We start from the raw sequence: 144179 nt of genomic DNA on the forward strand, positions 1-144179 counted from the left end.
CTATTGCCTATTCCTTTTTAAGAAAGAAGCATGACCTCTGGAGGGAAAATATGCAGTGACAATTGTCCTTATTGAAATAGTCCTTAAATAAATAAGTTCTGATATAAATAATCCTTATAGAACTAGTCCATGTAGAAAAGGTCCTGGTAGAAATAGTATATACATACGTAAGTATTAATTTATGCCATGTCATGGTACAACTTTTATTTTATTGAAATAATCCTTATATAGAGTATGTCTGTCACATCCTGACCAGTAAAGAGGTTATTTGTTATTGTAGTTTGGTCAGGGCGTGGCAGGGGGTGTTTGTTTTATGTGTTTTGTTTTTTTTTGGTTAATGTTCTATGTTAGTCTATTTCTATGTCTGTGTCTAGTTTTTCTATTTCTATGTTTAGTTTATTGGGTTGACCTTCAATTGGAGGCAGCTGTTCCCCCGTTGCCTCTAATTGAAGGTCCTATTTAGTAGGGGTGTTTTTTCATGGGTTTTTGTGGGTAGTTGTTCCGTATGTAAGCTGTGTGTCTTATAGGACTGTTTTTCGTCGTTGTTTTTGTTTAAGTGTTTGTTTTGGTTTTCTTCATTATTAAAGAAGATGAGCATACACATTCACGCTGCGCCTTGGTCCCATCTTTACGACGATCGTGACAATGTCTTATATATAGAAATAGTAATTATAGAAGTTGTCCTATAGAAATAGTAATTTAAGAAATAGATTTTCGTTATCTGTAAAAACAGGTAAACAATGTCAGTTCAACTTTCTATATATAGCTGCTGCTGTTGCTGTATAAACCATAATTAGCAATAATGAGCATTTAGCATGTACTTGTAATTATTTTCACTCCTAATCTTAATGAGTAATTATTTACTGTTTGAAGTGTATTAGACATTACATACTATTGTTGTGCCTTTGGTCATTTCTCAGTGATGAACCACGATACGTTTGTTATTGGTATTGTATCTTTTATTTGTTCATGCTGACAGATTTGTTCTCATTTTTTCTTATTTGGCAAACGTTTGGTGAGAAATGCAATAAAAATTATGTGTAATCTCCCATGCCACATTCCTAATTCCTCTCTCTCTCTCTCTCTCTCTCTCTCTCTCTCTCTCTCTCTCTCTCTCTCTCTCTCTCTCTCTCTCTCCCTCTCTGCCCACACACCATACCAAGTGTTACACTAAGGTTACATAATCGCGGCCGGCCTCCTCTATCTGTTTAACTGCAAGCACAGCTGTGGTTTTGGGCTGTTCCTTTTCTTTCCCCTGGTTGAAAAATCTCCCAGGCAGAAGAACAGGTGTGTATAATCGGCCACCACCATTCAGCTCATGCCATGGAAAAAAACAGCCGCTCTGTGTGCGTGTGCGTGCGTGTGTTTGATGGCCAATGGTCACGGTTGCACAACCCCATTTTCCTGTAAACCATTGCTGATGATGAGTCACTCCACCTCAGATCCGCTCTCCTTACCCCTCTTACCATCCGCAGTCGATCTTGTGATCCCCTTAACTTCTCCAAAACACTTGTGTATGATTACCGTATCCTACTGGGTGGCTAGGAACTTCCTGTATGTATTGTGTTTTGTGGCTGTAAACCTCTGACTGTATTCGTGTATGGTGCGACTGAGGTTAACAGCGATTCACCTCCAGTCACAGGGGGTTTATTGGCTCCGATTAGAAGCTGTATCTGGTCAGGTTTCCTCACCCTATTGAGTCACTCACCTCCACTGGCTTTCTTCTGTTCTCAATGAGGAGAGGTTATTCAGCGTAGCGAATGTGTTAGTGCGCACAATGGTAATAGCCTCGGGCCTCTAATTGTGTCGATTGATTTGAGTTGCTGAGTCCGGAACCATAGAAATTCTTATCTGAGGGGAACATCTTGAATGAAAGGACTCGACGATGACATTTCTTTTTCACAGTTAACGTTCCTCTCGATCCACATTGTAGACGCAGATCACAGGATGTGCTGACCTAATGTGTGCTGCTCTGTGCAATGCGGCGTGCCTCTGCCCCTCACGTCTGGCACTGGGCTCCTTTCACAGCACTTAAACACCATTCAATTGATATGGGCGTTAATGCATAGCCCACGAGAGGAGACATTTCTGCATGACTCTAGTCTTGATGTGTCTGCGTTTCAGGCTTGCAGTCAGAAGGGAAGGAAGCCTATACCGTGGATTTTGTAATTATCAAGAGTGTGCCTCGGAGCCTTAGTGAATGAAGGAAATGTCTTTACTCTGACTGTACAGAGATGTCAATTTAGGTCCTGCTCCCGTTAATGCTACTCTGAACTTGAATTAAACGCATCCTTCAGTGTTGTCTTTGTATGAGGCGGAATGGTGGCACGACGGTACTCACACTTCAATTATTATCCATTAACGAAGGAACAATTGATCCAAACCAGTGGTGAGTAAGCCAATAATGATACATTGAAAGGCTTCACGTTTTGGGGGGTGGTGCATGGGAGTTAGTGCCCCCATGGATCGGAGGCTCTGGAGCTATGCAATCTGAGGACCTCCTGCCTCATGTTGATTGAATCCCACTCTGAGAGCCTGTGGAGAGGTGCTGCTCTCCGTATGCCATTGTTCAAAGGCTCGCCTGCGGTCTGGGGGGACAACAATCAATGTGACGCAAACAGGAAGCCAAGCTGGAAGACAGTGGACAGACTGTCCGTCACAGATTTGGATAAAACAAGACCAGACTTCTTAGGTAGCACTCTGTAACATTGTTTTTGAAGGGTAGCTACATTAGGACTTCCAAACACATTCATAAGCCATACATAACACATTCATATGTAGTACATGAGCATCTCATAAGACCTTTTCTGTCTGCTTGAAATGAAAAAAAATCAAAAATAACTTGCACAAATGTATATTATTCATAGATGCATTCATGAATACCTGATGTCCAACATTTTTGTATAGTACCAATTTTGTGTAAGGTTGTGTTCAGCAGCGATACATTTTCTGATATGAATATGTGAAAGGATGTGATTGAAGAGAAGAGATCAAACATGAAAAAAGGATAAAAAATGAGTCCTGTGTTAAGTTGACCGTGACATGTTATAATCGCTGAAAATATGTTGTTGACATTTTTTTTTTATAGCAACCTTGTCAACAAACATAACAAATTCCTCACTAATGTAATTCTGTAAACTACAAAAGTCTGTCTAGCTATTCCTTAAAAAAATGTCAACATTAAACCATTGCCAATTACATTAGGATATGAAGCCATCAGAGGTACTGTAGCTATGACAAACCCTTGGTTCACAGAGAAAACCCTTATATTTCCTTTTAAAGTGCCAGACCTGGAACTGGTGCCTAAGCCAAGCCTTGCAAAACACACATACTCACGCACACACACACACACACACACACACACACACACACACACACACACACACACACACAAAGGCCTACCCCCCCCCCCCCCCCCTTCTTGGAGCTGTTTACAAATCTCCATCTGAATACATCCTTCAGTGCTCCGCACACCTTGAGGTTAGCACATCTCTAATCATTATTTGATGACAGAAATCTGTAAGCATCACATCCCCAGGAACAAGAAGCGCTGTTCCTTAGCAACCAGGCTGGGATATTCAAACAATTTCATTAAAGCGTGGCACCTCTTAGCAGGTGGGAGAGTGTGAGGGTAGATAAACATTCAACAACCAGATGATCGGATGCCATATTTGCCAACATCACAATTGATAACATCAATTTGTTTACAAGAAGCCAGAAATTAGACAGTAAGTGGATTACCAAGCAAGGTGTCACCTTAAATACTCCAAAAATACATCTATATTTTCTCTATGTTATGAACCAAATGCTGGGAAATGCTAGGCGTACTATTAACTCTTAGCTCTTGGTAACATTTACACATGTATACCTAGATTATAATTTTTTGTCATTCTGAGAATGAGTTTATTAGGGAACATCTAGTAGGTTGGAAGATGATATTCAATCAGTATCTCTGCAGAAAATGGTTAACCTGCTGTCTCAAGGTAAACTTCATCTTGGCATTACTGAGGTGGCCACAATTTAACAGACCCACCTGAGATACAGTATGGGACTATGTTCTAATGTGTAACTTCTTCAGTGGGCCTTACCTTAGTTGTTTTTCAGGTGAGTCGCAAAATGGTGAGATTCAGTAAAGTTAATACTTATTCATTAACATGATATGTTTAAAAGATACTCAGGTTGAAAAAGATATTACTTTTAGGCCCCAAAACTGATGACACCTAAGGACGGTGGACTTACTTATTCGCGAAAGCGGCACGGATGAGTAACATATTCATAGAGTTCACAGCTGGAGTTACATTCACAGCTGGAGTTACCACTCCACAGTGGTCTGCTGATGCTCCCCTTAAAACAGAATAAAATACATGCTCCATTGAGGCGGTATAGCGAGCAAATGTTAGTGCTGCCTACTGCAAACACAGACAAGATATACTGTATATTGCATCTTGAATGTAAACCGAATCTTTAGCCAAAATGGAGGGGATTTTTCTTGGTTGTGAAGTTGGTTAACAGAAGCAGATCCACGGGACGAGGAAGAAAGGAGCTCATTTTCTGGAGTGGTGCAGACTGACTTCGCAAGTGAACAGAGAGAGAGAAGCCAACCTGGTGTAGATCTGTGACATGGAAATTGTTTCTTGTTCTTGGCAGTCGACGGAGCTTTACAGCCTTCTGTTGACGTTCAGAACTTTTCTAGTGTAAAGCCTCTACGCTACAAAGAGTCACAAAGAGAGATCAATGAGGTTCAGACATCATGTCCAAACACTGTCATGCATATGACACGAGGGTCAAGTGAAACAACTGAATGGGTGCGAGGCGTTTGTTGTGTGTTTTAATGTAAGTGTTCCGTCCCACCCCTCCTCATCTCCAGCTCAGAGTGACATGCACGAACTGACGTTACTGTTTCGTCCACGATCCACCACCATCTCTCTGACTCTGACACCTCCCGAAAGTTGACATGGAAATGCATATCTACGGCGGGCCCTGACAATGAGAAGCTATAAAATGCTGTAGGGAGAGAGAGGGAGGGGGACTTTAAGTGTTGTCAATGTCACATACATTGACTGATGACAACAACAACAAAAAATGATAGAAAGGTCCTCGGCGGACGACTGGGAGAACTAGAACTGTTCGGAATATCATATGATGAATCAAATATTCTTAACAAGACGTGCGGAGGCATTTTAGCCCCCATTTATTTTATTACATTACATTCATCAAACGCCTTTCCTGGACATTCGTCTGGGCAAAGTGTCACCATGATGTTCTGTAAAAACATCCTTTACGGAGGCCTCTCCACTGACAGCAGTATCAATTGTCCTGTCTTAAATGATCACGGCCACTGCATTACTTGGAAATTAACAGCTAGAATTTATGTGAGTGCCTTCCCAGGCTTCCTCCACAGCTGACTCGCCGAAACAAATAATTGAATTGGTACAAGTACATAAACCATTCCAATGGCTAATGTAGCAGGCCTAACTGGTTTAACTAAGGCAAGGGCACGAACAAGAGTGGGGTTATAAAAAGAATCCTAGCCGCACTCCTCTTTTCCTCTTTCTCTCTCTCTCTCTCTCGCTCTCTCTCTCTCTCCAATCTTCCTATGCTTTCCTTTATTCATTAATTGGAAGAAGCATCTGAACCATCTGCCTTTCTCAGTTGCATTTCCTGGTGGTGTGGTTGTTTGCGAGAGGATACTGTCTCTGTCGGAAACCTAAGCAGCGACAGAGTGTGCTTTTACTAGGGTAATAGCTTGACATGCATCAGGTTCAACAACCAAGGCCAAGGCCTCTGTGACGTTGGCACTGAATGTACTTCACATGCAATAACATATTGAAGATGCTAAGAAGCACACATTGAAACGGTTCATATATATTTTGGACGTATTGCATCGTCCGTCATTCAGATAGCAATGATGAAAAAACATTTGATACTACTATTATTAATATGATGATATTGAAGACTAGGGTCGAAAGTGTAATGATTATGTATATTATGTTTGTGAATATATTATGGCATTGAAACAGAACGAATTTTGTTATGCCGCATTAGTGAAAAGGCGCAGTTGCTGCTGTAACGTGCGTACATGCCACATAAATCTACCTGTATATTACACATCCCACATATCTTCATATTATGTGCCTTAATTATTTGTTTGTCCGTAGTAATGTCATTCATCCTTCTTTCTGACTTTTTCTCCATTCCATGGTCTTTCCCAAACCAAAATCCACATTTTATTTGTTTATTTCTTTCCTGAAGCTTAGAGTCTGACTCTCATTAAATAAACTGTGGCCTGCAAACCTCAATAAACATCAAATCTTTGAATTGCAAGCATGGTCTTACACTAGGTTTCAGACACTATCCCCCTTTGATGAAAACTTCTGGGACAAAAAAAAATGAAAAATAACTAGAGAGAGAATCCAAAGCAAAAAATAAAAAAAATCTTGTTTTGACTCTAAGATTAATTTACAAGTTTCTTTCACTGGAAAAATTAAGGAGGGATAAAGAAAAGAGATGTGGGGATCTTTTGATATTTATCAGGCTGAACCTCACCAAAGACCTCTCCCAGGACTTGCCCGTGTGACAATTATATCAGGTTGTTCCTTGACACTGTTTCCATAGGCAAGTGGCCAAAGCGTAACTCCAGTCAAAATATCCACGCCAGCTAACAAGCTTGTTCCCTCTCCATAGATCCAAGAAGAAAGAGAGACCCGAAGCCTTGAGACATGAACAAAAGCATAGAAGTGCGTGGAAGGGGGGGGGGGGGGGGAGACAAGTGATAGGGCCCCCAAAAGAAGCCGCTGGAGTTTGCGAAAGAAAATGGGGTCAGCGACTTGATATGATCAAGGTGTTGTTTAGATAGCTCCTGAAATGTCCGCCGTGCACCAACACAATGCCAGGCAGGCTGGCACTGTAGAACCAGGCCCCTGGGTATTATACCCTTTGTTCCCCCTTTAATGACCTGCCTTGATTCCATAGTCCTCTTCCCTCATGCTACACCTTGTCTACTTAGACCACAGTCATGTCAGCTCGTTGCTTCCATTGCTCAATCTTGTGTGTGTGTGTGTGTGTGTGTATGTGTGCTTGCGTGTGCGTTCTTGTTCAGAGCGTTGTCTTACAGGAGCTCCCGTGCCAACACAATGGGCATCTAAACTCATTAAGTAAATTCCAAAAGAGCCATTAACAAATGGTTTCTCTTTGGCCAGAGATATCAGGTTTAATTAGGTGACCGTTTTTGACAGGGTGCAAAAACAAAAGGCGTTCCTCCTGTTTGAAAAGGCTGAGGTCCCGCTAAGGGCCTCACGTTTCCCTCCCCACTGTAGCCGACTAATGACTGACTGAGGAAGGGTTTAACAACAACAACAAAAATACCCTGGGAGAGGGCGACAGGGAAGGTGCCTGGGTTCCCCCAGTCCACCCCCGGCTCAGACAAAGGCTTTCTTCTTCGGGACCCCTTTCCTCCCACCAGGTGATTTCAATGTCCTCATTCTGAGACAATGGGGCGACAGACACACCGAATGTAAACACTTCAGCTGTGCTGCTAAATGGACTACGTTGAGCCGGCAGCCAGCTTCACCCCCAGTGTCAAGTACAGTGTGGACCACCATTGCGATTGTCCGCCAACTTTTGCACAATTAACCATGGAGGCCAGGCTGTGTTGTCTGGGCAATGTGAAATAGCGTGTGTGATGTCTGGAGAAATGTACCTTTCAACAGGGCCGACTGCGGGACCGCGCGGTGTGTGTGTGTGTGTGTGTGTGTGTGTGTGTGTGTGTGTGTGTGTGTGTGTGTGTGTGTGTGTGTGTGTGTGTGTGTGTGTGTGTATGTTCTAGCTCTAATGTGGCTTACCCTTGCCCAATGAAAATGTCCTTTATTCGCATTCTGTTATCTCCTTGTACGCCATGAATAACCAGGAACATTAATGGGGAATTTTACAGGACTATTCCTGCTTTTTAATTCACTTATGATCGGGGAACTTTACCAGGCTGAAAAATCCATTCATATTTGAATGGGATGTTTTATTATGTTCTAGGAAAAATGCTTCAACATCAAGTCACCCTTTCAAAAGACAGAGTTGACCATTTTTTTTATAGTTGTTTTGTGTGTGTGAGTTCATAACTGCGTAAAACATTTGGTGTGTTTTCGTTTGCCGCTACTTTGAAATGGCCCTTTATTCCCCCACCCTTTACTCTAAGAGCACAACGTGCTTCTGTTAAATATAGAACCCACGCTGTGAAAAGAGGTCTTATATCTCTTTCAGTGTTTGGATGGTTGTCAAGGATTCACCACTAACATTGTAAAAAGACAGGCCTCTTAACATTGAATTTATAAAGTATGGCACTCTAGTAAATTGGATTTACCCTATGTAATGTGTGCATGTGTTTGAGTGTGTGTATGGGGTGTGTTAGCAAATACCTTCTCTATTCTTCCAGATTTGTATTCCATGTGAATCCAAATGAAACCCAGATGTAATATACTGTATGTTTAGCTTGGGACATATTTATCCCAAGACTATTATTTAGACACCAATGAAATCAGCACATTGACATCTTCTTTAACCCGGGAGTTCAAATAAATTCATACCGAATCTTCAGCCCTCTCAGCAAGCCCCCGATCGACATTTCAAGTCCAATATCAACTTGATGGGATGTCATTTGTTGTGCACAATGTGGAAATGAGTGTCTATCCAGGTCTACCCAACCATTCTACTGCTGACAACTAGACTGGACAGGGCTGATCCCTCAAACCACACAGGGGTTAACTCCCTGTCAGGCAGACCAGTCAGTGATGTGGCCTGTCTCCCCCGACCTGTTCCTCATTCACAATGAGATCCGAAACCCTCTAAATACATACGCAATAAGGGGTAACCCTTTTTTAAGAAGACCTACATACGGACTTCATTACACAGTCATAAGACATAACATATTTATCATTTGTCACAGTCAGTCTCCCCCTCTCCCCTGTTCCTCAATCAGAATCAGAACAGAAGCTCCTCTAAATTCATAAGCAATCTGCTTACAGTTATCAGTAACACTTTATTTGAAGCACATGCATGCAACATCCTTTACGATGCCTTACAATACACCTATAATGTGTTATAACACTGACTATAAGCCTTCATAATAACTCAAGTGCTTATGAAACGCTTTACCTACCGGTGTGTTCCATTACCACAGGACTATGGATTCAGATGGTGTAGCAGGCTAGGGGCTAATCCTGTGGTGTATCCAGGAACCCCCTGGCCACAAGGCCAACATTTTAACCCCCCCCCCCCCCCCCACCTCCTCCATCTGTCCCAGACGAGGAGTATATTTCCATTCCTCTTGCTCTATGCTCCTGTGGCCTCCAACCGTTCAAGCCTCCAAGCCCTTGTTTAACTGGAAGATTCAGTTCGATCTGACTCGATGCCCCCTGGTGCCAATTTCACCTCACATTTATTGTCAATGTTTCGGTTCCGAGATCTTTTTCAAGACCCCAGTGCCACATTCATAGTGCCATTCACGCAACTCTTCAGGAACAGCCACAGGAACCAGATATGTCTCTCTCCATACCTTGAAGACCAGTAAAGAGGGTAATTGCCAACAGGTGGAGGTTTAACGTGCTGCTGACTGTGGCTTTTAACGCCCTACAAATCATGCTGCAGCTAAGTCACGTCGCTTGCATATTTTTTACATCTACTTTCAATGCAACTTTGCTTGAGCACTTCCATTAACGTAGATGCAACCAAGACCACACTACAAGGAAAAGATGCACTTCTACTGCCTATCCTACTAGCCTCTATCTCCTGTCGGTTGGTATGGGAATTAACTTTCATTATGTACTGGGGTTATGACAATAAGCAGATAATTATGCTTAAATAACTGATAGTAAATCGTTACTGTTAGTGTTGGTTTCCCCCCATTCAGTATAATGATGTCTCCCTCACGGCGATAACGTCTTACCTACCTTCCATAGCCACTGTGGTAATTCAAAATGTGGGTATGGTAATACACTAAACCATCATAACCTGTCTGTTCTCATTTACTTTCACCTACAATGACCACACAGTGATGTGGTTGTGTGTGGCTTCTCCCCTACTGCCATGTATTACTCTCCCAGACTCCTGAAACCCTGTTTGCAATTTAAGCCCACAAATTAGAAGCGTAAGTCATCTGTTTTCTATAATCCCCTGTCAGGGCAAGGAGCCATTGGCCCTGCATACTATACTCTACTCTGCCTGGACTGGACTGCAGGCCTCCTGCCCCCCCACTACACTGGACGGACTGCTAGTCTACGGTCTCTCTCTCTCTCTCTCTCTCTCTCTCTCTCTCTCTCTCTCTCTCTCTCTCTCTCTCTCTCTCTCTCGCTCTCTCGCTCTGTGTGTGTGTGTGTGTGTGTGTGTGTGTGTGTGTGGTGTGTGTGTGTGTGTGTGTATGTGTGGCGGACTGCTATAACACAGGAAAAGAGGAAAGACATTTATCAGCTCATCTATCCAGATCATTCTGACTCTTGGTTCTTGTAACATGGCAGTAGTTTAGGATTTAGCCTTTGAGTGTCAATTACTCTTACTGGCCACTGATATGAAATCCATTTCATAATGCAATACTTCTTTGGAAAGTGAAATGTGTTGCATGGCCTTATTTGGGAAGAGGTGACTCCAAAATGCTTGTTGTTTTAGGAATTCATTGACCTGATGAAATCTGTAGCTGTGTGTTTTGTGTGTGTGTCTGTGTGTCTGTGTGTGTGTGTGTGTGTGTGTGTGTGTGTGTGTGTGTGTGTGTGTGTGTGTGTGTGTGTGTGTGTGTGTGTGTGTGTGTGTGTGTGTGTGTGTGTGTGTGTGTGTGTGTGTGTGTGTGTGTGTGTGTGTGTGTGTGTGTGTGTGTGTGTGTGACTGCCTGTGTGGGCGTTTGCAAGTCCGTCCGTCCATGTGTGTGTGAGTGAGTAAGGTGGATTTGTCTGTAAAACCGTGGCAAAGGCGACGTGGCCTACATGCTCACTGACAGCTTTATAGGCTCTGTGCCCCGGAGAGAGGAACTGCATTATGGGAAAGGAAGCTGGCTCTTGTCCCAGACAGACAGACAGGCAGGTAAAGCACTGGGCTCAGGGACCAGCTCAGTGCTGCTCATTTTAACTGAAACAATCTGGCGCCCACGAACCAAACACACCTAGCACTTACTCAAGCGCAAAGCTGGAAATGTGTAAAGTCAAACAAGGGCAAGGGGGGGGGGGGGGGGGGGTGGGGTCCTCTTTATTATGGTAATTATATGAAATATCTACCTATCAGAGAGTTCCCATGAGATTGTTACAAGAGGGCATGAATGATAGGTGTCATAGATTCAACATCAATGAATGAATGAATGCATGAAAATAAAATTAAATGAATTAAAAAAACAAATGAATGAATGAATGACTGACTGACTGAATGTGCCACGATATCAAGTGGCAACTGGCTGACCGTGGCTTGCCCCTACAGTATATCTGTCACACCCTTGGTTCCAGAGCCCTTGGTTCTCTATGGTGTAGTAGGTCAGGGCGTGACTAGGGGGTGATCTAGTATGTTTATTTCTATGTTGGTGCTAATATGGTTCCCAATTAGAGGCAGCTGTTTATCGTTGCCTCTGATTGGGGATCATATTTAGGTCATTATTTCCCCACCTGTGTTTTATGGGATATTGATTGATTGTTAGTGTGTTTGGGCACTACGTCCTCACAGTCTTTGTAAGTTTTGTTATTTTGTTTTGTTAGTTTCACTTAAATAAATATGTGGAACTACACTCACGCTGTGCCTTGGTCCGCTCATTTCCAAGAACGTGACAGAATATCCCACCAAACTAGGACCAAGCAGCGTGTTCACCAGGTAAAGGAGTTTTGGACATGGGAAGAAGTGATGGGTGGATGCGAAACCCTTCCTTGGCAGCAGACGGAAGGTAATAATGGAGGACAGTGACGACGCCAGGGTTCGCGGCCACAGAATGCCCAAGGACAACCCCAAGATTTTTTTGGGGGGGGGACACAAGGGGTGGCTGGTCGAGCCCAGGAGAGTGCCAGAGCTCGAATGGCAAACTCTGGAGGAGCGTGTCGTCAGATCACGGCCACAGAAACCCCAAGATTGTTTTGGGAGGGGGCACATGGAGCTGGCGGCTGAGCCGCAGGAGGAGCCAGAGGATTGGAGAAGTTGGGGGAGAGAGAGAGATGAGAGAGATGTTGTGCAAGTGTGTTCTGCTCAACATTTGACCAGAAGATCCGGTTAGCAGTCTGGTGAAACCTGCGTCGGCTCCGCGCATCTGGCCTCCAGTGTGCCTTCTCAGTCCGGTACGTCCTGTGCCTGCTCCTCGCACTCGCCCTGAAGTGCGTGTCACCAGTCCGGTGCCACCTGTGCCGGCTCCACGCATCAGGCCTCCAGTGCGCCTCCCCAGTCCGGTACGTCCTGTGCCTGCTCCTCGCACTCGCCCTGAAGTGCGTGTCCCCAGTCTGGTACGTCCTGTTCCTGCTCCTCGCACTCGTCCTGAAGTGCGTGTCACCAGTCCGGTGCCACCTGTACCGGCTCCACCTATCAGGCCTCCAGTGCGCCTCCCCAGTCCGGTACGTCCTGTGCCTATTCCCCGCACTTGCCCTGAAGTGCGTGTCACCAGTCCGGTGCCACCTGTACTGGCTCCACGCACTAGGCCTCCAGTGCGCATTCACAGTCCAGAGCTTCCGGCGATGGTTCACAGTCCAGAGCTTCCGGCGACGGTTCACAGTCCAGAGCTTCCGGCGACGGTCCGGAACCTCTAGCGACGGTCGACGGTCCGGAACCTCCGGCAACGGTCCGGAACCTCCGGCGACGGTCGACGGTCCTGCGCTTCCAGGCATGGTGTCCAGTCCAGCTCAAAGGCCGGAGCTTTCCTCTGCGCCGATGCCCAGTCCAGGCACGGCGTCCAGTCCTGCTCCATGGCCGGAGCCTTCCTCTGCGCCGATGCCCAGTCCAGGCACAGTGTTCAGCCTGGCGCGATGGCCGGGTCCGGGGTCTGGGCGGGGGCTACGACCTGCACCGGAGCCGCCACCGACACTAATCTCCCCCCTACCCTCGCCATTTGGTTTCAGGTTTTGCGGCCGGAGTCCGCACCTTTGGGGGGGTACTGTCACGCCCTGACCATAGAGAGCCCTTGGTTCTCTATGGTGTAGTAGGTCAGGGCATGACTAGGAGGTGATCTAGTATGTTATTTCTATGTTGGTGCTAATATGGTTCCCAATTAGAGGCAACTGTTTATCGTTGTAGTTATTTCCCCACCTGTGTTTTGTGGGATATTGATTGACTGTTAGTGTGTTTGGGCAATACGTCCTCACGGTCTTTGTAAGTTGTTATTTTGTTTTGTTAGTTTCACTTAAATAAATATGTGGAAATATACTCACGCTGCGCCTTGGTCCGCTCATTTCCAAGAACGTGACAATATCTCTGTGGAAGAAAAAAAGGCATTTCAGTGCTAATGCTAATTGGGCTGAAGTAAGTCTGTTTGAAGTCGGGTGTACTCAAAAAAGCAAAATGTAACACCACCATCCTCATTATAAGTTATCTAAAAGGCAAAGCCTCGTGGTAATGAGCAATTTCCAATGGGACGTACGGTAATGCAGAGGGAAGAGACGGTGTAATTGTGTCAAATCGCTGGAAGTATTTCAACTTGAAAAAAGGACAAAACACACTAGGCTAACACAGTAAAGACCAACCATTAAACCTGTATGCAAAAAAAAAAAATGTATACTGCAGTGGGGTTTCTAGCTCAAAACTGATTTTAATATTGTAAAATGTAAGGTTTATGAAGTTATAGTGAAGATAAATTGTTTCCCTTGTGATATATGGTTGTAGGCTATCCCTTTTGGTCATAACTGAAATGGCACTAGAACTCATATCCTAGAACTCATAGGATAAAACACCTTACTCCGTCATGACAGCAACAATAGAGCTATCAACCCCAATTGGCTTTGCCGGTTGATAAAGATCAAACAGTGTTCCTTGAATATACTCATTTCAGTTGCTACAGCTACATCAGGTTTTCATCCCAAATGGCACCCTATTCCCTATATAGTGCGCTACTTTTGACCAGGGCCCTTTGAGAAGCAGTGCACTACATAGGGACTATGTTGCCGTTTGGGATGTAACCTAACGGAGTGCTCTGAACAGGTGACAGTTGATAGTTACCCAATCTGCATTTCAATGCCTGTTCCCTCTTCAACAAGAGAGGCCGTTTAGCTCTCGGTTTCTTTGTGACCGCTCGCTGATGAAGCTCCTGATGTTGGCAAAGCCTTTGCCGCGTAAAGCTCTTTGTGTTCCGCCACGCAATCGTTTATGTATCTGTTGTACAGGTGCGATGTGAACTCTAGCCCACTGCTTTCATGTCTCCACCAGCCGCTCAACAAAGACTGAAAGACTCAAAAAGCTCCTCCTGAGTTGTAGTGATTATCATTGGAATCGCTGGGAACATGGTCACATGGGGCCTACTTGTAGCTTTATTTCACTGTAGCCAACCACATGTGCCATGTGCGCTGATGTAATAAAATGATGCCTCCAATCCAATTGCATCGCTCGATATCGTATCTTTCTTGTTCTTGACAAATAACTGTCAGAAACTTCAAAATACTTTCCAAGAAATGTCCTAAAGGCTCTATACAGTTTTGTACCAGCGGCTAAAACCTGTCAGTGTCATATTCAAACCAAACGCTCTATGACTGTCTAGTATTCTATGACCAATCGTGTGGGATGCCAGCAATCTTCATGGAAGAAAAAAAAAACAGCTCTGACCCATACCAACCTGTCAGCTCCTAGTCTGTGTTAAATCTAGAGAACGTTCCCTGGTCCAAGCTAAACACATTTTGTCATGGTTAGAAAACATTACCTCTCTCTCAGACGTAGAGTATTCTGAGGAAGTGGGAGGAGAGCAGGATGGTGGGTGGTTCTGGAGGTTGAGGTGATTGTTAACGTAATGTATTGCTATTGATATATCCTGGAAAACTAAGACAGAATGTTCTCTTCACCTGTGACCACCTATTGTATATCAGTCTGCCAAGTTATGCTCTAGAGGATATTCATGTATATGTATTGAATTTTGTTTTGTTTTATCATGTCTCCAAATACACCTAAATATGCGAATCTATACAGGTTCTGTAACCTATAACAGGCTATGTTTATAAATATTACTTTAGAATACTGTGAAACACCATGAACCAAGAAACCTTTTCTTATTCATTGTACGTAACCTTTCCAAGCTTCGCTCAAATTTTGTTTGAGTCAAACCACCTGATGCAAAATCAGTCTGTAACATTAGTTTCCTAGCTAGCATTCCCCACCTGCAGGTCACTGACATGGTATCAAATAAAATAACATTTGTATACATTATGTATTACCTAATCGTGTAGGGGTGAGAACATTTCCACAAGGGACTTGGCCTCTATCTTAACCTGTATTTTCCAAGCATTTTGAAAGTCGACCTGTAGCAATTCCCTCTAAGCCAACCCTTGCAAGGATGCTTGGCTACACCGAGGACATAAATAAAGTGGAAAAAGTAGGCTAAATAGCTCAACAATCGTCAATTGCTTTCCCATACAAACCTCAGCAGCAGGCGGTGAGAGGAGGGATGATATATTTTGTGGATACACCAAGGTGCAGTGACTTAATACATCACGGGGGAATACCCTTTTTACGGCGGCCTTGTAAATGTTGCAAACTGCTGTTTTCAATTAGAATGACTCAGAAATGGTTGGGTTCGTACCCTTGATGCCTAAAATAAGCAAAGGCCTTCTAATCCATTGCTCGGAGCTTTAATGGCTTTTCAGTGTAGTCTCAAATGGCACCCTATTCACTATATAGCACACTACTTTTGACCAGATACCATGGGGGGGGGAATAGGGTAGCATTTGGGAAGCAGAATTCAGCAAGCCATAACTCAGATGTTATGAGGAAATATGGCTTCACGGGGAAGACAGCATATAGTGGAGGTGAAGTTAGCCACACACCAAAGGAGATCTTTGCCCCAATTGGACCTGAACCACTTCACATAGCCTCTGAGTGTCCTTGAAGGACTGGTTAACGTGAGGCTGTAACTGACACTAGCTGACAGGTCATTGCAATGAGATTTATTTTATTTTACACAATGCAATTCACCCCTATTCTTATGGAAAATACTATGGCAGTGTACACACTACACTCTTATAAAAAAGGATTCCAAAAGAGTTCTTCGGCTATCCCCGTAGGAGAATCATTTTTGGTTCCAGGTAGAACCCATTTTTGGTTCCAGGTAGCAACACTTTTGGCTTCCATGTAGAACTTTTTCCACAGAGGGTATCCCAAAGGGTTCTACCTGGAACCAAAAGGGTTCTACCTGGAACCAAAAGGGTTCTACCTGGAACCAAAAAGGGTTATTGAAAGGGTTCTCATATGGGGACAGCCAAAGAACCCTTTTAGGTTCTAGATAGCACCCTTTCTCTAAGATTGTAGATTACAGCATGGTTGATTTGATTGTAGGAAGTATTTTTAGAACTAGATCTAACCGCCAACAATAACCTAATGATATAAGTAATTAAATTATACTACAGCATTATATTAACAAATACTGTACATTGCCATTCATGTTACATTTTAACAGCTACTTTGCCCTTTGGGGGCTACCATATGTTAAATGTATTTTACATTGGAGAAAATATCTTTAACTACCTGTGCAGACTGCTAGGGTGAGGGTTGACCTCCTCGTGTAGGAAAACATTGTCAAAAGCCTTTGCTTTACTCAGGAGATAACCCTGCATACCTGATTAGCTCCAAATAATTACTTTCCATAACTCTGTCCATGACGGCCAACAGAAAGTTATGATTGTCCTGAGTATCAGTTCAAGCTAGCGGAAAGACTCATATAGCAAAGACTCATATAGCAAAGACTCATATAGCAAAGACTCAAATAGCAAAGACTCATATAGCAAAGACTCAAATAGCAAAGACTTATATAGCAAAGACTCATATAGCAAAGTCTCATATAGCAAAGACTTATATAGCAAAAACTCATATAGCAAAGACTCATATAGCAAAGACTTATAGCGCAAAGACTCATATCAAAGACTCATATAGCAACGACTCATATAGCAACGACTCATATAGCAAAGACTCACTGAAAATATCAGTTCAAGATATGCAAAAATTAGTGGGAGGAACCTTTAGTCACTTTTGCTCTCAGATGACTGTACAGTTCCTCACGAGGACCGTGGATGTTGTTGTAGGCCTACTGGTGATGTAACAGGGCTCCACCCTTGGCACATTCTCTACCACAACACTGTTAATCACTCTTTCCTACAGTGTGTTATCAGGTGAAGACTCTCAAAAGCAGTGACAGAGTGTGCATGTGTCTTAGCTGTACACGTGACATAACAATCCATAATTCACAGTTTAGTCTACTTTTGTTTGCTACCTTGTATCTTGAATAAAAGTACTTGCAAGAAACATTGAATACCCCCAATGCCTTTGAATTGATAGTTCTACTAAATGTTCATTGCAGCTCTTGAAAGCCCATAGAAGAAGATATCCCGTACGACAGTGATATGGTGTAGCTATCTGGTGGCGTTGAATGATTGCTTATACTGCAGCTGTGCCTCCATGGCCAGGCCAGGGCTTGGATCTAGCAAAGCAGGGGTTCATGTGGGACAGGTTCTGGGCCGTGTTGCTGTGTACGTTGGAGACCAATCCTGTATGTCAGTGTTCTCTGCCTGAAATGTGTGTCTTTTCCCCTGGATCAAGGCAGCTGTTTCCCCCCCCATTAAGGCAGATATTAAAGCGGGTGGTGGCTGTGTGTGTGTTTGTGCGTCCGTGTGCGCTCTGTGTCTGTGTGTGTGTATGAGAGCGTTTTCTTTTCCTTTGACTGGCTGTTAGCAACGGGATGCCAGCATGTATTTAGACCCTCCTGCTCGACTTATCAGCAGGCCCTGTAAATCTACCTGACAGCTCTTTACAGGTAACCTTAATCCCTCTGATTTAATTCAGTTTCGGAACTGTCAGGAAGACCCCCCCCCCACCCCACCCCTCCTTTGCTCTCTCTCTCCCTATCTTCCTCCCGCTCTCTCTCTCTCTCTCTCTCTCTCTCTCTCTCTCTCGCTCTCTTTCTCTCTCTCGGAGGGGAGATCAAGCACTTATCCCATTTCTTGTGTTGCCAAGTTACTGTAGCAATGAGGTTCCTATGTTGTTGCGAAAAGGCCAAATCCAACATTTTGATACCTTGTGAGAGATCAGCCACCGTCAAAACGGAGCGTGAGCGCGTTGTCGCTCAGATTATGTTTGTTGAACATTTGTCATGTTTTGTGTGATAGATACAGCATGTGTGGGATTTCCTAAACAACAAGGCAAACTCTGTATAATCTTGTGTGATAATACTACTTTTCTCCGAGTTTTTATACGTCATCAGAACTCAGCAAGACGCTGAAAATCACTGCAATTTCAGTGAAATGTGCAATTTCTATTGCATTAAATAAATATTTCATTAATGAAATCTCACAACAATGGTTGGACATGATGAGACATAGACAGAGGCTTGAACTGTTGATTTACATAGGCGTGCACATTTACACACACACACACACACACCACACACACACACACACACACACACACACACACACACACACACACACACACACACACACACACACACACACACACACACACACACACACACACACACACACACACACACATACACACACACTCTGACAAGGTCGACAGGTCTTGCGTGCTTCCATTGGCCCGTCACATCCTCTCTGTTTTCCCACAGAAAAGTCAAGCATCAACTTTCTTACTGAGATTAGGCCGTGCTTCCTGATGACTGCTTCAGAGGTGAAGGAGAATGTAGCTTTTTTTACAACCAAATCTAAATGGCATATTATAGCGATTTCAGTTGTTTTTGAGAAATTTACTGCAACCAGCGAGTCGCTTCCTCATCCTTGGCTCTAAATAAAACACCCAAATATGTCCTTTTAGAAACTGAAAATCTCTCAGTATAGTGATGCAGTTCTTTAGATGTTGTACACATGAAATTGTTTCATTACGAACTGTATCCGCAATGTTATATTCCATTTTGTTGCGACTCGAGCGAAACCACTCCATCCACTCTAGCAGCAGGCTACACGGAGAATGGAACAGTTGGATAGGGGAAACAGCTCGAGTCGCACAAAATGGAATATGATGTTGCGGATAAAGTTCATAATGAAACAATTTCATGTGTACAACATCTCAAGACCTGCGTCACTATACTGAGAGCTTTTCCGTTTCTTAAAGGACGTATTTGGGTGACACAATTTAAGATTAATACCAAAAGTGGTGTGTGTGTGTGTGTGTGTGTGTGTGTGTGTGTGTGTGTGTGTGTGTGTGTGTGTGTGTGTGTGTGTGTGTGTGTGTGTGTGTGTGTGTGTGTGTGTGTGCATGTGTGCGTGAGTGTGTGTGTATGTGTGTGTGTATGTGTGTGTGTTTAACTGGTACAGTCAGGGGGAGGAGTTGCCCCTATTTATCAGACTACATTTAGACAACAACCCCCCCAAAATTAAGGAAGACAAAAAGAGAAGAGGGGCCCAGAAGTTTAGCCTATTTAACTACAGCCTGTTGGACTGTTTCCTGTTCCTCCTCTGTGATGGGACGGCCATCACTAGTGGGCGTGCGCAGGGAGCTCTGTAAGGTTGTGTTATCTCTGACCAGCAGCTTTAGCCCCACTGTCTCAGCTGCCAAAACACTCCCATTCAACATTGTGCTGAGTTCATCAAAGCTCTGCGGCCGTGGCCCAGAGCCACAGATCCCCGACAGGACAGGACAGGAAAGAGCAGGACAACCACAGCAGTCAGTACCATCACTCTAGCTGGCCACAACGTCTGGAGACCTCCATGACAAGTCCTATCTCCCTACCGGCCGCCTAGGCCTAGCTATTAACCTCCCACAGGTCACGACCACCAGGTCCCTCTACACACGTCCACCACCAGCCCCCACAATCAATCCCACACCCGCAGCCCAGCCGAGGAGGCCCCAACCCACGCCCTCTCCACTGTCATTGCTGTCACTTGACTTTCGCAACCAGCCCTCTTTTATCAGAAAATGTGAAGCCCCAGCAACTGACAATGGAGAAGAGCTGCCAAAGACTGACCCTTGTGTATATTTAGCGATGGCTTGCTTGGCAGGCACCCATCCGAACTGTCGACCTGTCGGCTTGTACTGTCACCATGTCCCCATTTGACTATGTTGTGAGTGGTCGCATGGGGCTCGGTTTTGTATTGTTCTCCTGCATGTTTCAGTACGGCTCTGAAATTAAGAGCTCAACTGTATTCGTTTCTCTCTAGCAAATGGATGAAAACTGTAACAGAATATTTTGAATACTTTAATAGACACTAGAAGCACATGCACTGCACCAGATAAGCACAAACATAGGATAAGAATAGTGAGGCACAATATTTCTCTTAACAATTATAAATGATCATTAATCATTCATTATCATTAATCATTAATTAATATTTTTATTCACCTCGGAACAGGTTAATGAACCAACAGGTTAATGAACCAGAGTGATTATCTTATTATAATTCTCCTAGCTCCTAGCTCCTAACTCCTAAGTAGCCTACAGGCATAGTCATAAGGTGACGGCACGGTAGAGTGAGTCAGAATTGTGCTTGTTACATGAGAATGTTATTCTAAAAGATGGGGCAGAACATTAGCATAGGCCTACCTTGCGCTATGCACATTATTGTACGTCGCCCAGATTGAATCAGATGCGTGTGAACATTGTGAAGGAGCATGATGCATGAAAGGCATCCTCACTTACCTCCACTCCAGCATCTAACCTTATTACAAAATCAGCCGCGCACAGTGCAGTGGTGCAAATGTTGAGCTTTACTCTTACATCTAAACTCACGGGCATAACAGCTCCTCTACAACAAGGCTTTCAACATGAACACGTTACAGGAAACACATTTTTTACTGTTACCTCTGTGAGGCCTTTGTTCTTGGCATTGACTTGGAACATAGTGCAGGTTGACTGGCATGTGGACAAGGGTTCAGATAGTACAACGTTCTCATCAACAGTCAGTCGGTAACGATCATTGAACACCTTGTACTAACGAAGTCTGTGCTAATGTCGACATTTAGTTATTTCTTCAGCGGAAAGTTTAACTATACACGATAGATGACACGGTCATTTAAGGATCACTTCAGTCAAATGGTATAGACCAGTTAGCAAAGGGTTTCAAATTGAACCTAATAGGCTTTTTCAGTCAGAGTGTTTAAATGGCCTTTGCCAGGTTAATGGGATCTACAGTGGGAAGCCTGTGCTCGACATTAAAGCTGCCTAGACGATTGCAGCGGCTGATGAGTCAAGTGTTGTTAACCTTTTACCTATTAGCCTGTCTGCAATCAACCGTCCGATACTCAGGTGAACTGGAACGCAGCGCGGAATGTCTAAACATGCCATTTGATGTTCAAATCGTCTAAAGTATTCCTGCACGTACTCAGGGGGGGTGAAGCGTTGTTTGTATTATAATTATCTGTTTGTTTGGGTCAGCGTCCATAATAATGGCTTCTCCTCTGACACACAGCTGACCTTTATATCCTGCATTATCATAGAGGATTAGCTAGCGAACCGTCTTGACCAATGTCAGAGAGGCAGAAGGAGTGGTGTTGCAACCTTTGGTAGATCTCATAGATGCTCTTAGTGAGCGAGTTAGCTATGGAAATGCTGCAGAGGCATTTCAGCATTCTCCCTGAACTGCAAAACTCCAATTATGTTCCTCCAAACAGTGCTAACCAAAAGACAAATACCCAATGCCTGGTCTGGCACATATTCAGCCAGCAAACATGTTACAGCCAATGGTTAAACATAACACAAGGTTGCTCTCTCTCATCTATGCTTTTGGAAATGTTTTTAGACACCCAACACGGACACATCTTTGGGATATTTGTGAGAAGAAACGTCTTGTTTATGAAGCCTAACACGTCTGTCTTGTATGTGCTGCTTGTTGCTGACTAGTGTTTGTTTAATGTTGTGTGTTTTGAAGTGGAAGGAAATGGGATTAGAGACACAAGAGGCCAAGTGTGTCGAGCGGAGTCGACAGACAAAGCGTTCTAAGAGTCCAGTCAGGATGTGACATTTGGCAGAGCTCCCCTGAAGACGTGACACGACCAAACAGGTGCACAGGTACTTCAGCTAGAACACTTCTGCTTCCTTCGAACACTCTCCCTACTCTCTCCACTCCAGTCCCCACACCTCCCCCATAGCAAGCTCCTTCCCAGCACACACCACCAAGATCCCAACAGGTGCAGAAGTTCAAGTTTCAGCATTTTTTGGGGGAGCTCCTTTGGTATAAATGCCCAGCTTTAGTAAGGCTCCTTCTCTCTTTATCTCTCTCCTTCTCTCACTTTCCTTCTCTCTCTCTCTCTCTCTCTCTCTCTTTCTCTCTCTCTTCCCTCTGACGTGCTTTGCTGGGAACAAGCAGGGACGTTAATAACCAGCAAGGTACACTAATCTCTGATTGCAACATTTGGTTTACCTTAATCTGGAGGGACTGCTGTATTAAAGCAGGAATTATACTAATCAGTTCAAGGCCTCTTGCATATAAAACTTCCCATTAGGCTTAAAGTACAACAGCTTACCGCTCATTCGCTAGGAGGGCTACATCTGCCTCTCAATAAGGCCTGTCTCTAATTTGCAAGGTACAGAGTGAAAAGGGGAGGGGGCAGAGCTGTAGAGAGGGATGTCAGGGGCAGGGTAGGCAATGTGACAGTTGTTGGGGGATGGGTGGTGGTGGGTGGATGAAGCAGGAGGAGGAGTGGGCGTAGTCGCCCATCTCTCTCTCTCTCAAAATCTGAGAATGTGGAAACACAAAGCCAGCTTTGAGGAATCCAGTGCATCATAGCATGTGTTCATACACTTGGCAGTTTTTCCTCCCTCACTTCCTCTCTCTCCCTCCCTCTGTCCCTCTGTCCATCTCCATCTATCCCGTTCTCTCTGTCCATCTTACTCTCTTAATTTCTCTTTCTTGTTCTCTTACTCTCTCTCTCTTCCGCACATGCGCAAATACAGACCCGCACGCACGCACACATACACACACACACTTCCGACTCACTCCCAACCCCCGCCACACCACTGACCCTATTTCTGTGCCCCCTGATCTCTCGAGGTGAGCGACAAATAACAAAAATACAAACGTTGTCCACAAGGAAGAACAGGAAAACAAGAACACAGCTGAGTACAAAGCAGGTCTTTGTTATCTTTAAGTCAGAAGGTAGGATAGGTTGATAGGCCACGCCATACAGCTGCAATCCCACTGTACCTCTTAGCACCTGGCAGGAAGCCCTTATTTGGCATGCAAGGTGCAGGTTAGTAGAACTGCCTGGTGTGTGAGTGAGTGAGTGAGTGAGTGAGTGAGTGAGTGAGTGAGTTAGTGAGTGAGTGTGTGTGTGTGTGTGTTTGCGTCTGTGCGCCTGTCTGTATGCGTGTGCACCATATGCGTGCTCCCGTGCGTGAGGGGGTTAGGGTAGAGGGGTGGGGGGGGGGGGGGGGTGGGGGGGGTTGGTCAGACCCATCTCGGCCAGACCAAAACGTTTGTGCCGTTGATTTTTCTGAACCCTGCAAACTATAAATCCGACTGATTACTCTGCACTCTTTTGCTTGACTGAGCCTTTACAATCAGACGTCCCCGTTAACAATAAGCCCCTGATGAATCAAACATCTATGGCATTAGTTTCACCTAGCTGCCTCTTTCCCATGCACCGCACTCTCTTTGTCAGACCTTGTTTGATGAGAAAAACGACTGACACTTGGTGCACCTATTGATAAACAATTCTGTAATGAGGGACAAAAAAGCCAAATATAACTCGATGGAGGAAGCTGGGGAGGGAGACAGAATACTAGGGCAGAGAAGAATTCTTGGGTTTAGGGTGGATTTTGGTGTGGAATTTTTTTGTAAAAGCTTTTTTATTTTGAAAAATAAGATATAATTGGGTAAGTCTCAGTAAAAAAAAAAAACATTCATCGTCACATTTCACCAAAATATTTCGGGAAATATTTCTATATTTTTTGTTACCTTTATTTAACTAGGCAAGTCAGTTAAGAACAAATTCTTATTTACAATTACAGCCTAGGAACAGTGGGTTAACTGCCTTGTTCAGGGCCAGAAGGACAGATTTTTGCCTTGTCAGCTCAGGGATTCAATCAAGCAACCTTTTGGTTGCTTGCCCAATGCTCTAACCACTAGGCTACCTGCCACCCCCTAGGCTACCTGCCACTTTCAAAGACCTATTGGCACTTTATAGGTAGTGAAACTATAATGTTTTTGTTGCGCACTGAAATACAACAAATACGTTTTTATGTAAATGATCTGAGAAAATGCAAGTATTTATCTATTTACAGAACATTAATAGTAATTGATAAAGCATTCCACCTTTAAAAAAAGCATCAGGTCAGACAATGAACCGTAATATTCTTGGACCATGCCATCGCTGGCAGAGGATCAAACGTAAATTTACTGTGACACTGTTTGGGATACAAACACCTATTTGATAGGATAGAGCTAAACCAACAGGAGAGAGGAAAAGAGGGAGAGAGGGAGTAAGGGAGGAGGGAAGGTAGTGGGTGAGAGAGGGATGCGAGTGATGACAGAGAGGGGGGGTGTGAGAGAGAGGGAGAAAGAAGGGGAGTGGAAGTGAGTGAGAGAGAGAGAGAGAGGGATGGGATGGGGTGAGAGAGTGGGGGGGGGGGGGGTGGTCAGCAAGAGAGAGGGAGGAGTGGAAGTCAAATAAAATAAAATTGTATTAGTCACACAATACAACAACGAATACAACTGGTATGGAGATTTCACCTTACAGTGAAATGCTTACTTACAAGCCCCTAACCAACAATGCAGTTTAAAAAATATGAATAAGAAATAAAAGTAACAACAAGTTAAAGAGCAGCAGTAAAATAGCAATAGCGAGACAATATACATGGAGTACCGGTACAGAGTCAATGTGTGGGGTCACCGGTTAGTCGAGGTAATTGAGGTAATATGTACATGTAGGTAGAGTTATTAAAGTGACTATGCATAGATAAGAACAGAGTAGCAGCGGCGTAAAAGAGGGGCGGAGGCAATGCAAATAGTCTGGGTAGCCATTTGAATAGATGTTTAGTATTCTTATGGCATGGGGGTAGAAGCTGTTTAGAAGCCTCTTGGACATAGACTTGGTGCTCCGGTACCGCTTGCCGTGCGGTAGCAGAAAGAACAGTCTATAACTAGGGTGGCTGGAGTCTTTGACAATTTTTGGGGCCTTCCTCTGACACCGACTGGTGTAGAGGTCCTGGGTGTCAGGAAGCTTGGCCCCAGTGATGTACTGGGCCGTACAGACTACCCTCTGTAGTGCCTTGCGGTCGGAGGCTGAGCAGTTGCCAAACCAGGTAGTGATGCAAGTGAGTGAGCGAGGGAGAGAAAGAGAGGGAGAAAGAGAGGGAGTGAGGGAAAGAGAGAGGAGGTGAGTTAGAGAGAGAGAGTGAGTGAGACGGCGAGAAAAGAGATGGGGGATTCTAACAGTGTTTTCCAGTGACCAGGTCATGCTCATGGTTCAAGGCCACAGACCTCAAAACCTACAAGCTCAGGCCCTGGTCCTGTCCCTTAGACCAGGCTACTGAGGACTGTCTCATACCGTGGCTTAGACCTGTACGCTGGGTTGAGGGAGAACATGTCAAAGTGGCCAAAGAGGTGAACATAGGGGTGAGAAAAGGTTTGAGCCACTCACAACCTACCTGTAATTGGAAACAACTTTGCAAAATGAGTGTCGGGACAACTGATTAGCCCCAATGTCAAAGATCAGGTCAGATCAGTGATGTCAAAAATCAGGTCAGGGGCAATGGTTAACCTTCAGCAGATGGTATGGAGATTAGAAAAAGGCTAACTTTATTGTTATGTTTTATTAAATGGATAGTAGTTTATGTAGTTTAATGCTCTGACAACAGATATAGTATGCACTAAATGAAAGCAGAAGTGTACAGAGTACAGACATAACCATTTACGCAAAGGAACCTCTATTTGTCTGTCATCACACACATCAAACAAACAAAAGGATCTTTGAATTCCTGGTATTTTGTTACACCCACCTATTTATTCAGTACCTCACTGTGAATATAAGGGACAAAACAAGTCAAAGTTAATAGTGACTGGCTGGAACAAAACACTTAAATCAATAGGATGACAGTTCATCTGCTCGTCATTTAACCATTACCTGGAAGACCTACACCTCCTGCTGTGGCTGAGGTTTGATACAGATTTGCCAGCATGTCTCCCTGTCTACTCTGACGGAACAAGGCGAAGACTCAAACACACACACGCACACACACACACACACACACACACACACACACACACACACACACACACACACACACACACACACACACACACACACACACACACATATCGGTCTGTGTGCCTCCAGCTCTCATTACCCTGTGTGTGTTAATGTCTGCTTTTATTCCCCCTGTAGAGCTACTTTGCTCTCTGTTTGTCACCTTTGCAGCAAAGGAAAGGAAGACTTAAAAGATAAACAAAGCAAAGGAAGGTGTAGGTGTGTGTGTGTGTGTGTGTGTGTGTGCGTGCGTGCGTGTGTGTTTGTATTTATTTGTGTGTGTTTTACCAAATACCATCTTGCCTGTTTAGAATAGAGCATTATACATAGCCAGTACATTGTTAAAAACATAATTAAGTGGTGAGGATTTAAGAGTTTAAACACTTTAACACAAATTCTGGTGTTTCAGGAATAAATGCATTACAAATTGTGATATTTTTATTCATGCATGTCTTTATTATTGTGTATGTTTGTGTAGATCCATACAGTATGGTTGTTTGAGTGTGAACGGAATGACTGGGCATATATTCCCAATCTGGGGAAATCTGTCATCTGTAATCCCACCTCCACCTGTCTCTATATTCCTAATTCAGCAGAGTTTAATTTCCAGAGCAGAGAGATTAATCAAACTGATTTTCCTGGGATTAGTAAACTACACTGAACAAAAATATAAGCACAGCATGTAAAGTATTGGTCCCATGTTTCATGAGCTGAAAAAAAATATCCCAGAAATGTTCCATACAAAAAAGCTTATTTCTCTCAAATTTGGTGCACAAATTTGTTTACATCCCTGTTAGTGGGCATTTCTCCTTTGCCAAGATAATCCATCCACCTGACAGGTGTGGCATATCAATAAACTGATTAAACAGCATGATCATTACACAGGTGCAGCTTGTGCTGGGGACAATAACAGACCACTGTAAAATGTGCAGTTTTGTCACACAACACAATGCCACAGATGTCTCAGGTTTTGAGGGAGCGTGCAATTGGCCTGCTGACAACAGGAATGTCCACCAGAGCTGTTGCTAGAGAAGTTAACCTGTCTGGGCTAGGGGGCAGTATTTTCACGGCCGGATGAAAAAACGTACCCATTTAAACAGGTTACTACTCTGGCCCATAAACTAGAATATGCATATTATTAGTAGATCTGGATAGGAAACACTGAAGTTTCTAAAACTGTTTGAATGGTGTCTGTGAGTATAACAGAACTCATATGGCAGGCAAAAACCTGACAAAAATCCAAGCAGGGAGTGAAAAGTCTGAGAATTGCAGTTCTTCTTTTGATTCTCTATCGAAGCTCCAGTGTCTGTGGGGTGACATTGCACTTCCTAAGGCTTCCATTGGCTGTCTAAAGCCTTCAGAAAGTGGTTTGAGCATTTTCCTGTCACTGGGCAGAGTATAGGAGCTTATTTACTGAGTGGTCTGCCTGGCAACAAAGGGATTGGATATGCTCAGTCCCGCGAGCGCACCCCTCCTTCTTTTTCTTCTTGAATGAATACGCTATTGTCCGGTTGGAATATTATCACAATTTCATGTAAAAAATACGATAAAGATTTATTTTAAACAGCGTTTGACATGCTTCTAAGTATGGTAATGGAACATTTTGACTTTTCGTCTCTCGTTCCGCGCTCGCGCGTTATGCCTTTGGATAAGTGATCTGTACGCACAAACAAAACGGAGGTATTTGGACATAAATATGGATTATTTGGAACAAAAACAACATTTCTTGTGGAAGTAGCAGTCCTGGGAGTGCATTCTGACGAAGATCAGCAATGGTAATACAATATTTCTAATACTAATTCTGAGTTTAGGTTGCCCCAAATTTGGCAGGTGTCTGATTAGCTCGCCGTGATGGCTGAGCTATGTACTCAGAATATTGAAAAATGTGCATTCTCCGTAAAGCTATTTTAAAATCTGACACAGCGGTTGCATAAAGGAGTAGTCTATCTATAATTCTTAAAATAATTGTTGTGTATTTTGTCAACGTATTTTTGTAAAATGATGTGCACATTCACCGGACGTTTTGGTGGGAATACATTTTCTGAATATCACGCGCCAATGTAAAATGCTGTTTTTGGATATATAAATAACATAATCTAATGTTTTGCTTTCGCTGTAAAGCCTTTTTGAAATCGGACAATGTGGTTAGATTAATTTACATCTAGATGTTCCGCTAGCGGAACGCCTCGCCAATATCCAATGATAGGGCGTGGCGCGAATTACAAACTCCTCAAAAATCCCAAAACTTCAATTTTTCAAACATATTACTATTTTACACCATTTTAAAGACAAGACTCTCCTTTATCTAACCACATTGTCCGATTTCAAAAAGGCTTTACAACGAAAGCAAAACATTAGATTATGTCTGGAGAGTACCCAGCCAGAAATAATCAGACACCCATTTTTCAAGCTAGCATATAATGTCACAAAAACCAAAACCACAGCTAAATGCAGCACTAACCTTTGATGATCTTCATCAGATGACACTCCTAGGACATTATGTTATACAATACATGCATGTTTTGTTCAATCAAGTTCATATTTATATCAAAAACCAGCTTTTTATATTAGCATATGACGTTCAGAACTAGCATACCCACCGAAAACTTCCGGTGAATTTACTAAATTACTCACGATAAAAGTTCACAAAAAACATAACAATTATAGATACAGAACTCCTTTATGCAATCGCGGTGTCCGATTTTAAAATAGCTTTTCGGTGAAAGCACATTTTGCAATATTCTGAGTAGATAGCCCGGCCATCACAGGCTAGCTATTTAGACACCCACCAAGTTTGGCACTCACCAAACTCAGATTTACTATAAGAAAAATTGGATTACCTTTGCTGTTCTTCGTCAGAATGCACTCCCAGGACTTCTACTTTACACCCAATGTTGTTTTGGTTCCAAATAATCCATAGTTATATCCAAATAGCGGCATTTTGTTCTTGCGTTCAAGACACTATCCGAAGGGTGATGCACCGGCGCGTATCGTGACAAAAAAATTCTAAATATTCCATTACCGTACTTTGAAGCATGTCAAACGCTGTTTAAAATCAATTTTTATGCGATTTTTCTCGTAAAATAGCAATAATATTCCGACCGAGAGACGTTGTTTTCATTCAAAGACTGAAATAAGAAAATGGTGTCTTCACGTGCACACGCGCACCCGTGTCATTGTTCTCAGATCGACCACTTTCCAAATGCGCTACTGTTTTTCGCCCAGGGACTGCAGAGTCATCATTCCCCGTTCTGGCGCCTTCTGAGAGCCTATGGGAGCCTTAGAAAATGTCACGTTACAGCAGAGATCCTCTGTTTTCGATAAAGAGGCTATAGAAGGCCAAGAAATGGTCAGAGAAGGCACTTCCTATATAGAATCTTCTCAGGTTTTGGCCTGCCATATGAGTTCTGTTATACTCACAGACACCATTCAAACAGTTTTAGAAACTTTAGGCTGTTTTCTATCCAAATGAAACAATTATATGCATATTCTAGTTTCTGGGCAGGAGTAATAACCAGATTAAATCGGGTACGTTTTTTATCCGGACGTGAAAATACTGCCCCCTATCCTAAACAGGTTAACGAGAAGTGTATCTTTAAAATGGTGTAAAATAGTCGTATGTTTGAGAAAGTTGAATTATGACATTTTGTTGTTTTTGAATTTTCCGCCCTGATATTTCACTGGCTGTGTCCCGCAGGTGGGACGCTAGCATCGCACCTAGCCCATAGAAGTTAATGGTAGTTTCTGTCACGCCCTGATCTGTTTCACCTGTTCCTGTGATTGTGTCCACCTCCTGCAGGTGTCGCTTATTTTCCCCAATGTATTTATCCCTGTGTTTCCTGTCTCTCTTTGCCAATTCGTCTTGTATGTTTAGTCAAGTCAACCAGCATGTTTTTCCTGCAGTTATTTTTGCTATTCTCCTTTTTCTAGTCCTCCCGGTGTTGACCATTGCCGGTCGGAATATTATCGCTTTTTTACGAGAAAAATGGCATAAAAATTTATTTTAAACAGCGGTTGACATGCTTCGAAGTACGGTAATGGAATATTTAGAATTTTTTTGTCACGAAACGCGCCGTGCTCGTCACCCTTATTTACCCTTTCGGATAGTGTCTTGAACGCACGAACAAAACGCCGCTATTTGGATATAACAATGGATTATTTGGGACCAAACCAACATTTGTTATTGAAGTAGAAGTCCTGGGAGTGCATTCTGACGAAGAACAGCAAAGGTAATAACATTTTTCTTATAGTAAATCTGACTTTGGTGAGTGCTAAACTTGCTGGGTGTCTAAATAGCTAGCCCTGTGATGCCGGGCTATCTACTTAGAATATTGCAAAATGTGCTTTCACCGAAAAGCTATTTTAAAATTGGGCATATCGAGTGCATAGAGGAGTTCTGTATCTATAATTCTTAAAATAATTGTTATGTTTTTTGTGAACGTTTATCGTGAGTAATTTAGTAAATTCAACGGAAGTGTTCGGTGGGAATGCTAGTCACATGCTAGTCACCTGCTAATGTAAAAAGCTGTTTTTTGATATAAATATGAACTTGATTGAACAGACATGCATGTATTGTATAACATAATGTCCTAAGATTGTCATCTGATGAAGATCATCAAAGGTTAGTGCTGCATTTAGCTGTGGTTTGGGTTTATGTGACATTATATGCTAGCTTGAAAAATGGGTGTCTGATTATTTCTGGCTGGGTACTCTGCTGACATAATCTAATGTTTTGTTTTCGTTGTAAAGCCTTTTTGAAATCGGACAGTGTGGTTAGATTAACGAGAGTCTTGTCTTTAAAATGCTGTAAAATAGTCATTTGTTTGAGAAATTGAAGTAATAGCATTTCTAAGGTATTTGAATAACGCGCCACGGGATTCAACTGGCTGTTGAGTAGGTGGGACGCAAGCATCCCACCTAGCCCAGAGAGGTTAAGGTGGCTGGTCTCAACCAACCCCACTACCTGGAGCCGTCAACTGGTCTGGGTGGAGTATGCCCGGAACACCCTTCCCAGTTCTGCCACGGGACTCTCCCCTTTCGGGTGCTCCATGGGGTATCAGCCTCCTCTCTTCCCTGAACAAGATCAGGAAGTCAGTGGACCCTCGGCCCAGGTGTTTGTCCGCCACTGTTGGCGTACCTGGAGAAGAGCCAGGGCGGCTATTCTCAAGACCAACTCCAGGTATCGTCGACAAGCGGACCGTCGCCGGACCCCAGCTCCCCACTACCGCATTGGGCAGAGGGTATGGCTTTCCCCCCAGGATCTGCCCCTTCGGGTAGAGTCCCGCAAGCTGTCTGCCAGGTTTATTGGTCCTTTTCCCATCTCCAGAGTCCTGAGTTCTACTGCTGTCCGTCTTGTGTTACCCCGTACCCTCTGTATTCACCCTACCTTCCATGTGTCTAGGATTAAGCCCGTGTCTCACTGTCCTCTATCTTCTGTCTCCAGGCCCACCCCCCCCCCCCCCCCCCCCCGGGTTATCGGTGGCCAGCCAGCATATACGGTGAGACGCCTCCTGAAGGTTCAACCACAGGGCAGGGGTTTCCACTACCTGGTTGATTGGGAGGGTTATGGCCCGGAGGAGAGGTGCTGGGTCCCGGCTAAAGACATCTTGGACCCGGTCCTCATTGTCGATTTCCACCGCTGACACCCCGGTCAGCCAGATATGCGCCCAGGTAGGACGCCAAGTGTTGTCGCTGGGGGAAGGGGAGGGGGGTACTGTCACGCCCTGATCTGTTTCACCTGTTCCTGTGATTGTCTCCACCCACTCCATGTGCCGCTTATTTTCCCCAGTGTATTTATCCCTTTGTTTCCTGTCTCTCTTTGCCAGTTCGTTTTGTATGTTTAGTCAAGTCAACCAGCATGTTTTTCCCATACTCCTTTTTGCTATTCTCTTTTTTCTAGTCCTCCCGGTTTTGACCCTTGCCTGTTTCTGAAATCTGTACCCACCTGCCTGACCATTCTGCCTGCCTTGACCACGAGCCTGTCTGCCACTCTGTACCTCCTGGACTCTGATCTGCTTTTGACCTTTTGCCTGTCCACGACCATTCTCTTGCCTACCCATTTGGATTATTAAACATTGTAAAACTCCTACCATCTGCCTCCTGTGTCTGCATCTGTGTCTCACCTTGATAAATTTCACTGCCTTAAGCCGCCTCCAACCGGCCTCACAACTGCAGACAATGTGTATGGCGTCGTGTGGGCGCGCATTAGCCCATTTTTTTGTTGTTGTGTCTGTGACCAACAGATGCATATCTGTATTCCCATTGATTAGGGCTTAATGCATTTATTTCAATTGACTGATTTCTTCATATAAACTGTAACTCAGTAAAACCAATGGAATTGTTCAATGTTGCGCTTAGATTTTATATTTATATATTTTTTCAATATAAATTCTGTTACTCATTTTACTCATTTACACTTATATGGGCATTAGACAGATTTAGATTAGGGATATATTTATATGTTGACAGGAAAGAAGAATATCTGGATTAGTTCATATACAGTCAAAAAAGAGGGGAGTTAGATTATCGTGGGAGAGATTATTCAAACGGGGAGACCTGACTGGACAAAAACACCTCAAAGCCCTTCCACCTTCTCTCCCTGGTCCCCGTATTGTCCCACTGAGTTTACAACCCCAGTCAGACAGAGGTAGCGGACTTGACATGGCAGTCAGGAGAAATGAAGTAAAGGGAGCGACCAGGCGCAGGGGTGGGCACAATATGAATGATCCTAGGCAACAGATGATGGGTATTATCCTATCAACCTGCTGTTAGCTTTACACCACCACCCTCCCTTCTTCCTCCCTCCCTCCCTCTATCCCTACACCCCTCCTCTCTTCTTTTTCAGTGACCAGGAGGTTGCCTTGAGTCCACTGTCTTCCCCTAGCTATAAAACAGCCCAATAATGGGACAGGCAGTGTTGGGGGTTGAAGGTGTTTAGAATAGAAACCTCAGAAGAGAGAAGAGACCATTAGGATGCTACTATAGGAGTTACCTCAGCAGAAGGTTTCCCTTTACTCACTGCCTGCAAATCAGCATTTTCACTGGACAATAGGCTCAGCAGTGGCCCCATGATTGCTTCTTTTCAAATGGTAATATGCATCCTAGCTCCTCTGCCAGGTTTTTCCTTAGCAAGAGGACAAATTACAGTTTACAAGGCGGGCATGGAAGAAAAATAAAATGAAAAAAACAAATTCTGAGCTGAATATCTTTTTTCGTCCCTCTTCTTTTTTTTATTCAACAAACTGACATGTAAATTACCCTTTAAGTGCTCCACTCCAGGGCTCTGATCATCTCCTAATTGTCGCAGTCAATTGTGGCCAACAGTCTCTTCAATCCCAGGCGCTTTGACAACAAGCACCAGGATCAAAGAGGAATCAACTCCCTTCAATTTCTCTCTATTTATGGAAGTGCCAAAAAGACTACAGTGAGAGGTGAGAGTGAGAGGGCACCAGACCAGCGCTTTACAGAAAGAGAGAGAAGAGAGAGAGAGAGAGAGAGAGAGAGAGAGAGAGAGAGAGAGAGAAGAAATTATCACGTCACAATAGTAATTTGTTCATTATAGTTCTATAACCCTGATATTTGACAGCGCTCCTGTATTCATGTGCTCCATACACAGGACAGTTACAGCTGATAACAAGCTTGACTCACATATTGATATATTATGTATTGTGTGACAGAGTATTTTAATAGCAATTGTAATTTTTTCTTGACGAAAGTGAAACAAGACTATATCTACACCTATATTTGCCTAAACCGTTTAAAATTGCCAGTGTAGGAGAAACCATTGTTAATTGTGGTGCTCCCGAGTGTCGCAGCGGTCGAAGGCACTGCATAGCAGTGCTAAAGGTGTCATTAGAGACCCTGGTTTGATCCCCACCTGCCGTGATCGTAAGTCCCATAATGTGGTGCACAATTGGCCCAGTGTTGTTAAGGGAGGGTTTGGCTGGGGTAGGCCGTCATTGTAAATAAGAATTTGTTCTTAGCTGACTTGCCTAGTTAAATCAAATAAAAACCTGTGAACACTCTTTAGCTACCCTGTGGTGACCAGCAGCTTCACTGTGATTATTGTTTTTCTAAGGATGAAAATAAATCACAAACAATAGACAGTGTTTCAACTCACAATGACTAATGTATTCTCTATTATTTTACATCCTGGTCATTTGAGAGTCAAAGTAACCCCCCCCCCCCCCTTAGGAGGACTGAACCTTGATGAACACTGATGCTTGGTAGATATCCAACCTGATAATTGTCCTACTATAATTCCATTAAATAAACAGTGGCTGGTAGTTGGGAGGGTGGGCAGAGTTACAAGTAATTTTCTGCATTGTTATTCAGCCACATCAATTTGAGTTTATTGGGTTTTTCTCCAAGACATATTACCCTTGCTATGCACCAGGTTAGTGTAAATGAAATCACCGTATTGAAATTGTTGAGCGAGAGAGAGATAGAGAGACAGGGCAGAATTAGGCCAATATCCACTAATAATAAAAACTCAACAAAGAGCAATTCAGTTTTGGAAACATCTAAAATGCGGTGACCCCCTCTCATACAATTACCAAGCCCTGCAATGCCAAGAGCTGAGCAAAGAAAAGAGTCCCCTCATCTAGCTGGTCCTGGGGCTGAGTTCACAAACATGATCTCTAACACACTGAAGCCTCAGGACCAGAACATCCAATCAATCAGAATAAAACAAATTACAACACAGTCAAAAACAAAACTACATTGCTTTTTGGGAAACACAAGCAGAAGCACAAAGCAAAATGCAGTGCTATCTGGCCCTAAATCGACAGTACACCATGGCTAACTATTTGACCATGGTTACTGGTCAAAACCTTTGAAAAACCTTGACAAAGTACAGGCTCAGTGAGCACAGCCTTGCCAATGAGAAGGGTAGACACAGGAAAACCTGGCTCCCTGTAGAGGAAAGGCTGTGCAACCACTGCACAACAGCAGAACCTGAGACAGAGCTGCATTTCCTGACGAAATGTCAAAATAAATGTAAAAAAAAAAAAAGTCAAACAATTAGAGAGTGTCATTTCCCCAAAATTGAAACCCTTATTCAATGTTTCAAAGACCTCTGATGAGAATAAGCTACCCGTCCTGTTGGGGGAAGACGCAGAGAGCTGTGGGTTGGCAGCACACTACATTGCTGCCTGCCATAGGGACAGTGTCTGACAGACCAACCAACCTGCACATGTCCTCTATGCTTATTGTTATTGTTCAATGTATGGTTATTTTGACCATTGGTTATTGTTGTCACTGTTGTCCCGTTGACAATTTTGAGTATTATTACTTTAATATTGTAAATATCCAAAGTAAGCGTTTGGCAATATGTACATTGTTACGTCATGCCAATAAAGCAAATATAATTAGAGAGAGAGAGAGAGAGAGAGAGAGAGAGAGAGAGAGAGAGAGAGAGAGAGAGAGAGAGAGAGAAGACATGGTTTGGTTTGAGGAAATAAGTTAGTTATATTAATTATATTTCTATGTCCTAAGAGGAAGTAGCTAGCATCATATATGGAGGCAGACATTAAAAGGCTGATATGCAAATGCAGGGAAGAGATTAGAGATACAACAATTATTCAAATGTTTGATTAATAATGCATCATAGCCACCCTCATGTATTCATTCCAGGGAGCGATAAGTCATCTTTCGAGTCAAGAGTGAAATACGTTTTCCTGTTTCCTGAGCAGATTACCTTTTTTTTTTAAAACCCACTTTGGGTGAAAGAGGACTAACTTGTGTTCATGTCAAATATGAACTTATTGTGTTTTATGTCTTTATCTCTTCTGGGTATAAATACTTCACAAAGAGGGAATATCAAAATATTAAACCAGAAATGCTGGTTTTCTGAGTCCCTCATAGCCTCCCTCCACCAATCTGTTACTTTTCTGGCCACTGGGGACTTGACCTCTTTCCACAGGAAAGATTCAAAGTAAAGCAGAACATCTGATCTGTCTCTTATTTGAGCAGCTCAAATGAACAAGTTGTAATTTGCAGTCTCAGATAGAGTCACCATGCACTTACTCGGTTGATTTTAACAAGAGCAACCAACAGAAGAAAAATCTATATGTTTCTGATGTAAGCTTTTTGCTTCTAAGCAATCTGTTCTGTTACTTTGCAATCTCTCTCTCTCCTCTCTCTCTCTGTCTCACTTTCTTTTATATACACTGAGAAACATCTGAAGTGTTTTTGAGAAAAGCACAAGCAAAGGAGAAGTGCTCATTTGCCTGTAAGGCCTGTAGCGAATGTAAACTAAATTCATTTTCCGCGTTTGAGGCTTCTCCTCGAAGATCACACACACACACGGTCGCCTATGTTCTCTAATTGTCCGTCAATCTCTCACGTTCTTCACTCTGTTACACTGCGAGCAACGGTGGAGTATTAAATGGCATCATATCTACGGCTATCTACGGCAGTGGGATCAAAATATCACAGAACGGGTCCCATAGAGAGACCTAGTCGATGTTGTTGTGGTGATTGTAGTGAAGGGAGAGAGAGGGAGAGTTGAAAACAAACTAGAGGGATAGATGTGATCTGGTGAAGCAGATGCTTTGTGTCACACCATTATCATGTAGGCCCTTATACATTGTATTGTATACCAAACATCTTTAGAAGGCTTTCAACTGTATGTTTAGGGCCTCAGACATACTGTATACTCACCATCGTTGTTAGAAGCTGTCAGCGGTATATAGGATATATGTAGTCATAAAAGTAGTCATACTTTATGTAAGACATTGAATTGTCTTCAGCATAAATCTTACTTACCGTAATGTATCATATACCATACTTGTGGTTTGTGAAATTATTTAGGGGCGACATTAAAACAGTGAAATGTAGAGCAGCTTTGGGGTATGTTCTCATGTACAGGAAATGACACAGTCCTGTTCTCCTCCTCCTCCTCCTCTCATCCTCCCTCTCTTATTTAGTTTGGGGATTCCATTCCGTTAGATTCTTTCCCCACCACCACCTGTGAATTCTCCTCCTCCTCCTCCTCCTCCTCCTTGTCCTAAGTTTTAGCACAGATGTAACATTTCTGGGAGCAATTCCATCATGATAGCTGCTCCTTTCCCAGCACAGAACAGCAGTCCTGCGGGGAGTTGGAATCCAAAGATAGCTGTGTTTCCATGGGACTGTATGGGGAGTAAAACATCAATTATATATCTTTGGAAAATATAATCATTTGTGGCTGGTTTGTAATTATACAATAGACTAGGATTTGTGTAACTGCTGTACTTTCACCTGACAAGTCATCGTGGCAATGGTCAGATAAAACGTCTTATCAGTATACAACGAAACGAGGTGTTATGCTTATGATACTGTTACAGCAGGTGAGAGGTAACATCTGGTACCTGATATAATCACGAAACGTAGTGTGCTTCCGCAGTGTAGTCTATAAACTGAACGGAGTCACCATCTGTTCTCTGCATTCAAAGTGTGGCAGAAAAAAAAAATATTGGATTCACTCGTCATTCTCCACCTTCCCCCTTTTCTTTCAAAATATGTTCCACCTGATGAGGGTGATTTCGGGACCCTAAACGATCAGTAATGACTTTGACATATTTTGTAATCCTCACTTGTTAAAAAATATATCAGTGCACCGTATTTTAACGCTAGAATCCTTATACCTGACAGGTGTGTAAACCAGTTGACTGGTTGAATAACCACCAGGCTAAATACCAGGATCATTACTGATTCCACTGTGTATTCTGTACTGCAACACTATGTTATAAACCATAGGCCTATACTGCTTCGGTGGTACATAGGATATAAGCTATACAGTTTTATTGTTGCGCCACACGATCATTTAAATGTCAACCTAGCTGAAATTGACATAGCCTATATGTATTTACTGCTTCATAAAACGGTCATATTTAATTCCTTGCTAAATGCATAAGTAATGATAAATCTGACAAAGGGCATATATTTGCTGTATTGATATAACTCATACCAGCAAACATGGCACGTAAAAAATAAAGACACTTGCTTTCTAGAGCCACAAGAGTGTGTTGTGTTTCCTCTCAATTAAATTAACAGATTCATTAACTCTAAGGTCCCCCTATAGGTCAACTATCGTCAGTAATCCCCTTTCACGCTGTATATGTTTGTATAAAATATTCAAGCTGAAAGCAAGGAGTGGTGTCACTCAGAGCGCGCGGGAATGAATGAGCAGGGACACCGCTCCAGTTGTGGAGCGGCAGCACAGAGGGATTTGGCAAATCAGACAGAGACTATGCACTTGCTTGACATACATTCAGTGCTCACTTAAAATGAATGACTTTGCGTCTTTATCTGGCATGGAATTGCAGGCTATTATTTGCTGTCAAAATCGGAAGCGAATCACACGCCTACATCAGTCTTAATCTCACACACATGCTGTACATAACATTAACACACAAAGCAGATTACTCCGTGGAGCTGCAAAACTTGAGTTAGGAGTAGCCTACTTACCAGCTGCAGTAAAGCGGGATCCCCTTCTTCAAGTCTGTAACGCACTATCACCAGGCTGCGACCAATAACAGCTGCATAAATGAAAACAAAGTTATTTTGTACATACCTAGCTAATGAAAATATAACAGTGCAACACAAATAGAGTAGTAGGCTATAAATAAATACAATACTGTACGTGTAATAATAAACATAATAATCATAATATTACAAATAAAAAAGTATATGAATATTCTTAATAATAATCATAATCGTAATTAATACAATTATATATAATTCATTAAAATTAATTGCAGATAAAAATATTGAAAAATACTCTAATAGCAATCTATTTTCAGCTGTGCTGTCTATATCGACCGCCTTTTGGAATATTTAATGCCAGATGTTGAGCACCTTTTCCTCTCGAGCTGTGCTTCCGAGTTCTCTGGAATCTGATTGGCTTTGGACAAAGGCATCAAACAGTCGAGCCTCTTGATTGATGATTTAATTATCCATACAGTTGATAACTGCATAGGACAGGACAGAAAATGTAATACTTTATTTACATAACCAATCACAGCGTTGCAAAGGTGGAGCCTCCCTCTCCATCTATAGTGAGAGACAGACAGAAATAGAAACAACAGCATCACAAGGAAATACATTAATAAATCAAATAGAGAAACCTTAATTGGAGTAATAACCATGTCATATAGTTGCAATAGAGTGAAATATTTTGGTCGATATAACCTTGAATAACACCTGTGAAAAAAAAGGAATAAAGTACACACGTGACGTCTTTCAATTCCGGTCAGAGTGATGAGTTCACATACACTTTGTTTAAAACACACCGGGAAAACTTCAAATAAAGTACCTGTACGCACCTGACTCCACCTGGCACGTGCGAGAAGCACCTCAATATACACATCTCTTTCGCTCTTGTAGGTGCATGGGGCATGCGCCGTTATACATGCTCCCCTCATAGTGGTTATTACGATAGTAAAAATAAACGCACGGCCATGGAGGAGGCAAATAAATAAACGTTTACAAATATAAAACATTAACAACCCAAACCGCTGATGCTCACTTCCTTAACACTCTGCAACCCTTTACTTTCATCCCTGTGTGAGAGTCAATCAAACTTGCAACGCTATCATTTGGGTCATTTTTCCCCCTTTCAGTTGTGGTCGTGTGGGTTGAATATGAGAGTGTTCCAACTTTTCTTCTTCCGGATAATATTCTTGCTTCTTCGGCTGCTTATACGTGGTAGTCATAGTCCGACAGTCACAGTTCATTTCACTCGGATCAAACAGCCTGGGAGAGAAAAAAAAAACGTATCACGTTTACCAAAAGATGCTCACGTTTGGTCCTGCTCAATTATCCCCTCCCGTGAAGACAGGTGGCGCGTGTCCCAGGGTTGGTTCTCTCCTCTCCTCCGTATTACAGAAAAGAAAAAGAAAAAAATGTCATTAGAAGAGGCGTAACACGTCAGTCCGTCCCCAGGTTTGTTTCCTGGAGTGTCTGAAAGAGATCAGTCCTAACCTGCCCTAGCAGGAATAACGGTCCTTCCGAACCACTATTTCTAAGGCTTTATTATCGTTGCAAGGATCCCTGCACATTTCTCTCCGCAATTGCTTACCGCTGCAGTCTTGTGTTATCACTACAACCGAAGTCAACCGAAAAGATACTACTATACGAAATCAGGTATGTGTCCATTTCTTTACCTCGACTAATAACCTTTATAAAATAGGTCATTTATCATTTTTGAGATTGCGACTTAGAGCTTTTATAAGGGCTTTGGTGCTATAGTATTGCGTTCACTTTAAACTTTCTCTACCTGCACAGGTGGATTGAGGTAGCGGTGCGCTTTAATAAGTATCAAGGCTTGCAAGTGCGTTCCAACAGAGAAGATGCAGTTTTATAGAATTTGATGAAAAGCCTACTCTTCGAGCCAAAAAACCATGAGAAAAAAAATTAACAAGCCCGGTCATATTCAGCTTTGGATTCACTTTCACCGAGCCAAGCACGCACCCTTTTGTATCCAACTCGTTCTTGTTAGTGTCTTTCTGTATCTTTTGGTTTCGTAGAGCAGAAGTTGTCTGTCTCACAATATGGTAAATATTCGCTTATCATATAAACGTCATTTACATTATTTTGTTCAGATAGCTATAATATGTTTCATATCCTGTCTGGATAATTGTATTTTTTTGTTGACACATCATTTTGTGGTATTTGTTAGTTTTTGTGTGTTTATTTGTTTTTCCTGTCGTGGGTCGTTCCCCATAGTAATACAATCCATTGGCAGAATTTAACCAACTCATTTTGTACGATTAGTCCATTGAAAGCATGAACGTTTTCATGTTTTGTCTGTTTTTACTTGTTTATGTATGTACGTTTTTCAGCATGATAGGCCTAAAACGTACAATATGCATGTATATAAAATGAATCTTAAATGAACAAATGTTGTAATTTTCGTAAATTAATAGTGGAGTATATTTACATTTATGCATTTAGCCATACGTATATCACAACATAGCTTTTTGAAACATCTTTCATTTTTATTGTTTTGTGTTGTAAGTGATATAGGCCTAGCGGAGTGAAATTGCTCTTCTTTCAACCCTGTGATATTTACATTTGACACAAAGCCTATTGTTGATCTCATAACTTTAACATTGCCTCTGTCATCATCAATATAGGTTACTCTCAATTTAAAAAAAAATGTAGGTTAAAAAACATAAACCCAGAGAAATCAATGTGGGCCTACTGTTTGCGATATACGAGGTTTTTTTTTTATATATCGAAGCAGAACATAAAATGAAAACAGCACAAAAGAAAGAAAAGGAGCAATGGTAAAACTTTTCTTATTTGAATTAACACAATGTAAAACGCATGCTTAACCCAGCACGACCACGTCTTAGTGAATTATGCCTCATACTGAAGGTGTAACTCCCTGTCTCCCACTTTCTCTGCCTCTCCTTCCCCGTCGTCATGTTCACTTCCACTTATCATCATCCCGATCACTGGCATTATACAGATCAACAATACATTGATCGACCCCTTATCGTACTTTAGCATAGGTATAACATAAAATGTGTATATTGGGTTTTCTATTATTTTCTGTTTTATTTGGCGCCTGATATTTAAATGGTTTCTCCCAGTCAGTCCAGTGTACCCACATTGTTGCTGCCTGTGTTTGGTTGTTAGATATTGAGCCTGCGTGCTGCTGCTGCTGCTGATTCAAGGAGTCGAGTCCATGCGAGCTGCCATCTGATCCATTCTTATCAATGAAGCACGAGATCATGGCGGATGGCCCCAGGTGTAAGAGGCGAAAACAAGCCAATCCAAGAAGGAAAAACGGTAAGAAAAGACATAAAAATAACAAACTGTCATTTGCAAAATATGTTTGTTGTCGATCTAGAGCTCTAATGTTGTCACTGTGACTGTAGTTCAGAGGGGCTGGCTACGAATTACCAAATGCGTGTTTTTGTTCTGCTCTCGTCTCATAGGAAATAAAGGGACACTTCTAACTGGGAAATAATGCATAATGTGTCCGTATTGCACTGTGTACACAGGCGGGACTGTCTGTCCTTCATTGTGAAATTAGGAGCACAACGTCTTTGCTCATTTCGTAATTTTTACAGAGACGATTTGACGGAAGTTGTAATAAGTTGAGAGTTTATCGTTGCGCGAAAAGACTGAGTAGCAGTGAGAGGAATTTCAGAAAGTTTCCCTGCCCATATAACGGTTCAGTCGCGAATTCCCTTATTGTCCACCAAGACAAACCCGTTAGATGAGGACTGATTTTATTTGCTGTTCTGTAGTTGACGTACCTGTAGATTTAGTTGTTTGAGCATTTTTTTCAGCAAGTGTTTGTTCCTTATGCTACACATTGCTTAGATTCTCACACTTCTGAGTATATTATGCCATTAATGTAATTCGTTTTTATATGTCTAAACGTTATTGGTATGTTTAGTTCTCGCGTTGTACCCAAATTATTTGTTACAGTGTTACATCTACTTTCTCTCGAAACATTGTCCCCTTTTAGTAAGGAATGATTAGTGTCCCACGCCGTTGGCAACTGACAAGAATGTGAAACAGAACATGGGTGGACAATTCGCTGTGAACATGCTGTAATAGCTTGGTTTACAAATTTATTATAAACAAATAAGATGGCATGTGCGCTAAGATGGTGATATTGACCTGTGGTGTGTCTCGTGCCATTTATTTTATTATTAGCAATATGAAGCGCTTGTATGGAGCAAATAGCGGTGAAGGATACGTTTGTCACTCCATTGTCAACTGTTTGTCCACCCACCGAACTGTGTTACACGTTGGGAGTTATTGAACCATGTCGTGGATGGCTTTTCCTAGGGAATATACGTGTGTCCCTTTCCCTTTTGGAGACTGCAGACTACAATACACCCCGTGCACAAGAAAATCCAGCATCACCCCATGTCTGGGTCCCGAGATCTTTTCTTACGCGGGAATGATTTGCATTTTATTTTTGTACCTGGTATTTTCAGTCTCTGTTGTTGTGCAAAGTGGCCTTATCAAATGCGTATGAATTTTGCTTGTACTTGTGAAACGTCTCCCTTTATGTGGCTCTTTTCCTTATTAAATGTTGTGTATTGATTTCGTACAATCAATAAAAGGAGAGTCATTGACAATTACAAGCGTAGCTTCAAGCTTGTTGTTGTTCTGAATAACAAAAGATAGGAGTGAAAGTAAGTTCCCCTTTTCACTGTAGTTTTTAGGAGATAAGAATGTTCTTGCCTCCTTTCTTGCCTCTGAGCACCAGTTCCCACCTGTTCCAGGAAACAAAAGTTTGGATTACTTTAAAACACTCCAAGTAAGTGTTTTCTGACAAACACACACCTGATGATTGACATTTGCATTTGTCAGAAAAAAAAATCCTTTCAAGTTCCCTCTATGCAACAGCAGCAAGCAGCAAGCAACCTCACACACTCTCAATGCAAAAATAATTAGCATGGTATTTTAGTCGCTTCCCCCTCAGTGCTGATGTGGTGTGCAGTGTGCACATATTATAGGCTGACTGAGCAAGTAGAAATTCGCCATTCTTGATTCTATCATATTTTTTAATGTGCCATTGTGATCACGGAGTTGCCCCCCCTATTTACATTTTCTCGTCACGAGATGCCTTCAATAGCTCTCTCCCTTTGGGAATGCTGTGGTTGAGCTATTCAGACAGAGTGGATTTTATTTTCTCCCCTGGATGCATGGAGAGATGTCATAGGAGCTGAGCTTGTGTGTCTGGCCTATAGATAACACCACTATATAGCTATATATGAGGATCCTTATCAGGCTGACATACTGAGATTACTTGAATGCAGTAAACAAGACAGAAAACCTTAGACCATCAATTGAAATATTTTGAGTATTGATAGATTTATGATGTAAATTATTTATTTACGATATGGGTAGAAAAATACATTATTTTATGCGTGACAGTTTGTCATGTTTTCCAGAAGACATTTCTCTGTGGTTATAGAATATTTTTTAGTAGGATTTCAACGTTTTCATTCACATTTATAGCTACATTTTATAGCCAGTATTCTGACCTTAGAGTGAGATTCTGGAATTCCAGGTACATTTATTCAGATCAGGTTATTTGGTCACATTATAGTAGGCAATAATGCTTTTCTAGCCATGCATGGTGTATTTGGCTTCGCTGTTTGTTGATAACACAACTTTGGTGTGTGATTCTATAGGCCCACATATGATACTATACATACTTATCGCATCCAGAGCTAAAGAGTGTAAAGTCAATCTCACAGTTCGGTGCAACGTGATATTGGCAACCCTGGAGTTTTTTGGAGTTTTCTCTCTGCCTGCCTTCCCAGGTGTTGCAAGTCAGACCCAGCTGTGAGGCTCTACCTCGCTGTGTGTTTATAAGTACAGCTGGCAAAGTACTCCACAAACCTTTTCCCTTCTAACTTGATTAGTCAATCTATACTGTTAAAAATGAGTACTTTTGAATGGCATACTTTCAGTTTCCACACTTTTATTGCTCTCTCAGTATGGGTAAAGAGACATTTGCAATGGGATGACAGACAGTGGTACTGATCAGTATCTCCCGCTCATCTATTTTGTTTACGTTCAACTCTGGAGTAATGTTGGGAGTTGTGTGTGTTATGTGGTTTTGCTTGTATTGGGTGTGCCATTTTATGAGGTGGTACATATAATGGTACCACTTTTTTCAGGGGAAGTTTAAAATGTAAACGTTGAAATTCAGTTTTCCCAAAGGTCTGTTTATCTGATATTTCCTGTAATACAATACAAAGACCTATACATTTTCAATCAACAGAAAGCCTCTCCATAGATGTTCCCATGCTCCAGAATATATTGATTACATAATTGAAGGTATAAAAAAAGAAGAAGCTTTCTAGCTTCTCTCTCTGTCTCTCTCTCTCTCTCTCTCTCTGGCTCCAATAGTTTAATACAATGCTGTGAATGTGATTATAAAAGCCTGTGTGCATTCACACTAAAGATATAAAGGAGTCCTTCTAATTCTTTAGCCTCAGCCCTGCTTTCAGCCCAAACAATGGCAGATTCCTTCGAGTCTAAACATTTTGTCCATCTCTATTATTCATTTGCTTTTAAGGTGCATTTACTCCCCAGTCGAAGAGAAAAAGCCCCCCCACCCCCCTTTCCCTTTTCACAATTTTTTTGTCTTCCCAAGGTAGGCACTATTTTGTTGCTGTCACAGGGAAAAGGAGGGCAGGTTCGCTGGCGCTCACGGACAATTGATTGTCAGTCGTAATGTGTTTCATTTACATGTTTATAACGTCAATAGTGCTGGGGTGTCCCACTGTACCATTCACGCTGCCATTCCCACAAGGGTGCAATTGTCTAAGCAGCCAAAGCTAGTTACCTTTTCTGATGGCTTTTTCACTCGGGCAAAAATGGAAAGGGCGGTGTTGCCATGGCGCATCAGTGTTTAGAGAAGGATTATTTTGTTTAAGCAAGTGAAATAATTACTGCAGATATTACGAGCCAGCAAGAAATGATCTCCTGTCGGGCAGGGGCCTGCACTGTTCGCATGGCAGCAGTGACAGTGGTGAGGCATGAGGTGTCCAGACAGACTCAGGGTTTTTAGAAAAGCTATTTCATATGAGGTATTATTAGATTGTTTACTTAAGACTCATAGACTGATGGTGTCTGGTAATGGTAGATACAGAATGTTGAGGATGTGTGTTTTTTGTGCACTTTTCCCAAAACAACATCCTGATCCTGATTCCTGGCATGTCGTTATGCCAGAGACCTTTGTTGCCTTTTTCCCGCTTTTCAAGCAGATACAGTTTGGTTGATGCATCACTGTAGTTTGATGTTTACAATTCTTTATCAAACGGGGTTCATCATAAGCTAAATATATCCTTCTGCTCAAACTACGATAGTCGGACGTACACCACTGAACACTTTTGTGTTACCGGATCTCTACCTGTTAGATTTCAGAACTTCCGGAATAATAAAAAAAAATAAAAAATATGCATTCCATTGCCTAGTGTGGTGACTTTCGACTTAGCAAAGGTTTTAGTTCATTCAAAACTACATAGATCTCCTTAACATCACATTCAGCCACAAACACATGTTGTGTTTGCTGTGATGAACCGGATTCACGCCAGTATCAGATTAATCTGAATCGGACAGAACACGACCGTCTCTACAGTCGGATGCCGATACGCAACTTTATCCCAAAACATTTTGTCTGTTTAAAAAAAAAATATCTTTCCCATTTTATTTTTTTGTTTTTGGGTTCTCTATTTTTTTTTCTCCCTATCTGGCTTGTGAAGATATTTTCGCCTAACGGGGAGAACACACACAGCAGAGGCACCGTTAGCTGAACCCCTGACACCGCGGTCTTTGGAATGCCTTAGGTACGATTTCACTTTCGCTCACATCAATGCTGACCTGAATGTCTTTCATATCTGATCCGCCGTGTCTCTCCCAGTAAACATCCCCCGAGGGGAGAACAAAGAAAGGAGCTCTTCTTCTTCTTAATCACAATTCAGCCCTTTCACCGCCAGCAGGCTACATTTGCATTCAGCATCAGAAAGGCCGAGATGAAAAGGGGAAAAAAGGAAAGCAAGAAAGGAGAGCAATAGCCAAAAAAAAAAAAAAAATGGCAGAAGGGTGGGTGGTGAGCAAAATAACTTAGGTGTTTGTGGCTGTTTGTTGGGCGTCCCCTGGTTACTAGCCTAATATAGCTCCTACTCTACTGGGGTAGGCCTGGCCCTCCTGACGGTCAGATAGTGTTACGAGATGGCATGCCTGTACTATTCATGGACACTCACTCTCACACTTAAAAAAATAATAAATGAAAACGTGTCTGAGATGGATCAGATTCTTACTTAAGAAGTCTGTACTAGCTAGGAGCAGGTGTGTTTAGACACAATTACTTTTTGGGGGTGTTTTTGTTGTTGTTGTTGTCCATTTTGAAATAAGAATTGGGGAGCAAAGCAGTGCTTATGTCTACTGCTATTTGTCAAATTGCATTCTCACATGATATTGTAGGGATTCCTTGTGGATGTGTGTTTGTATGTCACTAGAAGAGCAGGTGTGAAAGAGGTCAATAGGAGAGACTATTTCTGGAGTTGTTGCATTGTGATCTTTCAGAGTATCATGTTAGTTGATACACTATGCTGGGTTTACTGAGAAAAGTCTAGTAGTTGTGTTATGAGATTAAAATAAAAACTCATTCAAACAGTGTTGCCATTTTTGTTTTTCCTTACTTTATAGCTCAGTACTCTTTCTACTTTAAGATTAGATTTGGTCCACCCCCTCCTAGAAATCTGGACCAAAGTTTAACCGCATGCCTCCGCTCTTCTCTTAAGTTGGTTGGCGAGATATCTTTATTGTGTAGTGAGATCTATTTCTTCTCTCTCCTCTCTCTCAATCAGACTATAGAATCATGTATGCAAATCCGTTGCCAAGCTTTCAAAGGGGGGGATGCTTCAGCCTACAACTTTAAATGCATCATGTGATATGAATTCCATATTCTTTCTTTTATTTTCCAACCAGAACTTTTTGTTAAGAAAAAAAAGGGTTATTACTACACCTTCCCCCCTTCCCAAGCTGACCGGGATTTAGACAGATTTACTTCAGCAAACACCTTTGACACTGGGGGAAAGTAGGAGTCTGTTTGCAAAAGGAGTCTTTTGTTCCGAGAGGTGCAGGGATAATTCTTTACTAGGCAGGCGTGATATTAACCCATGCTTCGATACCAGGGGAAGTGGTTAACTCTTTGTGTTACACACACTCACTCTTTACTTGGACAGTTCAGGTTTCTGCTCTTCTCATGCATAGACCATTTTCTCAGCTCTGTTGAAAACTTTCCCTTCCGATGCCTTCTTCTTATGTAAGTTTTCTGAAGTAAAGAGTCAGGACAGCCTGTTCCATGTTCTGCTCGATATTTTTTGTGTGGAAAAGCTACGAGATCTTGGATAGGGGACTCTCTTGGCTTTATGGAATAACCAACCCATGATTATAGCTGAAATTCCTTCCCTCTGCAATAGCTTCAGCTCTAGTTGCTGTTCTGCTGGCAATGTCTTCTGTGCTGCTTACATATGTCACTGCTGAGGACCACAGAATGCTAGTAGTACTGCTGAGTTTCTTGCGTCATCAGTGACTAAGAAAAATGCATGAATCATAACCAATGAGAAGGCAGTCCTCAAGCCCCTGGGCTTAATATGTTGATTTAATGTCTCAATATTCATAATGCTTAAAGCGAATAGACATTTGATCATGTTTTGATGAGGCTTAAGTCTTAAGTGTGACTTGTTTTGAGACCCGGTTCACTTTATCCACCTCTAATTCTTTGTCCTGCGCTGGATCATATCTTGCTGTATTTGGTTGTATGTGTGTTGTCCGTAGTTCAGGTTGTGTGTGTGTGTGAGGACTTTAGCGACTCCCGGGTGGGAAAGATTGAATGATGGAGGAGAAGTGACAGAATTAAAGGTGTTTGCGGCGCCATTCCGCCGTGACTCGTCCTCTAAGCCCGTCTCTGTCACCGTCCTCTTGGGATTTGACAGTTCATATCCACTCCCCTTTAAGAATGTGAACCCACACACAACTGAAGTTGGGAAAATATTCAGTTGAATGTCTCTTCTTTCTTTCGTTCGTTCCTTGGCTCTTTTCCTTTTTTTCTGTCTGTGTGATACAAGACACAAGGCAAACACTGAAATTGAAACTTCAGTGGACTGGCAAATAATGGCATGCATTTGGACTTTTCATTTATCTGTGTACTTCCTTATCCTAAGCCCACAATGTTTTATGCATTGGGTGAGAAAAATACATTTTAGAAAAATATCATGCCTCATTTGACGTTTTCTCAAGTGAAAATGCAAAGTCTTTATTCGGCCCATCCATTCGGTTCCCATCCCACTGTTTGCACACATCTAGTTGTTTACAATGGCTTGCGTGTGATTTTGAAAATGCTCCACGTGTCAACTTTCCTATTTGCAAGGTACACATGATATGACTCGCGACAGGTTGCATAGCAGGTGTGAACTAACATTTCGATTTCTTAATTAAAACAAATTACAAGCTTAAAGGCACCGTGTTTTGTGCGCATAATCTTATATTTCAGGATGATGTTTTGCATGCATAATACACAGCAACTCGGCAGTTCTAGCAATACACCGTCTGTGCTCCAGAACTAGAAAAATACAATGGAAATCACAATGAAAATCTCCCATCCTGCTGATTGTCCTCTTACAATATACATCTGGATTTTCCTCATGAGTGAGTAAGTATAGTGCCCACATGCATGACATTTGTGGCTGCTCCACATCCCCCATAGCCTAAACAGCATGTATTCCGCAAGTTCAATAATGACTGTATTATGGCCTATAGAAATATTGGTGTGCTAATGATAATGACTAAGAGTATAGCGCGCCATACTGCTGTCGGGGATAGGGAGGGGGTCTACTAAAAAGCTAAAAAGGAAGGTAGCAACACTACAAAATAAAAGGCTCTTTATCTGATTAGATGGCTTTTGATGTGGTTGGTAGTGTATGAATGGCACCGTATTTCTTGGTCCACTGTTCGTTATCTGCATGTTCAAAGTTGTCACCTTTATGGAAAAACAGTGCTAAAAGCGGTTCCTCAGTTTCCTGTTTGATCCTCTGAAGTCGGTAGATTTCGTTTTTTTTCACCAGGTCTGACCACAATGCACGCACACGCACACTCACGCGCATGTACACACACACACACACACACACACACACACACACACACACACACACACACACACACACACACACACACACACACACACACACACACACACACACACACACACACACACACACACACACACACACACGCTTTGATGTATGTTTGATTGTTGGGTGGAAGAGCACTTCTGGCAAGGTCATGGACACATGGGACAATCACTAAGAGATTGTCAGATTAAGGTATCATGACATTTGGAAATGTAGGACTTTTTCACATATGACTCAATGCGTTTCACACTGTTATACTATTACCCTTAATAAGACCTAATAGAACATGCTGCCTCATTCCAGGTCATTTCCTTTCATTTGTTTGAATCATGTTGAAGCCAAGTCACCTAAGAGAGATTTTTCTCCTTTCCTACCTTTGCCTGGTTGGAAATGGAGAAGGTTGTGTCTGTCTTGATTAAGGACGTACTGGGTCCGCGTTGAGTATTATGGAAGGTAACCGTGCCGTTGTTATTTCTATGCAATATGCGGTCGATTGCTGTGCAGATTCAGTCATTTGTAGCTCTACGTTTTTGTCACTTTAAACGCTTTCATCTTATCGTTTGATCAAATGAGCTCTTAACTGAACGTTGCAGCAATAGAGGAAATTGTATGAAATTACATTTCCCCTTGTTATTCAAACATACATTTAACCTTTGGTAAAAGTGAGCCAGGAAGAGAGAAAAAACACACACCTCCCCCCTTTAAATGTCATCGGTAGTAAGGACACGTGTAAAGATAGTGTGTGAACCAGTCTGGCCTTGTAAAAACTCAGAGGTGAATTCTTGTGTTAATAGGTTCTGACTGGCAATGGAGCCCCCACTGAACGGCCTGCGTCCCGCCGCTGTCAAACACCAATGTCAAACGAACACCTCCTCAGGTAGCTGGAGGATAATCACACCGACAGGCCTGTCCTCAGCCTTTCTGACACACAGGACCAGAGTCATGGGGTGGAGGCAGGGTCAGGGGAAAAGGGCTCGGGTTGAGGGCTAGGGTATATTGCTGGGAATGGGGTAGGGGTGGAGGGCTAAGGTTAGGGTTGGGGCTGGGGTTGGGACTAGTTGCGGCTAAAAAAAAAGAGGCCTGAGCTGACTTGGTGCTTAGACTACCCTAGCCTCTACCTGCACTATCACTGACTGTTTACCCTCTGTAAGTCCAGGCTCGAACCCAGCCGTCAGTAATTACTGGCTACTCCCTGCTTTCCTACCCAAAGGAAGATTCACTCTTATCACTCCAGCGTCTTGTTCCAACATTCCTGAGATAAATTCTCCATCACTTTGTTATTCTTACTACTTAGGGGTATTAGTATTAGCATGCCCATCAAAGCAGACCTTGTACTTTCCTTCTCTCCACGGCCATATCAGTGGTCGTACATTACTCCTGGGATGCGCCATTGGCAGCAGCATAGTTGAATAATGTACGGGCAGAGTCGTATCGAAATGAGCCGCTGACATCAAAGGGAGTCAGGATGATGAAGTAATGTAAATATATGGCTGGTAGCGCGGAAGTTAGGTTAGAGCCACACAGGTACTTAGTCTTGTGAATTAAAGGATTAATCAAATTGCACTTCACGGTCCAGGTACCTGGTTGCATCAGGGCTTTGTTAAGAACATGTGTAGGAGGAGAAAGTCTCTCAATATTCTGTCTGTTTTCATTCAAATGGCAGGGACATGTAGTAGAGGTGGTGAGGTAGAGGGAGAGAGCCTGTGAGAAACAGAGAGGTAGAGAGAGAGAGAGATATTTTCCCTGTATGTATTCTAATATTGTATGGGTCTGGGATATTATAGTATCTCAACATGCCGAGTAGGCTACCTTGTGAACTGGCAATCACAGGATCTCTAATGTTATTACTTTTCATAATTAGTTACAGCAACACTCGTTCCATACTGCCGGAAAGGAATATTCCTTAGTAATTAAAGTCATGAAATATTCAGTTATGCCTACCTTTTCAGCAGTCTCGCAAATGAGGCAGCCATTTTTAATGTCCACACTGCCTCTGATTTTATTATAATGGCAGCTTGGCACATCTGCAATTAGTACTTCTACTGACAGTTACCGTTTCTGAGGAGCGGTAAGAGGCAGCGAGGGGACACGGGGCGGCGGGGGGACGCGGAGCCCGGCGCTATTACATGTGCACCAAAAGCCTCTCTCTCTCTTTAACCTTGTTGTGTTTTTTTCTTCCTCTCCGACGCAGAGGTTACCTTTTCCCAACGGTGCAAAATCGACTTGACATAACTGTTCATCAGTTTCAGGATTCTCCCCTGAGGTATTTGCATCAAATCAGCTCAGTCAAGCTTCAAGTTGAAATTGGCAGGCCAGAACCTGACAGCCAGGGTAGGGACCGGGGTAAGAGACAGGGAACTGACAGTGGCAGGGCGGGAGGGTGAGACAAATCTCTCCCTGGCTGGCCAGGGTGGAGGAGAGAAGCGAGAGAAAAGGGCCCTGAGCGAGCTAGGTCACATGGGTAATGGGCGCAAAGTTAGGCGGATGAAGGGATGAGTAGGCCTTTTTTCTCTACCTTTTTCTTCCCTTTTTCTCCTCTGCTTCCAAATCTCTGTGGTAATGGCCATCTTTAGTGTTGTCTTTTATTGGGTTTTGGGGGGGATGGATATGAGGACAAACATTTGTTGTTTGGCTGGAATAGTGACTTGGAAAAATTGGTTTAGTGCAATGGATGATATTGCTGAGGATAAAAACCACTCAGTGAGTGAGTGCAGTGGTGGATATTGAGCGTCAGGCTTTCAGAGTTACTCTGTGCATCAGAAAAAGTTGTACACTCACACACATGCATGCACAGACACACGTGCACGTGCAAACACATGCACGCACACACACACACACACACACACACACACACACACACACACACACACACACACACACACACACACACACACACACACACACACACACACACACACACACACACACACACACACACACACAAAGAGAGAGAACAAATGCAATTGTAGCACCTTGAATCGCCTGAGTTACATAGAAATGGGTTGTAGCAGGACACAGATGAGCAGTACCGTTATCTTCTTGAATTACTCTCCTCTATACCCCTTAGAGAAATCGAGATAAGGATTTGTTTGATGAAACTTTTAGTGATTCTTCGCTGCTCCAATTCTGTCTCTGCGACATCACAAAGCAGGACGAAAATTCGACTGTAAAATGTTTCAAATCCCCTAAGGAGAAAGAGTGGAAATCCTCTTAACATATATTCTTATTAAAGGGGAAGTCAAAGATCTAGGTGACTATCATTGTTTCTTGTATGTTCTCTTTTTTTAAAATCTTTCCTATGCACACATGCTTAAAATGTATTTGCCCCTTTAACAGCCATAGAGCCTGGGAGAAGTATGACACTTTCTCACGTCTTTTTTTTTCAATCTCTCTTTCTTGCCCTCTCTCTCCATCTCTCCCCTCTCTCTGTCTCTCACTCCCCCTCTCTCTCTGTGAGCTTTGCATGTGACAGCCAGGGCCTGACGGGTTGATGGCCGTTCGACAGGCAGCATTGAGTCAAAGTGGTGTGACGGCAGAGTTTTGTTAAGCTGGGAACAAAGGCATGGAGATGCTGGCCTGGTATTGTCTGTGTGCATATGGGCCTTGTCACAGTTCCTCAGGATTTTATGCTCTGTTTACTCCTAGCCATCACCACTAATATTCAGAAAGGGGTTGCCTCTTTTCTCCAAAGATATGATTATATATATACCAAGTGTTGCTGTGAATCTCTTGAGGTGCTCTTGGAAAGTCAGAAGAGCAGAGACTCATAAATATTCCATTTTTTAGTGTTGATGTATGCTCAGAAGTTCTGTGTTTACCGCATAGTATATATGGGTTATTTTCATGACCAGTATTACGGATTTTGTTGTTGTTTTTTGGAATTACACACTGTGCTCAAACTCTCTCGCGAACCAGTTTTCAAAACCCATACAAAAGCAACGAATTATAGTTGCATACACATACTGTACTTGACCCCCCCCATTTCATACTGAAGTTTTGTTCATAGAGAAGCTTCACTGCACTGCCTGTGGCTGCAGGACTCCCATGCCTCCCCTCCCTTCTCTCCTCCTCTTTATGGTCTCTGCTCAAACTGAAAGCTGTTTGCAGTGAGATTAGTGAAGGGGAGGGGGAGGCAGGCAGCTAGGTGGGGGAAGGTAGACAGGGGAAGGGGGAAAAGATGTCCGGTAGCAGACCACGCTAGCCAGGTCAGGGTGAAAGGCCTGTAGGCCCCAAGCCATCAGCCATGCCAGATATCTCCTCTCCCCATCAAATGTGGACAGTAATGGGAACAGTCCTCTGGTCTCTAATGGGTCGGTTGGTTCCACCATTTCAAGCCAGGACAGTGTGTGTGTGTCTGACTCAGGTCCATCTAATTCACCTCTGTGCCAAACACATCTGCCTTATAGGTGCATCTCTATATCAGTTGAGTTTGTTAGCCAACAAATGCTTTTAGCTAAAGAAACACTACCATTTTAGGGGGATTTGCAATGTTGATGTCTTTTAGTCTTTATTGTGGCAGTGCTTGTGACATTAATATAAAAGCAAGTTCCTGAGAACACAGCCTGTAAAAGTCCTCTAAGACACCAGTCTTCTTCAAACCCAATGATATTTTCATGAGCCTGTAAAGATTATGAGTCCATTCTGGTAGTACCCATCTGTGCTTTCATTTGCAACTGTCCGCTCAATTGTAAAAGGGGAGGGAGGGGGGAGAGTGACTTTCATTTAGTTAAATAGTTGGATAAGGTCAATGGAGGTAAAGATGTAGTTAAGTTTTTTGTAGTTTTTTTTTTCTCTTGAGAGGATGAGTGTACAGAGATGCCACAATGTGTACAGACATTAGGTGTTGGGCTTGTTACCGTCTCAGTACATCAGTAGCAGGGCTGCCTAGCTTCTGCTTGTCAAAATTACGTTTTAACCCAAACACGCATTGGCAGCAATTACAGGGTTAAACAAAATTAAACAATCTGTAAACAGATGAACTCAGTCTGTCTGTCCAAATAATTTTTTGTTGCAAAACAATTACAAAATTACAGTAGATAAAAATTGTTCACCGCCTGTGTTTATGCAATCAACACAACGAAGAAACAAAACAATTCAATGTGGGAAAATCATCATTAATCTGCATTATAATTGCTTCTTTTTTACATCTACACCGTGGTTAATTAAAATTGTGATTAAATGCGGCTGCGTTGCCTAAGATGTCTTCCCCCCTAAACAGGTGGTACAGAATTTAAAAGTAAAGAGAAAAACGTAATTAGCATTGGAAATTGAGAAATTGCCTGCAAGAATCGGTGTTAATTTCAGTCACTGATGAGGTAATTTATAAAAGGAGCAGCACTGCGGAGACTGTGCAAACTGAGGTTGCCATCCTCCTCCTCTTCCCTGTTCCCAGCATGCAGGTGAAACTGTTTGCAAAACATTGAACCTATTTGGAATTCAGTCTTCGTTAGCATAACTTTAGCAATTCCTCTCGACTGCTACTGATAAAATAAACACCAGAGATAGGAACATGTGGCATTTAAAAGGTCTTTTAGGTGTTTTTTCCCAGATAAATCCATCAGAAAAGCAGGGCCAAGGGATAAGGTCATGTGTGTGTCATTTGAATAATGGAAAACTTGTCCAGTTGTAAAAACAATGAGTTCTCTCCATTGTCCGGTTCCATCCAACAGTTTCTTAGCAGCACCGCACATTGGGATGGAACTCTTTGGTCAGGTTCCAGAACCACTTGGTCTGGTTCCAGAACTCTACGGTCAGGTTCCAGAACCACTTGGTTTGGTTCCAGAACTCTTTGGTCAGGTTCCAGAACCACTCGGTTTGGTTCCAGAACTCTTTGGTCAGGTTCCAGAACCACTTGGTTTGGTTCCAGAACTCTATGGTCAGGTTCTTGGCCTCAGTTACGACCTCTGTCCGATTTTCCAGATAAATCCATAGAAGGAGCAGACTACAGGCTAGCTACTGGTGGCCTGTACTTCTGAATATGTTGTCTGTTAATTAACTAAGTGTTCATCACTTGACTGGCCTTGTGACGTCAGCACTGGCATGAGAGGGATATAAAATGTTACATGACGTCCCCACAATATCACTTTTTGATTGTGGTGTTTTATCAAAGAGGTTTTGTGATATGACCCAAGTTTGTCAGTCTGGGATAGTGGCAACATTTACAAGTATGTGCCTTTATATCCCCAGCACATCAATCTCTAGGCCTCACAACACACACACACACGTACACACACGCACGCACGCACAGACACACATATATACACACACACACACAAATGCGCACCACACACACACACACACACACACACACACACACACACACACACACACACACACACACACACACACACACACACACACACACACACACACACACACACACACACACACACACACACACACACCTCCCTCCCTTCTTTCTCCAACCTCCGGGGCACTCAGCGAGCGAGCCACAACTTTTACAGATATGTGACAAATTGTTGTGCTTTTCCTCATGTTTGACATCCTTGCTGGGATTGTTTGTTGTATTTTTTTGTTTGGCTGCATCCTGAGACCCAAGGTGGCTGCTACTGTACAGCATGTCAAATGTGGTTAACATGCAGCCATTTATCTTTAAAGCCCCTTGCGCACAATGGCTGGGGTGTGCATGGCTGATTGTGAGGAGAGAGCAGTGAGCTTCCGAGTAGAAAGGCAGAAAGTGCTTCCTTTCATATATGCTGCACCACCTCCCTCCTCTCCCTCCTCACCTCTCTTCTTCACAGAATATCCCTTCATTATTATTTTATTTTATTATTTTCAGAGTCACTCTGCTGAACAGGTCAGGCAGTATCTGACAAGGTATTTCCGAATTTTGTGAACCTTTACCAGACAGATTGTTCAGTGCAAGTGTAGTGTAACTGAGCCTCTTGTTGCCCGCTGGAGTGTGGCAAATAAGATCCAGGACAGATTTTTTTCTGCTCCTTTTTTTTTTTTTTACTTCAAGAATGTAAGATAGCAAAACAGATTTGTAGTGGCTGGAGGTGGGGTGGGAGGGGGTGGGCCTAGCCTATCATATTATGCCTAGCTACCTTGCCTTGCTACAGTACATTACATTTACGTCTACACACCGGGTGATGTAGGTCCAACGTTTTACATCCTCGGATGTTTCCCACCTTTTGTTTTCGATGTGATACAGAGAAGGCAGAAACCCATAAACATGTTGCATTTCTGGAGATGCCGTATAAGCTATCACTTCACTCCTCGTGTAAGGTGTCTGGGACACAGCGGAGGTGAAAATGGACGCAAAGGAATACCGTGTAGTCATTTTTCATACAATGTTCAAAACAAGGTGATGAAAAGATAGATGTTAAATGTTTAGAGGGTATAGTGGCACATATTGAAATTGTATGGTGTGATTGAGAAAAAAAATCTATCAGTTTATTGGATGTATTATTTGCTGTGTCATAGATTAGTACTAACTTGTGAGCAGATAAAGTTGAGACATTATTATTGTATTCAGTTTTTTCGAGGCGGGCAGCAAGGCAGGGTAAGCGAGGAGGGAATGTTTAATAGGATGTATTAAGGTGGGTATGCCTCCCTTACTCATATGTAAAGAGAAAAAGGAGAGAGCTTCTTTCTCCTATTCTCCTAAACCCTAAGGGAGTAACTGTTCTTCAGTGCATAATATACAGTGAGAAAACAATCCCTAATATCAGGGAAAACCTCTAGTTTGTTTATGTGTGCTTAATGTGAGTCTGTCCGCCTGGGAACCGCCGCAAATGGGAGAAGTATGCGTGGATTTCACAGGTAACGGGATTACGTGGGCACATAATTGATCCATTTGGGGGGAAAATGACAGCGCTCTAAAGAGGGCTAGGCTTTGGAAATGGAGTTTATGAAACAGGCATTCGTAAATTCAAAGGAATCAATACGTCAATTTTATTACATCTCCAGGCCAGATGGGCTTTAAAGGCACAGTGTCTCCGCTATTTGTATCTTTGCGTCTGTGTCTCTCAGCGTGTCACAAAGGTCCTCAGTGGCCATTTTGTTGTTGATATTTTACTATAGGGTGGGAGGAAGCCAGGTCACCATGGGATCCAATATCCCTGGCAGAGCACTTTCATCCAGTGAAATATGTTTGTCAATGCAGTTGTTGACTTGTGACTATTGTTCTTAAGAAGAAGCCATTTAGTGAGACTGGCAAGAACAAGCTCCATTTATAAGGTGAGGAAAGTCGATTAACAGCATTCTACATTTTCATCACAAAAATATTCACATTTTATTTAAATACAAATGAACAAACAGCATCCCAGCTAGGAGAGATTTAATTACCCAACCCGCTAAAATGCAAATTAATAATGCATTAAAGACTGATGCAAACGAAGAGAAATATAAGGCCATAGATGTTTTCTTAACCGGAAAAGAGCGGAGAAAATGGGCTCCAAATCTCATCATGTCTAGGATGCTGGCTTGCCTGCTCTCATTCCATGCAGGTGCGAGAAAACCAGAGGAAAAATAAAAAATAAACGAGAGAAAGAAAAAAAAACTAGGCATAATTATGAGCCCTAGTTTTCTTGCCGTTTGTAATGCGGCTCCCTCCTCTCTCTCCTCCTCTCTCTATCCACCATTATAGTAGTTCATTTTCGCAGTAAAGTAAATAATAAGAAGTTGGTGATGCTTGCCTTTTTAATTCCATTTTCCTCCTTTTTTTGTTCTGTTCACTGACTGACATCTGCTATCAATGCTAAGCAGGTGTTTCTGTGTAAACAGACGTGCCCTGTTTGTGTTGCGCCATCCTCGCTACTGTGCACCCAAATGAGCAACGTGATTAAGAATCCTGTAAATTTTTGAAAGGAAACGGATGGCTGCCCGGCTAGAACATAATTACACCGCTCCGACATCCGCAGCTCACCGCCGAACGAAGCCAGAGCCAAAGAACAGCACCAAAATTAATAATATATAATAGCATCTTTCTTGTAATTCATAAATGAAATAAAGTGAAGGGGAGTATCTGCTGATAAGCTTTTTTTGGGTGGAAGGAGGAGGAAGGAGGAGGATGGGGGTAATTTTCTGAGATTGAGTGAAGATTATAGCCTTGGTGATGCGTAACTCAGCCCAGGCGTGTTTAGAAGAGCTTGAAAGACAATTTTTTACTTTTGCACAGTTCTTTCAGCTCATTTATTTACCAAATGAGGCCTCCAAGAAACGTTCTCTTCTGTTTCATCATTACGGATCTTTATTAGTGCTATTTGATCATCCATGCTACTAAAATGGATGATTTGGCTCTGAAGTTTCAGCTTTCATCCAGTCAACCTTCTGTCTGTAGAGTTATCATGTGATGTAGCCATGGTAATGCATACGGGTTAAATGGCTGCTTTTGTTGTTGTTTTCTCTCATCATCCAATCAGAGACAGGCAGCATACATGTCACTATAGAAGCTGAAGCAAAGTGAAACAAGAAAAGCTGTTCAGAAAAAAAGAAAGAAAGTGAGGAAGAGGAACGTCCCCTAACAATTCATGGGATGTTATCTGTCATTTCTTACACTTTGGCTTTTTGTATTTCCCATCTCATTGTTGGTCATGCTCTGTGTTAGCACGTCCTCCAGAGATAAACATCACATTCCCCACAATGCCAACCTCTCTGGAAGAGTGAAAACAGATCACAATCGCAGGTTAATCTATGGAAAAGGACACGAAACTGACAAAACGGTAGAAAATGATATACTTGTGGGGGAAGATTGAGAATACCAGTAGTTCGAAAGTGGGTAGGGATGGTATAATATCTTAAAATTCAACTTAATTCCAAATCTACCATTGATAAAACGGCATGACTGATAGGCCGATGTTCTGGGAACAAATGCAGTGTGCTCGATTCTTCATGCTGATTTTTTTTTCTTAGACTGAGTGAATAAAGGCAGTCTAAAAAAAAATGAATTCTGTCACAGGAGATGTTGCATCTGAAATGTGTTGGAGCGGTTTCTCAGGGTGGGTTCAAATGGTCAATCCTCTGGGAAGAGAGGGAAATTAAGGTAACTTGACACACTGACAGATTGAAAACCTTGCAGGGGCAATGTTGACAGTTATCCCGTTTTTTTTGTTTTACTTCTCTCCCCATCTCGTTGGAAGCAAAGCTGCACTCCCTTTTACATTCCATGTTCTCCTGATAATACAAGGTAACTACGGGTATCATAGATTTAGCACTGCCAATACAAAAGATACCACAGCAGCATATTCAAAGGATCCCATTGAAGTGCCCATTGTAGTACCTTGTATTTGTAATCTATTATCAGTTGGATGCCATATTTATTCACAGTGTGAGCCCAACTTCCACCTCTTGTTAAATGCTAACTGACCTTCCTTCTTGGTAAGTGTAATCTCCTTGGTCAGTGGTCAGTGGAAGTGTTATGGTTGTGAAAGGTTTGTCTCCCTGGAAAACACATTTGTAAGGGAGCCTTCACTTGCTCACTCCTATTCTTTCCCCTTTAATCAGAGGCCTGAGATTACATCCTCCATCCTCCCTTTCGGTAAACATGATAATTACACTCTTCTGTGAACACAGAACCCTGTCCTGTCTGACGTTGTTGGCACTCTGAGACTGGGAGGGACAGGCCCAGATGCTGACAACTATATTTGAGAAATACACGTACGCTATACACACACGCTGGCTACTTTAGGACCTTTCCCCTTGTCACATCTAGTATGTAACGTCTCAAATGTAGTTGTATTAGATTGGGTTTGGTTTTCAACCAATGAGGACATTTGTATATTTGTATAGGCATCAGCATCACTATATTGCAATATTGCAAATACAGTTGGATTCACTGAGCTGTGATCTTTTGGTGCTATGCTTTCTCAAGAACTGTCCTTACATAAAGGAGGACCTGTACTGATAGAATATTAAAAAAAATATATCATATAAGCCCTCTCTTTTGCCCTGGGTGAATTGAGATTGCTCCTTGTTTACCTCGGGCCAGCTGCTGTGAGATGATTTGCGCAGGTCGGGGTCACCACAAGCTACTCTGAGGACAATTTGCTGAATCAAGAGGGTGATTGTGTCTGGTGCCAGTCAGTCGCAATTAAGGACAGGATCAGGGGTAGGCGGCAGGCCTCCAGCCCCCAAGCCTCTCTGCCTGTCATATCTTATGGCCCCGGCCCCATACAAACCAGCTCACCTGAACATAATCGCCCCAACAGCCAGCACGATGCAAATGAGCCCTGAGGTTAGCGTGGGAAAAGGAGCAGTGTCGCAGAGAACTAGGTGACCCGCTAGGCAGGGGGTCTGCCTCAGGAGAGGCCTTTGTTTCTAGACTGCCCACGTTAAAAATAGTCCCCCTTCTTTAGTCTGGCTGGCCAATGCAATGCAAGCAGGAAGGAAAAAAAGTTGGTGATATATGGTTTGTTTAACAAAAGGGGGGTGCTGATTTGTGTGTGTGTGTGTGTGTGTGTGTGTGTGTTGGTTGGGTGGGCCTGTGGATGGATGGATAGAGGGCAGAATATTGCCTCGGTTCAGGTTGTTTCTTTCTGATGATATTTAGTGTAAGAATCACACTGGGACCTAAGATCAGAAATAAGTCCTTGGTCTCCTTGTTCAGTCTCAGTAGATTCAATAGTGACTGCCAAGCCAGATTGAGGACGTTTGGAAGAAACGAGAGACTGTGAAATGTGAACACTAGGCTGTAAACAGGGACTAGGTTAAGGTTAAATGCAAATTAAACAGGAGTACCAGATAGCAGTAATTAACATGTTACTTACAGTATACATAGGTGCTGTGGACCAGAAGGAGTTATGAAGAGATTGTATTTTCTACATTTACCCATTAAATCAATCTAAAGGACAACAGATGACTATATTGCATCAAATAGTGTCTATGAGAACAACAAAAAATAACTCACACTTACTTTTAAGGAATAATATAAAAAATTACTCTCACTTGCTCTTCCAAGTGCCATGCTCATTTGACAAAGCTAAGAGGTCATTGTAAAGAATTAGCCAAATGTACAATGTCTGTTTAGACCTGTATGGTATCATCACCTATCATGACCTTACTATATAACCTACAATGACTGTCTCTTGTCGTGTGCCTTTCTGTAGCACAGTAGTCAATACAATATTGTGTAGCATCATTTTTTCCCTTATTTCTAAAGGAAAGAGTTCATTATTTTTTTTCTCAATAACATGACCTATGACACTAAATTAATCATTGTTTTTTCTTCTTTTTTTTCTCGGTGCTGTCCAATTTGCTGTGGTGTGCGTTCGTCAAGAAGCAGGTAAGCACTGTGAAATGGTGTATGTTGTAACTGTACTTTGTGAAACAAACAGAAGGCAAACTGTCAACTTTTGGGAACTTCATTTCATGCAATGAAAGTGTGCATGATTTTTTTAAGAAACATGATTTTAGAGAAAATATACACCCCTCGATATTTGAACATGACATGCGTCCACATAGAAAACAAATATCTCTCACAATGCCATCTTTAAGAAAAATGTATGATTGTGTGGAAGAGCATTACACAGCTACATACTGTATTCTCCTTTGTGTGGTTGTATGTACTGTATGTGGTTATAAACATCTTGTCTGAAGAACTGTTCTTACAAGGCAGCGTATTGCAATATCCCTCTCTCAATGCAATACATCCTCTCTGACACACTAATGCTCTTCTACCTTAATGATTATTTATTGGCAGTTTCTTCTTCTGGCCTTATTCTCTCCCCCATTTCTTCTTCTCCTCTCCCTGCCCCTTTATCACCATTCTAAATCATTTCTACAAATAAGGAGCTTTTCCCAGCATGCACAGAGCTCTCAGCTTCCACTCATCAAACTTTAATCAAAGCCGCATTTTAGTTTTTGAATAAAGCACACTTAAAAAATTTAGATGCAAATTATTTTGCATTATTCATGCTCCTGCACGTCCTTGTAGATTTAAACATTTCCGAGGCCACCTTGATTCAAGTAATTACCTAGGCTACGGCTCCCTCCGTCATGAATAAGGTATTTCCTACAAGCAAAGTATGCGCCTGATGAGCTTTTAAAGTGGCTTTACACCAAACTTGTGTATTGCTTCTTGTGCATGAGTGACTCGAACATGCATCGCAATCCGTCTCAGGTGGGGAATACTGGCAGGGCAGCCATGAGTGACAGCAAGGAGCGAGGAGTCTCAGAGAGCTGAAGCCGGGGCCTCTTCTTTCTCTAGCTCCCCTCCACCACTCCCCCACCTCTCTCTCCCTCTCTAGTCCCCCCTCTCTTTCTCTCCCTCAAGTCTCTGCCCTCAGCCCTCTGTATCTTTATCCATTTCACTCTGAAGGCTCCCAAAGTGTTTTAGATCTTACAGTCTTAATACCTATCTTTAAGCCAGCGGCTTTGAATCTCTCTCTGACATACAGCGGGGAAACTAGCAGCTTTCTCTGATTTACCTGAGAGCCAGAAAAGATCCTCAGAAATAATACAGGACTTTGTTGGGCAAACCCTATGTATCTGAGTCTATTTGTATTGCCTTTCTGACAAAAGATAGCAGAAAGCCTTTCGTACTAACATCCTTAGAAAAGGAAAAAGGAGTGACACTATTCATATGAATTCCTCTAAAGTAATTTCGTAACTATGTTGTAAGGGAATATGACTGTATCTGACTTAGGTATTGACTGGTACCTGTAAGTATTGACAACTGAGATCAATTCTAATTTGCCTTCCAAATTCTTTTAAATGAAGATATCGAATTCCGTGTAGAGTCATTTGTCCGAAACACCTGAAAGAGGTACTAAAGCCGTTGTGCCAAATATAAGATTGCACACATTCTCCTATATACATTATGCAGTAGTCCTGCTAAAAGCATTGAGACATTTATAGATATATAAAAATGAAGAAATTAAAAGCAAGTACCATTAGTCCTAGAAGAACTCGAAATCTGTAAAAACAGTAAAACCGCAAAACCGTAAAAACATTCGTTTGTTTGCCAAATGGTGAAACAATACAGGATCACGTTTCACAGCAAAGAGTTCCTCTGGCTTCTGGAAGGAAAATAAAGTAGTTGACACTGTGACTCGATCATCTTTACTACCAGCAGAATAATTAATATTTAAACATTCTAATAATGTAGCTTGCCTTTGCCCTTGCATGCACTTTTAAGCAAAGCAACAATATTTTTCACCTGGGGTAACACAATGATTTTTCTTCCTGCTGAGTGCAATTTCCCTTTCTAATGTTTTGTGGAGCTTCCAACTACCATCATGCATCTGGGTTATTCATCCCTCAACACACTTCTGTGATTTTGTATTATTTCTCCACTACAAAAATGTATTCATGGAGATAAATATATTGAAATGAATTTTCCTGTCCATGAGAAAGAAGCTGTTCAGACCAGCCTTTCTGAATGCAGAATATTCCCTAGACAACCAAGTAATGATTCATAAAATCGAACATGTTATGAGAAGTAACGTTGAAAAACACATAAGCAGGGGAGTTTCGCTTATTTGAATATCTCAAATAAAGCACTGAATAATGCTGACGTTAGCCAATATATATATATTTACATTACAAGTACGTTATTAATGTAGAAGGTCAAGTCTTAGGAGTTTGGTACCTGGCCCCCTTACCTTATTTGGACTACTTCCTGAGCAGTCTCTCAAAACTCACCAGTCTCAACCAAACAGAAATCCTGCAGTAATTACCAAACATGTAGGTGTCTCTCAAAACTCACCAGTCTCAACCAAACAGAAATCCTGCAGTAATTGCCAAACATCTAGGTGTCTCTCGAGCTCTCCGGGGAAAACACAAAACAAATGTCATAAAAGAAAATTAGGCAGCTGAATGTATTCCTGCAGGAACACTAGGCGAACACTATGAACAGCTAGTCAGTGTAGGTGTGTGTATGTGTGTGTGTGCTGTCACACAAAATGCATTACAGATGCCTTCAGGTTTTGTAATTGATCATGAAAATGAATTGCGGAATTGCTGAGTCTGAATTGAACGTCATAAATAAGAGTTATGTGTTTAGCCTGTTCCCCTTTTGGTCGATGTGTATCCATGTAGCTTAGCAAGCACTGGGAGGGAGGGAGGGAGGGGGGGGGGGGACAGAAAGGGGGTTGAGAGGCTCAAGAATAGCTATTTTGCTGAGTACAACACACCTTGCCTACGCTCACTGAAGCAGTAGACTATCTTTGAAAAAAGACTCCTGGTTTATGAGTACATCAAACAGGGAAAACTTTAAGACAACGTGATTGCTTGCTAAGGTGTTTGTAAAAACCAAGATAATTTTCCTGGTGAACTGTCTATCTCTTTGATAGGGAAGGCTACATGTAGTAACCATTTAAAATCCAACAGTAGTTAGTTTTACCTCATATGTAGTGAAGGGGGGGGGGGTTTATAAAAAAAGTCCAACAGAACCCAACTGTTATGAATCCACTTTATCCCATTTACCCTCCCCAGAGTCAGAAGCCAGAAGTCCAGATTTTCCCTGTTACCCCCTCTACCCCTGCACCCCAATCACAAAGCCCCCCTCCGAACCAATCGCAGCAGCCCTTTGAAAAGTGATAGCTCATCTTAAACAGGGTATGACAGAGCAAGGGCAGAAGGCTTCCGTTCATCGGTGCCCTCCAGGCACGGAGTCATACATAGCTGCTAGGAACGCCAGTCAGAGATCAGGAGCACAGACACTTGGAGGTGAAACCTGAGAAGATTTATAACGAGAAGGTAGCAGTTTAAGGCCACAGTGTGAGCAGGAAATAAACCTTCATGCTGTGTGAGGAGGAGGGTGAGAGCTGGGAGACCACTGCCACTGAAAGACAGAGGTCTGCTCTGCCTCCAGAGAATCCACCCAACCACCCACCCACCAGCCCCCACCCACCCCCTTTAATCCTCCAGAATAATAACCCTCCTCACCCTGGCCAGCCAGGAACACCTTTTTAAAACTTAATTGATTTCTTTAAAAAGCTGTTTCTGCTGCCACATTATATTGCTCGCTGGGAGAAGTGCCTTATGTCAATTTACCTTGCCATTCTGCATTTACCCCATCTGACTGCAGCAGACATTAGTGTAGGACTGTCAAGAATTCTGTCTAGACTGGGGTAGGATTTACACTGTGGCTAAGACCACATGACATTCAACAATTAGATAGAGTCATGTCTAATTTAAGAGAGCTTTACTTACAGACCCACAACAGTCAGGTCAGGTTGAAACCTAGCAGGTTGAACCTATCTACGGTAAGACCATAAGGGACCTCAGGTTTAAAGCAAACCTTTAGCTTGGGCTTAAAAAAAATAAAATCTATCCCAAGATTGACTTTAAGTAATATTCTCTATTGTTAAAGATGGATCAAAGGTCTTAGGGAGTAGGAGGATAAGGAAGACAATGTTTGCCCAGCTCTGACTACTATTGAGGAGCACGATCAAATCAAATCATCCAATGTGAGTGTTACTCCGGGAATGTAGACACAGCCTTTCTATATCTGTTGTTTGCCATGTGTGGATGGTGGACGACGCCCATCTGCTCTTAATCAATCAGGGCTCATCCTATCCCCGAGTCTCACTGAGTCTTGCTGGGCTCCCAGCTGTAATAATACACAGCTTCATCTTAGGCCACTTCAGGCATGGGTCAGATCCTACGAGATGACCATGAAGAGAGGGGTGGGGGGGGGGGGGGGGGGGACCGAGCCGTATTGTCCTAGTCGAGACTCCATCAGCCAATAGTAAGGCCAAGACAAAAAGAAGCATTTAGAAATAGAAAGTTGATAGTCAGATTGATCTAGAGCGTAGGCTGCTAAACAGGCCCAAGTCAAAAGGAAACGCTAGATATTTTGTTCCTTTTAGTGGCATGGATTGCAGAGATCAGAGTTTTTCACTGTTGATGTTTAGTGGAAATGGTCAGCCCTGGGGGAAGAGGAAGATACTCTGCATAACAATACCTACATCTGTCCGCTGTTTTGTTCTCTGTAATATCTGGGGTCTCTTTGTGACCGACGCTGTCGGGGCAACGGGACTAGACGTTTGGGGAGGGGTCTGTTGTTGTAGGAGTGACAGAGCTTGTGACTTGAACGCCCCTGTGACACAGCCTTTGTTTTGCTTAGATATTTGATCCTCTTAGCTGTTCAGGTTGCCCCCCTGCTTCACCCCCCAATACCACTATACCACCACACACCAAATGCACAGTCACGCTCTCCCTCTCTCTATGTTGATCTCTCTCAATCTCCCCCCTCTCGCTCTTACACACACACACACACACACTGAAACTCATTACACTCATATTATAGTCCCAGTTTGTTGTAGCCTCTCCGGCTGGTATGCCCTAATGTCAGATTTGACATACTTTGTGATAGAGCAGAAGGAGTTGATAAGGTACAACGTATTTCCTTTTTTTTCTCAGAAATTGTATTGAAGTGAAACAAAGTTAGTGCAACAAGCCTCTGGAGAGTGCATTACAGGGCCTTTATTGTTTTGAAGCTGAGGTCATCTTTCTAGCCGAGCGTATGTGAGACAAAGGCCAAGCGTTTATTACTGGGCTATGTGTGTGAAAGGAAACCCACTCCAACATTGTTTGATGGTCAAATGATCCTTAAAAAGATAGTGGGAGTAATACTCTACTCCAGCACTGCATTGGGAAAACCATTGGCTAGCTCACTTGGCTATCTGTGTGGTTTTCCTAACAAACTAGTTAATTCTAGTCTGTAAAAAGTTGCTTATTAGTAAAGGTTGGTTTATGTTTCATATTGACATTTTGAATCTGGAGTATGGAGTGTTGCACTTGCGCTGAATTCTGAATTCTGAGCCTGAACGTTTCATAAAAGAGATATCAGGCTTTTTTTCAATTTTCGCCTAAAATTACATACCAAATCTAACTGCCTGTAGCTCAGGCCCTAAAGCAAGGATATGCATATTCTCAGTACCATTTGAAAGGAAACACTTTGAAGTTTGTGTAAATGTGAGTTGAATGTAGGAGAATATAACACAATGGATCTGGTAGAAGAAAATACAAATAAAAAACCAACAATATTTTTCCTCCACCGAGAAAGGTCCCAGTTCTAGCCATCACTCTAGTTGTAATTCCGATGGTGTCCACAAGATGGCAGCAGTGTATGTGCAAAGTTTCAGATGGATATTTGAAGTATGAGCGTTCTCCATGACATTTAGTGTGAAGTCACCCAGGTACATATGGGCAAATCGTGAAGGAGACAGTTGCATTCATATTACAATTTTCTGCAAGAATATCGTCATATTTGTATACTTGGACTTTGATTTAGCTTTTCCCGTATTAGTAGCCATATTATAAGTTCAACATTTGCAAAACAACCAGTTTTCATAACTTCATAACTCTGAATATTCTTATAATTTTTGTCCAAAAGGAAAAGGCATGCTGTCGCAAAAGGTTAGCACCTACATTTTGCGACAGACACAGGGTTTCCGGATACTCACGTAAAGCCCAGCTCATTGGCTATCTAGCTAGCTTTGTTTGGCCCCGATTGGTGCTTATTTGACAAAGTCAGAGTTGTTCAAGTGAAGACCACCCGATTCATCGGCGTGCCATGAAGGCGTCGCTCTCTGACCAAATATGGTGTTCTAGAGGATATACTACACCCCTAAGGATATAGTGAAGTCTTGTTACGTTCTAGGATCTCTGAGGAATACATACGAACGTGAATTGACTTGTTGAAACAACGTTTAGTTTGAGATTTTCACAGATTCCTTTCTTTGCAAATTAACTGAGTGGAAATACATAATCGATCGTACATGCTATACGGACATTTTTTTGAATATCCAAAATTATTTTATCTAACAAAACAAAACTTTATGTTATCTCTGGGACCCTTTGGATGATTAATCAGAGCAAAATTTCCGAATGTAAGTACACATTTCACCTTCAGAGGTGAATTTATCAAACGTATCGTGGTGAAAAAGTGTTTTGTTGTTGGGAGCTCTCCTCAAACAATAGCATAGCATTTTTACGCAGTAATAGCTACTGTAAATTGGAACGTGCAGTTATATTAACAAGAATTTAAGCTTTCAGCCGATATAAGACACTTATACAGTTGAAGTCGAAAATGTACATACACTTAGGTTGGAGTCATTAAAACTCGTTTTTCAACAACTCCACAAATGTCTTGTTATTAACAAACTATAGTTTTGGCAAGTCAGTTAGGACATCTACTTTGTGCATGACGCAAGTATTTTTTCCAACAATTGTTTTCAGACAGATTATTTCACTTATAATTCACTGTATCCCTATTCCAGTGGGTCAGAAGTTTACATACACTAAGTTGACTGTGCCTTTAAACAGCTTGGAAAATTCCAGAAAATGATGTCGTGGCTTTAGAAGCTTCTGATAGGCTAATTGACATAATTTGAGTCAATTGAAGATCTACCTGTGGATGTATTTCAAGGCCTGAAGGCCTGCCTTCAAACTCAGTGCCTCTTTGCTTGACATCATGGGAAAATCAAAAGAAATCAGACAAGACTTCCGAAAAAAAATTGTAGACCTCCACAAGTCTGGTTCATCCTTGGGAGCAATTTCCAAATACCTGAAGGTACCACGTTCATCTGTACAAACAATAGTACGCAAGTGTAAACATTGTGGGACTACGCAGCCGTCATACCGCTCAGGATGAAGACGCGTTCTGTCTCCTAGAGACTTTGGTGTGCGAAATGTGCAAATCAATCCCAGAACAACAGCAAAGGACCTTGTGAAGATGCTGGAGGAAACAGGTACAAAAGTATCTATATCCACAGTAAAACGAGTCCTATATCGACATAACCTGAAAGGCCGCTCAGCAAGGAAGATAAAAAAAGCCAGACTATGGTTTGCAACTGCACATGGGGACAAAAATCATACTTTTTGGAGAAATGTCCTCTGATCTGATGAAACAAAAATAGAACTGTTTGGCCATGATGACCATCGTTATGTTTGGATGATAAAGGGGGATGCTTGCAAGCTGAAGAACACCATCCCAACCGTGAGCATGGGGGTGGCAGCATCATGTTTTGGTGTTGCTTTGCTGCAGGAGGGATTGGTGGACTTCACAAAGCAGATGGCATCATGAGGCAGGAAAATTATGTGGATATATTGAAGCAACATCTCAAGACATCAGTCAGGAAGTTTTAGCTTGGTCGCAAATGGGTCTTCCAAATGGACAATAACCCCAAGCATACTTCCAAAGTTGTGGCAAAATATCTTAAGGACAACAAAGTCAAGGTATTGGAGTGGCCATCACAAAGCTCAATCCTATAGAAAATTTGTGTGCAGAACTGAAAAAGCATGTGCAAGTAAGGAGGCTTACAAACCTGACTTATCATTTTACATTTTAGTCATTTAGCAGACGCTCTTATCCAGAGCGACTTACAGTAGTGAATGCATACATTTCATACATTTTTTCTCCGTACTGGTTCCCCGCGGGAACCCACAACCCTGGCGTTGCAAACGCCATGCTCTACCAACTGAGCCACACGGGACCAGCTTTGTCTGTTATACCAGCTCTGTCAGGAGCATTGGGCCAAAATTCACTCAATTATTGTCGGAAGCTTGTGGAAGGCTACCCGAAACGTTTAAAGGCAATGCTACCAAACACTAATTGAGTGTATGTAAACTTCTGACCCACTGGGAATGTGCTGAAAGAAATAAAAGCTGAAATAAATCATTCTCTCTACTACTATTCTGACATTTCACATTCTTAAAATAAAGTGGTGATCGTAACTGACCTAAAACAGGACATTTTTACTAGGATTAAATGTCAGGAATTGTTGAAAACTGAGTTTAAATGTATTTGGCTAAGGTGTATGTAAACTTCCGACTTCAACTGTATGTACCTACATTTGCTGTTTCTCTAAAATCTGCGTTCTTGACACAATGCGCTGCATGATTTACAACTGTCCAGTTGACGGGACGCTGATCCCTAAGAAGTTTTAAATATATATTTTGTATTCTAAAACGGGGCAGTGTTCTTCAAGCGTGTACACAATTTTATATGAATATGTTTGATTTGATACAAACAGGTTTGGATGTCTGGGAGTGGGCAAGCTGAAGTGTTCTGAGTGACAGTTCACTTGTGTCGCTGTTGTCATCTCAATTTGGCTGACACGTTGACATGCGTCAAGGGCTTGGGTGAAGGAACCAGAGTGAAGGACAGTTTCAAAAAAAGAAAGGAAATAATAGGAGAAAAAAATATTAATTTAAAGTGTTTCTCTCATAGTTCAATAATTTCCCCAATTAAAACAATTAAGATTAATTTAAGTGAATTGGTACAGCATACACCACCCATAGTTATGTCATGCACTAGAAAACAAACCAATCTATTTGTTAAAAATTATATTTAAAAAAATTCACGTATCACTTTAAATATATAAAGATACGAAGATAGCATCATGTCACAGTAAATGTCTGTCAGCTAGGGTCCTCAAAATGTCTGCTATTGTTTTGTTAGGTGACCTTGATAATTGTGAAGGTAATTACTATAAGTGGCTATTATATTTCAAGGTGCAGGCATTCATTACCCAAATCAATTTGAGTCAGTATCTACTTGATAATATTCTAAACACCATGGCTATACGGTATATGAGCGAGAGACGCTGCACACTCTGCACGGTTCTTTGTTGCGTCTTCGTAATGGAATGCTGTTATTGTGATTGAACCACCTCCCTCCTGTCCTCTCTCTGCAGCAATCAATATTAACAGCTTGTACAAAGTACTGCAAAGATTAGCATCAACAAATGGAACAGAGATACTTAAACAAAGTACATTGAATCAAGCCTCAGTTTTCAAAAGTTATCATTTTACTCTGTACTATTAGGGATCCTATCAAGCTTCCTTGGTATGTCATATGCAGCATCTGCCTTACTCCCAACATGGAAGGAAGGTTGATCATCCGTTTCAGGCTCTCGCAGAGTTCTATGGAATTCTATGGACAAGAGAGGGCCATCTCTTCATTCCTTTATGGGGAATTGGTGGAACTTAGCTTTTAAATGTGATCCACCGGGATGGTGTAGGCCCAAGCCAAGAAACACAGAACAGATATTCAAGCACGGCTGGACGCTTGTCTTAATAGATGCAGGTCTCCGGGCGGTCCTGATAGTCAAGCACAGTTTATGGCCCTCGTCAAGACAACCAACCAAGTATGTGTTGTTAAATCCTGCACCTACGTTGTGTTACAATAACAGACAAGTTGTTGGAGGAGGACAGAAGAAGAAGGGCAGACCAAGGCACTTCTACTGGCCTTGTCCAACAGCAATATTTGGGACTTATTAATAAAAACAGACAATTATTTGACAGTTCTTTTGATGTATGTGTCTGTTCACAAAGTGCCCCCTGCCTCTTGACAGTAGAGTAGAAGAGATTGAGATTGTTTAAGCTGAAATGCTGCACTCCTCCAACCATTTGCCAATGAGAAAATGACTCAGCCGGCCAAAGACGTGATTTGTGAGAGGCGTGACATAATTTAGTATCATGCAGACTCATACTTCAAATGGTAAGACAAATATTGTCTCGTGAAACGTCAATATAATTAATGATGATAATGATCAAGTTGTAATTGTTTACATTTTCCTGTAATATCATAAGAGGGTTGTCAGGTATAAGAGACACAGGGCTTCACAGACAGTGCTTAGTACAGTAGTAAACCAGGAAAAGGAGGAACACCTCAACAAAGGAAGACAAGTCCAAACACTGTAGGAGCAGGATGTCCATTCCTCCCTATCATTCCCAGTTAGAGCAGCAAGGATTATAAAGAACTGCAATTATTTCACTGACCTTAATTGTCATTCGGAGGGGAAAATATGTAATTAGTGGCATGTTTACGAGTCTGGCAGTAACACACCTGCAGCTCATCCTATGAGCTTTAATGTTTGCTTTCAAGAAGCAAGACTGGTGCCAGTTTCTGTCACTGCCTGTCACTAAACAGAGGAAAAAATGAGAGAGAGTGAGAGAGAGAGAGAGAGAGGGTGAAGGAGAAGAGAAAGAGAGAAAAGCATAAGGGACACTACTGTGCCGTTCTTCGAAGAAAGAGAAGAAATCTCAGATTGCGACTGGCTTAAATCCGGGGCTGTGTGTGTATGAATGTGAAGAAGAAATGGGTAGCAGCATTTACATGGTAGCACAATGGAGAGTACATTACTTACAACACTGGCCTCATTATATCCCCACGCCTACCTTCTGCCCTGCGCTGGTTTACTCACTCCTAGCTCTTATTGTTGGACTATAATGGCGCTTGTGCATTTCTGAAATTCCCTCATTATTCAGCTTATTAAGGCTGTACCAACTCGGTAATCGCACTGCATTTTGTGTCAAAGGGGAACTGTGTTGATTTACCCACATTTGAAGGCAGGCTAGACGAACGCAGGCAGGCTCAGGCTCAATCCGTTCAGCGCAGGCAGGCAGATGAAATTGTTCTGTAAATACGGTGATGTTATAATATTTTGCCCAGCTGACACAATACTGCTGTCCCCAGGAGACGGAGCCAGGCAAAGTGCACCTGACTGATAACCCTTTTGATTTCGATACTATATGTCATTACAATAGGGAGCGCACACACTCCAATTATTTAGTACAGAACACCAGTAGGGTTATAACAATAACAGGACAGATGTAGAAGAATGTTGAGCATTGCAATATCAAATAGGTTTATACAGACTATGCACCAGGAGGAAAGTTACTTGCCCTTACAATTTTTTTGATTCCTCTTTCCATCTTGCATGCTCATGACAGAAAAGGGGGATGTCTAAAAGATATATTTGAAAGGCTGTCAGATAAATTGTCACCAAAATGTTAACCTGAACATCTTTTGATAGCTTGCCTCCATTGCGATCAGGGCATTTGTCCTTTATTTATGGTGCATCAAATAGGTATGCCACATCTCTTAGTGTCATGGACAGAGATGGGTATATTCCTCAGTGAATGGACATGTTTGTACATTTTACTGTCTCCAAACACAAGACATGGTCTGTCTCCACTATGTAAAACCATAAGCCAACACAGATTGAAGGTTATGCCTTGAAAATAGAGTGAAACCAAAAAGGGGTCACAAAGACACATGAACAAGCATTGGTCCTCCTAGAACATATTCTACATTATAAACATTATGTAAGGATCTTTAAGCTTTTTTTTTAGCAAAGCATCCTCTTCTTTCTTTTATATATATATATATATATATATATATATATATATATATATATATATATATATATATATATATATATATATATATATATATATATATATATATATGTATATATATATATATATATATATATATATATATATATATTTTTTTTTTAAAGACTATTCAACAGCCATCCAGGATGTCAAGAGTAACAACTGCCGTCTTGCCCCTAAGGGAATCTGGGGCTGCATTTTGTTATGTGACATGTTGTCATATAGGGGGAAAAAAATCAATTGGCAATTAAATGATGCACCTTGTGAAGATGACAAAAGGCATTGTGTTGCACAGGAAGAAGTGGGTTGTGAGGGGTTTGTAATGAAGGCCTAATGACTATTCATAAGCGATTTTTCAGTCCTCTGATCCACTTGACTGGAAAGTTCTGCCCTGGAGAGTTAATGCTGTCAGTTTCTCTCACCTCAAAAAGCTGCAGCGATCGACGGTGTAGAATGAGAGCGAGAAATTACCCCAGCTCCTGGCTCCAGGGCTGTCTCAGGTCACATGCAGGAGGCACACATCTGGCACACTATATGTGCCACCGGCGGACAAAATACTTTGAAACAGGAAGTATAAATACATAAAATTGACAGTGGTGGATACCTCCTTTTCCTCCATGGAGCGTGCCACACTTCAGCATTGTTCCTCGTCTATGAATGTCTGTATCCTATGTATATTATTGAGCTGCAAGACACTCCAAGTGTCCATCTGTCTATCTGTCAAGGTCCATCCATGTATTTATGACCTTCTGCTGAACCTTGGTCAATAGGTGACACATTTAAGGATCCCCGTCTGATAAATAGAGAGATGCCTTAAATCTGAAGAGAGCGCTCCAGGGAGTAATGCGGTGGGTGATGTGTTGCGGGCGGCCAGAGATGATAAAATAAAGGACTCACCGATGACCTTACCTCCAGTGTGAGCATTACTGGGTCACTTGGTAGAGAAATATCCGTTAGCAATTAGCACACCGCAGAGGCGATATGAGGTCTCAAACACACATGGACAAACACTGCTTTAAAACTACTGCTAACTGACCCTTATTTGAATTGTTGACAGTTTTTTTCTCCACCGGTTTATACCCTAGACAATATGTACCGGATACACAATTTTACACCACGAAAAAAGAATGATAGTACATTTAATATGCCATATATATATATATATATATTTCTGAAAACTATAGAGTGCAGTACAACGTTGAGCCACAAGGAGCGCTTTGAATGCCCAAAGACCTACGTATAAACTACCTACACGTTTTCCGTTCAAACAAAGTGCTATCTTGGCTTTGTCTACTCAGGCAGCTCACCTTATCGACGGTAAATACAATGATGTTCTCATTAGGCCTGTTTCGTGGGCACTTGGCAGCCATGTTTGCAGAGAAATAAGAGCAGGGCCGAGCCTGTCAGACACAGACCAGGTCACTGATGTAGAGGGAGGGAGGGGTATCCTACTGCAGACACTACTCTCTGAGTGTACTAGTGGATCACTGGTGTGATTAAAAAGTCCAGTGTGTGTGTACGGTCTACCTGAGCGGAGGGGATAGTGTAGTCCCCATCGCTGTGTCTATCACTTGCACTAACCAAGCCTAGTCTATAGGCTTCACCTAGCTGCCAAAATGACAATTACATGTATTAATCTGCATTGATCAGCTGGTTAGCACATGAATCAAATGTATAAATAATTGACAAACGAAGTCGTGTTGGTTGTTGTTGTCTAGCTAGCATTTCCGTTCTCTCACAGTGTCTAAATTGATTCAGGGCAGAGCTAATGCAGGAGCTGGAACAGAAGTTCAAGGGACAATAGGTAGCATTTTGATCCAAGGGCATTGAAAAAGTCATTCTCAATGTTACCCTGCTAACCCCGTTGACCCTTAAATAAAGGGAAGCTCGGAAGAATCAACTAGTTTGGGTCTAAATTGGAATTTTCCCAAGAGTAGAGAACGGTTGGTGATTTTTGTATGTAATCAGGGACTATAAATTGTCTCAAGATCCTGTGTAAGAACGATGCTAGGTTTCCTTTCTTTATTGTGATTGTTAGGCCTTTTATGGGTTTTCACCAATGACATTAGGACCCATACAGTTGAAAAATCTGTTATCTAAAAAGGAAACATTTTTGGGTCAGTGAGCTATTGGTCCTTTTTATTAGAGTGACTTAGTAGCACAGGACTTCACACTTCTGTCCTGCTCAGTCAAGATATGTTATTGCTAGCGTGACACTTCCCATTTTGTGTGTGTAAATGTGTGTTCGAATTCTGACACTGGTTTGAGCGAGTGTTTGTGTCTGTGTTTGTGTCTGTCTGTCTGTGTGTGTGTGTGTGTGTGTGTGTGTGTGTGTGTGTGTGTGTGTGTGTGCGTGTGTGTGTGTTAGTCCTCAGCGTCAGTGTATCACAGCTCAAATAGTGCTTGGCCAAGCAGGTCCTGGAGGCCAAACTGCCCTGATCAGCAGAACTCAAACCAGTTTCTCTACTGCAAAATTTAGCAGGACATTTACACAAATAGGTGCACTGAAATAACACTGTCCCTTAACTGCTGAAAAGGTACTTCTACATAATCGAGGAGAGAGCGTAACTGATCCATGTAAATCAGTGCCTATCAATTGGAGTCTGTGTCTGTGTCTGTGTGTCTGTGTCTGTGTGTTTGTGTGTGCGTGCGTGCGTGCGTGTGTGGGTAGCCTTGTACTGGTCGAAGTAGTAGCAGCTGTACTGGTAAGTACTTTTAATTGAAGTAGTAGTAGCATCATTATCATTGCTGTCATTATTACAAATCATGCCTTTCAGTGGATACTTCTCTTCCTGGCCAACCCCCTAGACATCAGCACATCATTATGTAGTGGCATCTATCAGATACATGCTTAATTAGACGCTGTACAGCACATTAAGCCCAGGGAGTAGCCAAGCTAAAATATTTATAAGGTTGAATATATTTATTATCTGTGTCATAATCCTTTATCAGATTGAGGAGTTCCAAATAGTCTCTTCTTGGTTCTTTTTACAACTTCTGTTCACCCAGTTTCCCTCCCTCTCCTCTGTCATCCTAACCTACAGGAAGGAAGGAGACCTAGAGTTGTGGTGTGTTATAATTCCTCATTTATCAACTGAACTTTATGCTATTCTAAGAGGCTATGGAGGCTATGGACTGGCACAGCTTTAAGTGCCAGTGAGTGGCACTTCCGTAGCCTGAGGGCTATCACGGGCAACCTCTGTCTGATAAAGCCCCTTGTCTTTTTGTTCAGGGAGGTGTCACCGTCAAGAGCCCAAGAGCCTTTCTCCCTCCCTCTCTTTCGCGCCAAGGCCCTTCCGAGCCAATAGCAAATAGTCACTCCTTTCCTTGGGAGAATTCACAAGGGTCATGTTTATTTCAAAAAATGCCTGCCCTTGTCCTCAAAAATGTTCTGTCTCTCTGAAAGGGAAGGTTGGAGGGGAGGCGGGGCGAGAGTGGGGGAGCGAGGAGCTCTCCTTTTGGGACTGTAATTAGACATCATGCTTGAGTCTCTTTTTTTTCTCTCCCCACTGCAGCTGATAAAAGACAGAGGAGGGCTTAAATGAATGCATATTTGTATGGGATGTGATACACTTGGAGGAAATATATTTTAGCCTCTGTGCTTAATACAAATGTTCAACTTGTTTTCTTCTTCTGTTGCTTCTTTTCAACCCAAAAAGTCCATATCCCTAGTTATTGATGCATTTATTTAGCAACCGTGCTCCATAATCCCTGTTCATGTCTTCTTGTAAGAGATGTATGTTGTTTACTAGCTTCAGGTAACACTTAGAAATAAAGAAAGATGAAAGGAATTAGCTCATACCCAGAAAGTGTACCAAAAAAAAAAAATCCCTGTTCGGTAAATAGCTAATGACGTTAAATCCCTAAAGCATTTATGCAGATAATGCACAGTTCACAGTGAACCAAGAATGCACTGTATGCAGTTCACAGGGGAGCAACAATACATTGTGGAGATATTCAGGCTCCAGCGGCACAACATCCACCTACATTGTAATGTCCTTAGCTCCAGAGACCCACGGAATTGAGGTCGTGTTCATATCTGTGACCCGAGCATATCCACTCATGATGAGGAGAGTATGTGTGGGCGGGCCCAACATATCCCAGGAATCTCACTCGGCAAATGTGGCTTATCCTCGGCCAGACCCTGGCTACATCCCAAATGACACCCTATTTGCTACGCTACTTTTGCTGTCCGCCATATAGGGCATAGGGTGCCATTTTGGGAAGCAGATCCTGTGAGAGAGAAGAACAGCCCACTGAAGACTGTCTACAGATTGCAATAAACAAACAAAAAAAGTTTGATGGGTCCTCCCTCAAAAAGATGTTGCACAAAGCTTACTTCCTAGCACCTACACACTGAAAGAGGCTGCAAAGCCGAAACATCTGTGTACGATATCCCTGATGCAGTGAAAATAATACAAAATAATAACAAATGAAGTAAGCTTTATGCAACATCTTTTTGGAGTGCGGAACCCGTTTTTACACGTTTTTTGCTCCAACCAAACGTCTGGGAGAGCGCGATGCTCCCCTTTTGATTAGCTTTAAATACAGATTGCATGCCAGGAATGAACAGCAATCCAAGCCTCCAACCCAATAGTACTGACCTCACCCCCACAATGTATTAGTCTGGATCCTCGGAGGACTGAGAAGTAAAATATGACAGTCTTCAACAAGAGCATCCAACTGCTCACCTGCCCTTAGGTGTGGTTACACAGGAACAATAATAGGCTCTCTTGGATAAGAGTTGAGCCAAGGTTCCTCTGATCTTCAGTCAAATTCTCGCTGTATAGGCCTAGTATTTTAATGATTCAAGGTTTAGTTTAAAACCGCTGTTGGAACACATCAGCTTTTTATGTTGTTTAGCCACATGTTGCCAGTTGCCTTGTTTTCTAAGCAGGGAGAAGGAGTAGGTGTGTGTGTGTGTGTGTGTGTGTGTGTGTGTGTGTGTGTGTGTGTGTGTGTGTGTGTGTGTGTGTGTGTGTGTGTGTGTGTGTGTGTGTGTGTGTGTGTGTGTGTGTGTGTGTGTGTGTGTGTGTGTGTGTGTGTGTGAAGGGAGGGAGGGAGGGAGGGAGGGAGGTCACACACCACGGGGGAGTGTGGAGGCCTGACTATTAAATTAGCCGGGGCAACCTCCACCAAGTCCGCCATGCAAGAACTCATCCCTGGGGACCTGTGAAGTTTTTTAACACTTTGTGAAGGTTCGATGCAGACCTGCCAGTCTGAGTAGGTGGTGACTGGGTTGGGGGTCGAGGTTCGTAGCGGCGATGTGGTTCAAGGAACGGGGTCAGAGGTGTCCAGTTGTTGTTCCATGCAGAGTGCGTGATCCTGCGTTCCGGTACTGCCACTGATGCAATGGAGCTGGCATCCGTACAACTCTGTGGGATGAACCATGTTGCTCCAGGCCCTCACAGATGGCCCTGCAGCAGCGGCCCCACTCTCCTCGCACTGCTCTGGCTTGGTGTAGGAAGCCAGGGCCTAGCTGCCCGGATGTGGAAAATGATCCAAGCTCTTGCAACATATAAAACCTATCGCTGTGGCCCTTTGGCCAGGTGGGGGGTTCCTGCTTTATTGATTTTTATTACTTTCTGACGACATACTTCTCTTTGTTTGGCCACCAAGGGCAGTAAATACTGAGTGCCGGTCGGGTGTTAAGTATGAGGTAGAAGGATAAACACTTACACATCCCTCCTCTAGTCCGGGAAACCGCTGTTTTCTTTTTCCATTTGTTCTCTCCCTCCCCCCCTCCCTTGTCTCTTCCCTTTCTAGTTTCTGTATTGTTTCAAACAATAATGAAACCACAATTCCAGTGTAGCTGTTATTAAGATTTAAACTGTAATAATCAAGGCGTTCCCTCTCCTTAGTGAGCTCACTTGTGAAGGCTTCCTGGACACCTCAGCTCATTTTGAACTTTGGCAACCATAGGATCGAGCTGTCCTGGGATTCAGATAGTGAGCTATGTCCTTCATTTAATACCTTTTAACACGGTCACTTTTGGTCGCAGAATCCCCCACATAGTTCCATCCTGGAGGCATACATATGTTCAGAGCACAAACTAACTAGGTGTCCGTCCATCCATCCATCCATCCCCAGACCATGTACCACATCAAAACTGCCAGACACAATCTTGTTTGATGTCTGAAACACCTCAATTCTATTTGGTATATATTTTTTTTCAGTCAGGATGAATGTATTTATAAGCATTTTCTTTCACCAAAGGCAACCTGAACTCCAGCAACTTCTAGGCAGCAGTGAGTTGTGAGTGATCCTGAGCATGTCATCACAGATTTGTGCGAGAGAAGGCGTATGAATTTCCCTGTGGCACATATTGAAACCTGACAAGAAGCCAGCAGGGTGTTGACTCACAATGCCATTTTTACACACACACACACACACACACACACACACACACACACACACACACACACACACACACACACACACACACACACACACACACACACACACACACACACTCACACACACACACTGAGTCAGAATGCAATTTTTAACCTTCATCTGGGTTCTGACTTCTGACGCTCTGCGACCGACAGTGGGGAGGTAACCAAACCTTCTCTCATTACAACTCCTTTGATTTCGCCATGTTTGTGTTTTTCCACGCCTCTTTACGTCTTAGTCTGTCGTTTCTTTTTTTGTATTTTTTTTAACGTTAGACTTCCTATACCATGTTTATTTTAGTCATTGGCACAGATGTTAATTATTATCTTGTGTCAATATCTGTCTTCTTACAAAATATCTTCTTCTAACATCTGTTTGAAGAGGCAAATATTGTGAGATTTTATTGGACACTCTCCTAGGTATTAGCCAATTGAAACCTTTTCTTCTTCCTCTATGTAACCAGAAGTATTCTGAGAGTCCTCCACCTGGATGTTTGAATTATTCAGCCATGCAGGAAGCTGGGCCTTGTTCCTCCTGAGTACTCCTGGGTTTTAAAGGCTAAAATTGCTTCATCATGCCAAATGTATGCATACATTATTTAGTCTAACCTGAGAAAATGTGACTTCTCCCTGGGAATCTGTGTCTGTTTGCAGCCCATTTCAGAGGGGTGGACGTTTTCTTTCCTCCCAGCACAATAGCTCAAGCCTACATCAATTAATCGATGGAAATATTTGGAAATAGTCAAATATTACGATTTTTGAAGAAAAATCCTCTCTAAATATTCAGTGGTGGATGCGTTATATTTCTGACTGCATTTACTCTGCAAAGGCAAGCCATTAGTTATCATTTACATGGAGGCTGTAGTGAGTCATTTATCGTAACTCATCTACTAGAAATATCTACAATACTGTAGATACACCATGTAAAGACAGACAGAAATGTTGCACCCTATTCCACAGTGTGAAATGGTGAGGCCTTGTGAAGTTGTCAGGTTCGCTAGTTCCTGCTTGTGCTTAGACACTTGTTTGACAGAAGGGCTGACTCATTCCCTTTTCTTAGTCAAAAACTCAACAGATGTTTCATTCCTCTGACCTTCCTTCCAACTGTCTCTCTTCTGTACTCACTGAGACACACAAAGGCTACAAACCATCCCGACCCAGCTCTGTGTCTGTACCTGGCTCTTATCTGCAACACACAGACATAGCATTGCGTAATCAACATGAGCACTCTCTCGTAGACGCTGCCGTTTCAAATATCTTTTGTTCGGTTAGCCTCTTTTACCAAATTGTCGCTAATATGCCATTGCTAATCTAATAGAATAGTCCTTTTCAAATAAATCACTACAATTGCTAGTTGTTAAAGGTACTTTGGCACACTGGAAATATTGTGTTTTTTCTCTCGCCGTATGTCTGCTACGAACATCTCCATGCTATGTATAATGTAATTAAGTAGCTGTATGGCTGTATTCCAGGAGCCAGTTAACAAACATAAATTAAAACCCCTATGAACCTGGGGAATTTTATTTTATTTTTCTCGCTCTAAAACCTCTAAAAGCAATGCCCTGACAGTTTTCTCTGCAATAAGCAGCCTAGGCTACTTCCAGTCCCAACAAACATGGACAAATTCTCTTTTGGAATTTGGAATGGGATTCTGTTTCTAGAATATGTTCTGGTACTTTGATACCGTAGCTACGACAATGACGATCAGTTGATTAAGACGGTAGAAGGAGCGACACGGTGTAACACCTCAAGGAATACTGGAAGAGAACAGCTGTGTGGAGTCTGTCTGTATTTCCGCTGGGTTGCCAAGTCTGGGTGTAGTGGGGGATTGGTAGGGGAGCTTAGGGGGCCAGGGGTGAGCCTCGCCTAAATCGATGCTGTTCAGGGTTGGCCATGGTGGCTTCCTCCTGATGAAGTCAACTGTTGTTACGGGTGACTCTGGAGAGCAAGAGGTTAGGCGCGGCGCGGCGGAATGCAATTTCTTCGCCATCTGACAGAGCGCCGGAATAAAGTGGCGCACTCTTCCTTGGCAATTGCAGGGAATTGCTTCTCAGGGTGACAAATGATTAGCTGTTATCTGTTGACTGAATTTGATTCCTACAAGCAGCTGAGTCAGGTAACTGTAGAGAATCTGAGGAGAGGAGCGGAGAGGGAGGAAGGAAAGGTTTTCCAGGAAATGAAATCGGCTTCCCCAGTCACACCGGGACCAAATATAATCCTCTCTGTCAGAACAAGATTACTACTTTGTCTAATTACAGACAGCTTTCTGTCAGCGGTAGACTGTTTACCGAACGGTGCAGGTGTCTGTTTGGGTTGGGTATGCCCTTGTTGCATTCCTGTTTGTTTTTAACCCTATTGAGAATTGAGGTTTAGAAAGCCTCCTACTTCTCCATAGTTTTGCTCTCGTGGGTAAATGACAACATCTTTTTCTGTCAGGAATTTTTTCAGGTGTATTTTCATGTCATTTTGTGGCTAAATATCCTTTTCTCAAATAAGACACAGACAGATATTGGAGAGATGCATAGACATAGGAAAAGCAATAGGAAAAGTGCTTTAGTTTGGCTGAGTCTAACGTGCTAGGGTATTGGCAAAGCAAATGTACAACAGAGTCCATAACGAGCTATAATGAAGAGGTTTATTCCTCTGTAGTGCAGGGTAAGGATTTTGACACATTAGGCCCTTGGTGGAATTCAAGCCTTTGTCTGTGTAATGGTTCTCTGGCACCTTGGATTCACGTTTGAAGCCAATTTGTAGCAATGACAGCAAGCGAACAGGCCAGGCAGGGGGAGAGATGTGGTTGCTACACTCTGAGAGAGAGACTTGAACGGTTCAAGGTGTCAATGCATGATTAGTTCCCTCTCTGCAGTAGATCGGCTGGGTGGTTGTCACCCTGTGAACACAGTTAAAAGGGGAACTGGTTGCCCATTCGTTCTGTCACACCTCACACTGACCAAAACCGATAAGAACCAGAAAAGAAACAAACTGACATACATAGCACCTTTGAAACACCACACAGCAGCTACAAAAAAAATGGTTGAGCCAATCAAATACCTTTCTGTCTGGCTGTCACAAGAGTCAACAGAAAGCTCTATCTTTGCCCTGTGTAAGCCCCAGGGATGTACTAACTGTACTAACTACAGAGGATTTAGTGGTTTGACAACATAAACAGAAAGGTAAAGACTACCAGAACATTTAGGGACCTTGTCAGACTGGCCCTTCCTGTCCGACCCTGAGCACCCATGTGGGAGTCTTCTGCATGTCGTGTGTGTCACAAGAACAACATAAAATGTCTCATCAGCCCTTTGTTTTCATCAACTGAAACAACAATCAAGAGAGAGGAGAGAGAGAGAGAGAGAGAGAGAGAGAGAGAGAGAGAGAGAGAGAGAGAGAGAGAGAGAGAGAGAGAGAGAGAAAAAAAAAGGAAGGGCACCACTGAAAGTGCCTTGGACTTCCTGTTACTGTTGATCAGCGAGAAGCAAACTAATACTTCACCTCTTTTTATTTGGGTTAACATCTCTCCTTCTCTCCCTGTATTTGAGTGCAGCAAGGAGGGGAGGAGCCAGGGGCAGAGCAGAGGAAGGGGAAAGAGAGAGAGGGTGACGGGTGTAGCCTTGTAGCAATGGTTCTCCCCTTCCACTCCTCAGGGCTCACTGCTGTTTTAACCCAGTGTTGATAGCCCCAGTGTTTGTCTGAGGCTCAGAGTCTCTCCCCTCTCCCTCTGAGGGGAGTTCCCCACATCCACTCCTGACTGTGGGAGCCTGAGCTCCACTTTTGAAAACTTCTCTCTCCATGTGATTTATGACCCACGCATCAGATATACCCACGGGTGCTCTCCCCTCTCACCGTCTCCACACACACAGCCCTCTCCGTACACAAAGAGCTCCTGACTTAAATGGTTTAGACGGAGCAGTTATCCGCAAATGGATCCCACAGCAGCCTGGCATTATTACCTCTGTCCTGTTAACTACCTAACGCAGTGTAGCATGCGTGTCCCAAATGGCATCCTATTCCCCCTTATAGGGCACTACTTTTGACCAGGGCCCTGGTCGAAAGTAGCGCTCCGTATAGGGAATAGGGTGCCATTTTGAACGCAAGCCTAAGACGTGGGTCCTGAGCTGCTACTCTACTCTGATCTGCCACAACTCTGTTTACCACAGCTGTAATTACCTGGTTTGAAGGAGTTAATAACCATATAGCTTGTGTTCAACGCGATGAGAGGTTTAACGTGTATACAGAGGGGGATACTTTTCCCCTTTTTCATTCTCTGGCTCTCGAAAGAAGAAGAAGAAGAAGAAAAAATGAAAAGTTTCCTTATGAGGTAATAGTTCAAATGAGAAACTCTGTTGGAAGTGCACTGTCTTGAGGAAAGCTGGGAAGATGAAAGGCTTTTGTAAAAAGTCACGCACGGGACAGGTTTCCCCGTGCCTTTCTGCTAACTCCCCTGTCTGTCCCTAGCAAGTTCCTAGCTCCCCTCTCTTCCTCCTGCCTTCTTGCGTAGCCGACCCTGTCTTGGAGGGGGGAAAGTAAACCCTTCATGCCGCCTGCCTGTGTTAGATTAAATACCGAGATGGCGACAGGAAAAAGGCAGGGAGAGAAAACAAAAAGGCCAGGGTGGGTGAGGGATGTTGGGAGAATTATCAGGTTGGTGACAGAAACTGCCAGTTTGTCTGACTCAAATATGTACAAATATGCTTTCTCTGTTTCTCAAACCTTTTGGAGGACAGTCATCTGTCTGAGAAAAGGCACATTGGGGACGGGGGAAACAAAAATATATAGAGATCTAATCATTTCCCCCCACATATATTTTATCTTGAAAAGAAAACCGAAGAAAAAAAATATATATATAAAGAAAACATACAATGATTATAGACTATTTAGGGATTATGTTGTAGACAATTGTGTGCATAGACATAAGTCCCAACCTTATTTTCTTCAGTTAGATCTGTGAAAAAGTGTAAAGTGTAGTGTAAAAGCAGTTTCCTAGCAGGTATAGAGTTAAACGAGGCCAGTAGGGAAGTCTTCTCCCACAGCACATTTCCTCTAGTTTACATTGTACAAATCATTCTGACTGAGAGAGCCCTAACAGGGAAAGTAGAATTAATAGGACTTCCGGTCTAGATGAACATTTGATACCAGCTAAGTCACTGGGGGTTCTTAAAGAGAGAGAAAGACGTTTCCAAGGAACTTTTGAGGAAGTATCAGGAAACAATGAGCTTAATGCTTTGCCTGGCTTAGCGCTCCTCCTTTAGTCCTAATGGTGTGTCTTAGAGGAACGGTGATAGCTCGCAGGCAGTGACAGAGCCCTGTGTGTGTTTGCGTGCGCGCGTGCGTGCCGGTGCGGTCGATGAGACTATATAAGCACTATAATGTGTTTAACTTGTAAACTAGTTGGAGACAGATTACTGGTGGTTGGCAGGGAGGTGAGGAGGCGACATTTCAACTGTTCACCTTTTGCCTTCACATCTGTCCTGCTAATGGGCCGGTCTCTCTCTCTCTCTCTCTCTCTCTCTCTCTCTCTCTCACCAAACCTCAGGCACCTTTTTCATTTCCTCCCTCATTCCAATTGCCCAATTAAAAGAAACAGTCATTATTAGTTTATTAGCAAGCCTCAGCAAATGTGTTAGCGGATTTTCAGTTGTTAATGAACGAATTCAAACCCCCTCTATTGAACGTATTCACAGGCAGCTGTGAGTGCTTTAGCTAATAATAGTTTCCTGAAGACAAAAGATTAAGGAAATAGCATTATAGGGGGCATAACAATGGAGGCCTATTGGAAGCACTCTAATGGAATGCTCTTTCGTTTAGAAATGGTTTCCTTTTAGAATTTCTATGTGCTTGTCTTGCTCTTTTATAATGCTCTCGCCTCTCAGTATATAACAGCAATAGCTGCTGTTTTTCTGCCCAGGCCGGGCTATTGGCACAGGGAATAGATCCGGTGTTGACATAGATTATAGAACGTAAGGTATCTCAACCTGTTGGAGCTGAATTCGCCTCCTCCTACATGCCCTGCCATCTTCTTAACAAGGCAGGTGAATTGTTAATTAAGGTTGAGGTAAAGAGGGGGTGTTGGGAGGGGAGGCGAGGAGGGAGGGAGGGAGCAAGCAGGGTAAAAGTGAGAAGCGCAAACAAGTCGAAGCGTTTTTTTTTTTTTGCCGCGCGGTCTACACATCAATTATCCCGCTGAGCTAATTAGCACCTTGCATTACCCCAGGTACCTGCAGCATTCACACATGCTCACTCTTTCATGCTCCTGATCAAAAAAAGGAAACGGATTGACAGAAACACGGGAAAGCTGAACCCAAGGGTAGAGCTAAGGGGGGGGGGGGGGGGGGGGGAGCCTGAGATCAAAATTTCCTTTATACTCTTCTACGAAAAAATAAACTCTCAGTGTGTATGCATGCACCGTTAAGTTTCCCAGGTCCCTTTCCACATCATCTATGCCAAAGAAACTGCTGAATTATGGAAGGGGCACGAGCATATACGATATATCATATAGTACGTACCCAAGTATGCATATAATTGACAGGGAAATGGGTTTGTGTGGTTAGTATGGAGAACAACTGTTTTTAATGATAGGTCATTTTATTCATGGGGCCTGACAGGCAAGAGGTCATGTTTTGGCAATATTCAATGAAATTGCTTTATTATTAAAAACGACTGAGCAAACAAAATCGTCTCAGGTATTGCAGATTTGATGGATTGTGTGCGTTTAAAAGCAACATTTGTTTTGCATTTGTTCTACGTCGCGTGTTAGAAAATGGCCCAGTATGACTTTAAGCTATGATTTGTGATATTCTAAAAAAAAATATATGAAAGTACAATGTTGTTGTAACAGCAACATCAGTAAGCAATGATGTTCTTCGTTCTAATGATGGAGAAACAGATTTAGATGGATATAGTTGGCTCTTTGTTATGTTAAAACCTCTCTGTTACGTAATAAACTAGAGAGGGCGTGTTTTGTCTATGCATCCTGGTTAAAGACTAGGTCTTATAAAGGTGTGTTTAGCATGACAAAGACCCCTTAAATGGTCCCCATGTGTCGTGTGGGTCCTCCTTTGGATTGGCCGCTCTGTTGGTCAGAAATCATATTTAGAATTGACTTGGAAGAAGCCGCTCTGTTTCCTCCGACTTGTGGGAACCGGGGAGACCCTCCTGTGACGTAATTAAAGGCGTCGTTTCTGCTCTGCTCCGGGTGGTGAAAAGGCTGGTGAAAACATGGAAGTAGTAGGCGGGAGGCAGAAAATGTGAGAAAATGTGTCTCTGATAGTGTTTACACACACGCACATCATCCATAACTTATGGACTGGGACGTGTGATGATGTTGTTCATCTAGTTTGACAGAGAGAGAGAGAGAGAGAGAGAGAGAGAGAGAGAGAGGTGAATTACACCTCTCATCTGCCTCCTTAAAGAACACCTATCGACTAACGCAACTCATCTCTCATACAGTACACATGGTTCTGAAGTCTATGTGACTCGTCATACAATGTCTCTGTTAAAATAAGAGCGTCGTAGTTTTTGCATCCAATGTGTTTCCTGGTATCCTCGTTTACATCTGTGTCAGGTGATGAGGCCTCTTTGGAAGCCATGTCCTCCTGGCTGCTCTGACTAATTGGGAAGTGGTAACAGTATCAGGTTCGGTGTCTGTGTTCCTCTGAGTCTCCCGAGGCTGTTTCCCTCCCTGTAGGACGCAGAGCCTTGCTGGGGCCTGTTGTCAGGGGGTTCGCCCGCCGCTCTTTTGCTGATTGGAGAGAGGTGGAGAGAGGTTGGCAGGGAAGAGAGGATGAGGGGATGAAAAGAGGCCCATTTCCTGCAGCTCGTTTGATACCTGGTGGGGATGCTATTCAGGTGACAAAGATTCAGGCACAGAGGGGGGGACCAGATGTGATTTACACACTCATTAGCATCTGAATGAGAAGCCTGAGACCCAGGCTGGATCAGATCAGATTGGGGGCCATGCAGACTAGACCGGGGATGGGGGGGGACCGTGCCTACTCCCACCGCCTGGCTTGGTCCTCACCTGGATGGGTGGATGGGTTCCCCTTCTCCCCTCTGATCTTTATCACATCTGAGGGGCCTGATCCCTCACCCTTCTAAACCCCCCTACCTTCCCTCTCCCTTCCCCCTGGCCCCCAGCTGGTGACATACTGGCAGACCAGCAGAGTTTTATGACAGTGAGCAGTCTTTCCTCTCTCTCGCTCTCCTCTCTCCCCTCTCTCCCCTCTCTCACTTCTCTCTCTCCTCTCTCACCTCTTTCTCTTCTATCTCTCATTCTCCTCTCTCCTCTCTCTCTCCCGCTCTCTCTCTCTCATTCTCCTCTCTATACTCTCTCTCTTTCTCTCTCTGTCTCTCTCCTCTCTCCAGCTCAGAGCACAGATGCGATTCAGAAAATGTGCCTTCACACCAATTTCGTTTTTTTACCTCGTTCATTGTGTTTAATACACATCAGGAAAATTCTACTAACCCGGCCCCTAACAATGAATCCCAAACAATGCCGGTTTGCTTGGAAGTCTTCCAAGATGCTATCTTGTGACAGTGAGCCTCTATTTCATACATTCGATACATTTCATTCATAGGCGACAAAGAGCTCTAATATTTTATGTGGTAAAAAGTCATAAATTAAACGTGGTCATCGTTTTGGCTGCCGGTAAATTATTTTAGTTAAGAATTTGGAAAGAAATGGTAATAAATCAACTTTGCTGTATGGCAATGGCTTCGCTCAGTGTTTCTCTTATGGGTTTAGTCAGATTGGCAAGCTGTCTCCTGCAGTGTTTAAAACTGTGTGAATACAAATGTTTCTCTTGTTTTTGTTCATTAGAATCTATTAGAGAGATAGGAGGGGAAAAGAATGAGAGAGAGAGAGAGAGAGCGAGGGGGAAAGAGTGAGAGAAGAGAGGGGGAGAGATGGAATCTAGTAGAGAGAGAGTTTTCTTCTGACTTTTGTTTGTTTATTTCACTTGTTTTGGTCATGTAAACATATGTTTCCCATGCCAATAATGCCCCATTGAATTGAGAAGAGAGAGTGAGAGAGAGAGAGAGAGAGCGAGAGTGAGAGAGAGAGAGAGAGAGAGAGAGAGAGAGAGAGAGAGAGAGAGAGAGAGAGAGAGAATAGAGTAACTGACAGATTGTGTTAGGCTTCAGGTGCAAACTCAGTGTTCCTGAGATAAATGTAGCTGTAGGCTACAGCCGCCTGGTCAGGAATGCATAACAACCTTGACCAGATCAAACTGTTGTTTTTACCCATTTACTTATCTCAGGGTCTGTACAATAGTTATGGCGAGTTAGGAAAGGTGAAAAGTATTTGTGGGAACACAAAACAACTCAACTTGTCAGACTTGTGAAAGGATTTTAGCTGTTTTAGCTTCTCACAGGCCAGCAAAAATAAATTAAAAGTAACCTCAGGCCTATACATTTTGTTACTTTTTTTGTACTTATGTTATTCTCATTGTAAAGGAAATCACCATCAAATGACTTTGTAAGAGTGCATAATTACAACTCAGGTTCTGCTTAGCTGTTATTAACAAAAACCTACAGTAATCCATTCTGGCAGTGCAATATGTTATTGTAGCATACTAATTAATCTTACAGGAAGTGTAATACATTTACAATATCAGATTGAAGCAATACTGTATATAGATTTATTAAATCTTTTAATCAGTTCTGGCTAAATTAATTTTGCACTGATTGCTTACATTTTAATTTGCATATACTTAGTGCAAGTAATTTATTTTCATGGATTCCTTTTTATTAAAATGGGGCATATGGCCCTTGAGCAAAAAAAAAAACATTGCTGCTTTTTCCACAGAACATCCTCACTTTAGTTGCATTAAATAGCATGTCAATTTTTATGCAAGCAAAATCTCCAGCTAAAACTTCTTCCTGTTAGGTTTGCCTTATATGAAGAGGTTATGACTTATCAATATGACCTGTATCCAACAACAAAAGGCTCTATTTTGTCAGTTTGATAGAGTTGAGACTTGCCATTCTGAAGAGGCATGTCTCTGACATCTACCGCAGTCACTCTGTCATGCTCTGTGGCCTTGGTAAGAGTAGATGATGCTCCTCGTGATGCACCTTTCCTTTCTTTGTCCCTGATAAATAGAAATGGGATGGAAGACATTTTCCGAAGCACATCTCTCTTTCTCTCTTGCCCTCCCTCTCTCTCTCTCTCTCTCTCTGACACACATGCACGCACACACGCTGTACCCCCTCCACGCATGCATGCACGCACGCGCACACACACACACACACACACACACACACACACACACACACACACACACACACACACACACACACACACACACACACACACGGGAACTCAGACTGCAGCACTCACTTGTAGCACAGTAGACTGTAATTGATGACAGTGATGCATGGATACATAAAGGGAGAACTAGTGGTATCATGCTGGTGGCTGTATACAAGGGGCAAGGCCCCACTGGCGCTCTGAGGGCCTGAGCTCACTCACAGCAACAACAGACAGAGCATCAGAGTTAGGTCATATTAAACAGCTAGCTGATAACACTGTGCTGTGACTATCAATTTGGTGCCTGCCTGCCTACCCCCCCCCCCCCCCCCCCCCCCACATCAAGCCAACAACAGGCCCTGGCCCTGCTCTGGCCCCGTCAGCAGATTCCTTTACCTGGAACGGAACTGGAACTGTGTGTGTGTGTGTGTGTGTATGTGTGTGTGTGTGTGTGTGTGTGTGTGTGTGTGTGTGTGTGTGTGTGTGTGTGTGTGTGTGTGTGTGTGTGTGTGTGTGTGTGTGTGTGTGTGTGTGTGTGTGTGTGTGCGTGCGTGTATTTCTCAATGCCAGTGTATGTGTGTTTATAAAAGAGCATTCGGAGGGGAGGGGAGGGCACATTGGGGCGGGGAGGTGGAGGTGGGGGGTGTGAACCTGTGGCAGCGAGCCACGGTGTCCCTTTGCAACTGGTGAGGAGGGCTGGAGAGAGAGGGAGGGAGGGAGAGGGAGATAGAGGGAGAGACGGGAGGCCCGACAGAGACAGGGCCACAGAGAGAGAGAAAGAGAGAAAGAGCGAGAGCGAGAGAGAGAGAGAGAGAGAGGACAGGTCCAGATAAGATTCTCAGCTTATAGCAACACACTACTCCACTATCAAGAACATGGATACTCTCTTCATGAGTGAGCAGGCCTTCAGAGCAGAGCACTGTACCCAGCTAGCAGGCTGAGAACATCTAGGAAGCTAAAATACAACAAGAAATAATACGATTCCATAAGAAGTTTGTTACATTTATACGTACTGTAAGATGAATTCTCCCTGTGCCTTATACATTGGATTTATAAGTAATATTTTGATTGTGAATAAAACTAAAGCAAGGGTTTGTGTGTTTGTGGGGAGACTTCCAGCTGAGCGCTTTTTGGGGTAACATTAATATTTGATAGGAAACCTGATTGTTCTTGATAAAGCATCATTCATTTACTTCTTTGATCCCCCTATTCCTATTCCAGGACATTTCATTATTTATCTGCTTATAAATATCTGCATAAATTGAGCAGGCATAGGTGATTTGTCAACAGTCCAACATCGACATTGATGTGCAGGTGGTGCTCCCTTGGTATTCCCAGTAGTGATTACTATACAATTTACATTTGTACACATTTACGTACAAAAGCACACACATTTCGAATAGTTTAAGTACCCGCTTGCTGCATTCATTGGGAAAATTGGTAAGAAGCCTAAAAGGGGCTTTTATACTATAGTCAAAGAAAATTTGAAATTGTGTGAGCAAAGTACCAGTTTGCCCACGATGAACGACTCAAACTGGAAAGTGTTTCATCCTTCCTCCTCCGAAAGGTTTTGTGTGTATTTGGTTAGTTACAGTAATTATAGCCAATAAGTGACAGCCAAAATCAGACAGGAGAAAGTAGAGGCTGCAAAGGCATACACACACACACACACACACACACACACACACACACACACACACACACACACACACACACACACACACACACACACACACACACACACACACACACACACACACACACACACACACACACACACACACACACACACACACACACACACACGCACAAGCACAAGCACACACACACTCTCGTAGCAAGGACCCGCTGCAGAACATCTGCTGAGAGATTTGCATATTAATTAACCCATATTAACACTAATTATTCTGGGAAATTATCAAATAAATTAAATTTTCTAATTTTAACCTTTTCCTTTGCTTGATGTATCTCAGCAGCCAGAGGAACCTTCAGCTGGAAATCGATCTCACCTGAGCCGGTGATATTAGGAGATTGTTATTTTTATTTATAAATATTTTTTTAAATTCCTCCCCGGCTTTCTGCCTCGAGTCCTGAGGGCAGCCTAGGGAGCTTTTGTGTGCCTAGCCTCTCCCCCCCCCCCCTTTTTTTGGCTCCTGCGTTGGGGAGGCGGGGGCCCAGAACATTTGTCGAGGAGGAGGAACATGTGCGCAGTGATGCACAGATGGTGGATCTGTACAGGGCAAGTAAAGGTGGGCCCTTTGAGTAGTTGAGCAAACCTTGATGCTTTCTTTTTCCAGCCTGTTGCTCAGGCCTCTGCAAATAAATGGGAGTTTAATTCAATTAGAGTCAGGCTACTGTGGATGCCTCATGGCAGACATTATTGAACATAACCAACCCCTTCCTGACACACTCAGAATCACTCACTATTCACTTTCATGCACACAGACACACAGAGAGAGAGACACACACGCGCGCGCGCGCACACACGCACACGCACACACACACAGACACACACACTCCCCACTCCCAGGTTGGTTTACACATCGCTGAATTTTCACCATTCATTGCCTCTACAAAGCTGCCCCTCTCCTTTCAGCTCTTTGTTTGCCCTCTGCCACTGTCCTTTTACTGCTTACGGCTTGCTTGTTCTGGCCCCTGTGAAACACCAGGCTAGTAGACGTGCACAAGATCTCAATCGTTCTTGTGTATCTCACTGGAATACAGACAGTCACAAGCATTTCCGCTATGTAATGAATGTAAAACAGCCAGTTTTGCTAATGAGTAAAAAGCCAAAGTTGGACATATTTCAAATTCCGAAGACAGAAGAATATATTTAAACCTTCCCGCCGTTCCTCCCACCTACAACCCCCAAACGCTTCCTACCCTAAACGGCCTACTCAGAGCCCTAAACTCTGTCGTGAAAAGGAATTGTGAAAGTTAAAAGGTCATTGTTAAAACCCCTTCCAGTGGGGTAGCCACAAGGCTTTGACCTCATTTCTACCTTAATGCCTTTCTACCTCTCCTATTCCCCCGTTCTCTACCTCTACCCCTCCCCCCACCCCCCTCTGCCCCCCTAGCCATTCAGGTGATCTGCATGTTTCTCATTCATGAGACAGGGCAGTTTTCCTCCAATAGGGTGAATGTCCTTGCTCATTACCGACACTGATAGCCACAGGAAACACAACGTTACCTGGAGCTAAGCCTCAACGGCCAGTTAGCCAGGCTTTCAGTGTGAGTCACCTACCACCTTTCCCCATCACATCTAACGGGAAGCTGGCTGGAAACTGGAAAGTCTTCGCCTCTAAATAGAGGGTACTGTGATGGACATAGAGACCCACTGGGTGGAATAGATCTTCTGGCGCCTTCTGTCTCACCTGTTCCATCAGACAGAAGTGTTTATTTTGATATTTTTCTGGGTTGTTCGTTATGGATCGAGTGCAGATCCAGCGCCTCCCAGCTTGGGAGCCTGTTGAGAGGGCTTTGTGGAAGAGTGTAGGGAAAGGGGAAGAGTAGGCACACAGATGCACGTTTGCAGCACATTCACCCAAGGTACGTTTATTTGAGTGTGTGTTTTGGGTATGTTCAGAGGGTCAGTGTATGACTCAAAGGTTGTATGGTTGATGTCTGAGTGTATGACACACACATTTCGTAGTGTGATAACACAGTTATATTTTTTGTTCTTAACATGCAGTCTTTTCTCTTTGGAAGAACACTTTCCGGTTTAGATGACTTTATACAACCTTTTTTATTATAAGGGTACAGAGAAACTGCCACAATCGAAATATTGATTGTCAAATGTCTTTATTTGTTTTAAGAAAGATGTTGAGATTTCAAATCAGACTCCTTTTTGTCACAGACATTGAAAGCATAACTCGCTCTCTCATCCTTCAACAAAAGCAAAACTGTCATTTTGGAAGGTTATAGTCATCCTAATCAATACACTTTTGAAACTGCCCTCTGTACTGGTATGCCTGACAGTCTAATACCAGAGTTCTGAAAGGGTTATGTCAGCCACGAATAAGCCTGATATTAAGCAAGACTCAAGCGAACAATTACAAGTGTCATTTTAATTATCTGTAAAAGTCGTTCCCTTTATTTACCTCCAATCAGGAGAAAGAAGAGAGCTGGTGAAATCAGCTGGTAACAGGTAGCATCAGTCAAAATGCCAGCTGTAATTGCCTTTGTCGAGGGTGGCACTTAAACTAAAGGAGGAGAAAAATAGAAAGTGTCATCTGAAAGAAAACGTGGCCTAGAAAGTAAACATGATGATTTCTTTGTCTATCTCGTCTAGAAACACAAAAGATTGATTAGCGGTGAGGGTATAGAACAAAATAATGGCAGAGTGTAGGCTAACATTAGTAGGTTCGAAATGACTTTGTTTCAGAGTACAATGCCCGACGTCAGGCTGGTGCTTATAGTATACTGAGGTGTCTGTCAGAGATGTCACCTAAACAAAGCAGGCTTTCTGAAGTCAATGCTACTGGCTTCTTTGATTGACAAGTCACACATTGTCATTTCTGTCTTCTCCAAGCTCTTTGGTGAGTAATGCTCTGTCTGATAGCCAATGTTCTAGCTTGGAGATCACATCCAGTGAGCTCCCCTCTCCTACTCCCTACCTCTCCCCTAAAACATGTGGACCTGTATGGAAGCACAGAACCCCAACCTGGCGTTTAGTAGCTTTCATGGTTTGGTTTGGACAACTGTAGATGTCTAGAGGTTTGCGGGGAGTGGGATGATCTTCACCTCTCCTCTTATGTCCAAGGCCCATTGTCTCCAGGTCCGTTGCTCAATGTTGAAGACGTCACATTGTAGCGCCTCTCTTCATGCGTTAACCTATACGGTATACATAGACCTATAGCACACTGAAAAATGCTCTATGAGAGGTTTGGGGTGTAAAGAAAGGCCTTTTAAAACCTGCCCATCCTTAGATAATGTCATTCACTCCTCCTGGGTTTTCGTTGGTATTCAGGCTGAGTCCAGAGATCAGGTCTGCAGGGGCGGGGTAATAGCTTCCCAGGCCTCCTGCTTCTTTGTTACCCCCTGCCGCCCGCCTGCTAGGCCACCCTTAGAAACCTGCCTGGGAGAAAGGGGAGTAGGGAGTCCACAGCACGTTGTGTTGCTAAGAAATGGTTGAACCTCTGGGATGAGGGGGTTAGGGGGTGTCGGGGTAAGTTGGGAAGGGACCAAAGGGGAAATATAATAATAATAATAACATATTATCAATTGTGTGCCAAGGTATATCTGGGACCACACAGCAGGAGTTTGAATGTCTCACTTTCTTTTTGGCTTTTCTTTGGCTTTCTCTTTTTTCATGTCTGAGAGCATTACCCAGTCTGAACTTGCCTAAACCCTTGTGGTCACACCTCTTGAAAAGGTTTTGTTTCCCCCATCAATTGGTATTCTAACCAGGTCAGCTGATTCTGCTGGCCCTGTCTACGTAGCCGTTTTCATTTTAATTTGCACCTGTTGTTCGGAAGGCAAGTGCAGACCCGTGTATTATACAAAGATCATGCATGAACATATTATATATGCTCAACGTAATCTTATTACTCTCCATAGAATATTAAAAAAAAATGTCTGATTTATTTTCCCTTCTCAGTTTTGTAATTTCAAAGGTTTTAATGTTTTATTTAGTAGTCATATATAGCTACAGTACAGCAATTAAAACGGACCTTAAAAATGTTTGCACTCTGCTTTTTCCTCGCCTTCCCCTAGCCACATTTGAAATTGGTTCCCATGATGTCATACTCTGATTTCCCCTCTGTGGTTGTTTTGAGTCTGTTTCTCCAGAGTAGTGTTGTAGGAACTAGCAGTGAGGTGTGTCTGTGTATGATGCGGTGATGTTGCGGTTCTGTTTCTCTCGCTGAGCTAATGTCCTGTGTTTATTCCTCTAATAAGTCTTTTGACTTCCTTCGTAGGACAGACAATTTATGGACCTTGTGTGTAGACTGGAGAGGCTAGAGAACCAGCCTTGTGAGGGCAGACTAATTCACAAACAGCCACCTTCAATTGAGTTCACAGCCCTTATTTACAGGCTGCCTATTTTAAGAGAAGCTGCCATGTGTCTGGGACCAAGTGTTGTGGAATCAAGCGGGCCGCTACTTGTGTGAGTTATTTTAATGTGGGGCTCGACTGCGCACTATTTCTCTCCGCAACCATGACTCATTGAAAACACTCCCTGAAAAAGACAAGAGGAGAGGGAATGGAGGGAAATGAGTGGGGTGCAGGTCCTGTTTTGATGAAGTTAGGGTTATTTTTACACTGTATGTATTATTTCATTTATCATTGTAAAGATTTGACTTGACGGTTGATATCTGTCAAGCTCTGGGGAAAAATACAGTACAGTCGGTGCGTCACTTATTTAGGAGGGGTGAATGTGATGAAATGACTAGGGGTTAAGAAGTTTCAATCCAGGGTGGTATGACTATTTGACATTTGTAAATATCAGAAGTGCAGCCACATATCTCAGCCACGTCGTGTATGCTTTAGATCTGTGAGCCCAGCTGAAAGGTGTAGCTAGGTTGGCATCTCAGGCAGTCACCTGCGAGAGAACATTTGTGGCTATTTTGGCGTGTCTACGTAGCAGCTGACTGACTCCACACACCATGATGGGTAAAGTTACAGATTCCAGTCTGTCGCTGTGGGTGTTGTTGTATTTGGGATGTACCCCCACAAGAAAGGTCCCATGTCCCAACAGGAATGGGTTTAACCTGTAATCAAATAAAATCAAAGTTTATTGGTCACTCAAGCAGTTTAGCAGACGTTATAACAGGTGCAGCGAAATGATTGTGTTACTAGCTCCTAACAGTGCAGTGCAATCATGACTTCATCTAAGGACATAATCCTCGATGACCTTTTTTCCATTTCAAGGTCAGTACAATGAGCACCAAATGTGAATTCCTCTAGTGACCTATCTTGTTTTTGTTTTGTGTTCTCCCTCATTGCAGCGTTGAATTACGAGAACGTGATGGATACTGGTTCAGAGACAGAGGATGAGGACAAGCTGCTGGTATCAGAGGAGGACGGCCTACTTAACGGGGTGGGCAGCCCTGCCAGCTTGAATAACCACGACGCTGGATCCCCGAGGGTGGGCCACGCCCTGGCGACAAAGGAGGATGAGGACGATGACATGAGGGACAGCGGAGTAGACCATGTCTGGCATGACAACGACATGCTGCACGCCTCAGTCGACGGTACTGGTGAGCGTCACACGGGGCCTAAATGTTTTCCGATTGATTTAGGTTTCCATGAGATGATAGGCTAGCCAACTCCTCCCCCCTTCCACCACCACCACCTCCACAGTAACAGGGGCAGAGATTGACCGCGCGTGGCAGTCATAAGAAGTGGATGAGATCAAACCACGTTTTGACATGCAGTGAGTTGACAGGGGCAAGCAGGAGTCAGGAGACATTACTGTAGCTTGACGATAAATAGGAAACGTATGATGGTGCCACTTAAGATGGCAGAGGTATGGTGAAGATTCCTACACCCCACATGACTGAAACTCACTCGGCTTGTCCCAGCGCTAAATCTCGAACATATTTTTACCCTCACTAAAATCAACCAGAATTACATAAGATGATATGAACAGATAGCTTTTCAATCATGAAGCTAAGAGCGTACATTAAATTTTCTTTGAATGACCGCTTTGAATGTCTCTATAATCGCAATATGATCAGAGCTTCAGTATATGATATAGCTCAATTTGCTAATAATCTAGTTTAGATCATTTCGGGCAGGTGATACAACTTTGGAGACGCCTTACTTTTTTTTCTTCTTTGGAGCATCACTGATATCAGAGAGCCTAGTCATGGATGCTTGAAAGATAAATACTTTTAATTAGGGCTAGGGGATAATCATTAAAGGAAGCCAGACTGCTGCAAAAGTCATTAACAATCTTAAATGAAATTTTTATTTTTATGATAGCCATTTACATGTATAATAAGAGTCAATGATTCTTGCAGCGGTGTGACAGAAACAGAGTGTAGCGAGAACTCATGTAAGGCACCCCATTTAAATGAGCCGGTGTTAGCTATTCATTTCTCCTAATGAACTGGGTTCTGTAGAGTGCTTGAAAAAGGGGGAAATATTTCACCATCTAAAATGTTATTATGCTCAGAAAAAGTATAATCTATTGAAAAGGAGGAAGTTCACTTTGTGGTTACTGATTATCGACATAAAAACGGTAAAACACAGTTGTCGTAGACAATCAGTGCATTATTTTGCTATGTTTACGGATGTTTATATTTCTGCCCCCACTAGTAACAGTCCATATGGGGTTTGATTCTTTAAAAAGAGAAATGTTCAAATAAATCAAGATAAAAAAAATAAACAAGTCGTCAAAGCGTACAGTAATTGTTTATTTGATAGAAGTCTGTGGTGCCTTAATGTCTGTAATTCAACTATGTTGCAATTCCCAGATAATCTGCTTCTCATGTGACGAAACGTAGTCGGCCATATTTCCGAGACCTAGTGTAGTTAATTAGTGTAGATGATGGGAGTCTTCTCTTTCCCAAGCTTGTGGGCACTATGTTTGTCTGCCTTTTTTCCTCTTTCACGGTGCCTTACTGTCTACAATGATACCTCAGCACATAGCATTCCCCTGAGATAAGCTGTGCTTTTCTCCCTGCCTTTTCTACATCAGTTTTAGTACTCTGTCCAAAGGATACAGGTTTTGAATTGAAGAGCACTGCAAAAGTTTCTTAGCTGTGCCTTTCCGGTGCCAGCACAATCAGAGTTTTGTGTTCTAGAATGGTCCTTGACATTCTTTCATCCCACAATGGGGAGGTGGACGCAGTGGGCTGGAATACATGACATCACTATCATTCTAAAATAAATCACCTGCATTCTCCCCTTTCTGCCCGTGTCTCTTTCTTCTCCTGACCCGGCTCTGTTCAAGGCCGTTCAGAGAACTAACAGAAAGGAGGAGGAGGACCTTTGTTTTTTATTGCGCCCTGTTCCAATGCTAACTGGCCATAAAAATAGGAATGTTTTCAAAACAAACAGCATCAATGGCGTTAAGTAAATAGGTGGACTTTTGGCACGGGAAAGGTATTCTGGACCCCTCCTAGGTCGCAGTCAGAAACTTAAACATCCTTCAGCGAAGTGCAGGCCTTCTCTCACACTCCCCCTCTCCTTACATGATTTATCAGGTAGAGACAGACAGAGAGAGCAGACTGGCTTTTGACTCACATTTCACTTTCAACTATAAAAACTGTCTCTTTCCAATGGATGTGTAGCTGTCAGAAGCAATAGAAATGGCCCAAAAGGGATCTGTGCAAAGGGCCATAGAGTGAGATAGGTGTAAATGGTCTTAGCCTACCTCCTGCTGGAAGTTCTCTCACTCTCATTCCTTGACCACATACAGATAATAAGGACTGCTCAAGGTAAAGAGGGGACAAAAAGGGACAAAAAGCAAAACCCACTTGTGCTCCTTGAGTCATATCAAAAATATGCAGTGACATTGGATTACTAAAGTCTGCGAAAACCAAAATGGCTGCATCCATGCGAACTCTCCCACTTTCCAGGAAAAAGAAACGTGAGGGAAAGAGGAAAAGAGAGCTTGATTAACATTCAGTAAATTAGAAATGACAAAAAAGTATCCATATATGCTGGTCTCTTAAACACCAGAATTATATTTGTGGCTGTGGTGGAGGATTTTTTTGATTGCTCACAATACTCCAGTGTATCTTCAACAATATTGCTAAAGGGCCATTTCCTTAGAGTGCAGCCTGGTTTGATGTCATTACTGAGAAGACAACGGCACTCCAAACCCCCACATATGCAAATGAAAAATGGCTGGCATGTTTCTCCACCACACAGTCAAGCTTCATGTCAAGGGAAAGTTGAGTACTTTTCGTTCAAAAGAGTCCATTTTTTATTCTCTGAAGCTATTGGCTGGGTTTTTTATCTGTTTGGTGCAGAAGGAAACAGTCTCACTTCAAGCGAAAGAAACAGAAAAAACCCTCTCCTAATTATTGAAATGAACCAACTATTAAAACACCTGATTTTTCACTCTGCACCAAAATATACAATATATATATATTATATTTGTTTTTCCTGCATATGATTCGTGATTGCTAATTCAATGACAAATATTCAGCCAACTTTTTATTCTGAAGATTTTACACAACTTGTCAGCTACTTTTCAAACTCATTTCCAAAATGTTTTCTGTTAAGTCCAAGGTGCAAGAGACAGTAAAGGAGAGAGTTCCTCCTATTCCCTTAATCCACTGATTTGTTTGTTTACCCCTTCATGGCAACACAGTATCCTTGAGACCATAGAAATCACATGGCTAGAACAAGGAGAAACCGAGAGAGACAGGAGCCATTTTTATTACCAGCCACTATCTTCTCGGAAGTACCTTGATTTAATTTTCAAAGACAGGACGGAAGGAAGGAGTCACAGAGGACTCCTTAAGTTAATTGTCTGTGGACATGAACACCAACAATGTCCTCTTGTTCGCCGCTTGCCTATACGGCAAGAGAATTTACCCACCAATGTCAAAAGTTGTTCTCTCCCTTGTTTATGAGCCTGTCTGTCAATCTGGGGTCCTTTATTTATGGCTGTCTTACCTGTGCCAGGACAAAATGCAAGTCTGCCCTTGGCGTTCCTAAGACTATGCATTACGTTGATTGGTAATAGATTCTAAGCCCACAGTCCAGGATTTTCTGCGAAAACCCCCTGTATAGTTTGTCATTTTTTTCTGCCGCATGTAGATTGTTAGTAGTGTCACGGTGAGGGAATAACAACTGCAAGGCCTTTTGTGCCGGTTACTCCTCTCTGATTGTTCAGGTGGATGGGGCTGGCTTCTTGAATTAATCTTTCTTTCTGGCGACTCTCACTACCCCCGGAATGGCAGAGCAGCTTTCTTTCCCACTGCTTGTTGTTGTTTTTAAGGTAAATAAGGCTCTGTCTGGTCCTGATGATAGCATTCATTAAGAATGCCACACAAAGCCTCGGCACAGTGCAACACAGCAAGCCCTTTATATATCCGTACCTTCCTCTGAAGGCTTCATTGTGAGGCTTGGGTTTGCTTGGTACACTACAGCACTGAACATTGAACTGAACTTCTCTTTTCCTTCTCTTCCCTACTCCCTCCCCTCCTCCCTCCCCTCTTTTCTCCACAGATGAAATGAAAGATGATTATGACACTTTGGGGCCTGACACCACTCTTCAGACAGTTGGAAACGGTACAGGTGAGTTGATTTAATCCATTGTGAGGAGATTTGATGTACAGATGTAGGATCTTAATTTGATAACCCTGTTGCAGAAGAATTTAAAACTTGTGGAGTCGGTTTCTCGGACACAGATTAAGCATAGTCCTGGACCAGAATTAATTGTAATCCACATAATAATTCACAGGATTATTTTCCTGCTTTAGCAAACTGGCTCAAATTAAGGTCCTACATCTGTATTGTGTTGAAAGACGAGGCCGAGACCAATCACCCTTCCAATCCCTGTGTGGGTGGCTGTGTATCCCTGTGTCCGTGTAGAGCATTAGTGTCCCTGCATGTTCCTTTCTACACAAAACTGTGGAACCTAATCCTACCTGCCATTTTTAATTAAGTAAACAAAACTGATTTCCACCCACAAGCCTCTTGGGCATTAAGTTTTCCCTCCATGATATCATACTGACCGCTGCTGACAACTGGCCTCAGCACCGTTTGAGTAAACACTCACCACATAATGGGAATACTTCCTTAGGAATCTTCTATTCTTCTTTTTATTTATTTATATATTTTGTTGATTTTGTGTGTGAGCACGCACGTGTGCGAGTGTGCGTGCACACGCATTCCCTCACACGTGTTCCTGTGCATGTGTGGTGACTTTTTTGGTGGAAATTTAGACATCGCAAATGTTTCCGTTAAGGCCGTGAAAACAATGTAGTGGCACTGCATTGGAAGAAAGAACCCACCATGGGATTACATGTGATTTCATTTAAGAAATGAAAATTGCAATCACGTCTTGCCACCTAAGAACTCTTTTATCCAGGTGATTTCCTCTATTACAGAGAAGAAAGTAATTTCAAAGGAGGCATCACGAGGTTGAGCTTGTAGCTTGTTAGCAATACAGTGACTTCCAAAATTACATTTCATTTGCAAAATCAAATTAGTCTAAATTTGATCTTTTTGATGTATTTTTATAACCCTAAGATACATATTTGTTTAATGGTGAGTTGTGAATCCAATATAGAGATCTCAAGCATCCTCACAGTTTTGTATCTCAAAATGCATTAGATGATTCTCAAATAGTTCCCACAAAGTCCTAATGAGAATGCAGGAAATTGAGCTGTCTAGTTAACAGTTGTTTCATACGATTTAATACAAGATCCTTTGGCACCAGTGACATTTTCATGCCACTTTTGACAACCAAATACACTACCTTGACCTTTCACAAATTGGGCCCATAAAATAATCACTGCCAAACAAATCACAATATAAAAATGTACCTTGGCTTGGACATGTCTAATTAAATAAGTAACTATCTAAATCCAGTCAAATCAAACAGTTTGCGTGACTTCCTGTAACATTTAGCACGACAATGTTATATGTGACAAGTTTTATAACAGTGATATGATAGGGGGTAATAGAATATAGTCTTGCCTCAGGTAGTTGGAATGCCGTATAGTATAGTTTGAATTAACGTGAACCTTTGAGTGTCTATCATCTGCTGTTGACTAATGAAGGTTGCCGGGTTTTGATTAGCTTTGTTTGCTATTGGAGCCACAGCTATCTCTACTCTGCAGCTTTGGGATTCCCTAAAGAGAAGGGACTGGAGAATATGAGAAAACACACAATGTGTGACTTCAGCAATTTCAGAAAGACAGCTTCAGAAAGTATTTTAAGGACTATGGTTAAAGCTTTTTTTGTGCAACATTGTGGTTTGTCCTCAGTAATCTGTTCCACAGCCAATCCACTAACCAGAGGCATTTTATTGACCCCTTGTCAATACACAGGGAATTTGATTGTACTGTTGCTACACAATGTGTAAATAAAATGTTGTTTTCGAGAGGCTTAAACAACGAGGCTTAATTAAATAGATATAATCTCAAAGATCCAAAATTATAAAATACTAATTATTTTCATTTCACGTATGATAAGGAAAATTAGAAGTCAGTTGACCAGTTTAAATTGTGTTCCCCACATTTATTGTGTAACTGGTAATACGGTTCAAGTAAATACAATATGTTTATCTGAAATCACTTTCCCACGATTTAAGGTGGTACTTTTCTAAGATGAACTCATATTTCTTGTTTTAGTGGCTGTTGCGTGACAAGATAATACAGTAATTCAGATGTATTCTCCCACAACTACTACCTTAATGTCTGTTGTGGAGTTTCTTCATCCCATTTAGACCCGACACGTTCTCAGTATTGCTGTAACACACATTTCTCTTGGGGAGCGAAGAATCCAATTTCTCAAAACCCATCTCTCTCTCTTTCTCTCTCTCGCTCTCCCTCCTCCTCCTCCTTCTCTCTTTCTCTTCTTATTTTCAGTTAAGAATGTTGTTGATTGCACTTCAGAGTTTGAGGAGTTCTTCGCTAAGCGTAGTAAGCTCCAGGAGGAGAGCCTGAGCGAGAGCCACAGCCACGTGGTCAGCATCGCTGAGTACCTGCAGCGGGGCGACACTGCCATCATTTACCCAGAAGCACCCGAGGGAGAGGAGCTGTCCCGTCTGGGCACGCCCGAAGCGCCTGAAACAAACGGCCAGGAGGAAAATGGTAAGAATCCAGAGACCAGCAAGGGAGGGCAAGAACAGAACTGGGGACAGGGGCTGTATGTATGAAGCGTCTCAGAGTAGGAGTGCTGATCTAGGATCAGTATTGCCTTTTAGACCACAATGAATAAGATTACATGGACATGGGGGAGCTGATCCTGGATCAGCGCTCCTCCTTTGAGACTCTTGCTACGTACGTCACCAGAGAGAACAGAGCAGCAGTGGTGTGGCTGGCCTCTTCTTGGTCTCTGTGGCTCAGTGACATGGGCAGCTGTTGGTCTCACAGATTCTTCACTGGATGCCTCTGTGTTTACCTTCGGTCCTTCAGTCTTTAAGCAGCAACAGCTGCCAGAGGTCTGAAATAAGATAGTACACCTCTCAGACCCCGGGGGAACAGGGATTGAATTAGAATGGATTTATGATACGTACTTCATAAATGATGAAAGTGTGGGAAAAATGGTATTAAATAAGCCACTTAAAAGCAATTAGGCGAGGGGACGATGGTTAAGGGGAGCAAGGAAGGACGAGGGGGGAGGGTGGGGGAGGTAGTGTTCTTAAAAACCAGGTCAAGGTGCTTTATTTCAGACTGACATTTGTAAGATTTCAGTGTAAAACAGTGTAAGATTAGATATCATGTTTCATGTTTGTCTTAAATCAAAAGTCAAACAAACAACCCAATGACTTAAGCTAAAAGTATGTTATGCAACACATTCTAAAGTGTATAGGTCAATTAAAAGCTAATTCAATTTAGTATGTGTGAATTTTCACGTGTGTCTTAGTATGTGATATAAAAAAAAAAACGGCGAGGCAGAGTCTGTGTGTGTGTGTGTGTGTGTGCGTGCGTGCGTGTGTGTATGTGTGTGTGTGTGTGTGTGTGTGTGTGTGTGTTTGTGTGCGTGCGTGCGTGCGTGTGTGTGTGCATGCGTGTGTGTGTGTGTGTATGTGTGCGTGTGTGTGTGTGTGCGTGTGTGTATGTGTGCGTGTGTGTATGTGTGCGTGTGTGTGTGTGCGTGTGTGTATGTGTGCGTGTGTGTATGTGTGCGTGTGTGTGTGTGCATGTGTGCGTGTGTGTGTGTGTATGTGTGCGTGTGTGTCAGGGCATGGATGCCAGCCTGAGACGACGGCACTCTGTAGAGCAGATTGCAGTGATACCTCCCATACCATTCCGGGCAGTACGCCCATTAGCTGCCATTGATTTGCTGACCTTTTGGACTGCTTTCTCTCTCCCAACCCCCCCCCCCCCCCCTCTCCCTTTCTCCCCCCATCTCTTTTCCCCAGACCTGCCACCTGGAACTCCAGATGCTTTTGCCCAACTGTTGACCTGCCCCTACTGCGACCGGGGTTACAAGCGCTTGACATCGCTCAAGGAGCACATCAAGTACCGCCACGAGAAGAACGAGGAGAACTTCGCCTGCCCCCTGTGTAACTACACGTTTGCTTACCGCACTCAGCTTGAGCGACATATGGCCACGCACAAGCCCGACAGAGATCAGGTGAGGATCATGTGCCCTCGTTTTTTGTTGTTGTTGCTGTTTTCAATCACTTTCAGGATCGTAGGCCCTTCTCACTTCTTTTTTTTCTTCAATCACTTTATTATTCCTCTCCCCTTTCCGTTCCCCTCACTTACTTCGTTTCTAATGTGCTATGATCCCTTGGAGGAAAATATATCATTTTGATTGGCAATCATTATGAATTTTTCATGGCATTTTGGAGATGCAGATCTTTTAATGGTAATAACTTTAATTGAGGCCCTAAATGGTTTTTTGATGGCCCCGTCTGATATGATTTTGCAGTCTTATGTTCACGATCAAATGATTATGTTAATTTCCAATTTAGACATTTTATCTGCTCCTTAATTTCACTTCAACTAGTAGATTTTATGTTCTTTAAAATCAAGCATTTCCTTTATGCAGTACTAAACTCAGCAAAAAAAGAAATGTCTCTTTATCAGGACCCTGTCTTTCAAAGATAAATCGTAAAAATCCAAATAACTTCACAGATCTTCATTGTAAAGGGTTTAAACACTGTTTCCCATGCTTGTTCAATGAACCATAAACAATTCATGAACATGCACCTGTGGAACGGTCGTTAAGACTCTAACAGCTTACAGACGGTAGGCAATTAAGGTCACAGTTATGAAAACTTAGGACACTAAAGAGGCCTTTCTACTGACTCTGAAAAACACCAAAAGAAAGATGCCCAGGGTCCCTGCTCATCTGCGAGAACATTCCTTAGGCATGATGCAAGGATTCATGAGGACTGCAGATGTGGCTAGGGCAATAACTTGCAATGTCCGTACTGTGAGACCCCTAAGACAGTGCTACAGGGGGACAGGAAGGACAGCTGATCGTCCTCACAGTGACAGACCATGTGTAACAACACCTTACAGGATCGGTACATCCGAACATCACACCTGTGGGACAGGTACAGGATGGCAACAACAACTGATCGAGTTACACCAGGAACGCACAATCCCTCCATCGGTGCTCAGACTGTCCGCAATAGGCTGAGAGAGGCTGGACTGAGGCCTTGTAGGCCTGTTGTAAGGCAGGTCTTCACCAGACATCACCGACCATAATGTTGCCTATGGGCACAAACCCACCATACAGGACTGCCAAAAAACTGACGAGTCGCGGTTTTGTCTCACCAGGGGTGATGGTCGGATTTGCATTTATCGTCGAAGGAATGAGCGTTACACCGAGGCCTATACTCTGGAGCGGGATCGATTTGGAGGTGGAGGGTATGTCATGGTCTGGGGCGGTGTGTCACAGCATCATCGGACTGAGTTTGTTGTCATTGCAGGCAAACTCAACGCTGTGCGTTACAGGGAAGACATCCTCCTCCCTCATATGGTACCCTTCCTGCAGGCTCCTCCTGACATGACCATCCAGCATGACAATGCCACCATCCATACTGCTCGTTCTGTGCTTGATTTCCTGCAAGACAGGAATGTCAGTGTTCTGCCATGGCCAGCGAAGAGCCCGGATCTCAATCCCATTGAGCACATCTGGGACCTGTTGGATCGGAGGGTGAGGGTTACGGCCATTCCCCCCAAAAATGTCTGGGAACTTGCAGGTGCATTGGTGAAAGAGTGGGGTAACATCTCACAGCAAGAACTGGCAAATCTGGTGCAGTCTGTGAGGAGGAGATGCACTGCAGTACTTAATGCAGCTGGTGGCCACACCAGATACTGACTGTTACTTTTGATTTTAAACTCCCCTTTGTTCAGGGACACATTATTCAATTTCTGTTCGTCACATGTCTGTGGAACTTGTTTACTTTATGTCTCAGTTGTTGAATCTTGTTATGTTCATACAAATATTTACACGTTAAGTTTGCTGAAACAGAATCAACATGTACACTTATTATTGAGTCTCACTCACTCTCAATGTATTTTCTTTTAGATAAACTAACCTGGGAATTTGTTGGCAATTTGCATGCATCACATCCAACTCCCTGTGTGGAAGAAATCCACCTTCTATTCATAGATGTTACATTTGCTTGCCAACCGTGTTTTAAAAAAGAAGTGAATCTGAACAAAACCAGTGGTGACAATTGAAGTCCTCTTGGGGTGAAAAAGAAAAAAAAAGAAAGATAAAATGTGTTGTGAAAGTTAGTGAATCGTTGTGTCATCGCTGACAGGCAAGCCCCAATCCCATGTCCCATGAGAATTGTCTCTACCTAGGAGAAGATGCCCTCGCCATAAACACCACAAAAAAATCTAAAATAACCTGTAACACTCCTTATCCAATTAACCAATCAAGAGAAAATAATATTTGAATACCCAGCCCATGCGCCCCGCCCACAACATCCAACATCCCATCACTAACCTTCCCTGAGTCATGTAGGATAGCATGTCCCCCTCCGCCAAAAACAAATTTGCTGGTGTTGGTGCCATTGACAATTTGGATTAGAGAATGATTGTATCTTATTGGCACAACTAAAGTTTACTGCGGTCCTCAGAGGGAAGCAGGGGGAGCCAAAGCAGCTGTTGCTGTTTGTTTATGCAACTCAGCAACATACGAGCGGTGGGGTCCCTGACTGGCGCTTGGCGGCCCCACCGACAGACAGACCCACTCCTGCACGATCTTTGAAGGTTGCTGCCGTTTGAACAATCCTCCCTGTGTCCTCCCTTACGCCATCTGTCTCCCCAGGAATGTGGGTAGAGTCAGCACACCCCAGCAGTTGTCAGGCTGGATCAGGACGCTGGCTGCTTCTTCCTGCTATGCCTGCCTTGGTAGCAAGTGCTGCTGAGAGATCTTTTGTATTGCCTAAGCATTTAACATGTTCACCTCCTACTCAGAATTAATTGTGCACGTCTGGTGTGCCTCCCGTTTACACGTACGCTGTTATTGTTGTTGTTATTACCATTATATTTGGATTTTGAAACAGGCAGAGGCCTCCCCCTGTTTGAATTGCACATTTGAGGGGCCGCAACTGATGTTTACCTTTGAACAGAGAATCAAGGCCTAGGCCCATCCTATAGTCTAAGATTATTAAAGAGACGTTTGAGGATTCAAATGATTAGGGGAAATCTGTTCCAATTAAGACATTTCAACATTTATGGAAGTGTGTTGTTTCTTCATGTAACATTACTGTTGTTTGCAGGTATGTGAAATACAGGGAAGGACATCTTGTGAAATAGTCAGAATATCTTTCGAGTGATTACCCCAAATTAATACAAGTAGATCAGATGGCTTGTTTCTAATGAGGGGGAAACTGTATAAAAAAAGAGCCCCTTTCATTTATTTTATTTTATTGGCTGCCAAATTCTAAAGGCATGCTTCCTTGGCTCGAGAGCCAGGAAATTAAAAGGTATGTGATTCCCTCTGTTATCAGCACCACTCTTGTACTTTCTCATTGGAGTTGGAAGTAGAAAGAGGCAAGATGGGCTGTGTAGCAATGTGAGACATTTGGCTTGTTGGTCGATTGCACCAAGTGCTCATTGTGATTGTTTAGTGAACTCTTTTCCCCCCTGTAATGTTGTTAGTGGAACTTATGTAAATACCTGCTTCTTTCCCTATAGCACCAACTGCTGAACCAAGGGGCTGGCAACCGCAAGTTCAAATGCACAGAATGTGGCAAGGCCTTCAAATACAAGCACCATCTGAAGGAACACCTGCGGATTCACAGTGGTGGGTTGCAAGGGGGCCTGTGCACTCCTCTTTGAATATGCATAACCTTGATTTAAGACTGTGGTGAACTTCATAGGGTGTACAAAAATCAATTGTGTTTTTCTTTTCTCTCTCCCACTGTTCCAATGGATGACTTGAGCTACTTTGTTTCCTTCTATCTGCCAATCTTACAATTGAGCAGTTCAGTGTTTACACTTTAGTTTGGCAAAGGTGTTCATTGTTGATACATTTTCCCTTAGCCCACTTATATTTAATCATTGAGAATATGTGTGTTCCTTATGCCATTCTAAATGCGCTCATGGCAGATATTTTTTTTAAAGTATACATTGTTGTCTCTTTTCAGGTGAGAAGCCATACGAATGCCCAAACTGCAAGAAGCGCTTCTCCCACTCAGGCTCCTACAGCTCTCACATCAGCAGCAAGAAGTGCATCGGCCTTATAGCAGTCAACGGGAGGATACGCAACAACATGAAGACAGGCTCTTCCCCTACATCAGCCTCGTCCTCCCCCACTAACACCGCCATCACCCAGCTGAGACACAAGCTAGAGAACGGAAACGGAAATGGCAAGCTCCTGGGCCACCACCAGGACCAGAACAACCACCACCTGAACATCAAAACAGAACCACTAGACTTCAACGACTACAAACTCATGATGGCCTCCCATGGCTTCGGCGCACCTGGGCCCTTCATGAACGGAGGGATGGGGGGAAATAGCAGCTCGCTAGGGATCCACTGCTCAGCCCAGAGTCCCATGCAGCACCTGGGAATGGGGATCGAACAACAACTCCTGGGCTACCCGTCCTTGAGCAACAACCTGAGCGAGGTCCAGAAGGTGCTCCAGATCGTGGACAACACTGTGTGCAGGCAGAAGATGGACTGCAAACCGGAGGAGATCTCCAGGCTCAAGGCTTACATGAAGGAGCTCGGGAACCAGATCGAGGAGCAGAAACAGGGACTGACGTCACAGGGGGGTCACCAGGTTGGTCTTCCAGTCGTCAGCCATAACGGTGCCACTAAGAGCATCATCGACTACACATTAGAAAAAGTGAACGAAGCCAAAGCTTGTCTCCAGAGCTTGACCACAGACTCAAAGAGACAAATTAGCACTATCAAACGCGAGAAATCCAACCACATGCTAGATTTAGGTACAGAGGATAAGATGCATGAGAGCAACATTATGTTTACACCCTTTGCTTGCCAATACTGCAAAGAAGCCTTCCCAGGTCCAATTCCCTTGCATCAGCATGAACGTTACCTGTGTAAAATGAATGAGGAGATCAAGACAGTTCTCCAGACTAGTGAGAACCTTATGCCCACAAAACAGGGGATGTTTACAGAGAAGCATGCCCTCCTGCTCTCGTCCATGCTGTCTGAGAAAAGCCCCATCAACCCGTACAAGGACCACATGTCAGTGCTCAAGGCCTACTTCGCTATGAACATGGAGCCCAATTCAGAGGAACTACTGAAGATCTCCATAGCAGTCGGCCTTCCTCAGGAATTCGTCAAAGAGTGGTTCGAGCAGAGGAAAGTTTACCAGTACGGCACCCCAAGAACTCCACCATTAGAACAACAACGGAACAACCATGCAGATATGGTTCTAGCCGCAAACAACCACAACCACACTCCCTCTAAAGACTCAATGGCAGCTAGATCCCCAGTGTCCCTGATCAAGTCTAATGACCGTGATCGCAACCGTGACCACCATATCACGTCCCCCTCCATTGCAGAGCTCCATAACAACGTCAACAACTGTGAGAACCAGCTCAGACTCATGAAAGCTAACACGTTCAGTGGACACACCAAACACATGATTGACCACTCCAAATTGGACCACCAGTCAAGGAGCAGCACACCTTCTCCTTTGAACCTTTCCTCCACATCTTCCAAAAACTCCCAGAGTAGCTCATATACTCCAAACAGCCTGATGTCTGAGGACCTGAACCTCAACATGAACCTGTCTGAACAACCACTGGACCTGTCACTGCCAAAGCTCATGAAGGAGCCCAAACATGCCATGACCGTGAAGAGCAGACCTAAACTAAACAGTATTAACCACCATGACCACTCCAGTGTTCCCTCCCCACGAGAACACTTCGAAGAGCCACTTAACCTGGCCTATCTCAAGAAGGAGTTTGAAGCCAGAGGCCAGAACCACCACAATGGAGACCTCAACAAAAGCACCAGCCCCTTGTTCGGGATGAACCCCTTCGGTGCCAAACCGATGTACACGTCGCTTCCGCAACAGAGTGCGTTCCCACCTGCCACCTTCATGTCTCCGATGCAGGCCAGCATGCCTGGGCTGAGGCCATACCCAGGGCTGGATCAGATGGGCTTCCTACCACACATGGCCTACACTTATGCAACAGGAGCAGCTACCTTTGCTGAGATGCAGCAGCAGCAGAGGAGAAAATACCAGCGAAAGCCAGGTTTCCAGGTAAATAGATAAGCCACTTGTGGTTTAGTTTTTAAGCCTCAGGTTTATCCTCTCTCTCTCTCTCTCTCTCTCTCTCTCTCTCTCTCTCTCTCTCTCTCTCTCTCTCTCTCTCTCTCTCTCTCTCTCTCTCTCTCGCTCTCTCTCTCTCTCTCTCTCTCTCTCTAAAATGATCTGCTCATTGTGCCACTAATTAAAAGGTACTCTAATGAGCTCAAATGCTCACCTGCAGCACATTGAACCAGGGAGAAAACACAGTCAGGTAGATAACCAGCTGTCAAACGCGCCTGGAGTTGTTCAGTTCTCCAAGCAGACGTCATTAGCGATATCAGCATATAATTGCTGTTTCAGAGGAGGTTATGATGTGGGGGATTCAGTTGTTGCCAGACTCCACCGTGAATTGTCCTTACCGCAGAGTGCAGGCAGCATCACGTCTCCAGCTGTTCAGTGTAGTCTATTCCAGAGTAAAACATAGACTACGTACCCTTTAAAATCAATCTGTCTCAGCCTAGTTTATTTCTTTCTTTTTTCCTTAGGTATTTTTTGGGTGAATTGTGTGAGGGACATAGTGTATGTGATCTGTGCAATAGGCAAAGGGTAAGCCTTGGAGCTCCACACAGCACAGAGGATCTGACTCCAACTCCAATTCTCTGCCACTTTCTTGTATTTTATTTTAAAGGAAGTTGCACTCTAAAGCCAAAATGAGTTTCTACATGCAGATTAATAATGCACGGGCTCCATGTTCATTCCCACTGAATGCTGAAGGCTGTTTAACATAGAGGGAACCATTTTGATAAAAAAGTATTAATAATGTTTCCTATTCTAAGTTATTAAATTAGATTTAAAAAATACAGCTACGGGCATTTAGCTCAAATTGATTGCGGAATGATAGTAGCTCTGTTCTTTAAAAACAGTGTAAGAAAGAAAGCGTCCCCGCCAAAGGAGTCATTGTCAGACCAGAGCGAGCGCTTCTTAATGAGAGCAATGGTGCTTCTCAATATTGGTCATTTAGAACACCTCTTGATTTAATCATTATGAGTTGGAAATTAGAAGAATATGACAATATGCCCTGCAAAGGGCTTTCTCTTATTATTATGACCTTCTAATGTAATAATATTTTCCCCCATTAATTTAAGTTTAAGCCTATCGGGTTAATCTTCCCTTATAAAGAACAGATACATATGGAATGACAACTCTTTCATGTATAAAATTAGACTGATTCAAATGTATGGAGGACAGATTTTTTTTCAAACTAACATTCAGGGTAGATTCTCAACCATTACAGTGTAGTCTACCATTTATATTTACACCTGCGCTCTGTATTGGAGTGTTAGTAATTAGGTCCAAAACTAAGTTCCATTCAGTCTTTCATTCAGGCAAACATCAGGAGATACTGTACCTATATTTAGTTGACGTGTGGATTGATAAATGTGTCATTTTCTAGGGGGAGCTGCTAGACGGAACAGCAGATTATATGTCAGGACTGGATGACATGACCGATTCAGACTCCTGTCTGTCCCGGAAGAAGATTAAGAAGACAGAAAGTGGTATGTACGCGTGTGACTTGTGCGACAAAACATTCCAGAAGAGCAGTTCCCTCCTAAGACACAAATATGAACACACAGGTATATACTGTTCCAGAACACTTATTTTACCCCATTGCTTTTATTTCTAATGTTTTGTGTTACTAAACCCTTTCAATTGTTTTATTTTGTTCATTCCCCACTTCTTTCTTGCTTTGTTCTTTTTCAGTTGTATGTAAATCGAGACCTAACTTGTTTCTTCATTGACAGGGGTGAGGAGATATACTTACTAAAATACGTAGAGCAAAACATTACATTTTTAGGGTTATGCCAGAAATACCTTTCTCTGAATATATAAGCTCCATACTTAAAACCAAAATGGGGTAGAAAGAGCCTAACTAAATGTTGTGTCATTGCTTTGCATAATGCATGAGGGCACTGTCTGAGGTAAATGTCATCCGTGGCCATTTCTAATTATATCCATCACATGCTACTTTATTAACCCTATTATTATTTACAAAACACACTAAGCGTACCCACATATATAACTAATAAAGAGACAGAGACAGACTGCTGACTTATCACTCTAATCAGTGATAGATCGGTTTAACCCATTGGACATTTGTGTGTTGATGACATTTTTTTTTTTAACACTTCTCACAATGAAACACTTTCACTAAGTTGCATCATTCTTGACACACATGACTATATGCAGCACACAGCAGAATACTGTGTGCTTTATGTAGCTCACAGGTTTATCTAGTTGTGGTATTAGGAAGTGTGTGTTGAAAGTATAGCAGTTATGGAAGGTGTTCGAAGGCGTTCCAGGGCTATTTGTGGCTAGGAATTGGCCAGATGTGTTGGTGTCTGTGCTTGGTGGCACAAGTAGCGTCACGAGAAGATTGAAATGCCAAAGGAGAAACTCTATCTTGTGATTTGTGTCAGATAGACCGTTATATTTCCGGATGTGCTGAGGTGTAGTAAATTCAAAAAGGGGTGCAACTGTCCCAGACTCCCCACCCCATGACCAGCCACCATTGCTGGCTGCTGGGGGAGTTTTTATTTAGACAGATCATTTGGTAGCATGATGTAATGAAATTTCACTCCATCAATGTAGGGCGGCTCGAGTTTCTCGTCTCACACTTTTGCATTCAGGGTATCCCATCTTACATGGTGAGCAGAGTAGAGTAGAGTCCCAAAATAATTGAGGGACAGAGGCGTCTAGAAACTAGAATTATTCTACTGAGATTATCAGGGAAGCCATAGGAGTCTCTTGTTCAATTTTCATCTCCTATTTGTTTATTTATTTGTCACAGCTTTCTGTTTGTTAAGTGTTTGTGATTCTGTTCCTCCATGCTTTAGGAATAGGAGGGAATTTCATAATGTAAACACATGACAGACCCTGTGGTTTATTTAAGCTGTTTATCTTCTCATTTGGAATAAACAAATAAGTTATGACAAAGTTAGCATTGATATTGTAATGATAGTTCAAGTTGCTTCATACCATTCGAATCATCTGAATGTACTTTTAGTTTGTGTTTGTTCTCCTCCTGATGTTTTTAATTGTGACACATGTAGTAAAAAAGTAGTGAGCTGGGAAACTCATGTCTGCTTTCCTCTCCTTTTGTGTCTCCTCAGGTAAACGGCCACACCAGTGTCAAATCTGCAAGAAGGCATTCAAACACAAGCACCACCTTATAGAACACTCACGACTGCACTCTGGCGAGAAACCGTACCAGTGTGACAAGTGCGGGAAGCGCTTCTCTCACTCGGGCTCCTACTCCCAGCACATGAACCACCGTTACTCTTACTGCAAGAGGGAGGCCGAGGAGAGGGAGGCGGCCGAGAGAGAGGCCCGGGAGAAGGGCCACCTAGAGCCCACAGAGCTACTATTGAGCCGGGCCTACTTACAAGGCATGACTCCTCAGGGCTACCCTGACCTGGAGGACCGCGAGGGCATTCTGAGGGAAGGAGGGATGAACGGAGGAATGAGAGATCGTCAGAAGGAAGTTGAAGGAACGTACGCGAAAATAGGACGTAGGGAAGAGGATTTTGAGGAGGAGGAAGAGGAGAGCGAGAACAAGAGCATGGACACAGATCCAGACACGTTGAGGGATGAGGAGGAGAACGGAGAGCATTCGATGGACGATAGTTCGTTGGACGGGAAAACAGAAACCAAATCGGATCACGAGGACAATATGCAGGATGGCATGTAATAAAACTACTGCATTTAAAAAGCTTCCCATCTTATTTTTCTGTTCGTTATTGTTACCTGCTTGGTTTTTAACGCTGCTGTGTTGAAGCTGTACATGCACGTGCCTGAAGCTTCTAGGAAGCTTTGTATTGAAGTACTCAAGGGGTGGTGGTTGTATATGTCTGCCCAAGGAGACATTGATTTGAAGTTTGATTTTGGGGTGGATGGGGTGGGGTGGGGGGGGGTGGGGGGGGGGGGGTGGGGGTGGGGGGGAGAATTGTGTAAGAAGAGGCTGCATTATGCAAAAATGAAAAATTAATAAATTAATACATTTAAAAAATTGTACAGTATTAAGGCCTAAAAATATGTGTGGTGCTAACATCCTAAAAACTCTGTGTTCCATAGTCTTTATAGCACAAACTAGTGACTTGTACAAATTGCACTTCGCTTCTATAATCACTACAAAAATAATAAAAAAGTATTGCCTATGTATATATTTATACAGTGTTGAAAAAAGCAGTAGTCTCCACACTACAGTCCATCAGTTTTATTACCTATCTTTCACTTAATGTGTTGTCTATAGTTTTGCCCTGTCGTCAGGCCAGCTAGCCACACAGTTTTAGGCCTCAGAATTTTTCTGTGAAGGAACTTAACAGATATTACCTGTTTGATTTTAAGATAATGACGTCTTAAAGAGACCTTGAAATGAAGGGAAAACGGTCTGACAGTACAGTACAGTAGATGAAAGGATCGTGTGAACAATTAAGGAGAAAGCCTTTGTAAGGTGTTTTTGATAAGAAAAAGCCTTATATGCAAACCTTTTAATCTGTGTGTTTCTGCAAGTGCCATCCTTGTATTGTGTGAAAGGAGGGTGACATGTTACCTCTTCACCAGCTTCGGTATTAAGAGATAGCTCACCTTGATCTTTGAAGCACCCATGTCAGTATTAGTACACTAGGCAGCAGTTCCTTAGTTTACATATGTCTGTGCAATTTTCAGGTTTATTTCATTAACTTTTGTCAGTATTACACCAAACAATTTTTTGAAACAACAAAATTGCATTCATTTTGTTTGTAGGTTGAATAACATTTTATTTATGTGGCCCATTTTATATTTCTTCATTTTATTTATTTCATACTGTAGTGTACAGTATTATAGTTCTTCAATATATAGATATATTTTAGTAAAAATGAACTTGGCGTTGATCATTGGGGCAAATTTTACGTAAAGAGAGCATTTATTGTGTTTTGAAACATTAATTGTGAAATGCGAATTTTCAACTATATTATTTTGTTTTATTTCCTTTATTTTCCAATTACTGGAAATTCCAAATTTGGGAACTTTTATACAATATCGTGAAAACACTGTATTTTTAACTAAAAAAATTCCACTTTCTTCATCTTTTTTTTTTTTGCTAAAAAAATGAAGAGGGACTGTTAAGATACAATGTATGATACCATGACTGAAGAAAATCTTTCCTGAAATGTCTTTGTAAAAGTATTATTGAATTTTTAATTTGTAATTTCTCTTGGAAATGACCATGCTCGAATAAAAGTAGCCAAATTACAGAACACAAATGCCTTATGTTTAAATTTTTTTCATGCTTTTGTAGCAGTGCTAGAGAACCACATAACTACACCTGTCACTCAGAAAAGGAGTTGTCTGAAAGTAAAAGACCCACATTCCCCCAAAATTGGGAGTTTTCCTAGTACGATTTTAACTTTTTACACACTGAATCACACAATAATTCATTATTTTTTAGAATTATTTTCAAAAGTTTTATAACATTCAATAGACTTAATGATTATTGGCAGTCATATTACCATGACCGAAAAAAGCTAAGAAACAAATTAAGTCATTCAAATGAAAGGTGGACGTCAGCTAAAAGTACTTTCGTGTGAAGATACTTACAGCTATTAACCGCTCACACTGCATATGCAGATTCAAAGCAACATCAAAAGGCTAAGATGAAAGGGAAAAGGTTGAGCAATGCCAAACACAGAACATGCTTTGCATATTCCAATTTTCATATTGATCCTGATGCCATCTGATCATTCGGTGCTATCTCACAGATAAAAGGGGAGGTCTTAAATGATTAGGCATTGAATTTAACCATGTACTGTTAACTTTTGGGACGATTAAGAATGCAACGCTTCCACAGAGATTAGCGGTAAGGAGAAGATACCTTCAAGGAGGATAGAACACTCCAGGTGAAATGTATTTGACACATTCTAGTACCCTTCTGCACCACAATAAGGAAGAACATGACGTTAGAAGGGAGTTGTACTTGTACTGTTATTTGTTACCCCAGTCAATCATTTTGAAGTAAATAACAATTTCCTTTTAAAACTTTATTTGAAAATACTTAACCGAGCTAGTCAAATGTTTGGGAGGAAAACACACCCAATGACAACATGCTGTTACAGTAACTCTTAATAATGTCATATTGCCAAATGTTTTGGCCGGATTGGTGGTGTGTTTGGAACATATGAACTCTGATGATTCATCACTGGTTTTATGTATAGACTCAGACTTTAAGTGTAGATTTTGCCTCCAGGGTACACAATTGCTTCCATTAATATCTCCAAGTCTTACTATAGTGACATTACTTCATATTGTCATTGGCTCAACACATACTGTACCTCGCTGACATATTATATAGGGAAACTTGATGGCCCTTGGCATGCACAAGTTCTCAGATGAAAAGGACATTAAAATAGAAGTGTGTATAGAAGTGTGTACCACTGAACTGAATAAAAGGTACATTCAGTAGAATTAACTCTGAATAAAGGATACGCAGCGTTCCAAAACATTTAGTTGATTTCCAAAACATTTAGTAAACATTTAGCAAAAATAATAATAAGAGGTTCATATAAGATCCAGGATATATCCAGGGTGAGAGAGGTAGAGAGGAGAGCTCAGACTTTTGACCTCATTAAATTATTTATGTATCCCCATATGCTGCCCATATCATTCTCAGGGCGTATGAAGGACGGCCCCTGTGAAGAAGGCCCAGACCTGGCACTGGGAGAGAGAAAGTTCAATGACAGGCAGGCAGGAGAAGCACAAGTGACCAGTAGGGATTAGCCAATCAGAGTGTCAGAAGAGCAGCCAGCTGTTAGCTGTTCAGTCTGGCCCAAGCAGAAAGAGACCCAGAGCAGGTGGTGCACCAGTGTGCCAGTGGTGGGACAAAAACAGACAAAAGAAATTATGATAATAATAGTAAAAGAAAATCACCCAACCAGACCTATATCCTTATTGAAGGGCAGAGTCTTGTGAAGTTTGTACTCCATTGCACTGTTGAGAATGGTGGCAAACCAAGGAGTTCTCAACTATTTAAATGTGTTGAATATCATGAAAGGCTACACCATCTGTGACAAAGATGCGAACACACATGGATTTCTGCCCCATGATGTAAAATACTCGATTTTGCAAAAGGGCTGTAACACAGAAAACTACACCAACCTATATTCAACTGTAATTGTTTAGTATGCGTTGATCACAATACATTCTTTACCAATAAAATACAATTATGATGTATTTCAACGTTATCTCATGTATTGATTTCCAAGGTAACGCATCAGAACAAGCAGACTGAATACCTTCACTCTCAGTTGAGGGAGAACTAGACGTCCAAGCCTGCCCTGCCTGCATTCGCTACTCTGTTGAATGCAGCAGGTGCAGAGCGGAGAGGAGGCAGGCGAGCAGTAAAGGGCACAAAGACAACAATGCTCTCCAAAATTGGAGGGGGTTGGGCATTGTGTGGAGCAAAGAACCCTGCATAGACTTTTATTATTTTGCATGGATTATTTGATGCATTTGTTCACACCCTAGCAGCATAGTTGACATGGTATGGAAAGGAGGCATGGCGGGAAAAGCATGCGTTGTATGTAAGTAAGCTATTTAGACTGAGTTGGTCTTGTGATATGGTGAGTTGGACCCTTCCTCCACCAGTCCATCAATACACCCTCATACCATAGCAAACCATTGCCCTACATAGAGAAGGCACACTGTTGTTGAATCAATGTTACACATTGATACAATTTTCAGGGAGTTTCTCTACCAAGACTTCCTTTCTCTTTTTCTTTGTTTTTCTTTTCTTGCAAACCAGTCTGCACAGTTTATCCATCCATACTTTCACCCCTTTATAAAAATCTCTCCCCCCCTCTCTCTCTCCATCTCTCTGATGGGAAAGTGATTATGTGTTTTGCCAACGCGTTTGTGGAATCTTTGATATGCACAAACACAGATTCTAATGCGAAGCAACAGCGGCTTTGGCTGACGGGTGATTAGAATGCTGGATCATGGCTGTGTCTGCAGGGCCTCAGCTGGGTACAGGGAACATCACTCATTACACATTTCCAGGGGAGTTTAATTCGTGCTAGGCCCAGCATGCCGGTGTAGGTGTAATCATATCTATTTAAATTACTGGTCAGTTATGGCCGACGACAATGATAATCTACGATGCCATAGGATAGGAGGATGGGATGATTCCGAGGTGATTAAACCATTGGCCAAGACAAAGCGACACTTCTTTAACCTTATCAATGAGACGGTTAACCACATGATCCCCCTATCCATATAGGGTGATAAGGCTATAGCCTGGTTTCTGAAAGCTAGCGATCACCTTCAGGGTTTTCTGTACAAAACTTCACCAGAGATATTCATTTCAATGGTGCACAATAATCCTTCACAAATTATAGTGATCCTTTCAAGATGGGCACATGCATTTTTTATGAAAGGCATCATGCAAATGGTGGATGACTGCCTAGACTTTCATGTCACTAATATGTTACTGTCCTCTTGACTTAATTAAACATGGTCCCCACTATTTTTGACAGGAAAATATCTCTATTTTAATTAGATACTTCACCACCAGACAAAAAAAGGACGATGTAATTCAAAGTATGGTTCATGTAGTCATTTAGCTCTCGCAAGACTCATTGTCTGCTTGCCCTCCTTTCTGATGTCAAGCTATGATTTGTATGCAGCTTGAATTATAGTAAACAGGGTATTGTTAATAGCTAGAATGATTGAAGCTCAGATGTTCGTATGGCCTCTCTAACCCCTGTACAACGTTTAGCGCTGGCTCTGAAGAGGCCATTGCCAATTAATTTATGAGGTTAGTACATGGTAGGTATATGATTACAGTATGCACGGTGAATAAGCGCCCGAGTTAATGGACTTAGCACTGTTTTTACACTGCACACTCTGGAAATAGATAATTATGCCATTGAGGGAGCCAAACCTTTGCAGCCCAAACCTTTTTGTTGGATTGAAATTAATGCAATTTTACGTATATGTCATTTCTTAAAGCAAGCATTCACTCCTATCCTACTGGGATTAGGCCTAATGACAGCAGTTAATTACATTAAATGTAATTTTTTAAAACAGTTCATGAACTGCAAATTATACTTAAAATCACTCCTTAATGCTCTTAACAGTAATTAAATTGCTTAATATCTCAAGAAAAATGAAAGAATATAACAAACATTGTTGAGATAAAGCACTTTTTGGGAGTATAATTTCATTCCATGGACATGTATGTATGCTTGCATTGATCATATCACATAATTATCATCAATTTGTTAGGGGCAATTGGCTATCTAATACAACGACATGCTTCAATAAAATAAGTCTTTAGAACACATTGTTCTGTTTGAAGGAGACTGTATGATAAAGTGTAGCTGGGGACCTATAACACTGACCAATTATGGACTAACGTTGTTATAACTGAAGAGATTACTTTTTGATGGAGACGGACCAAAAAGTAACTTTATTAACTGAACTGCCCATCTTGTAAAGGCAGTGTCTGTGTCTCTCTTTCTTTTTGAGATAGGGACAGTGTCATCTGCATGTAAGCATATATAATTATTGTACTCAATGGAATTAATTTCAGTCATCTTCTATGGACGTCAGTGGAACAAACCTGGCTGATAATGCAGAAAGTGGTGAGGCTGGTGAACGTAGTAATAATCCCCAATGGCTAATATGTATTTCCTAGTGCTCAGCTCTGTGAGCAAGAGAGATTCATAATATGCATTTGACTCTCTATAATTAGGTATATTTCCTTTCAGAGAATTATTTAATGATTAGCTTTAGTGTGAGGCCTGCACTTTTGAAGTGTAATGATACTTGACTCATGCTGCAAAAAAAAAAGGGTTCTCAGTCATTCTTTTGCTTTGAAACGTTAATCTGTACAACATTTAAAGTTGCCTCCCCTTTATGAGATCAAAGACCCCCGAGAAAGTATTATTCAATCATAGGCTGTTACGTAAAACCACAAAAACGCTATTGTAAAAGTGTTTTTTCACTCTAAAAAATAAGGTTTTGAGGCTGTAGTACCAACTTACTCACTGGGTATAATATTATGCATACTTAATTTGCATGTCATTTCATCTGGTTAAACTGTATTTATGTTAAGGAATTCATTCTATATTTTGTCTGCCAGGACTAGATTATTAATTCATGGAGGGTTTGTAGGGTGGACACCTGTATCACTACCCTGCAATATCTACAGAATATCTTTCTTCTCAAATATACTGTATGTTTCCTTCATGTAGAGACAAGCTTGACAGGTTGTCAATATCAAACAGGTTCTGATTTAAGGGTGTAAGTATATATTTGATCTATCTCATATCTACAGTAAATGAGACCTAGTTGTGGTTGTGAGCATACATCATTACTAATCACCTAGAAATATGTGTTGACAAGAAGAAGAGGAACGAAGAAAAAAAAACATGATTTATTTGATAGAAAGCCAGACCCCCCTCTGCTTTTCTGACTTGTAATCATCTCCAAATTTGTACAGGGAAAGCTAGCGATGGTTGTGTGGGTGTTGTCTTTACTTCATTAAAAACAGGGTTTGTGAATACCGGAGACCTCTCACGCCAGAGACTTGATTCAGCACTGAACCATTTGAAAAATAAGTTGGTTGTTTCTGTTAAGACTGGAGTTGAATAGAATGAGAAGAATGTTGGGAAGTGTCTCTATGCTGTGTTTGTGCTGTGTTTGTGCTGTGTTGTGCTGTGCCGATGGGGATACCGGAGCGAAGTGGGTGGCTTGGCCCACCTTGGCAGCTGCTAGCTATCTGCAGGGACCAGGCTGTACCGCTGTGGTAGCTGAGATTGTTCTGTGTGTAACAAAGCCAGTCTTACTGTAACTCTCCGTGTCTATCCCGTGTGTAATATGAGACATGACCTTCCAGGAAACACTTTTAATGGGATCCATCCATAGACGGGTGATGCTCCACAGCCCTCTGTGTGTACCGATGCCTTCAAATGAATACATTTACACAGTTAAGACAACATCGCGTACTTCTATTTCTGCTGTCTTTGAGACATGCACATTAGATTGAAACATGATAACTTCCACGAGAGAGACTACAGCTGAATAGATAGACAATGCTGGTTTTGGATATTTGCTAGTGAACTATCCACATTATGTGGAGTTATAATAACATGGCATCTATATTTTCAATGAGTAATGTTGCTTGATTAGATGTATAATTTCGGGCATGCTGACAATGTTGACATGTAACTGTTGAATCCAATCATGTACACACTATCTCTCCGGGGTACTGCTTGTACTGCTGACATCTTTCAAGCGGAAGTTAGCCAGTGAGTGGACAGGAATGAAGTTTGTTGAGATGAGTGTCTCTTCCGTCCTTCATTTAAGTGATCAGTGGAGCTTCAATCTGCTGTCTCCCCTGCGAGGGACTTTAATGGGGGGATACTTCATCTACTTCCTCTGATATCCTATGAAGGCATATCCTAATTAGCCCTGTGGTAAGATTGCATCACTGTTGACCTCTGTAGTGTCAGGCCCAATTGTGGATGACGTAGTGGAAGGCCGCACTGTCCCGTGTGGATGGGTGGATCGGGCGGACAAGTGGGTCAGACTCAGGACTGGTCAAAGTGACGATACATGGTATGGCAGTAATGCCCGTGACACCCATGACGGCGTTGACCCATTAGAGCCATGGTCAGGCATATTTAGTGGGCAGGCAACCTCATTTCCTGTCTGCCCATATACAGGGCATGCATACCCATAGGGCACATGAATCAATGGTGTGCCAGCTTGATAAGGGCTATACGTTTCGTTCATGCCATCTCGCTGGACCTTCTATCTGCATAGGTTGTAATTGCAAGGGCAGTTTCTATTATAATGAACTTACAATGATTAGTGGATGAGGTTTATATTCTATGCTGTAACACTGGTCATAGGTGGTTATTTTTCCCAGCTTGTCAAAGGTATTACCATAATGGTGATAAAAGTATTATTCCTCCAAAAGTTATTCTTTCAAAAATACTGGATACCAAGCCAGGCTAATATCCCTTAAGTTTATCTGGATATATCCAAAAGGTTTATCTACGTGCACTGAGCGTACAAAACATTAGGAACACCGTCCTACTATTGAGTTGCACCCCCTTTTGCTCTCAGAACAGCTTCAATTCATCAGGGCATGCACTCTACAAGTTGTCGAAAGCATTCCACAGGGATGCTGGCCCATGTTGACACCAATGCTTCCAACAGTTGTGTCAAGGTGGCTGGATGTCCTTTGAGTGGTAGACCATTCTTGATACACATGGGATACTGTTGAGCATGAAAAACCCAGCAGCGTTGCAGTTCTTGACACATTAAAACCGGTGCGCCTGGCACCTACCACCACACCCCGTTCAAAGACACTTAAATATTTTGTCTTGCCCGTTCACCCTCTGAACGGTACACAATCCATGTCTCAAGCGTCTCAAGGTTTAAAAAGCCTTCTTTAACCCCCTTCATCTACACTGATTGAAAGTGGGTCATAGCTTTCACCTGGATTCACCTGGGCAGTCTGTCATGGAAAGAGCAGAGTACCTAATGTTTTGTACACTCAGTGGTATATACAGTACAAAAAAGTGAATCTGGTAAACGTCAAGAGGATCTTCAAGTTCATTAGAACCAAGACAACGACACTCACTCACTCAGGCTATCCATAAATTCTGGGAATTGAGTTGTCAGAAATAGAATCAGAGCACCATACAACCAACTGAGTCTGATCGCTCCAAGTAAAAGTGTGCTGAGCACTCGAATAGTCTCGAGAATAATGAACTTGAAAAGATCCTTTTCATTTTCTTTCTGTTATGTCTCAGAAGGGAGAAGGGAGTCAGAGGTAGGCAATGATTAGACTGCTATGCCCAATTCTTCTAACATTCATCTCCCATTCCTTTAATATGTAAATCGTAGGTATGCAAAGATCTGATGCTTTTATTTAAGAGATATGTCCTCAGGCGATAGTAGTATGCTTCTAGGGAGAGCTCTGTGTCGCTATGAAATGAATAGTTGTTGAAAGGATCACATGAGTTTGTATCTGAGAAGATGAAAAGCTAATTGACATGAATCATTTATTGTGAGGCAATATGTTATAGAAATCAAACAGTGGGGAGAAAAATAAAGCAGAGTTCAAATATTTAATTATAAACCAGGACGTCATAATATTAGAGTATTCAAACAAACTGATTTCCTCTGGATTATTCGGATTCTTTAGTCTTACTGTGACACTTGTCCTGAGGTCAGTGCACTACAATTACAAAATCATACTGGCAGAATAATCAGAGATATTAGGAGTGTATTCATGATTTTGGCAACAGTTTATATGAGGCACTCAGGATTTTATTTATAATGCATTAAATGCACATGAGTATAGTGCATTAAAAACCAGGTAGTTTGGATCCTTTATGCTGATTCGCTGAATGCCGATATACCACGGGTATGACGCCAAATTATTTGTTTACTGTTCTAATTACGATGGTAACCAGTTTAAAATAGCAATAAGGCACCTCGGGGGGTTGTGGTATATTGCCAATATACCACGGCTAACGGCTGTATCCAGGCACTCTGCATTGCGTCATTCATAAGAACATTCCTTAGCTGTGTTATATTGGCCATATACCACACCCCCTTGGGCCTTATTGCTTAAAGGTACTACATGTAGAATGTTTCGCCCACATGGAAGCTAGGGGAATTGAAACAACACTATAAACAACTCTCCCCCTCCCACGCATCCAATTTCCCGCAACACGGTGGAGAGGTTAGTGCTCTCCGGCGTCCAAGGATAGCATGGACCATGCTGGTTATGTCCCAAGGATCCCAGATGGCATGGACCATGGTGGAGACTATTTTACTTTTGTCCACCAACTTCAAACAGTATTAAAAACAGAACGTTTTTTCATAGCAATTTAGATGGTGCAATGATTCCCCATAATACTCATTGCTTTATTTCTCACAAAAACTAAAAATAGAAGGAAGGATGTCGAATTTTAGTAACCAGGAAATGACAGAGCAAATTCTACATTGCCGCTTTCCCCAGTCTGTCGTTGTTCGTTGTGCTTGAGGAGCAGATGACGATGCCTTTTAGTGATGCCGATGTTAGATAGGGAGAGTGCAGTCTTGACAACAGAAGCCTGTCTGGCTTTTTTTGTCAAATAGAATGTCCACACAGTAGAATATATACTGCAAATATATTATGGACATTTTCTGAAATTGCAATGAAAAATGATACATGTAGCTCCCTTAATTATACCGCTTGCTATAAGCTGTCATAAGAACCCGTAGTTATTTAGAGTGGTGTAGAGGGTTACTTCAGTTCAACAGTGAGATTAATTATTTGTTAAAAACTTGATCTCCTCACTTCCCATAAATGACATTAATAGCATCATTAATAGCATTAATATTTTTTTGACATTAATAGCATCATCACACACACACACACACACACACACACACACACACACACACACACACACACACACACACACACACACACACACACACACACACACACACACACACACACACACACTGCATGGATCCCACTGTAGTGGACGGTCGGCAGGCTAATGATGTATGGAGGCAAATGCCATATCTCTGTTGGCATTGTTCGGCCTGAAGTATTCCACTCAGACGGAGGCCTGTTGAATTTTAGTACCACACAAAGGCTTCCCTTATTACATTGAACTTTTGACAGCGCGGGTTGTGGTCTGCAGTGGGTGAATACTTGACATTTCTGTGTGCTGATCTACTCTACCTTCATTTGTTGCTGTACTGTATGTACAGTTGACGTTGGAAGTTTGCATACACCTTAGCCAGTTAGCATCACCACTTTATTTTAAGAATGTGGAATGTCAGAATAATAGTTGAGAGAATTATTTATTTCGGCTTTTATTTCTTTCATCACATTCCCAGTGGGTCAGAAGTTTACATACACTCAAATAATATTTGGTAGCATTGCCTTTAAATTGTTTAACCTGGGATAAACGTTTTGGGTAGCCTTCCACAAGCTTCCCACAATAAGTTGGGTGAACTTCGACCCATTCCTCCTGACAGAGCTGGTGTAACTGAGTCAGGTTTGTAGGCCTCCTTGCTCGAACACGCTTTTTCAGTTCTGCCCACAAATGTTCTATAGGATTGAGGTCAGGGCTTTGTGATGGCCACTCCAATACCTTGACTTTGTTGTCCTTAAGCCATTTTGCCACAACTTTGGAAGTATGCTAGGGGTCATTGTCCATTTGGAAGACCCAAGTGCACTAGCCCCTCCTGCAGCAAAGCACCCCCACAATGTTGGATATTCGGATATTCACCGCTTTATGATATCTGCCAACCAAGATGTCCTAGCCGTGTCTGAGTCCTGGCTTAAGAAGACCAAAAACCCTGAAATTTCCATCCCTAACTAAAACATTTTCGGACAAGATAGAACTGCCAAAGTGGGCGGAGTTGCAATCTACTGCAGAGATAGCCTGCAGAGTTCTGTCTTACTTGATGCCCTCAATCTCACACAAATTATCAATGAACCTACCAGGTACAACCCCAAATTCGAAAACACGTGCACCCTCATAAATATCATCCACCAACTTACCCTCCAAATACACCTCTGCTGTCTTCAACCAGGATCTCAGCAATCATCTGTAATGGGTCTGCGGTCAAATGACCACCCTTCGTCACTGTCAAACGCTCCCTAAAACACTTCAGCGAGCAGGCCTTTCTAATCAACCTGGCCCAGGTATCCTGGAAGGATATTGACATCATCCCGTCAGTAGAGGATGCCTGGTTATTATTTAAAAGTGCCTTCCTCTCCATCTTAAATAAGCATGCCCCATTCAAAAAATTCTGAACCAGGAACAGATATAGCCCTTGGTTCACTCCAGACCTGACTGCCCTTGACCAGCACAAGAACATCCTGTGGCATACTGCATTAGCATTGAATAGCCCCGTTATATGCAACTTTTCAGGGAATTTAGGAACCAATATACACAGGCAGTTAGGAAAGCCAAGGCTAGCTTTTTCAAATAGCAATTTGCATCCTGTAGCACAAACTCAAAAAAGTTCTGGGACACTGTAAAGTCCATGGAGAATAAGAGCACCTCCTCCTAGCTTCCCACTGCACTGAGGCTACGAAACACTGTCACCACCGATAAATCCACTATAATTGAGAATTTCAATAAGCATTTTTCTACAGCTGGACATGCTTTCCACCTGGCCACCACTACCCCGGTCAACAGCCCTGCACCCCCCACAGAAACTCGCCCAAGCCTCCCCCATTTCTCCTTCACCCAAATCCATTTAGCTGATGTTCTGAAAGAGCTGCAAAATCTGGACCCCTACAAATCAGCCGGGCCAGACAATCTGGACCCTCTCTTTCTAAAGTTATCTGCCGAAATTGTTGCAACTCCTGTTACTAGCCTGTTCAACCTCTCTTTTGTATCATCTGAGATTCCCAAAGATTGGAAAGCTGCCGTGGTCATCCCCCTCTTCAAAGGGGGTGACACTCTAGACCCAAACTGCTACAGACCAATATCTATCCTACCCTGCCTTTTTAAGGTCTTTCGAATCCCACCATACCTTCTCCGCTATGCAATCTGATTTCAGAGCTGGTCATGGGTGCACCTCAGCCACGCTCAAGGTCCTAAACGATATCATAACTGCCGTCAATAAGAGACAATACTGTGCAGCCGTATTCATCGACCTGGCCAAGGCTTTCGACTCTGTCAATCACCTCATTCTTATCGGCAGACTCAACAGCCTTGGTTTCTCAAATGACTGCCTCACCTGGTTCACCAACTACTTCTCTGATAGAGTTCAGTGTGTCAAATCGGAGGGCCTGTTGTCCGGACCTCTGGCAGTCTCTATGGGGGTGCAACAGGGTTCAATTCTCGGGCCGACTCTCTTCTCTGTATACATAAATGATGTCGCTCTTGCTGCCGGTGATTCTCTGATCCACCTCTACGCAGACGACACCATTCTGTACTCTTCTGGCCCTTCTTTGGACACTGTGTAAAACCTGTTTTGGAGACTGGTTTTTGTTCTGAATTTCGGATGACTGACGTGCCCAAAGTAAACTTCCTGTTAATCAGGCCCAGAAGCTAGGATATGCATGGTAGCATTGGATAGAAAACACTCTAAAGGTTCTAAAACTGTTAAAATAATGTCTGTGAGTATAACAGAACTGATATGGCAGGCGAAAACTCAAGGAAAAGGTCACAGGTTATTATTGGCTTTGGGCACTTCCTGTTTGGAATCTTCTCAGGTTTTGGCCTGCCAAATGAGTTCTGTTATACTCACAGACACCATTCAAACAGTTTTAGAAAGCTAATAATTATATGCATATTCTAGTTTCTGGGCAGGAGTAATAATCAGATTAAATCGGGTACGTTTCTTATCCGGCCATGAAAATACTGCCCCCTATCCATAACAAGTTAACTAACCTCCAGACGAGCTTCAATGCCATACAACTCTCCTTCCATGGCCTCCAACTGCTCTTAAATGCAAGTAAAACTAAATGCATGCTCTTCAACCGATTGCTGCCCGCACCTGCACGCCCGTCCATTATCACTACTCTGGACGGTTCTGACTTAGAATATGTGGACAACTACAAATACCTAGGTGTCTGGTTAGACTGTAAACTCTCCTTCCAGACTCACATTAAGCATCTCCAATCCAAAATCAAATCTAGAATCGGCTTCCTATTTCGCAACAAAGCATCCTTCACCCATGCTGCCAAACATACCCTAGTAAAACTGACCATCCTACCGATCCTCGACTTCGGCGATGTCGTTTACAAATAGCCTCCAACACTCTACTCAACAAATTGGATGCAGTCTGTCACAGTGCCATCCGTTTTGTCACCAAACCCCCATGTACTACCCACCACTGCGACCTGTACGCTCTCGATGGCTGGCCCTCGTTTCATAGTCATCGCCAAACCCACTGTCTCCAGGTCATCTACAAGTCTTTACAAGGTAAAGCCCCGCCTTATCTCAGCTCACTGGTCACCATAGCAGCACCCACCCGTAGCACATGCTCCAGCAGGTATATTTCACTGGTCACCCCCAAAGCCAATTCTTCCTTTGGCCACCTTTCCTTCCAGTTCTCTGCTTGCAATGACTGGAATGAACTGCAAAAATCACTGAAGCTGGAGACTCATATCTCCCTCACTAACTTTAAGAACCAGCTATCAGAGCAGCTCAGAATTCACTGCACCTGTACATAGCACATCTGTAAATAGCCAATCCAACTACCTCATCCCCATACTGTATTTATTTATTTATCTTGCTCCTTGTCACCCCAATATCTCTACTTGCACATTCATCTTCTGCACATCTACCACTCCAGTGTTTAATTGCTATATTCTTATTCCTTCGCCACCATGGCCTATTTATTGCCTTACCTTCCTTATCTTACCTTATTTGCACACAATGTATATAGACGTTTTCTACTGTATTATTGACTGTATGTTTCTTTATTCCATGTGTTGTTGTATGTGTCGAACTGCTTTGCATTATCTTGGCCAGGTCGCAGTTGTAAATGAGAACTTATTCTCAACTAGCCTACCTAGTTAAATAAAGTTGAAATAAAAAATAAGATGCTGCCACCCCGTGCTTCACGGTTGGAATGGTGTTCTTCGGCTTGCAAGCATCCCCCCCCCCCCCCCCCCCTTTTACTTAAAACATAATGATGGTCATCATGGCCAAACAGTTCTATTTTTGTTTCATCATACCAGACGACATTTCTCCAAAAAGTATGATTTTTGTCCCCATGTGCAGTTGCAAACTGTAGTCTGGCTTTTTTATAGCGGTTTTGGAGCAGTGGCTTCTTCCTTGCTGAGCGGCCTTTCAGGTTATGTCGATATAGGACTCGTTTTACTGTGGATATAGATACTTTCGTACCTGTTTCCTCCAGCATCTTCACAAGGTCCTCTGCTGTTGTTCTGGGATTGATTTGCACTTTTCGCACCAAAATACGTTCATCTCTAGGAGACAGAATGCGTCTCCTTCCTGAGCGGTATGACGGCTGCGTGGTACCATGGTGTTTATACTTGCGTACTATTGTTTGTACAGATGAACGTGGTACCTTCAGGCGTTTGGAAATTGCTCCCAAGGATGAACCAGACTTGTGGAGGTCTACAAAGTTTTTTATCAAGCAAAGAGGCACTGAGTTTGAAGGTAGGCCTTGAAATACATCCACAGGTACACCTCCAATTGACTCAAATGATGTCAATTAGCCTATCAGAAGCTTCTAAAGCCATGACATAATTTTCTTGAATTTTCCAAGCTGTTTAAAGGCACAGTCAACTTAGTGTATGTAAACTTCTGCCCCACTGGAATTGTGATACAGTGAAAGTGAAATAATCTGTATGTAAACATTTGTTGGAAATATTACTTGCGTCATGCACAAAGTAGATAATTGACTTGCCAAAACTATAGTTTGTTAACAAGAAATTTGTGGATTGGTTGAAAAACGAGTTTGAATGACTGCAACCTAAGTGTATGTAAACTTCCGACTTAAACTGTATATATTATTATTTCAATTGTTATTATTATCTATTTTTATTGTTTTATTTCACTTTGTCCTGCATTTTTGGTGCTCGGAGCACAACAATTTCACTGTATCCTATAATTATATATTCAATCCTGTACATGTGAATATTAAACTCTCTAACTCTCCTACGATAAATGCTGTTCCAAGGTCTTCTAGCATCACATAATTTCGTATGCATTATTGTGGAGACAGACATGCTGTACAGTTTGTAGGAAAGCTTACTCTGATCTTCTTGTTCCATGCTTTATTTAGCATTGATCAAGCTCTTGTACAGCATGGGTATTCCCTTTGTTCACCTAAAGGTTTGTATACCTAAGCTTATTGTAATTCACCAATTGATCCTGTATTGTTTGGTGAAGTTTGATATAAATGAAACAGATTATTTGTGACATGGGAATATCTGAGTTATTCGCTTATATTGTTTATCAAATGGTTCTCACATCCAGACAATGGCATGTGTAGAACTCACTGTAACCTCTTTAAGTTAATGCCGGTTAAAGGAATAGATATTTAATGTGCTGAAAAACTGAAACTCCAAAACAAGACATGAAATTGGGCATATGTAGCCTAATAAGACCTCTCTACCGGACTACACTGAGTAGTCAAATGTTGGAATGAAAAGAAAGCCAGAACCTTTGAATAAAGAACTACATTCTTATTGAGGAGGTGAGGGGCTGACAATGACTACCCCTCTCTCCGAGTTGAGCCTGCGAGAGAATCAGACTTGTTCATCCCTTGTTATACTGTTAATGTGTATGATTTAAGGGGAATTATGCACATCTCAATGTGCCTATAAATGATATTATTCATGCACAGGTGCTGCTCTAAGCGGCTTCTGAATGATAATTAAGATAATCTTTTATTTTTTCTCTCTCTCTCTCTCTCTCTCTCTCTCCTTTCTCACGGATCTACTTTGTTCTGCAATAGCTCCTGTGTCAATACCTCGCAAGACGTACGGCGGGCCTTTCCCTCAGCCATTGTCTGATCTTTTTTTAGCACAAAACCTCCACTAACAAGTGAGACCACATTTATGTTTTCCCCTGAGCCTCACTGTATTCTAAGAAATATGTGCCAAGTTGAATTAAAGTCACCAAAAAAAATGTGCGACTGAAAACTTGGTGAGAACGTTCCCCAGGGAATTGAAGAGAAGATGAAGTAGTTTAAATTCTATAACATGAATATAAAGACATTAGAACACTTCGCATATGATAATCTTTTTCTCTCCTTTTTTTCTTGGAAAAGGAATATTATTCCATTTTGAATGGTTTCCAATGTTTGGGGATATTTATCCATTCATTCAAGCAAGACATTAAGAAGACTTTGAACATAGTGGAAGGAGATCAACTCTAATTTTTGTCTCACTTTAGGGGCATAACAACTGTTTTGTGGGTTACTATTCCGGTTTCTATTCCAAGTTTGGAGTTAGAGCAGAATATTTTGAAAAGCAAAGTTTGAGCAGCGTCTCTTGTTGTTGATCACTTCAAGTCTTAATTCCCAATGGTGGCAACACAGTGCATGGAGGTATGACCTCCCAACTTGACTGGGAGGGAACAGTCTTCTTTATTGGGACATCATGAATTCAAGAATGGCCAGTAAACTCATGCAATTGTTTTCCAGTGAACACCTGCTACATTAGAATAACCAGAGATTACCTCCAGAAATAGAGCCATGACCTACAAAACAGTCATTTCCACAGTAACTAACAGATGTCGTAGTGTCCCATTATCAATTTTATTCGATGCTATGTACTTTAAGGTGAAATAGACTGATAAATGACATTTTAATTTAATTTAGCCTACCAACTGAACTTGTGTTCCGTCCTTGTTTGGTTTGTTTTGGAATCCTAAGACTGTTTGGTAGAGGGAGAGAGGAATACTGGCTGGCTGCTGAGGAAAGCAGTGAGTGATGATTACCGTTGCTTATAGAGTGGATATCCAGCTGTATCATCTTAGCACAGCTCCTTGTTTACAAGAGTCATTTTCAGAGGAAGGCCATATTTAATTCAGTTTCCCTTTGTGTGCAAATGAGTTGTTTTGTTTGTCTTTGGTTTGGTTTGATTTGTTGTGTGTTTTGATGTGATTCTTTTTGGTAACCACATGTTGTCTGGCTAGCGAAGGAAGCAGTAAGGCTGGATGGTTGGTTCTCCAGCTGGCTTACATTCCCAGGCTACTGTCACATCCTTTGGCCTCAAATAAGCACAGTTCTAAACACACAACACACAACAAAACATTTATACTGTTCCTTTACCGTATGGGGCGTTACACAGAACGTCGACTAGCAATCATTATAAGCGGTACCAATTTGATACAATTTCGGAATTTCCGTTAATTGTGTAATATCAATGCATCCTCCAAAAGGATCACATTCAAATACATTGTCTTTGTAAAAGGATTGTTATAAAAAATTACGTCTTTGTTTCTAAAACACGTAGAAGCAAGGACGGAATTAGAGTAACAATAGTTCTCTCTAAAACCTTCCTTTCGAAATGACACTAAATGATATATATTTAAACCATGCCTTGTGGCTATGGCATGCCCTGAAATGTCTTTAATAAGGATCGGGGGGCGTTAATGGCTGGTATAGCTCCAGTTTTAAATTAGAAATAACCCAGTAGAGCTCTTGACTTATAAAAAAAGGTTACAATTAAATACAATGAATTAATCTCAATTTCCGGTTCTGAATGCATATGGATCTGAGAGTAGTTAGGAAACAGATTATTTGATTCGATTTTAATTGTACTCCCATAGAAAACCCATAGCACAAAGACAAAGCAAATGCTTTACATTTTGCAGTAAGAAACTATTTTGGATTCTCTTATCTCAGCATAAAACTCATTTTGTTCAACCTCTTTATATCTTAATCTGATTATAACCATAGAAGCTGATAGGTATCTCTAGTTATATTTTTTTTATCTGTTTCCTATTTAGAGTACGGTAGTTACTGATTGTACATAGTTTGTGCAAGCCTCTTTTGAATGGTCACAGGTGTAGAATTGTTGCCAGAGGGGGACACTCCTTAATGAGCAGCAAATCACTATGGAATTTGCTGCGTTCAGTGGAGAAGAGAACTCTGAAATACCCAGTACCTAATTAAGTTATTTCACACCTGTCAACAAAACATTCCGAAATGCTTTACATCTCAGATGAGGGTGTGTGATAAAGGTTTTCCTCTTGCACCTGCTATTCTATATCATAATAAAATATCTTCAGGAGGCTTGATAAGATGAAGAACAGCCACATTTAAGTAAACGTGCAACTTCTAGGATTATTTTTAGCAAGGTCAAAGATCAAGATCAAAATACATTAGATGGAGTACAAAAACACTTGGACAGGAAATTCGTTCCTTCACCAAAAGCCTTTGTTCCTTCAGCAAACCTCAGTCAATTGAGTTCTTAAAGTCACTGGGTCTAAACCTTAACCATACAGGACGTCTCAGACTATTCTTGGCAGGAAAAGGTAAAAATAGAGAAGTTTCATCTGGTTTGAGTCTACGGACTACTTTATTTGGGGGTGGTTTTTCTTTTGTACGTGGGTCCTGGGCTTTTTGATTGAAGCTCAAATGGACCAGGAAATGCAAATAATCCCCATTCTGAAGATGTACAGTGACGTGATTGTGTGGCAGTAGGAATGGCTCTTGGGCTCACCACATTAAAGGCCTTGCAGAGCTACAGATGAGCAGGGACTGGGTTAAGTTAGGGAGACCGAGGAGCTTCAAAGACTCATAGGTTCGCCTTTCGCATTGGAAGTGACTAGATGTGCATTTTATTAATAGCATTCATCATACTGTTGAGTTTTTTTTAGGGGTAACCCTTTCCTTTGTTCTTTAATTGCCATGATATGTTGTCTGGTCGATGGAGGAAAAGCGAGATACTATGTTAAAGCTGAAGAGCAATAAATTATACTTTGATCGGCTATCAGGGAAACAGAGTTCGGGACAGGCATCTTGTCGGATTATAGTTGTTCATGTGCGAAAGAACAGTACACTGGACTGCAGAGATCGAAAATGCATGTTTTCTTTTGATATAATTGTGTATGATATTACTTTTGAGCAGTTGTTTTACTTGTTCGTATTGCTAAAAGTAAAGCCGACATTGTTGGGTCTGGTTTTAGCATAATGTGGTGGACTTCCCTTTGCCTTCCATTCCAAATACCTCAGGACTTCATCTGCATAATCCTACTCCTCTAGCTGAAGGAAGAGAGTATAGCCAGTCAATTCCTTCGCTCCACCTTTTCCTTTCCAGTGTAAGTACAGTAGCCTATGCAAAATAACCTTGGAGATATTTTCCTCCAGATGTAGTGACCTTAGAATCACATGTAGAAGGCCTACATTAGCCTAGATACCATGTGTTCCATAATGTCAACAATATTAGACAGACAATTCTAATTACTTACGTAATTCTCGACTTTTTTCATTTTTAAATAAGTATTACTGAAATGTGAAAACACTCAATTATCATAATAATATTGCAGCTTTCAAGTCATCATTTTTCTCCTTTGTGATTGAAAAGTTCATCAGTATTTCAGAGGCTGATTAGCATATTATTCATTCTTCTGCTGTACACTAAACATATTTCGCTTTTCTTCCTTGTTTTAGAAAATATCACGATTTAACTGCAGTAATTATTTTCAGAAGACTCTTTCCAATTGGTATTCATGGTCTTTGGAATGGGATGGGCTTGTACTCTGTATACAATCCACCACTGTAAATCCTTGTCAATCCAAAGTCAGTGTCCATGTTATCAAGCTAACAATAACAAATACACAGCACAAAAGAACCCTAATGAAAATTCTATAATTGACTGTGTTTAGGGAGACTCGATCATCAGTTCTGGCTTGATTTGAAGACATAATCTGTCTTTGGCTAATGCCAGACCTCTTTACTAGTGGGTACACATGTTAATAAAGTCGTAACCTCTTAGCCTGTTATGCTCATCTAATGTACTTGTAGTGATTAGGTTATGAAAGAAGCCGTGCTTTATCATTGTGTTGCACAAGAGTTGACAAATCTTAAGACCTTCAACTGGAAATAATTTGTATCTATTTAAATACTGAATACTGACCATAGTGCTGAGACAGAGCTAAGCCTGTTAGCTAACAAATGTGGTGGCAATTAAACAATTTATCCCCCCTACTGTTAGCTATTGCTTTATCACCTGAAAATTGATTACAATTCTAGGGATTGCAGTATTGGTTGACCACAAAGTTGCCAAATCTCTGCAAACATAATGAAAAAAATGCCCTTTTTTAACATTTTAATTCAAACAACTGAGAAACACTCTAGTAATTTTTTTGGTCCTTTGATTTTTGTTAATTGTTTCCATGCCAGAACCCAAAGTATCTCAAGGTTTGTAGATCCCATATGAAAACCTGTGCAGACGACACTGCTAAAATTAGTTCAGGCAGGCAGGCTGCTTATCGGAATGTTTTTTTTTCTCTATTTTTTTTCTCTCCTCTTTAATTTCTTCACGTAGTTTAACATTAAAAATCAGGTCAACCTTTAAGATTTATGAGAAAAAAATTAATGGTGTGCTATTTTTATTCAGTAGAAAGACTGTTAATTTGGTATGACCTTAGTCAAAGGCGGTGAAACAACAAACTCTTTTACTTCTTCTTCTCAAGACTAAACCCCTGGTCTCCCGTGTCGCTTTCTAAATGAATTGACATGAGTAGCAGGCCTACGCCAATGTTTCTCAAAGTCTTATCTGCAAAACTCAATACATAGGATTGCCTTCTCTCATCAGTATATGAGAGGCTCTATGAAAATAATACTCTTTCATCAAATTTCATAGCATATGTTGTTTTGATTAGCATATGTATTACTTGATTGAAAATATTTGAAACTGTAAATACCCTTCAGCCTCTCAGTACTGAGAATATTTAGCCCAATGAATCTAATCATGCATATGTATTGCTATTCCTAAATCTTCCGTGGGCCGATGTCACAGAAAGAACTCTTTCCACAGAGTCAGAATGTTTGGTCACCATGGAACCTTTGAAACCGATTGTGAAGGTTATCATTCCTTTGAGACTCTTTGTCCCTTCAGACTTTGTCATATGAAAACAGGTGCGTTCCACCCTTTTCCACCGTTTTCTCCCTGCATTAGAGCTCACCAATGAGGTCCCACTGGGACTTCCCTTGACGAGATCAAAACTTTTCACAGGCGAGACCTCGGTGATTCGTCGTTCAGAGGCCTCCATTGAAGCGTCCCCACAGGGGATATTTTTTTGTGTTGCAGAGGGAGCCGAGGCCTTGAAGGGTGAAGGTGAATGTTTGGAGCAAGTGACAGAACTTGAACACTTTGTCTTTTGTTCCAGGTTGTTTCTCACCAGGCCTGTCGGCCTCAACCTGCCTGAACCACATCGCCTCTGACCTGACCTAGCCCTGCATGGCAGAGAGAGAGAGAAAAGGGAAAGCACATTTTTTTTTGAAAAAGAGCAAGGATATGGGTATTCAATGCAAACAAAACTAGGTCGATGTCACCCTACATCTCATTTTCTACGTAGGTGTGTAATCAACCTTGATGTACACATCGCGGATCAGCCTATTCAGTTAAAACTCAGGATTAAGCATTGGCTACTTGATATGTATTCATCATATAACCATTTATATGTACGTTTCTCCTATTAGCGTATAATGAGACAATATACAGATAGTATTACTTTATCTCCATTACCTGTTCCATCTGGACCCCTTTTTTGTGTGATTTAAAAAAAAATCCCCAGGGGCATGAACCTAGTCACAGTTTTACATTGTTATTGGAATGTTAGGAGAAAAGACCCTAACCATGAGGTGGGCCTCATCCTAACATCACATAAATGTGCTTGTTATGTACTAGGGCGGTGAATCTCGCTCATGCATAGCCAAGGGTCACTCTGTTGTTAATGAGGTGTGTATGTGCCCCATGGGTAACGAACGGGAGGGAGGGAGGGAGAGCCATGCCACGCCAGACAGATTTAGACCAGGGGGCACAGGCCTTGTCTTATCTCTGTGCTTAGCCCAGCAGAAATGAAACGGCCTATAGGTTGGTTGCCTGGCACCACGGTACCATACAGCAATGCAAAACATAAACAATAGGGTAAAACACTTTACAGTTGCTTCTGTGGTCCCTAAGAGATCCATGCACTTCAATCTGACATAATGTCTATGCGTTAATAAGCATCCTCTTTGAGAGACACAAGCCCATTGTTGAGTGAAGACAGTTAATTATGACAGATCAAAGTGGGGCTGTCTGTCTCACTTCTTCGGAAAGAGCAGGATTGCTCATCGCACTGATAAGAAGACGAATGACGCGAGAAATATTGTTATTTTTCCATTGGATAGAATTGTTATTCTCCTAAATTATGCAGTCAATCTATCCTTGTTTGTTTCTTTAACCCTGTTAAATACTGTATGACAGCACTTTTGGACTCTTTAAGCGAACTGTTTAAGTCAATGGGGGATTAAGATAGGTCTTATTGGACTTTAATTGCCATCGCTATGATTTGTGTTTATAATCTCAAACAAATAAGCTTTAATTTAGTAGTGGTAAACAAAAGTTATTTACAGTCTGTGTTACATTTCAGAAAACAAACTGGAATGGATCTGTGACGAAGACATGAATTTATGCTTAACCATAGCCAAAAATGTCTACACACACTATAATTACCCTACTGTAATTAAAATATTTGTTTGTTATGAAAGTATAGCATTTACAGTCTTAATAACTTATTGCAGACAATGTTGGGTGTTTCTCTCAATGAGGCTCCATATGCTGTCATGGGAGTATAATGACAGATCCCAGTGTAAACCAGAGAACTATTGTTGCACTGTTGCAGGGATCAGAAACTCACCCCTGCTGTTTGTATCCTCAACCATTTAATCAATCTGGCATTAGTTTGGTACTGTAGCTTAAACTTTGCTTACCTCTGAATCTGGAAGCTGGGAAACTCTTAATTTTGTGCTCAGGAGATCTGAATTCATCCCAGAGACTCAGCAAGTAAACGGATCATCGGGACAGATGGGAAATGGGCTTGGAGGAATACTCTTTTTTTTCTACCACCTTGCTATTCACACGGATACAGTGCAATCCAATTCAGGCTCATAGGCCGTCACACCTGTCTAGAATCTGGAGACTGGACTAACAAACAAGTTGAGGGAGGAGGAAAACCTCTTTTAGACTCTGCTATAAAAAAACAGGAAATGGCCTGACCGTTAACGTAATGTTCCAAAATACATATTTCTGCAGTTTAATTAATTACAAGTGAATCAATAACAATGCAGTGTTGTGTTGTTTTAATAGTCTTCCTTTTCTAATCTCACACTTTTACTATGCATTGGAAAGACTGATTCTGTTTCCTAAAACATGTAATGTACCCATTGCATGGACAATGTTTTCTGATCATGTATATTGTTAATTTCTCCTTTTTACTCCAACTTTGTGGCAGATGTGCGGTTCTAACTTGGAGTCAACACCGAATGAGTCCCTCCAACCACCACCATCCCAGTGCTCATTCCAGACTTAGACCACAGGCCTACAGAGTTGGAATGGCTCATACCATAGAGTTAGTTAGAGGACCCAAACCTGTTATATGGTGAGTCCTCTAACTAACTCTATGGCTCATACAGACATGCAGTGTCAAGCAGTGCTTCACAATCAAATTTCCCGATGTCAGAACGTTGTTTGGTTGGGTTGTTTCATCCTAACGACAGTCATTTATAACCACACTTTGATTAAAAAGCAGCATAGTTGTTTCTAATCCACCAAGTCAAGCCAAGACAAAGCCCCGGAAGAACACGAGGACAGCCATGACAGTTCACCAACATTCATACAATGATATTAAGTGTCATAAGTGTTTATTTAAGATGAGGTTAGTCGGCTTATTTATCCAACTGTAATGCAAATAATGCCTTTTAGGTCAGGTCTGGACAGACATAACTGTGAGAAATAACAGCATTGTAGCTACATTCGTCCTAGCTCAGCAACTTCCTGTTTTTCTGTTTTTTAATAGTGTGTTCCATATAGTCCATACTTTGGCCACAGATGAAACTTAAAGCGTTATGTAAACAGTATACATATCTGAACATTGTTCTAAGCAACAACCAGCAGGATGAGTTTAACTCAGTAGCTGTGTTATGAATAACTATTTGCATTGTAGTTTAAACAATTAAGAACCTAAACTGACTGATTTGGGATTTTGAAAATAACTTACCATATTGTCAGACAAAGATAATAAGCATCATAAAAGAAATGGTGAGGGAGACTTTTTTTTTCACGATATACTGTGCCAGTGCTTCACTCTTCAGACAGAAACTGATCATCACTGACCTTAAATGCAAGGCAATGCTGTGGCAGGTCATCTTCACGTGTACAGTAATATCGCTGTAACAGACTTCTGAGATATGTTGTAGATGGAAGTGTGTTTGTGTATGTTTGTCAGCATTTGTGTATGGTTATTTATGTAGCTGTGGTGAAATAGCTGATGCAAGCTTGTTGCCCAGAGTGTTTTTCAGCTCATTTTCAAATGGTCATTTGCCTTATCCAAAGCAAACTCAGAGAGTGTAAGTAAGTGTGATTATTTGCATGGCTGACAATCATTCAACATGCCTCCGGTCTTTTCCAAACTGCTATAGTTTGTCCAGTCTTTGAAAAAAAACATGCTTTGAGAGACCAAAGGCAAAAATGTGAGATGACTTTAAATGATCCTTTCTTTGAAGTATTCTTTAATATGTCCCCTTCCATTACACAAAATACAAATCAAATCAAATCTAATCCAATTGTATTTGTCACATGCGCCGTATAAAACAGGTGTAGACCTTACTGTGAAATGCTTACTTACATAAATGACAGCGTTACAATTTGTGACGAAAATTTGATGTTATCTTTATAACTATTTTTTCATTGATATTTCACAGGACCATGATTTCAAAATATAAAACGAGCTTTCTATCAGAGGAATATTTACACATTAGTTCAATTCGATGTCAATATCAATCTGAAAGTATCTGAAATAGAGGAACACAAAACTGTTCGAGTCCTTCATTTGGCATGCTCATTCATCAATCAGTATTTAAGACATTGACAAGTCGTAATTTAATAAGGACTGACCTGGGCTAGCAGGAAGCCGGGCTGGCAGACAATACAAACTCATTTATCACTGTGGAAGCATGCTGAAATAAGCGAATTTCTTGGTTTTCATTGTTGGGAGTTAAGGGCTGGGGTTGACCTGTGCCACGGTGTTAAAGTGGATATACTGCAGGATTGTTAATGTTTACAGGTTAACTTGGATTATTAGACATTGTTAGAGAGCAAAGGTAAGACCAGATTTTCTCATGTGGGATTTCAACTAATTAATTTAGTTATTTGGAATGTTGGGGTTCAGGAATGTCTGAATTGGAACTCAGAATACTGTTCTTGTACCATGGCAGCAGGCATGATATCATGTTTGAACCATTTCCCCATGCATGTGAAGCACAAAGGTATACCAAGGTACTTCATGAATTTGATATGATATTTTTTTTTGAATAATTTAGCAAATCAAGCCTGCACCTCTGGGTTTTTATTCATGTCTGAAGGCGGAGTAGGTTGCTGATAACGAGACGAAGTAGTGAGTGGGCATGAAAGTAGAATGGTAGAATGGAAGACGAAGACAAGCCCAAGGAGTATTACAGTAGGTTATTAGAGTCTAGATTGTGGCTATACAGTGCATTCGGAAAGTACTCAGACCACTTGACTTTTCCACATTGTGTTGCGTTACAGCCTTATTCTAAAGTGGATTCAATTGTTTATTCCCTTGTCTAAATGTACACACAATACCCCATAATGACAAAGCAAAAACTGTTTTTTTAGATTTTTTTGCAAACATATTAAAAATAAAAAACAGAAATATCACATTTACATAAGTATTCAGACCCTTTACTCAGTACTTTGTTCAGTGCTTTGTTGAAGCACATTTGGCAGCGATTACAGCCTCGAATATTCTTGGGTATGACGCTACAAGCTTGGCACAACTGTATTTGGGGAGTTTCTCCCATTCTTCTCTGCAAATCCTCTCAAGCTCTGTCAGATGGAATGCGGAGCGTTGCTGCACAGCTATTTTCAGGTCTCTCCAGAGATGTTCGGTTGGGTTTAAGACCAGGAACCTTCGCCCCAGTCTGAGGTCCTGAGAGCTCTGGAGCAGGTTTTCATCAAGGATCTCTCTGTACTTTGCTCCGTCTATCTTTCCCTCGATCCTGACTAGTCTCTCAGTCCCTGCCGCTGAAAAACATTCCCACAACATGATGCTGCCACCACCATGCTTCACCGGAGGGATAGTGCCAGGTTTTCTCCAGACGTGATGCTTGGCATTCAGGCCAAAGAGTTCAATCTTGGTTTCATCAGACCAGAGAATCTTGTTTCTCATAGTCTGAGATTCCTTTAGGTGCCTGTGCCTTTTACTGAGGAGTGGCTTCCATCTGGCCATAAAGGCCTGATTGGTGGATTTCTGCAGAAATGGCTGTCCTTCTGGAAGGTTCTCCCATCTCCACAGAAGAACTCTGGAGCTCTTTCAGAGTGAAGATCGGGTTCTTGGTCACCTCCCTGACAAAGGCTCATCTCCCCCGATTGCTCAGTTTGGCCAGGCGGCCAGCTTTAGGGAGAGACTTGGTGGTTCCAAACTTCTTCCATTTAAAAATGATGAAGGCCACTGTGTTCTTGTGGACCTTCAATGCGGCCAAAAGGTAATGTAACAAAATGTTGAAAAGCGAAGGGGTCTGAATACTTTCCAAATGCACTGTATGTTGTATCTCTCGAATGTGCCTTTATGAACCATTGTTCTGCATCGTCTGTTGACATTTTTGAATAAGGGACAACATCACGGTAGATGGCAGAAGGTAGAAGGATTATTCTTGACTTTTTTGTCTTCTAAAACAAAACAATTGTAACAGTTTAATTTGACTGGACAACTCCTTAGATGACTTTTAGCTTCCTATATAAGATGAAAAGTAAACTTATGAACTTCTTTCTCCATATAGAGTGAGGGAAAAAAGTATTTGATCCCCTGCTGATTTTGTACGTTTGCCCACTGACAAAGAAATGATCAGTCTATAATTTTAATGGTAGGTTTATTTGAACAGTGAGAGACAGAAAACAATAAAACAATCCAGAAAAACGCATGTCAAAAATGTTATAAATTGATTTGCATTTTAATGAGGGAAATAAGTATTTGACCCCCTCTCAATCAGAAAGATTTCTGGCTCCCAGGTGTCTTTATTACAGGTAACGAGCTGAGATTAGGAGCACACTCTTAAATTGAGTGCTCCTAATCTCAGCTTGTTACCTGTTTAAAAGAGACCTGTCCACAGAAGCAATCAATCAATCAGATTCCAAACTCTCCACCATGGCCAAGACCAAAAAGCTCTCCAAGGATGTCAGGGACAAGATTGTAGAGCTACACAAGGCTGGAATGGGCTACAAGACCATCGCCAAGCAGCTTGGTGAGAAGGTGACAACAGTTGGTGCGATTATTCGCAAATGGAAGAAACACAAAAGAACTGTCAATCTCCCTCGGCCTGGGGCTCCATGCAAGATCTCACCGCGTGGAGTTGCAATGATCATGAGAAGGGTGAGGAATCAGC

The 144179-nt window shown here is 42.2% G+C and overlaps 1 protein-coding gene and 1 long non-coding RNA gene across 6 annotated transcripts; one reads left to right on the plus strand and one right to left on the minus strand.

Moving 5' to 3' along the window:
- Positions 1-34433: 34433 nt before the first annotated feature.
- LOC106574377 (uncharacterized) lies at positions 34434-39281 on the minus strand. Its single transcript, XR_001321529.3, has 3 exons — positions 39166-39281; positions 38776-38846; positions 34434-37457 (listed from the first exon to the last, which is right to left on the minus strand). It is a non-coding gene; the product is annotated as an uncharacterized LOC106574377 (long non-coding RNA).
- Positions 39282-40002: 721 nt separating this feature from the next.
- LOC106574300 (zinc finger E-box-binding homeobox 2) lies at positions 40003-115961 on the plus strand. Of its 5 annotated transcripts, none has more exons than XM_014150104.3 (10): positions 40003-40452; positions 41953-42105; positions 97676-97927; positions 101859-101927; positions 104228-104452; positions 105727-105941; positions 109475-109583; positions 109927-112019; positions 113461-113641; positions 115178-115961. In XM_014150104.3, the coding sequence occupies exons 2-10, from the start codon at positions 42033-42035 to the stop codon at positions 115753-115755; spliced, it is 3795 nt and encodes a 1264-aa protein (XP_014005579.2). In that variant the 5' UTR covers positions 40003-40452; positions 41953-42032; the 3' UTR covers positions 115756-115961. The 5 variants fall into 5 exon arrangements, with proteins under 5 accessions (XP_014005579.2, XP_045553538.2, XP_082818954.1 ...); XM_045697582.2 differs by having other exon boundaries at positions 113461-113563; XM_082962828.1 differs by having other exon boundaries at positions 41953-42104; positions 97672-97927.
- The last annotated feature ends 28218 nt before the right edge of the window (positions 115962-144179 follow it).

Source organism: Salmo salar, chromosome 16 (assembly GCF_965601325.2).
Source record: "Salmo salar chromosome 16, fSalSal1, whole genome shotgun sequence".
NCBI classification, from domain to species: domain Eukaryota; kingdom Metazoa; phylum Chordata; class Actinopteri; order Salmoniformes; family Salmonidae; genus Salmo; species Salmo salar.

Coding starts and splice junctions, on each gene's coding strand:
- LOC106574300 (XM_082962828.1), top strand. CDS start 42,033: ATGAAGCACGAGATCATGGCGGATGGCCCCAGGTGTAAGAGGCGAAAA. Junction 101,928..104,227: donor GACAGTTGGAAACGGTACAG/GTGAGTTGATTT, acceptor TCTTATTTTCAG/TTAAGAATGTTGTTGATTGC. Junction 112,020..113,460: donor AGCGAAAGCCAGGTTTCCAG/GTAAATAGATAA, acceptor GTCATTTTCTAG/GGGGAGCTGCTAGACGGAAC.